This window comes from Psittacula echo, assembly GCF_963264785.1.
Source record: "Psittacula echo genome assembly, chromosome: 2".
Classification (NCBI taxonomy): domain Eukaryota; kingdom Metazoa; phylum Chordata; class Aves; order Psittaciformes; family Psittacidae; genus Psittacula; species Psittacula echo.
In genome coordinates this window covers 61,686,193-61,812,907 of record NC_137737.1, presented here as the reverse complement: position 1 = coordinate 61,812,907, position 126,715 = coordinate 61,686,193, and the positions used below count along the sequence as shown (strand labels likewise).

Sequence of the window (126,715 nt, the reverse complement as noted above, 5' to 3'; positions counted from 1 at the left end):
AAGGACCCTACTTACCTAGGACAGTTTTGGTTGCTGGAAGTTATCGGCATCCAGTGCTCTTTTAGATGTACTAGCACATCTTGTTTGGCATCCAGCGGTAACTGTTGTGTCACATCTGTCTTCCTCAGATATCTCAGGGTGTCTCGAATTGCACTAAATGCCTCCATGCCAGCACTAGATTCAAGCTCCTAATTTGTACTGGAAGCCAGTGAGAGCTGATGGCTGATTTGACCCTTGGTGCTTCCTGGCCCTGGACTCCTGAGGGCTGTGCTTGGACACCCACAACCATTTCATGTCTCTGATCTCATGTCTGCCATTTCCCTGCTTGCTCAGTGGAATATATATATATATATATATATATATTTATAGATATATACACACACACGTGTATATGTATGGGATATTCCTAGAGGGGGGGAAACACAAAATTTTGTAAGGTAATGTTTACATATATATAATTAAGCATGGGCTTAGTACCAGCCATGCATTTACTTGGTAATGGTTTTCTTAGCTGATATCGCAGACTAGGATTCTGATTATGAGAGAGGCAGAAAGCTTCTTACAAGCTGCTTGGCACTTGCTAACTTACATGAAAAGTGCAGAGATTCAGCATATGCTTGGGTTAGGCTCTAAGATAATGAAGTATCTGCTTTATAGCATATTCATCTCTATTCAAAGCCTTTTATCCTTCACTCATCTTCCTTCACAGTATTTCAGGAAATCACATATTTCTTTTTGATTTATTAGCTGTTGTAAGCATAAAACCACCAAGTGATCCTAGTTCATTGTATTTTATCTGAAAACAGTGCAATTTAAGTTTCTTAGCTGACCACAAGAGGTTTAGCTAAGTGCTTTCTCTTTCTATAAACACATCTGTGTTTGCTTGTGTCTCATTTACTTCACACTTTGTTTCCCCCCTAGAACGTGAAGCTTTCCTTTACAACCACGAAAACATCCCTATAATGACTACAGAGACACAGAAATGTATGTTATGAGCTGGACTCACTTTATAGCATTGGTAGGATCTTTCCAGGGGTCGCCTGTGCTTCAGCCCCTCAAAAGCATGAGGATTGACCTCTCTAGGAGCCAACTTCCATTGCCCCTTCAATTCCTGCTGATTCTGTTGAAGCTAGGGCTTGTGGGATATGATGATATGCTTCAGCCCGGGGTTTCTGAGACCAAATGTGGCTGCAAATACCTGTCAGGGTGTAAAAGTTCTACATCCAAATACTTATTTCAGGTAATTAGTTGTATGGGATTGAGTTTGGATAGCAAGTTTTCTTTCTGGGAAAGCGACTGAATGAACTGGAGAGCAGCTGCTTGATCAGAGCTTAAGCTAAAATGGTTCTGTGTCGGATCAAGCTACTGAGCCTGAATGAATTAAATAAAATGAGGTCATTTAAAGTGTAAAATAAATAATACAAAAAGAATTATGCAGTACAAATCAGATTACATGCTTTTCTTTCAAGAGTCCTCATTAAGTTGCTGTTAGCTACTTATTTACTGATCTGTATTCAGATTTTTAGATGCTGGTATCCATGTTTACTTTTTACTTGATGAGCAAGCAAATGGGATATGAATTCATATTTTATGAGATGTTATTTATTGAAATTCTTCAGGAGGAGAGAGAAGGAAAGGGGGGTTTGTGCATGTTTCTTCAATGGCTCTTTTGTGTGAACAGTAGAGGTTGGCTGTTAAGCAAGAAAACAGTAATTAAATAATGAAGTTTTGCTTGGAAGTAATGCCCTAGGATAAGTAAAATTGATTAAAAAAAATGAAAAAAGTAAAAAAAAATTAGCTAAGTCTAGGGTGTTCTGTTGTATCGAGGTTCTGTTGTGTTGGTACAAATATCACAGAGCTGTTGAGCACATAAGCCGTGTGCTTTAGAAACACTTCCGTTCAGTGCTGTTACTATGGAGGGAGCGGAAGGAGTTTTTGTAGAGACGAGGCTCCAGATTCTTTAGTGAATAAGACACACCAAATATTTACCAAAGTACAGACTTGAAACTGAGCTGGATTCTACCTTTTTGTTAGTAGTTATGAAACTTCATTATCTTTCTTATTTAACCAAACATAAAGCTTTTCTTCCCTGAGTGCACTGGTAATGCAGTGCTCCAGCAAACGTGACCTGATGAATTAGACCAGCTTATACAACTGCAGAGCACCTTCTAGGGAGTCGGCTTTGGCAGTCAAGAAGCGTAGTCTGAAAGAAAAAGAGGTGCAAAATCATTCCTACACTTGGCAGTCTCCAGCTTATTTGAGAGCCTGTTGGAACTTCTGGCAACACAAGAAAATTAGAGCAGCTTTCCATTGCTGAAAGTGAAATAGTCATGCATATCCTCTCAGCTGTATAATGAATTGGCTAGCTACTGTGCTGGCCTGTCAGGTAGAGGAGGAATGAAGAAGCAGCAAGCATCCTGGAACTGCAGAGCAGGAAGTGTTACACACCTCCTGAACAATGCCCTTGGGTTAATTGCCTCCTAATTTTCCATTTTTAACTCATAAGCACCACAGACAGCGCAGCTCATGGAGCCGCCTTCACAGAAGGAAAAGGCTGAGTGGCAGGGAACTGAAGTAGCTTGAAATTCCTGGCCATCTTTCCGATGGTAATAAGATTTAAAGTATGACAACATACGGGAAGAAACCAGCAGCCTCGAAGTGTGCCAGAGATACTGGGATCTGGCAGAGTGGTTTATTGTTTGTAGCACTTGCAGAATAATGTATGCGTTATGAGTAACAACATGTCCTTTTGCCGCATGAAGATAACTGCTCAGGCACAAACCGCTGTCAGTGGTAGTGATGCTGTAAAATGAATTCCATAGCTATTTTATCCTGATGTTTCTGTGTATCTACTGGTATTGTAATCAGAACAATGGTGAGCAATCCAGCAGAAGCTGAAAAAGCTCTGAATGAAGAGAGCTTTCTCATCCAGAGCATGAACGGCTCATTTGTTAGCCCAATTGCAAAAACAATTAGCAAATAAATAACTGTCTTGAGCATCTCTTAAAGGCCTGTATTGTTTTCTTGATGTTATTTTCTTGCCCAGTTCATTGCCCCAAGAACTCACGTCATTCAGTGGTTCATATTAACCTACTGGGTCAAAACCCTCTGGAACACAAGGGGCTGTTGTTGGAATTGAGCTTCTTACATTTCTATCACTGAAGCAGGTCTTTGGAAATAGTATATCAGAGTGTGTGTTCATGATCTCTGGTCTAACAATGTTCTCCAGCAAGATACCAGTGAAAAGTTTTTGTCTATTGCACACATGATTAATTAGCCTGTCAACCTGCCTGTAGTATCTGTTCCAGTGTGTTGAAAGCAGAAGTGATTTTTGAAGGATTCAGCATGATGAAGATATTACACATAACTGAATAGGTCATATTTTACTTGATTTTAAAGGCATCCTCTTCACAGTGAATCCATGCATTCCCATTGCATTGTGTAGGTACAATTGTATTGTATACAATTGTATTTGTATACAATTGTATACAACCGTACTTGAAAGTACAAATTTATAGAGAACAAGGCCAAAAACATTCTAACATCCTTGCTCTGTGAGCTCTGTGAAATGACCAAAATAATTGCATTAGAGAAAGTGCAAAGTTTTCTAATACTTTTGATTCATTATTAAACATTAAAATTGAATGCTGTAACATTATCAGATGATTCTTTAAGTGAGCAAGTCTGTTTAGTGAATTTAAGCATTTCTCTACAGAATACAGCAATGGCAATTCAGTGTAGGGGGAAGTGGTTTGCTGGAGAGAGAAACTACGGAGATGCCTTAGACTGTTTAAGGCCATTTTCATAATCTTCAATAGCTGGGCAGGAATGGGGAAATGCATCTATAACCCCAAACTGTGAAAAGTTTCTGCTATCACCTGTTTGAGGGGAAAAAATCCAAACAATCTCATGCTTTTCCATGAGCCAAAATCATCAATGCTCCTACCCATAAGCTCTGGCTTTGTCATGTCAGCTTTTGTTGGGAAGGCTGATGCCACCACAGGCATCTGTCTAGGAAGTATTCAGAATGGAAAATGTCATGAAACTGACATTTTGAAACAGAATTTTGTGTTAAAGTTAATATAAATACAAGGGGTGTTTTGCTAGTTATAGTATTAATTTTCATGTTTAATTCAGCAAAAAAATGTACTTTAAGATGCTGCAGTATTTCCCATTCACCACGCTGGAAAACTGCAAAATGTAGGTGTTTCTGGGTAGACTGTGTTGAATAGAAGTGAAGGGCTCTGGGAGCTTCCTGCTCCAGGCAGGGAAGCTTGTTTATTGTGGAAATACAACTTGTGTATGGGATGAGATCTGGACCAACTCCTCATTTTAAAACATATCTGGAGGATTCTGCCCATAGAGGGTAGGACAGGCAATGCTCACTGCATCAAGCAGCAGTTATTAGCCATTTGTCCTTATTCCCAGTGCTTGGTGTGTGGTATCTTGCCATAGAGTTAAGAACCCCCTCTGTTTAAAGGTCACCTCATCCAAGGGCTCTGGAAGTGTAGCCTTATTTATCTTATGCTAAAATATGTGTGTGTTCCTGTGAGTATGGGAAGAGTTCTTGGGACAAACAAGGCAGAACTGGCAACGAGCTCTGGAGACAGAGGAGTCTAATCCCAGATTTTCTTGATGTTGACAAGGTACAGACGTTGAGCGGTCGGATGGTGTCTAACTCCAATCTTCATTTATTGCTACTCTTTCTTGGAGGGGGAGGAGGTAGAATCTGTGCACAGCAGAAAATATAGACAACACTCATATTCTCACAAGTCCCTTGAGAATGATTGGTGGGGAAGAAGTGTGAGAAGGAGGGAAAGGGGCAAGAGATCAATACAGTATAGAGGATAAATAGAGATGGGATGAAGAGGAAGAAAGTAGAAAAACTGGGAAATTTTCATTCTGATCAGGAACGTAAGACAGGGTCAGCACATTAGGGCAAGTGGCAGAACTCAGTTCTCAGCTCCGGCTTCTCCTTCTTGTGGACTGGTGTCTGGCAGGACCTGTCCACCCAAAGCTGTTTGAATTCTCTTCCAGCTCCCAAACAGCATAGGATTTGAAGCATACATACTTTCTGGAGAGTTTATCTGCTCCTTTCTCCCTTCTTCCCTTTTCCCTTTTTAAAAAATATGTTCTAATGTTCCCTGCTCTTTCAGCCAGGATTTGGAGGAGGGAAGGGAGTAACAATTTCTTAGCATTTTGTCCTTCTACTTAAGCACATTTGGGTCTGGAAGCTTTCTTCCAGTCTTGACTTGATCCCAGCCCTGATATGAGTGGGCTGGATAGGGAACAGAAACACAGCGTTTTGGAGGCACGCATCCAAACATGCAATGCAGAGACTGGAGCTAGTGCTGAGACCAAGCGTGCATTATATCTATATCAGAGACGCTGGAGTGCTGGCATGGACGAGTGGATGAAGAGTCCCTGGGATCTGTGTCTGTCAATTAGATGTGATTGTTTCTGTAGTGAGTTGTCATTCAGCAAAAGTGAGCACTGAAGTGAATGGGCTGCTTCAGTAGCATCCCCGTGGCAGATATGTAAAATGTCAGGTGCCTTTCCCGAAGCTCCAGGTTATCTTTCTTTCTCCCCCATTTCTGCTTTCTCTTTCCCTCTGACAGAGCCTACCTCTTCTCTTGAACCTACCAGCTATAGCTGGAAGAATGGAAGCTATTTTAGTGGTAGCTTTTGGTCCACATCCATTCCTAAAGTTGAATGATTTCTGCTGCAGGACTAAATCTTTTGACTCTTGGAACAAGGTGATCTTTAAAGGTCGATTCCAACCCTAAACATTCTGTGATTTACCACAATCCTCTTTGTGATGTCCATAAGTTGTCTTTACTTGGGCTTGATGAAAAGCTGAGGCTAATAGGACAACTTATCAGTGGGATTCTTATGTTGTATAGCTGTAAGCATTCAATTTTGGAGTCAGAATTAAAAATGCAGGCCAAGCTCTAGAGGTAGTGGCTGATCAGTGGCTTCCCCAAAGTCAAGATTCTGACCATGTAAGCTGAGAGTTTGTTTTTCACTAACTACACACAAACTGATCAGTCTAATATTAACCTACTGAAATAACATGTCTGAAATCAGGTGGTTTATATACGTCTGTGTGACAGCAGAAGCCATTTGTATATTGTGACGTTTTGCCCTCAAAATGAAGACTTATTATAATCACCTTTGGTTTTGTTTTACTTTCTCTGTTTCTTTTCCATCTCACCTGTGCTGGAATCATACATGATATTTCTCTTCCAGCCTACTCTTTTCAGTGTCCTTTCTCTAACCTGTGCTCTGTTTTGTCTGTGCTCCTCTGCGTTCATAGTGGTAAGAGAAATGAGAGCAGGAGGACTGCAGTCTCTTTGCCTCATGAATCTCCACTTCTCTTCCCTCTTCTCTGTGTTGGAGGGGTGCTTGATAGAATGGAATAGAAAGAGTAGACCTTGAGAGGATTTTCATGGGATGGGTTCAGTTTGAAAGCTGTGTGCCATTGCTATCTTGCCCGTTTTGTGTCTGTGCTGCTTTGATACCCTGCTCAAATGGCTGAGTTTTAAGAGGTCACAATATCTTAAAATTTGGAGTGCTTTTACAGTGTCTTTCAGTGAAGGGAACTGACTGTATTCTAAGCAATAATAAAACTAGCAGAGCCTCCAAAGACCAGGCAGCAAAGTTTTTCCCCACGGAATTATTATTACTTACAATAAAAACAGAGCACTACCTTCAAACCATGTTTTGTTTAACTGTATTAACCCTCATACGTTTGTATAATGTGCTTTCATACTCAGTGCATAGTCTCTGACTATCTGAACAGAGACACCAGATGTGCACAAAGGGAGTGGTGGGATGAAGTGAACAGACTTTAGACCGGGAGCTACACTTTAACCAGTCTGAGGAAATTAGATTGCATGTGGAGATTTGTTTGATCCAGTTTCTGTTAACTGCAACCATGGATTAAGTATGCAGTCTTAAGAGTCTAAAATTAAAAGGTATTCTCTGCAGTGATGTTAATAATTAACTAAAATCATGTTGAATTCAAAGGTAGGCTTGTGTTTAAACAGAGATGGGAATATTTTTGAGGTCAATGCACAACTGATATATGAAACACACAAGCAAGAACATCAGCTGAGAAAAAACAATGAAGATGCATAAAATCCAGTGTTAACTAATTAAAGCTAACACAAGGAGCAGGATGCATCTGCCTACGATTTATCTTCTCTGCAGATGAGTTCATGTAGAACTTAAAAAGCCTAGATCTACATCTAAAACCAATGAGCACTTGATAAAAGCATTCATTCATAGAATCACAGAACCGTAGAATCATTCAGGTTTGAAAAGACCTTTAAGATCATCAAGTCTAACGGTAAACCTCGCACTGCCAAGTCTACCACTAAACCATGTCCCTAAGTACCATGTCTACAAGACCTCCAGAGATGGTGACTCAGCCACTTCCCAGAGCAGCCTGTTGAAATGCTTGACAACCCTTTCAATGAAGAAACTTTTCCTAATACCTAGTCTAAGCCTCCTTTGGCACAACTTGAGGCTATTTTCTCTCATCCTGTCATACTTCTAAAAGTTTATCTAACCAACATTCATGCAAACTTGTGAATGGCCCGGAAAGAGACAATCAGGTATGGTAAGGATGGTAAACCCACCCATTTTTTATTAGGAAAAGTGCTGCAGAAGATCATCATGCACCTCTGAATGTGAAACTGGGCCAAGAGCAGCATCTCACAGTCAAACCTTCGTATTTCCAGTCAGAAATCTAGTTGCTACGTTTGGTACTAAATCGGGCATGTTAATCATCTGGGTGGGAAGCTGCTAAGTATAGAATTGCAAAAATCAGTAGGATAGATCAGAAATAAATGACACTGGTATCAGTTTTAGAGAGCGAGCAGAGCTCATGCTAAAACCTGCTTTTTCCCCTGCAGTGGTCTGCAGATCCGCTGGAACACCTGAATGATAATTCTGTGATCTGCAAATACACAGTAACTAGTTTGGCTTTTCACACTTCCAGGATTTTGGCAACAAAAATGAGACAATCTGTTTAATTTCCTAGGTGAAAGGAATAAACAATGCTGTTATAACATACTACACACTGTCTGACACACACACTGACAAAAGTCTGTCACTTTTGCATCTGACAGTGCCATTCACGTCTTACATTAGGCCAGCTGAGGGCATGTAATCATGGCTGGAGCATATATTTTTCGAAACTGGATTTTGATGTCTGTTATTTTGAAATGCAGCAGTCTAATGACAGGACAAGAAACAGATTGGCAATTAACACCATCATAAGTTTGGTACCATATATGAGTCTCTTAGACTGGTTGATTAAATGCGATACTAAAATGATTAATTGTTAAGTCTCCTAAAATAAATTTGTGTATGATTCATGGAAGTATAAAAACTTCACCATCAAATGGCTGCCAGTTGGGGTCAAAGGTACCCCGTTAACAGGGTTCAATCACTGACCAAGCATGTGCAGACAGAATATATTTTAGTTTTAGGCTTTTGGGACTATATACTTAATCCACAGTTGCAGTTAACAGGAACTGGATCAAACAAATCTCCTCATGGAATATCAACTCAGACTCTAGTTAAAGTATAGCTCCATGTCTGAACTTTAGCCTGTCACTCACTTTGTGCATATCTGGTGTTCAGATAGTCAGGAACTATGAACTGAGTATGAAAGAGTATTTTAGAAACATGTGTTTTCTTGTAACCAAAAGAGGGTTAATACACATAAACAAATAATGCATGGTTTGAACATGATGCTCTGTCTTTATTGTAAGTAATAATAATTCTGTAGGGAAAAGCTTTTCTGCCTAATCCTTGTAGAATCTGCCTAAACTTTGCAGGCACTGGAAGGTGTTTTATTGCTCAGGATACAGATAGTTCTCTTTAGTGAAATACACTGTGAAAGCACTCTTTATTTTTGGACATTTGTGAAGTCTGGAAGCTTGCTAGCCTGAACAGAATTCCATAATTATGGGAAGAATTCAAAAGCAAGCAGTACTTCCTTCTCCCTGTCCTTTATCTAGCATGACTGCCTTTGCCTGCTGTGCAACTGAAGTGTGCAAGTAGCTTCATAGAAACAATAGTTCCAATTCTGTTTAGGGTACCAAGATAAACAGGCACTGAAAACTTATGGAAGTGCAGAAAAAGGTTGGTTTGTGCTATGAAGATACAGGTAAGGATCCCATAGCTTCAGGTAGTTGAACCAAATCTCTTCTTTCTTAAAGATGTCTCAGAGTTAATGCTTTCACTATATAGCTCTGGCAAGTGCAGTAACACTAGGTAACTCATAACCTGTCTAATGGAGGCAAATAGCTATGGACACATGTCAGAATAATTAGTGTTGAGTCGAGTTAATTTGATTTGTTCATTTAACAAATTGAATCATTTCACCTAATTATACAGCATGGCACGAATGTGATGAGGGATGTTCAGAGAAGAAAACTATTCCTTTTTTCCTTCACTATGTTAATTTAACTATAAGGGAAAATGTACCAGAGTATGCAAACAATGTCCAGCTTCACATTCCAAATTTTGCAACCTCCGTTATGGTGTTACTCTTCCTGGGATTCTTGGGCGGATGCAGCGTCCTCCTTGTAGCTCCAAACTACTCTCCAGAGAAGCCTATCTTAACTATTCTGCTCCACCAGTACATGAGAAGCCTGCCTTTCTCTGCTAGATGGGCACATCTCAGCTAGGTGTGTAAGGATACATCCCTGCCTCCTGTAACTCTGATGAAGAAATGGATAAAATGAAGGATTATTGAAAATTCTAGTACCTTTTCAACTTCTTGGACTATTTTCTAAGCGGGAATGATGGTGGTTTAACAGGTTAGGGATATTAAATTTTACTGAGAATAAATACAGAAATACAGAAAGTTCAACTTTCGGGGTTATCTAAAAAATACTCTGTGAAATCAACCTAACTCCCCTTTGTCCTTTGCAGTGTATCTTTTTATAGGTTATAGGAGTTTGACTCTGTTTTGATTTTCTTGAGCATTTTGAGAGTGAAGCTGGCAACATATATAGCAAACAGGGTGTATGTACATGTGTTCACAATTTTTAAAATCTAGACTATTTTCAAAATTGCTTTCAGCACTGACTATTTAAGAAAGCTTGCAGAGGAATGATTTGATGCTTCTAGTTTAACTAATGTTACTTAGTCTCACTTTCATTCTGTTCTACTTGGACCTTAGCAAGAGGTTGCCAAAAGAAGTGTAATGCAGCCTTTAAAGTTAGGAGTGCTTTGTCCACATTGAAAATCATCAAATCGTGCAAAGATACCAATGTTGGGTATAAATGTGTTAACTTGAAGGCAAGAAGCAATAGAGTTGGATACTGTTGTGCCCTGACTGGACTAGCACAGCCTGCACTGATGAGGCCGCATCTCGAATCCTGTGTTCAGCCTGGGGTCACTCATCTCAAGAGAAGTACTGAGTTGCTGGAGCAGTGTGTTGAAAGCAGGGCAGTGAAGCTGATGAAGGGTCTGGAGCACAAGTCTTGTGAGGAGCGGCTGAGGGAACTGGAGTTGTTTAGTCTGGAGAAGGCTCAGGGGGACCTTATTGCTCTCTACAACTACCTGAAAGGAGGTTGTAGTGAGGTGGGAGTCAGTTTCTTTTCCCAAGTAACAACTGATTGATGAGAGAAACATTCTCAAGTTGCTTTGGGGATGTTTAGATTGAACATTAGAAAGCAAGCACTGAACAGGCTGCCCAGGGAAGTGTTTGAGTCACCATCCTTGGAAGTATTTAAACGTGTAAAGATGTGGTACTTAAGGACATGGTTTTGTGGTTCACTTGGCAGTGTTTGTGGCTGGACTTAATGTTCTAAAGGGTCTTTTCCAACCTAAATGATTCTATGATCATGAGTACATAGGAAACCATATTCATGTTCAGTGTAGACAATCTCAGAAGCTAATTCCCCCAAATCAGGTGGATATTTTTGGTTGGTTGGTTGGTTTTTCAATTTGTGCATTGATTGCACCCCATCTGTATCTGTTCTGTATTTTATAAGCCTCGTGGGCAGGTGCTCTCTCTTCATGTTTCCACAGTGCCTGGCAGGGACTCAAAACTGGGAGTCCAGGTTCCACCAAAATGCAGTAAGTACAAGAGTAACCTGGATCTCCTGTGAACTACTTTGTCCAAAGCATTAGCTGTAATACCATCAAGTGTATGGTCAATTAGATGTGTAAACTTTACTATTAAAATAATTGTGTGTGTTGTGAATAATAAATCATGTTACAGTAAGAAGTTGGATTGCTTTGATCCTAGGTAACAATGTCAGGTTCCAGCATGTCTTTTGACTGGAAATGGCTGAGCACTGCAGAATGGATTCAGTGAGTCAGCTCTCACTGGACTCGAGACAAAACATGTTGTGGTCACCCTAATTTATGTTTCATGTCTGTGGCTTTAAATTATGACACAATAACCTGTTCTCTGTCAAAGTCTGTTTAATTTCTCAAGGAAAATCTTAAAACATTAATTACTAAAAAGCCTCATGGCTTCCTCTTGCTACTGTAGTATAGCTGTAAGCTGTTGTCCTGGTTTAGCAGTAGCAGTCATTTTTTCTACTGGTGCAGTGCTGTGTTTTGACTTTCGACCTGGGAATAATACTGATAAAGCCGATGTTTTCAGTTGTGGGTCAGAATGTTTACCCTGACCAAGGTCTTTGTGAGTCTCATGCTCTGCCAGGGAGGAGGAGAAGCCGGGAGGAAGCAGGGACAGGACACCTGACCCAAACTAGCCAAAGAGGTATTCCATACCACAGCACGTCATGCCCAGGATGTAGAACGGAGAGTTCCCGGAAGGGCTGGATCATGGCAGGGTGGGGGTGAGGTACCGGTTGGTGAGCGGTTGTATTCTCTTCCTTGTTATTTCCTTTATCATTATTACTATTAGTGGTAGCAGTAGTGATTTGTGTTATACCTTAGTTATTAAACTGTTCTTATCTCAACCCGTGGGAGCTGCATTCTTTTGATTCTCCTCCCCGTCCCTCCAGAAGCGGAGGGAAGAAAGGTGGGGGGGGGAAGTGGACTGCGTGGTTCTGATTTACGGCCTGGGCTTAAACCACGACAGTTCTTTTTGGCGCCCAACGTGGGGCAGGAAGGGTTGAGATAACAACAGATCTGACTGAGGCACAGTGCTGATTTATGGGCTCTCAAAGTTGTTCTTTTTGATGTCACAGTTTCTGTATGTCGTAGCTTGCTTGGAGCTGGTATTTGCTGTGTTAGTGTTTATCAAGTGTGGGCCTTGGGCTAAGGTTCTTGTTTCATTGTACTTTATGGTAATGGCTTGCGATACGGGGGGGCTCCGGCAGCAGGGCGGGATGGACGTGGCCGTGGACTTGTACCTGGCCGTCCCGCTGCTCTTCACCGTCCTGGCCCTCGTCCTCGCCTCCGTCTTTGTGAGGCTGCGGGGAGCCGAGGGGGAGCGGCCCCGGGAGCCGGCGGCGGCCGAAGCGGCCCGGGAGAGGGGCCCCGGGGACCAAGCGGCGGCGGGAGCGGGGCCGGAGGCTGGGAAGGAGGCGGCTGCCGAGGAGGGGAAGGAGGCGGCTGCCGAGCAGCGGGAGGAGGCGGCGGAGGAGCCGAGCCCCACGGCCGAGCCCAGCCCCGCGGCGGCCGAGAGCATTCCCCAGCAGCCGTCTGCCGAGCCCCGTGAGCCTGAGCCACAGGAGGATGCAGGAGACCCCGCAGCACTTTCCAGCAAGGCAGAGGAGGAAGATCTGGACTCAGAAAAAGAGAAGCTGGTGGTGAGAGAGCCTTCAAGCACAACAGCTACACTAGCCCCAGTGACAAGTACGGCAGCTACAGCAGCCCCAGTGACAAGTACAGCAGCATCATTTGAGAGTTCTGAAGGTTTTGAATGGCCTTTGGGTACCCTTGGAACCTGCCTGCTGATTGTGATGGGGATCACCATGTTGGCACACACACAGAGTGTGTTCTACCCACGACCATTTTGTCTGATCCCGAGAGTTAAGCAGAGTCAGGTTTGGGTCTTGTCTGGGTTTAGACAATACAGGGGGACCGAGAGGTTTTCCCCAAGGCTGGACAGCCATGAGTGTCACGGTGTGTGGGACAGTATGGGCGAGTATCTAATCCACTGGGCCCCTCCAGTGCTTTGGAAGCGTCGGAGATGGAAGGCAGCTGTGTGGAGTCCCCAACGACAAGTTGCAGAGACTGCTGCAGGGGAGGGTGAATTATTTTGAGCCTGATGGGCCCATGACACTTCAGGCCATCAGGGCAGAGATGCAACATAGAGATGGACTCATGATCGAGGGGTGGACTTTGCAATGGGCCTCTCCTGCTCTGAAAGACTGTTACAAGTGATGGTATATTGAAAATGTGGGATCTGAGCATGACATGAATGGTATGGAATAAGGGGTGGATACTGTCCTGGTTTAGCAGTAGCAGTCATTTTTTCTACTGGTGCAGTGCTGTGTTTTGACTTTCGACCTGGGAATAATACTGATAAAGCCGATGTTTTCAGTTGTGGGTCAGAATGTTTACCCTGACCAAGGTCTTTGTGAGTCTCATGCTCTGCCAGGGAGGAGGAGAAGCCGGGAGGAAGCAGGGACAGGACACCTGACCCAAACTAGCCAAAGAGGTATTCCATACCACAGCACGTCATGCCCAGGATGTAGAACGGAGAGTTCCCGGAAGGGCTGGATCATGGCAGGGTGGGGGTGAGGTACCGGTTGGTGAGCGGTTGTATTCTCTTCCTTGTTATTTCCTTTATCATTATTACTATTAGTGGTAGCAGTAGTGATTTGTGTTATACCTTAGTTATTAAACTGTTCTTATCTCAACCCGTGGGAGCTGCATTCTTTTGATTCTCCTCCCCGTCCCTCCAGAAGCGGAGGGAAGAAAGGTGGGGGGGGGAAGTGGACTGCGTGGTTCTGATTTACGGCCTGGGCTTAAACCACGACAGCTGTCAGTACTTTGTGAAAGTACTTTTTCACAGCAGTGAAAAAGAGGCTGTACACAAAATCACAGAGTAGTTGAGGTAGGAAGGGACCTCCAGGGTTCATCTAGTACAACCTCCTCTACTCAAACTGGCATCAGCAGAGCAAGTTACTCAAGGCTATGTCCATATGGGTTTTGAATATCTCCAAGGGTGGAGACTCCACAACCTCTCTTGGCTTGCTGTTTCAGTGTTTGACCACCCTCATAATATCAGTTTCTTCAGTGAAGCTGCATGCAGATCTCTGAATTCTTCCTGTTTGCTCCCCTGGCTGCATGCATTAGCATACTGGTACTTCAGAGGCACCTAATGATGATGATTTCCCAGCAAAGGTACAAGCACTCTGCCCATTTTAAAGCTCTCCTCACTGGGCCGACCAGCCTCTATTGCCCCATTTTTCTTTCTTATTCAAGCAGCTTGAGACCAGTAGAGCCACATGCAAAACCATATGTGACTTAGGTACAACAATACTGATAAAAAAGGATGACGAAGAATATTTGTGTGAAGAGCAGTGATGGGACCAGGCAAGGTGAAAAGTCAGTAAATAGAGAAATAGCCCCCTGTCCACTGAGAAAATATTTCAACAAAAAAGGAGAATATGAAGAGATGCATGCTTCTGACATTTATTTAATCTTTAAAATCTTTGATAGAAATACCTGTAAAGCTCTCAGCTGTCACCTATTGACAGAATTTGGCTGAACTTGTGTGAGTGTGTATACACAAACGTATGCATACATAGATGGCCAAAGAAGGTACTTATTAGTGAATAAAAATTATTTGACTCTACTTAAAAAAGAATCCACAACATGTATGACTCACCCTGCGTGTGATTATCAAACTGAAACATTTATACAGCATTTCTCCCACAGCTTTTTAAAATGATGAACAACAAATATAGAGTTAAATTCTGTTCTGTATCATGGGCAGCTTATTACAGACTGTGTTTTAATAGTTCTTCTTGCACCCGTGTGTCAGATTAAATGGTAGAAATGCCAACTGGATGATAGCGTAGTATCATTTCTGGAAGTATTGGCTTTTAAAGTTAATCTTCAATGGGATGCTTTACTGTAGGCATGTGCATACATTAGATAACCTTGGCATGCAGAGAGTATTTTAAGACCCACATAATTTTGAAACACCCTTTAATATTCATTGAAGGTCATGATACATTCCATACACATAAGATCAGAAATCAGACCTTCCAGGCTTATTTTACTTCTTGGGATAGATGCCAAATTGGGAGCCCACAGCAATGTATTCTGGTTTTCTGTAAGGCAGTTAAAGTGACACAAGCTTTTCCACGCTCCTCCACAAACATCTGAGCCCTGGTCCAGGGCAACCGCCTCACTGTCTTCACATGCTTACTTTTAACCTGAGATTTCCAAAACAAGTGCTGACAATTAATAATGTATACTGTTATAGATTTGGGGATCTTGAAGTGTGAGGTTAGAAAATTCACTTTAGTAACTGAACTCCAGCATCTGGTGCTACCAGTACTGTCCAGAATCAACCTGTTAAACCACAGGCAATACTATCTATACCTACTTCTGTTATCAATTTCTATTTATCCACTGATGACACAAAAAAATTAATAGATGCTTCCTTAAGCTTTAAGTTTAATCAGCATAAATTTTATATCCACAAAAGACTAATCCTCTGTAATTCAGAGATTTTGTAATAACATGCTTACGTATTTTCACGTTGAGTTAGCTGCTTCTTAGAAGAAGGAAGAAGTGTATGTAAGATTAGATTCAAAGTAGTTTTGTGAAATGTATCTGGCCCCTTTATGCAACAACCTGCTACACAGGGGAGAGGAAAAAAGCAAATCCTAGCCTTGATGTCAAAACAGTGTAAACTACTTCTTGTATGTTGACTTGTGTAACAAGTGAGGCATGAAAACAAAGCACAGTGCCCTGAGTGGTGACGGTGAATATTTTATCTTACCAACGAAAAGCAACAAGAGACTAAATCCTTAAAGCGTATGCCATGCTGACAATGCGCTCTCATTGTGACAGTAATGGTATTTGCAGTCCCAGCTGCACTCAAGTCTGCGCTGTAAAACCACCCATTTCTCAGAATGCATGTTGCTGCCTTTTACCCTTTACTGGCCCTTAGCCAGATGAAGGAGCTGTTCTCTGTTGTTCATGTTGCCCTGTATAAGCAGATGTTTAAACAATTTTTTTGTCCAAAGTGAAATTGGAGAGATTTTGGCATCATTAGTTCTTCTGAAATTTTCACAATGCCAAAAAGTATCTTTAGGTGACTGTAGGCCTAGCAATGCCCTAAGTTTACTGTAACTTTAAACTTCTGTTTTACAGATTGACTCGCCAGTCAAGCTCTGCATGCGTTTCTTAAAGTAGCCTCGATCTCCCTATGGACTCAACAGAAGTATCACGAAATGGCATTGCTTGCTAGGAATGCAGAGCCTGAGTTCAGCTCCTACTCCTTCAATAACTTGGAAAACCTGTGCGAAGTCCAAACCAAGAAAGGATTCTTCTACACAAAGGCCAAACTTCTGCACCCAGGGGAAGACTTGTGCTATTTAGCCCGCCTGGATGACCAGACCAGGTTTGTGATCATCAATGTAGGTGGTATTAAATACAAAGTTCCATGGACCACCTTGGAGAACTGCCCTTTGACCAGGCTTGGGAAGCTAAAATCTTGCAACAATTATGATGAGATCATGAACATCTGCGATGATTATGATGTTAGCTGCAATGAATTTTTTTTTGACCGTAATCCTAGTGCCTTCAGGACAATCATGACTTTCCTGACAGCTGGGAAGCTGAGGCTTCTCAGGGAGATGTGTGCTCTTTCTTTTCAGGAGGAGCTTGTGTACTGGGGGATAGAAGAGGACCACCTGGAGTGGTGCTGTAAAAAGAGATTGCGACAGAAAGAGGAGGAGGCAGCTGAAGCCAGGCTGTATGAAGGGGAGCTGGTGTTTAGTGAAACTACGCAATGTGCCTTCCAGGACAATAGCCGATTGAGTTTGTGCATGCGAAAGCTCAGGGATATGGTGGAGAACCCCCACTCAGGGATCCCAGGAAAGATCTTTGCTTGTATTTCAATCTCTTTTGTTGCCATCACTGCAGTCAGCCTCTGCATCAGCACCATGCCAGATGTCAGAGAAGAAGAAGATCGGGTGAGTTCAGCTTTTCTCAGAGTAAAGTGTGCTTTGCATTATTATCTCCTCAGGGAAGGTGATGGGCACAGTCACTCCAGCAATCATGCAGGTATTGCGTTCAGTATTTATGATGTGGAGGGCTGGCCAGGGTAGAGCACAGAAAGCATTCTGCCACTTAATATTGAGGGAAGATCAGGCCAAACTCTGCTTTGCCAACACAGCTTTGCCAGTTCACAGCAGCAGACAGCTTTACCCAACAGATTTGTTTTCTGACATCTCTAACCAGATAACAAACTAGCTGTTGTGGATATAAAAATCAGCTTTGCTTGATGCTTGATGCTTTGTTAGGTGAAGAGCTACCAAATCAGTTTTCCTTAAAAGTTACTTGAGCACACCACATTGAATGAACTGTCAGTACTCCAGTGTAAAAAACACATCTAAAATATTTTGACGCCATAGGTGAGGTAAAGAGCAGGGAAGCTGAGTCAGCAATTTAACAGCAGAAACAAAGCAAATGTCCCAATTTCAGATGTGCTTAGTATTCTCGAGTGTAAGCTATGGATGCTTCATGCCCTTGAAAATAAAGTCTTATGGATATTTTGTTTATTCTTCAGTTCAACAAATTTCCTAAGGGTTTAGTCCCTTATTTGTGCAAGCAGTTCAGTTCCCAAGGATTAGCTGTATGTAGGCCAAAGAGAGCTCCTCTGGAGATCGATAGACAACATTCACATTCTCATTAAATACGTGCTGAAATGCAATCTGAGGGGTTTGGAGGATGAGGACTTTTCAGAGTTTATGGCCTCTTTAGTTTTACTCAATTCCAGGCTTGATACTAAATGTTTGGGTTTATTTCCCAGCCCTGTGGTCATTAAATGTGATTGTGAACTTCAGCTACTTCACCCCATCAGGTTCTGCCTCACAGTTGAAGGCTAAGCTCTCCTGAAAGCAGAATCCTCTTGTGTGCTGTCACCTGGGTGCTGAATGGCTCATCACTCACTGCCACTAGCAGAAAAGAGAATGACAGGAGGCATTTACCATTTTGTAGCATTGAAAGTAAAAAACCTGCTGATGGAAAATTAGTCCAGCAGCTCCAGAGAGACCTCTGCATTTGACTGAGTACCTCAGGTGCAGTTAAACCCACCCTTTGCTTGTGATGTATTCTTAGGTTAGATGTCAACTGAGTTGTTGATCTGGAGTAAGAGCATTCAGTAGCGGCCAGGAAAAAAAAGGTGAAACGTTTGGTGTGTTGTTTGATATTTGGTTTATTATAAGATCTTTGTTTTAAAGGTTTTTATGATCTAAAATTTGAGGATAGTAGTGTTGCGTACTAGGTAAAACTATGTTGTCCTAATAAATTTTTTTAAAAATATTTATTCCAAAGCACACATCTTTTACTGTAATTAACCATCAGTGCTCCATTATTCTGGACTTTAAAACACAAGGATATTTTGCTGTTCAAAACTGAGATGTATTTAATGTTTAGATGTTCCTGGGTTTAAGTGAGAGCTGAACAATTGCTTTCAGAATTACCAGAGTTTAGGTACCTTACATTTTTACTAATGATCTGAACATAAATAGGAAGTCACAATAGTAGGCTTATAGTTGTTAGGTAGAACAGGGTAATAATGAGGGTAGAGCAAGCATATGAGAGAAGCCTGGATTTCTTGGTAAGCTGGGGCCATTAAAAGGAGCACATTTTCATAGTCAAATGCAGAATTGTACAATAAAGGTGAATGCAGACTTGCTCTTGCAAAAGCAGAGCATGTGATTTCCAAAACAGGACTCTAAATAGGATTTAGGGTACAAGCAACTGAATGTGAATTCCTATTGCAGCATGAAGTCAGAAGGGTTAATGTGATCCTTGAACATCTAAGCTGGGGAATAGTGATTAGAAGCCGGAAGATGATTTTGTGCCTGTATGCAGCATTGGTGAGACTGACACAAGAATACTACAGTCAGTTCTCACACTGCTTTGAAAACTGGAGTGGGTAAAAAAACCTATAAATATTAGAGACCTGGAGAAAGTGCCATATAATAAGAAACTTGAGCATTTCAGTTTATTTAGATTGTTGAAAGGAAGGTGACTGGATTAAGCAAGTAAGTGTTCTTTATTGGAGGAGGAGAACTGTGTCATCTAAAAGACCTTTAAATTAATCAGGAAGAGGATGCATGGTTAAAAGCTGAATCCTGATAAATTCACATGGGAAATTATGTGCCAATATTTAATATCGTGGTGATTAATTACTGGGGCAGACTAGGAAGAGAATTAAAAGATTTTGTATTTTTTGATGTTTTCAGTTCAAGGCTCAGTGCCCTTCTGGAAGGTAGTGTTGAGCTAAACACAATCTACTTCAATCAAAAGTAAATTACTGATTTCAGTTCATGTTACAAAGGTGAAATGCTTGGAATACAGAGGAGTTCAGAATAAATTATGTTTTTCTGTGCCCTTATATTCTAAAGGCACAGAACTCCTGCAAATAGGTTTTGTTCTGCCCTTTACGCAGGGAAGGTCTGTGGACAGAGTAGAAATGGTTACTTCAAGACAAAGGTGGTTCTTCAGCACAGAGGACAGGTGAAGAATCACTTCTCACATAGCTTAGTTCATCCCCAGTGTTCCTCCCTGGCCACTGAATTAATGCAGGTCAACACTCTATTGGAGTTGTAATTAGCCATGCCCAGAGGCATGCACAGTGACTGATTTTGGTCCTGCACAAATAGATGTAAATACCCATGTAGATCTTTTCAGCCTCAATAAGGCTAGGCATGGAGTAAGGCATCTGCCCACATGGAATTGCTTGTAGTATCAGAGACCTAGGCTGCAAACTCTTTGAGTATCATTTATACATGTCTCATCAGGCCAAAGCAGCTCATCAAATAACAGGTGTGGAGAGAAGAGAGCTTACATGTATTCAAAGTCATGTTAATCATCCTGAGTTGTATCCTAGTACCTAGTTTAAAATTCGTGTCCAGGGATAGCTCTTTGGTCTGGTTTTGCAGTCTCCTAACAAGCAGAAAATGTATGTGCATCGCTTTTGGCTAAGGAACAAATAAACAGTAAATATTATTTCAAGGATGCGCTGTACTTGGTTTATACACTTTCCAGGTTCTCCTGGAAAGTTAGCACATTACTGTTGTTAGGGTTCCATGTCAGACCTGTCATAGATACTCTGCCTAACAAGTAGTGGTCTTTTGCTTGAGCTGGCATTTTCCAGAAAGCAAATGCTTTATGTGCCACCTATCTATCCTGTTACTGCTTCAGGGAGAGAAAGAGGAACCAATTGTGAAAAAAAAAAAAATCATGCTGGAGAACAGTTTTTCATATCCTGATCTTTTAATGTCACCTGAATGGACCAGCTGTTACTCTAGGTGATGTCCTGCAGAGGTGTAAATGACCTTACATAGATGTAAGTGTGGGACCTTAAAAGTTAGAGGTAATTATCAAGTGGGTTAGGAGGTTGTTTTAGGTGCCTGCCTATCTCTTTTTCAAATACAGAAGTATCAATCATACATTTCATTATCTTTATTTACTGTTCCAGATGTTCTAGATGACAGTGTGGTTTAGCCAAAGTGGGAAGGATCATGTTCCCATATACTGTAGCTGTCTTGTTCTTGCTGGTGGTCGTTCTGATTCACCTCGAGCCCTATCCTCTTTTGGAAATAGTATCACATATTTCAGAGCTACACAATTATCAGTAAAGCTAACAGAATCAATCCTAAACTAGTTTTTAATTACCAAACTAGCACATATTTTATCTTGCTGAGTTGGTTTTTTTTCCCCCTCATTTAGCTTATATTTACTGATTAAATTAAATGGAAACCACCAATCCAGTAATGCGCATAATAGCTGCTTCTGGAAATTTGAGGAAAGGGACATTTCAAATACACACAAAAACCAAATGTTTGAAGAGAGTCAGGTTCTTCCAGGTAAGGTAACAAAGCAATAATTAATTTTTCATGTCAAAATTTTCAGAATGAGAGATTTCTATATAAGATCTAGACTTAATGGTGAAAAGTCCCCTCTTCAGACAAAATACTGCTGAGACAAAATGATAGCAAAAGCCAGCAGGCACTGAGCTCTTTCAAGACCACCACAAAAATTATCTCCAAGACATAAAAATAGCCAGAGGCATAGAGTATCCTTAAGGCATTTTAGGCATATGATGCCCCCCTTCAAGTGGGCTTCTCAACTCTCTAAAGAAATGGCAGGCATCAAGTGACTTAAGGAAAGCAGCTAAAACATCACAGGAGTCTTAAACCAGTTAGGGATACATTACAGCAAGAGCTTTAACAGTGCAGTAAGAGCTGAGCAGCCAAAAGACATTGAGAGATTCAACTGAAAGCCAGATGGTCATACTAGGCTCTTCATTGTTTTCTTGGTGAAAACAAATGTTGACCATTTCTATCCAAAGAAGAAATCTTCTTTCTTTTGTTAGACTTTCTCACCACAGAAAAAACGTGGTGAACTCTGATTAACATCAAGCATTTTGTCTTGACTCATGGATGTATTTATAGGCCTCAGTTCCACTGAGCTCAATCATTTGTAGCACCACAGTGTAAAACAGGAGGAGATCAGAATGTACTTCCTTCTTCACTGTGCTTTCTAACGGATTGGGAAAAGCTAGTCTAATTAAAGATACCGTGATAGGAAGTTACAGTTCAATAACCTTCAGCTGAAGAATGTCATACCAAAGAGAGTCATAAATAATGAAGTTAAGGATAGCTCATAAAGAAGCTTGAAACTGTTTAACCTTCTAAGCATAATTTATACACTGTGCTTCAACTTTCATATCGGTGAGGATGGGGAATAGATGAATAGTGAATGTGAGTTTTAAGCAATCTTGTGACTAAAGATCTCATTTCACAAAGGTACACACAGAATGTCAGACAAGGTTAAGAGAGTTCTATATGATTCTCAACATCTTTTCACAGATCAGCTGTTGGTGTAAGGGCTGGATGAGGAATGAGGTCGGTTGAAAACTGGCTGAACAGCGAGGCCCAGAGGATAGTGATCAGTGACACAAAGTCTAGTTGGAGGCCAGTGAATAGTGGTGTACCCCAGGGGTCCATACTGAGTCCATTCCTGTTCAACATCTTCATTAGTGGTTTGGTTAGGTTTGTAATCTAAATAGGAAGCTAAATATGGAAAAGTATAAGTATTCAGGGCCTCAGTGTGTCAGAACATTTTGTTGAATGAATGATACCTCTTGCAATTTGAGGTACTTTTGGGTGGGGAAAAGTGTCATTTTAACATTAAATTGTTTACTTATTTCAATGAAAAGTAATGTAAAGGAGTAAAGCCATTGTTACAGATGCTTTCTCTACTAAGATAGCACTCTGAGACTTTAGAATGAAGCTTTTCATTACGGAAAAGCTCATCTTTAGCACTTTCTCTCCTTTGCGACTGTCTGGTTTTCTGCATGTAATACTGAGACCTTCTTAATTTCAATTTAGAGCCACATGTTCATGATGTATAGATGGTTTGTTTTCATGAATGGAAGTCTTAATAAAATTGCAGCTCGTGTTTTTCCTTTATTTGTGGAATAAACTGTTCTAGAAATTACAACACAGTCAACCATGTATTTAAAAAATCTCCTTGCTGGTATTACAGATAACTATTTTTAGTATATAGGCACCAAGGGTGACTTTTTATAAAAAGCATCTTGGGGAATAGCACCAACTAATTTTCCTGGGGATCATCTGAGAATTTGTTATACCATTCTCTCAGTTCTGCTGTTTAAATGTAAAACCCATGAGCTGTAACAATATCACCAGTTGCGGTATCTGATCCAATCTACTGATGTACTCAACCTCTGTGTTGCTAGTTTGCATTTTGTGCTTGCTCCAGGCAGTTCAGGCCACAGGAGAAGACCAAATGACTCAGTAACAATTGTCACCTGCCTTATCTACAATGTTGTGAACAAAGAAGTTCCTGTACATACGTGAGACTCATGTTCCCTTTCACATTCACATGCCCTTGCTTAAGAGATGTGGGACTCACAGCACTGCAGAGCTGTATTTTAACTAAAAGTAAGATGTTTCTCTTTTTTTTTTTAATTTCTTTATTTCATAAGCTTAAAGTAGGTTTTCTGCTCAGATGGTATTTAAATCAAAATAGTAACACACAGTCCAAATTACAAGTTTTGAGAGCATCCTTTAGCCACAGCTTTAGTCATCAGCAATAAGTAAAAGTCTGCTTTGTTGATAATGTGTTTAATCTGCCTCATGTAGTTTCATCACTTGTACTGTGTAGTCCTGCACGTAGATCACAAATGCTGTTCAGGTACATAGGCACATTCATGCCTCAGGCTGTGAGCTAGGTTTCTAAGGAAGGGTTGTTGGTTTTTTTTTTCCATAAGCAAGATCAACTTAGTTTATATAAGATGCTATTACTGCATGATATCCTTTGAGTCAAAAACTGAGGAGTGACTACAAAGTTCTGCAGTGAGAGTCTGAGTCATCATAGTGTGGTCTCCGAGCTCCTATTTGATGGTCAGAGAATATAGACATATCTAGTTGTTCTGTCATGACAGCTTCTTCAAGAGAAGATAAAGGAAACATGGTCCAGTGAGAAAATCTTTCTCTGTTCTATCAGGAGGAATGTTTCTTTCACTATACGTTGCCTATAGACTGGGAGGTAGGCATTTGACACTGTGGAATTGTTTGTGCAGAGCCCCACAGTGAGCCTGCAGACCTTCTGTTCAAAATTCCGCATCTCAGCAGAGTCACTGCCTGAGATGTTCATACTTGGCTTTTACCAATGCTGGGTCTCACTGCATCATCTTTTCCCAAGTTGCTTTTATCAAGTAAACATAGAAGTCCATCTGGGACCAGGGGCTGCCCTGAAAGATTTTGAGGACAGTAGGTTATAATATAGACTTTGGGAACCACCTGAAGCTCTCAGTACTGTTTAAGGCTTAGAAGTCAAAAAATGGAGAGTATTTCTCTGCACTGTTAGCTTGAGGATGAGGCACAAGTTGAATAAGCTAAGATTCCTGTTGACTTGTTAATCACTTTATGCTGTACTAATTAACTCTTTCAGTCTGCAGGATATCTTCTTATGAATAAGTAGCAGGGTCAGGTCTTCTTTTAAATATTGTATAAATATGCTGCAATATAACATTAGTGATAAATAATTAAACAGCTAAGACTCTTCGAAAGTATTGGTAACTTTGTCACGTTGTTAAGTGGCTTATGTTTGGTGCAATGTGGCTTAACCCACACGTACGCTCCATATGCTCGCCCACACAAAATATGCTCCATACTTAATTTCTTTTAATGTTTCTCTGTTTCCACCACCATAACTATATCTGTATCTACCAGTGGGTTTATTCTCCTGACTTCCAGGTAAATCATCCAGGGAGGCTCTGAAGCAATCTCATGATAACAGTTGCTTGGTCTCCAGTCATGTTTTCAAAATCACTACAGCTATTCAGTATAGCATGCTCTGTAATGTCCTAAGGGTACAGCATAGCTTCTTTATTCCATAGATTGCTCCACTGCCTTTTGCAACAGAGCTTGTGCTCCATGATCTTATTGAGTAATGTCCTTTGTGTTCTTTAAGTGTTCTGAAAGAGTGAAATCTTTCATTTATCTCTAATAAAAGTATAATCTGGAAATTTCATCTCAGAGCTCCAGGATATGTTGCTATGAATTCTGGAGGTTTGGAATGAAAGAAAGCAACCAGATTTATGTTTGGCTAGACCTCATATAGCTAGGCTGAGGTAATGAGCTGATTCATGTGTACAGCACTTACTTAGAAAAATTGCATTAAATCATTCAACATCATAAATGATTACATTTTCATTGCTTAAGATGTGTCCATTGAGATGAAATACAGAAAGTTTTGAAATTGGGGACTTCTTGCAGTGTCGATGAAGACATAGAATCATAGAATCATAGAATAGTTAAGGTTGGAAAGGACCTTAAGATCATCTAGTTCCAACCCCCCTGCCATGGGCAGGGACACCCCACGCTAAACCATGTCACCCAAGGCCTCATCCAACCTGGCCTTGAACACCAACAGGGATGGAGCATTCACAGCCTCCCTGGGCAACCCATTCCAGTGCCTCACCACCCTCTCAGTAAAGAATTTCTTCCATATATCCAATCTAAACTTCCCCTGTTTAAGTTTTAACCCTTTACCCCTTGTCCTGTCACTACAGTCCCTGATGAAGAGTCCATCCCCAGCATCCTTGTAGGCCCCCTTCAGATTAAAGACAAATTAAGTTAGAAGAGTGATAAAAAAAGGAAAAAGTTTAAGTATTTTTTTGCAATAGGTTTAAACAAAGGCCTAAGGAAGGACCAGGAGAAAACTATGAGGTTGTTGGATTTTCTAAAGGTAGGCATGATACTAGTTCCAAGTAAAACCATGAAGAAGATGGTACTGAGTACAATCGGCAACATGTTTGAGGACAACACCATAATTTATTCTAGTCTACATAGAACACCACTCATTGGTCAAACTTAGTGTGATTTTTGTGAAGTTAGGAATTTTTCCAAAAAAACCCAAGCCAAACCCAACCAAACAAAAACCCTTCTGATGCAGATATTTCTGTAAGGAACTGAATTAGTGCCACTCAACGTCCTTCCTTAATAGAAATGGCATTTTTCAGAAACTTACCTCCCTTTTTGAATGTTTACAGAGTTTCTCTTAGATCTTTGAGTAGCAGAAAGCTAACATGAGAAATCACCATCCAGTGACAGCGTATGCAGAAAGGCATGCAGGTATCTCTGGTGTTGGCAAGAGCTACTGAGAGGTTTTGCTGGTGATTTGGCAGAAAATAAGAAACAATTACTAATTAAATCTACAGGTAGCACAGAAATGACACACTAGTCAGGGACTGGAAGTATCTGGCACACAGTTATCTTGCCGTTCTACTCTGCTCTCGTGAGACCTCACTTGGAGTATTGTGCGCAGTTCTGGTGTCCTCAACATAAAAAGGACATGGAACTGTTGGAACAAGTCCAGAGGAGGGCCACGAGGATGATCAGGGGACTGGAGCACCTCCCCTATGAAGAGAGGCTGAGAAAGTTGGGGCTGTTCAGCCTGGAGAAGAGAAGGCTGCGTGGAGACCTCACAGCAGCCTTCCAGTACCTGAAGGGGGCCTACAAGGATGCTGGGGATGGACTCTTCATCAGGGACTGTAGTGACAGGACAAGGGGTAATGGGTTAAAACTTAAACAGGGGAAGTTTAGATTGGATATAAGGAAGAAATTCTTTACTGAGAGGGTGGTGAGGCACTGGAATGGGTTGCCCAGGGAAGCTGTGAATGCTCCATCCCTGTTGGTGTTCAAGGCCAGGTTGGATGAGGCCTTGGGTGACATGGTTTAATGTGAGGTGTCCCTGCCCATGGCAGGGGAGTTGGAACTAGATGATCTTAAGGTCCTTTCCAACCCTAACTACTCTATGATTCTATGATTTGAACATGGGGACACAACTGCATGTTCAGCAGCAGAGAGTGCAGCCTCTAAGTGTAGAGAGCATACAGAGCCCAAGATAAAAGACAGTTTTGGGAAAATGGGGTTTTAGAGACCCTGGTGAACAACTGGGGTACATAATTTCCCATCTGACATGCTAGTTAAGAGGCAAACCATGAGGCTTGAGATACTGTGTCCAAACTCGTATCCATTAAGTGGGTACATTGGGGAAAAAGAAAAAAGTAAAAAGAATTATTTAAAATCTGAAAAATCTGCTTCATAGTGAGACACCAGAAAAGTTTTTAATGCAGTGAACAGCAGAATAAGAGAATGTCTCTGGACAACAGTGAACAATAACTGGACCTTGCAGTTCAACTCATGCTCTAAATAGTATATTACAGCAGGTAAATAACAATAGAAATCCTTTTTCTTGAGATGCTTGAGTAAATCTCATACAGTTTTTAAATACATTCCGTCAGTCCTTCTAAACATTATATCTCAGCTCAGTTGAAACTATGTGTGTGATTCATGAACCACTTGGTGAGATCCTCTGCTCTGCAGGGGATTGTTAGTTCAAGATCCCCTTCTAGCCTTACAGGTCAGTGAGTAATTGCCATCCTGTCCCCAGCTCAATCATGCAGGAGTGCTGTTTCCCTATGCGGCAGGTGCCAGCAAAGATGCGGTATGTCTGGGGCTTCCTTGGCCCTCATGTATATTCAGACCTGAAGTCATCAGTAAGATGAAATGAGCAGTGGCAATTCATAATTGTGATTAAAGGCAAGGGCAGCCAGAAAACCTCAGAAGCCTGGAAGCTCTCTGATGAGGAGTCACATGGCATCAATTTGGCCCCATGAAGGCAGCATCCTGACCACAGTATCTTGTCCAGCACTGACTGCGTTTACAATGGGTGCACAGGGGCTAAGACATGTTACTGGTGGGGTTTAGTCCCAGTTTTAGCTGCTGTTCAGACTTGAGTTTGTGCGTCACTCACGAGCTGGATGCCACAGCTGGAACAGGCTGCTCACCAGGATGCATGCCAGCCAGGCCCTCTGGCCATTCACCGATGGAGCCCTCGTACCCTCAGGCACACAGGGTATCCATGCAGGCACACGCATATACATTCCCTTTCTCTCTGCTCCAGTTCATTTTCTAAGCATGGATACAAATAGGAAATACTGAGAATAGTGTGAAGGTCCTGGCCAACCAATACATCCTGAGCTGTGTTGGAAACCTGGCACACACCATGCTGGGTAGAGATGGCAAAAAAAACAGAAATTGCAGCACCCTCCTGAAAGGTCCACGAGTGTCTGTGGGCAGAAGCTGTGGATATTTTCTCTCCATTCACATCTAATTGCCTTTATACTCAAGAGAAATATTGGCTAATGCAAGGTAAGTCGTGCAGTTCTTACATTCTGCACTGCTTTCACAGAAAAACACTGTTAACTGTTGCCTTGAGCAGAAAGAGAGACTGTGAGTGCTGGCTTTCATGGTGGTCAGATCCACCTTGCAAAAATTCATCCACTTTGGAAGTGCAGGAGTACAGCTGACAGCATTTCAGTGCAAGTAAAATGCGGTAGCAGACTGCCAGCTGTGACTAAGCCACTACCAGCAGAAGAACAAATCTACCCACAGGCAACATCGGCAAACCATTTACTTGCTTTCATATAATAGGATAAAGGGAAGGAGAAGGGGACAAAAACAGGTTTGCAAAAAAGATGTAAGAGGTAAAGAGTAAGCTTGAGTCTGTCCTCCTTTCCTCCAAGAGAAAAAAAACAGACACCCCCAAATTTTGTAGCAGATTACAGGGTCGCAGGAACCAATAAAACTAATGTGGGTCAGTAAAATAGAATCTGCAATGAGTGGGAGGGAGGAGAATAGCTCCTAGAAGTGGGATTGAAAGAAGGGAAAAACTGGGGGAAATAAGAGGAGAAATATTTTTAAAATGCTGTTGAAAATCAGTTGTTCTATTCATACAGTTAGGAAGCAAGAGGAGGAAAGAACAAGAGTGAGATTTCTTCCTAGTGTGGGACAAGCTTGACAAGGAAGAAAAGAGGATGCTGTGTTCAGGAAGACCACGGTTCTACACTGTATATCTGCATGTATCTGTGAACACAGCTAGGTGCCACCACAGCGTCATCTTTTCCCAGGTGGTGGGGAGGTGTAAAAGTGTTGGGAATGCCACTGCTTTGTAACACAGCCCTCTCTTGGGCTGGTCCTTTCAGAGGAGCATGTTGTCATTCCTGGGTAGCTGTTGGAACTGCATCTTAAGTACGCTTGGCGAGGATTCAGCCCTGCTCTGGTTCTGCAGTGTTTTGATTTATGCTGTCACTTATGGAAGATAACCCCCATCTTTATTTTTGCAGCCCTGCAGTGATTATGGGAAGCAGGTGTGCTCTAAGTGCCAAGTGCCATTGGTTTTTCAAGCAAGAGCTGAGCCTTTCTTCTCTCCAGAGCACTAGCATAATAAATATAAGCTAGGTTTATTCTCCAGAAATCAGGAGATGTGCTATTTGGAAGGTTAACTGGGATTCTTCACATAAAAGCTCAGGATCAAGCATTTGCTTAAATTTACAGAGAATGGCTTTTTTAGAAAAGCATTGTAGTTTCCAAACTTTGGGGGATATGATACCTCTATCAGAGCTAGAAAAGAGAGTGGACTGAGGAGGAAGATTTCTAGTTCATGTAAATCAGGGGGAGAGGGACACTTGTCAGCAAGGAGGCTTCTGGTGCTTGATGAGAATCTTGGGGTTTTTTTACTTTTAATTTGTGTGAAAAAGTGGGCCCAAACTGAGAAAAACGTACTGGAAATAGAAAATTCCAAGGTAGTTTTTACTCAGAAACACTAAGAACATCAGTGTTTCTAAAGTGAAGCTGTTCTTTGGAGGATACCGTTGCTTGGTGAAATGATCATTCTTTTTTTCTGTGTTACTGCCCCTGTCTGTGGCAGTGACTGTGATAAACAAATCCCCTGTGCTGAGCATCCCCTTGGGTCAGGCTGTGCAGGTTGTGCCTGGTCCAAGCCCAGCAGGCTGTGTGAGAGCCACAGACACACCTAAAATGTTGTGTGACCCATGGGTGTTTCTCATAGATGGGGTCTGCTGCAGGGCAGAGCTGCCAGAAGCAAGCGCCACATGGGCAATGGCTTGTGAAATTCTGCCTCAGCTGCCATGGGAGTTGATGAGTTTCAAGTACATGCTCCCATGGGCCTGTATCTTCTTGTGTAGCTGTTTGTCTTCCATTTCCAAATGTCACCGAGGGGTTCTAAAATCACCAAAGCAGACCCCAGGTACAAAACCAGTGTTTTGACTCAGAATATTTGCTCAAACAAATGGCAGTAAATCTGTCCTTATTCATATTGGTTGTAATTCTCTAAATAATAATAATAGTCTCTTAATGTCTTACACATATGCACAGATGAAAGCCATGGACAAGCCAGTCAGGGATCTCAGATGCCCCACGGCTCAGCTCCAGCAGCATCAAGCACATCATTTTGTTTGCTAGTTGAACATTGTGGGCAGGTGGGACTTGAAGGGGTCCTCTGAGGTTAAGTGCAGTCACCTGTTGTCCTGGGTACCACATCACACCACCAGTTCCATAAACTAAGAAGCTTCATCTTAAAAGGTCTTTGGCCTTCCCTGTTCTTGCAGGGTGGCTTTTGTTGATTCTCATGTATCTTCTGGAGTCCAGATTCTGAAAGCTGGTGTAGCTATTTCTTCTCCTGCCAACACCATCCTTTTGCTTAGTGATGGGTTCTCTTTGCAACCATCTAGTGCAAACTGAGCATGTTGGGTCTCTCTCCTTCTCACTCCTACCTCACGCGCTGATTGCCATTACTTAGCTGATGGTGTTGAACTTCCCAGCCACTCCTGAATGAAGTCAGCTGTTGTAACATAACCAGACAGTGAGTTATCCTATTTCACTCTGCACTGAAGAGGATTAAGGAATGCTCATATGTCCCATTCTGTGGGCTGAGCTGTGGATTGTAAAGAGACAGGTAGTTGATGGAGATAGCAATAATTTCAGCTATCAGTCATCCAGATAGACCTGAATGAGAACATTTGACAGTGCCATTAAACAGTGCTTTTTTCAGACCCTTGATATGTTTATAGCCAGCAAACATGTCTCTCTTCTGCCTTCATTTGATGACGGTAAACAAGTCAAATGCATTTAATTGTCTGGTTTTAAGATAGGTTTTCCATTCCACTAGCCATTCAAGTAACCTTGGCTTACTCTCCCAACTCATTCCAGTTTCAATCATCCTTGTTTGACATGGGTGTGTTTTGAACAAATCAAATCCTTCACTTACGTATTTGGAGCTATCGGGGAGTTCCATATACAAATGTTGCTTGGTCTGTGTGTCTGTGTGTATTTGGTAAGCAAGAGGATTGGTGTCAAGGCTTGTTTCAAGGGTGAAAACTGCAGGTTGTGAGGAGCTATGTATACTTATTGTAGTGAAGCAGATTACAAACCAAAGACATACAATGTGAAGGGAATACTAGCCCATGAGGAGGTCACTAGGCAGTGAGAATGGAGCAGAGTCTTAAGAAGTATCCTCAAAGAAAGTGTTATCCAGGGTACATCACTCCTCAAGTTACAGTATAGCCCCTCTGTCCTGGTGTGTGGTGTGATCAAACTGGGAGACAGAGCAGCTGGCTGCTGGAGCACCTACTGTTCCTTCAAGTGGCTCCCAGCCGCAGTCACTGAGTCTGAGTAGTTTTAAGATGTTGGATGTCCTTATGTACCCCCAGCCTCTCTGGGTGAGGTACTGTGCTGTTCCTGATAGGCACCTGAAAATCAGGTAACTTGATTGTGTTCTGTTTCATAGGTATTTATTCTCTGCTTTATTCGTAATCTGTTTCTTGCTTCTTGCAGAGTTTAGCTTTTGGTTGCTTTCCATAAAGTAGAGGCAGTTAACATTCATTTCCCTCTAACGAATACTGTGGCTTTTGGAGAAATGTGTGCTAAAAGTACATGTAGGTTTGAGAAAAGCTGTTTGAGAAGCAGATGTTAATGAGAGGCATGTGGCAGGGACAGTAAGTGAAGGAGGCAGGGGAATGGAGGGCAGCCTTAGTATCACAACAACAGTCTTGCCTGGTAGGTAGGTAATCGAATTCCCGGTGTCTGTGTCTTTCTCCATAATTCAGATGTATATGCCAAATCCATGCAGTCAGAATACAGCTGTTAAGACATCTACAGCATTTGCAGGGGAAAAGGTGGCAGTTAAACAGGTCCCAAGGCTCAGTATTTATGCCTGAGAAAACTACATCCTTACCTATAGCATCTAATTTTGGCCATGCGGTTTGGGACTGAGGTGGCGCAAAGCAGCAGGCTGCTTGTGGATTGGGCAGTAACTCAAGGAAACAGCTGGTTCCCTCTGCAGCCTCCTGGATCATGAGTGCCATCTGTGTCTGCCACCTATTTAGTCTGCAAGGGTGGTCATAGGCTATCACAGTGCATGGCTAAACTCCTGTTTGCATTCCATGTTTATTTGCAGCTTCACTGGCAGAAAAAAAATGAGAGGCTGAGGGGTTTTGAAAAGTGGTGATTTGGGACTTTGCTGTCTTGTGATCAAAGGAAATCCAGAGAGATGTCTAAAGTATAGGTATTGCTGCTGCCCACCTCCTTGCCTTTTCTTTTCTATGAAGAAAAGTTGTACAGGAACAATTGTACAAGAGCTACATGTCTTGTGTCCATAACATGACTGCAAACTGTTTGTGACAACCCTCCCTGCTGAAGGCAAGGTTACCTTCTGTAGTAGCTGGGCTGAAGATGAAGCATGAACTAAGTTCTAGTTACAGATCAAAGTGTGTACAGCAAGAAGCAGAGAGCTCTTTCATGGCCCCTCGGTGACTTTAAAAACAGAAACCCTTACTTTGACTTCACAGCCAGGCAGCTTTGAAGACAGACTGTGCAGTAGCTAAATCATCTCTGCTGAGGAGCACAAGAAATACTCAGAGCAGGCTTGCTGTGAGTTCAGTCTGACCCTAGCTTTAACAGCAGATGTACTGAATTACAATCACCAAGTCTGTAGGTGGTCAGTGGTGAGGGGAGGATGCCTGAGTCTGAAGACAGGGTGAGATGCTGCCCTTCCAAAAGCAGGTCACATCACAAGAGTCACGCAGTCATCCCTGCTGTGAAAATTAGCTGGATGCTTTCATCAGAAAATGGATTTTCATCAGAAAGCACCGGTATGAGCAAAATCTTCAGGGTTTGTTGGGGAGGCATGTTTCTGGGAATGCCGCTGTTTTCCTGCAGTTTTTCTCAGGAAAGGCTTCTTCATTTCACTGTGATAGCTGGAACGAGAGAGGGCTGGGACCCAGCACCCAATACTTTAAGCAAGGGGCTGGGTCTCTCTCAAGCTGGGCAAGTGCTCCAAGTGTTGGGCTGTTGAATAATTGAAGGCGGGGGGGCTGTCCTCTGGCTCTCCCTGCAGACATTCACTGAAACAGGTGGCTCAGCCTCACATGCAAATCCAAAGGGAACACCATGAGTGCTGAGCGTGCTTTCTGCAGCACTGTGCCCAGGCTGAGGGCAGATCTTGTGTAAGATCAGGGACTTTATCTGCAGGTCCCTTAACACTGATTTCTGGTGCTGAACCTGAAATTCTTGATTACATCAGAATTTTGAGTTACACATTGTTGTTTAAAAAAAAAAATAAATAATTGAGCTGATGTGCACGGAGAGAAGTACTTGAAATACATGACCCAAAAGGCTCAAATAACAAGGGGCAAGTGGAAGAGGACAGAAATACCATTGTAGAAATGTCATGATTTTAAAGATTAAATCTAAGTATTTTCATGCGAAATGCCTCTCATGTTTGGTTTTGGAGCGGTTGTTTTCTTAACATACACGTTTGATGGCAGGGGGGAATTTTTGCTATGAGGGAGAAGTGGGCAGCATTGAAACTTCTTCCTTGAAAGTACTGTGGAGATGCTGACCATGAAAAATAATGTGTGTGCAAAGCAACACAAGAACTGGGATGGTTAGAGGTGATCTGGCTTTTGACATCTTCTAATGCCAGAGGGGGCTGGTGCTGTCAGAGCCTGCAAGAATCTAGAGGAAAATCAGAATTCCTTCTCAGGAGGCCAAAGGAAGGGTCAAGAAGTCACCTAACACACAGTGGAGAATTTTTCTGAGGCACAGTCCAGGCAAGTACAAGTGAAAGGGACCTGCAAGGCAGACCAGAATGTTTCTGAAAGGTTCCTGCAGTTTTTAGGCTGACCATAGGGAGCAATGAGCACAGCTGGGTTTGAACTCCAGTGATTACCGCCTCTTCTTTTTGTAATTTTCCTGTTGCCAAAGGAGCCTCTGGCAAAGAAAACGTTTCTCCAGAAGGAAGATATACCTCGGCTGGCTTTCTGACAGCAATTTCTACAGATCCTAGTGAAGGAGACTCACTTTAATTTGACTGCATAGAGCTACTCACTGAGACCTTCCTTCTGTTCTTGTGCCCTGAGCTGACATTAGTAAATGGCCTCAAAATCCTCTGCAACTGCAGATATTTCACCATCTCAAGTAACTTCTGCACAAGAAAAAAAAAATCCTACTTGTTGTTTGAAAAGAACCCACATGTACATGTATAAATAAACATGTACATCTTGTAAAGAACTTTTGTTTCCATATATCTTTATTACATCACTGGTTTTTGTAATCAAAAGCCTAAGATATTGTTTAGTTAATGCCATGGTTACACAGAATCATAGAATCAAGGTTGAAAAAGACCTTGAAGATCATCAAGTCTAACCTTTACCCCAGGACTGCCAAGTCCACAACTAAATCCTGTCACTGAGGGCCTCATCTACATGGGTTTTGAAATCTTCCATTAAAAAAAAAAAAAGAAGTTAGTCTTTTAAGACTAGAAAAGCACAATGGGGGTGACCTTTCTGTTTGCCACTCCTGCTATTTTTTGTTTAGACCTCTAAAAGAGAAAAATAAATCAAACTGGTTTGAATACTAAAAAAGAGTTTTCCTGTGGCCCAGTTTTATAAAGCTAGACATGAAAATATAATCATAAAAATGTATCCATTAGATTACAAGATGAAGAAATCTGGTTAGTTAGAGAACTAGCTATTTTGCTTACAAAAAAGTAAAAACCAGTATGTAGTTATTAATGTACATGTTTATGGCCATGAGCTGGTGTAGCTTGATCTTGTCTGTGAAAATACAGATTTGATACAGACCTATTTTGGGCAGGATGCTATCCTATTTTGTTAGGACTTGTTTTTTCTTACTCCAATGGCTGATGAATTCCTGATTGCTTTTTCCCATCTGTGAGTGTGTCTTTCTGCACATTTTTGTTTTGTTTTCTTGAACGGAAAGAAGAAACAGCCAAAACCCTAAGCAGAGTCACAGCATCCGGTTGGACTCAAATACATAGCTAAAAGTTTTAGAAAGAAAAAAACCTGCCTTTTTGTTTGTTTGTTTTTTCACAATGCTGTAATGAAGGGGAAAAAGCTGCAAGGAAAAGCAGCTGCAGCTCAGAGAACCAAAGAGCATGAAATGTGTTTTTGCTGTTACTGTTTTGATTTCATGCAAGGATAATAATAGGTCATACCTAGATGATATTGAAACATGGTCCAGGGGACAGGAAGACATTTAATTAGTGAAAAAAAGGCCTCTAACAGGTTAATTGACACACAGGTCTCTTTTCCTGAAAGCCTGTTCAGACCCTGTTATTCTCAGGATAGCCTTCGAACTGCGCCTGGCTTGTTCAGATTGCAATAGGTTAATAACGACACTGCAAAAGACTAGCGCTTTGCTGAAGGTAATTATACATTAGCTGAAAGAGGGGATTGTTTCATCCCACTAAAATGAACTCTGTGTGGCAGAGCATTATCACTTGGCTCTACTGAAAGTAAACATTTCAGCATTCACAGGGTTAGCTGTCAGCTGTCGATAGTGGGAAGAGCAGAGAAAAGCCAGAGCCCAGCATCAGCTCTGGATGAGAGTACATTTCAGCTCTTCATTACAGTGATGGGCAGCTTGGGTCTGCTGCGTTGGATGACCGACGCTGCAGATCCCGCCAGGCCCCCCGTGCTCAGCTGAGCAAAGGTTGCCAAGATGCTACTGCACTTGCATTTTTGAAGTAGTTCTGCAAGAAGCTTGGAGACATAAATAGCAAAGCTGTAGGTTTGTGAACCTACACAGGATAAACATATCAGAGTGTGGGAGGGCAGATCAGAGTCTTCTGAAAGTCATCTCCACTGGTCGTCAGTTAACGAGCAACATTTTTTCACTCCTGTTTGTTCCCACACCGAAAATCATACACAGAAGGACTTTGGAGAGTTTCCTTTCCTTATGCACAGAATAGAGAGTGCTGGAGGAATTAGGTGCCAAATTAGCTATTAAATGCCTTTATGTCTTTGTAGGTCTATTCCAAGGCTAAATTCTACATAGGCTTCTCCAACTTTCCTTTAACTTTTAGTGGCATGCAAATCAGATACATGCACATCAAAACTCAGAACGCTTCCTGACAGGTTTCTTAAGGGGAGCTACATCCTAGTTTCCATACATGGTGGTCCAAGTGGTGATGCAGCTTTCAGAGAAAGCAGATTTGCACATTGGGGTTTCTTCCCTCTTGCCATAGCGGCTACTTCGCTCAGGCTATAGCTATTCTGTGGATCATTTCCCTAACATCTTAGGCTGATCTTCTTGTGCATGTGGAAGGATAGTATCAGGATCTGCAAATCACCTGCAGCCATTGCCCTTACATGTGAGATGAGCGTGTCCTGATGAGAGCAGGGCTCTGGGACAAAACTGTTGTGATGGCTGGTTTCTTGGTAATAAGATGAGAGGTTACAGTGGCACAGGCAGAGTCCTTCCTCTGACTTTGACTCTGTGAGCTTTGGCTCTGTCCCACAGAGACAGATTTGTGCAGTGGTGTGAAAGCATCTTGGTTCTGTGTCTGATGGGAGCGCCTGACAGCTTAATTATGCTGTGATAGGAGCAAAGCCCCTATAAACAAAACGTTTTGTCCTATGAATGATGATTGTGACAAAAATACTTTTTATGACCAAATTAGTTTGGTGAGGCAGAAATAAATTAAGCTCCTTCTAGTTTTCACACCTATCAAAATTAGAAAGCTAAAGACAGTCTATCTGAGCTACAGTAAGCTCAGTAAGACAAGGTTATCCTTCCTCCCTGCAATATGCTCTAAATCTTGACAGCAGTTTCAATAGAACAAGTAATTTTTCTCTCCCTATCAGCATGACCCTTTGGGAAATGGTGGGAGGTACATCATATGCCAATTGAAAGTGGAATACTAAAAATATCTATAAATACAAGGCACTACAACCTTCCTTCTTGTTTAATACAAGGACCAGCTTTTTTCTGTTTTTTCTATTGACATGACTTTAGTCATTGTCTCAGTCTCTTAATAAGCGTGAAATGGGGAGGGTGCCTTGGCATTCTGGGTATATCGAGATATTGCAAGGCTGTACGCTCAATGTGATGACATGGTGCTGGTGCCAACAGTGCAGCAGCCCTTGGAACATGTATCCAGTCACTCCCCAACATTTTGGGGAATGCTGTAGTTAGTGAAGACAGCAAAAGTCTCATCAGTCTTTTGCTGTTTTCTTTCAAAACAGGGAAAAACCTGTTCATAAACGCTTAGAGGGGGATGAAGTCAGGATGTGGTGCTGTGCAGTAAACATTTTTTCAGCTCTGCCTAGCAGAAGGCACCTGTGGTGAGCATGTGGGCAGAACCGTTCATATTTATGCCAGCTTCTCCAGTGGTGAAATGGGGACCAGCTTGACACAGGCTCACCACTCTTGAGTGATATTTTATTACTATAATTTAGCACAGGCAAGTAAAATGAGGTTTTGCATTGGTTCCTAATACCTGTTGCATCCAGTGGGAGTCACACACCCCTCTGGCAGGGATGGCCTCCTACATGCTTACAAGAGCTTTCACGAACTGTTCAAACTGGCTCACTGAATAAATATACACTTCCCTTAAACAAATATACCCTTGCCTCCCACTTCAAGCCCTCAGAGCATTAATGCTTTTATATGAGCATTTCGAGAGGAAATAGCACTAGCCCTATAATTGTCCACATCAAAATCTGTTTATTTAGAGAAGCTTATTATTATTCAGCTGGAGTTAGCAGAGAATTGCCATAGTATTCATGCTGTTGAATTAACAGTCAAAGAGCAGCCATCACCATCATTATTGTTTATTGCTGTTCCAATGCACCAAGGCTGGCTCATTTATAGGCATTGTAACTAAAGAATCTGAGTTCTCTCTTTATTTTCCACTAAGTGAGCCTGCAGGGAAGAGCACCTCTTACAGTGTCTCAGAAAGCTAGGGTAGGGCATCATGGTCATTAGTTGTTACAGGTGAGGTAATCTAAAAAGCTTACCTCTCCTGACCCTCCCTCTATTCTTGAGGTACTTTTTGTTTTAGAAATACCCACATTTATCAACACTTTAGATAAGCTTTTGACTACAGGGCTCGTGTGTTAATAAATGTTCACTGGAATATAAAAAATATTCTATGTTCTGTGAATATTAGATTACTCCAAGCACATGACATAAAATGCTGTAGGTGTTTATGAGCTGGTTTTAAGCAACTTATTGATCAGCAAGGGAGGAAGGGATCACCCATTTATTAAAATCTGTGAATCCTGTACTAATTATTTCTAAAGGGCGTTAAAGGCTTGGTTAGAAATGAGGTGAGAGCCACTGGCCTTTCAGCAGTGTGCTGTCTGGCCGACAGCTGACAGCACACCATATTCTTGGCAGCCTTGGATACTCCTGAGTGTTGCTGACCTGTCCTGCAGCCAAACATGTAGCTAGTAGCTCTGGTTTTAGTTATCCATTCCAGCTGCTCTCAGCAGCAATGATTTACTTTGGTACCTTACAATTTATATCTATTTCACATGGTGCTTTCCTTTTAAGAACTGCCACTCTGTTTCTTTAGTTTGCTCTGTGGCTAAATCATTTTATCCCCCCTTTTCTGTGTTTCCCAATCCTCTCCTCCCCAGGGTGAATGCTCACAGAAGTGCTATGACATCTTTGTGCTGGAGACAGTGTGCGTGGCGTGGTTTTCATTTGAGTTCCTCCTGCGATCCATCCAGGCAGAGAACAAGTGTGCTTTTCTGAAAACCCCACTCAACATCATCGACATCCTGGCCATCTTGCCTTTCTATATCTCTCTCATTGTGGATACAGCCTCCACAAAAAACAGCAGCAAGCCCAGTGGGGGAGCTGGGAACAAGTACCTGGAACGAGTGGGCCTGGTGCTGCGCTTCCTGCGGGCTCTGCGCATCTTGTACGTGATGAGGTTGGCACGGCACTCGCTGGGGCTGCAGACGCTGGGGCTCACTGTGCGCCGGTGCACCAGGGAGTTCGGGCTGCTCCTGCTCTTCCTTTGCGTCGCCATGGCACTCTTCTCACCGCTGGTGTACTTGGCTGAGAGCGAACTGGGAGCCAAGCAAGAATTCACAAGCGTCCCCACCAGCTACTGGTGGGCTGTGATCTCCATGACCACTGTTGGCTATGGAGACATGGTGCCTCGTAGCATCCCTGGACAGGTGGTAGCCCTGAGCAGTATCTTGAGTGGGATTTTGCTGATGGCTTTCCCAGTCACGTCCATCTTTCATACCTTTTCCCGTTCCTACAGTGAGCTGAAGGAGCAGCAACAACGAGCAGCAAGCAGGCAGATGCGCCAGCTAGAAGAGAGCACTGAACTCCTATGTGGTAACAGTGCACAGGAACTTGGTGTCACATTCCCACCAACTGATGCTGGGCAGGAGGGTCAGCCTGCAGGGGACCAGGAAGCCAAGAGAAGTTGCTGACTGAACAGCTTGAAGACATATGTTGGCAGCACAAGAAGCAGTGAACAAGGAGAGTCAGTTCTACAAGAAAATCCTCCTGAACTGCATAAATGAAATGAGGGCAGACACACACACAGAAGGTTGTCTCTAAAGACCAACTTTGATCTTAAGGGCCCTCTGAAAAGCAGCCCTAGAATCCCAACCAAGTACAGCTCTGCTCCATTGCTTTCCATAGGGCTTTTCTTTTCTATTGAACAAGTGGTTTCAGCAAGCCCCAAGGAGCAGCCATTGAACGTAGCCAGCCAGGAGAAAGTCCTGTGAAGCAGAGCCTGTGCCAGGTGCCATTTGGCAGGTCAGCCAGCGTGCCACCTCCTCCCTGCTCGGTGACACTCCACATACGAGAGGGTTATGTCCTGTGCAAAGCGGGTGTGTTTTGGCAGCTCTGCCAAGGAGCACAAACCTCAGACAAGCCAAGGTGTGAAGCCAGAGAAGGGCAGAAACATCCCTTCAGCTTTCCCAGGGGCTTGGTTTTGTCTGTTTTACGGATCAGGCAGCGCAGCCTTGGCCACCAGCTGGCAGCTGTGACTTGTGTGCTAGCGCAGTATGCATTATTTAGTAAATACGCTTATTTACCACCCTAAGCTTTGTGTCTTAGCCCCATGGCAGAAATATACGTAGACAATCTTCCAGACTATGGTACTGAATGTCAACTTGGGGTTTTTTCCTTTGCTAACAGCTGAATATAAGAAATAGCTTTACAAATCATGCCATCTCTCCACTTCGGTTAACTGTTTCCATCTCTCATGTATAAAAATGATGTGTTTAACAGACAACTAAACCTGAACTATATGCAGCCCAAGCAGGAAAGGGTGGTCAGTGTTAAACCAGCAATGAGTCCAAGCTCTGCGTACTCTTTCTCTGTGGTGATGGCTGTGCTGATTGCAGTCATGTACAAGCAGGAGTAGTCCAAACCCAGTGAAGTTAAAGAGATGCCTTCAGTGGGTTCTGGCCCAAGCTGCAGTGTAACAGCTGTGTTCTGCGTTAGGAGTAGTCTCTTATCTTTTTTTCCCCTACTAAGAAAAAGACAATCCTGTCTTCTAAAAATTACAATTATTGTTCTGGCTTTTCTTCCTAATTTTCAAAAGATTTAAGTCAATTTAAAGGGAAAATGAATCATACGGTGGCATCAGCATGCTTCTTTACTGATGCCAGCCCCATGAGCTCTCCTGACAGAGCTGTGGAGCTGGTCCAAGTCAGCATGCTGTCTGGATCTTTCACTGCTCCTACAGGTGGGATATGATCAGAGGATAGGGAGAAATGGAACACAACTGCCTCTTGAACCTATGCCCTCATTTATATTAAGGCCATGCAGTGTCACCCTCCATAACCTCCTCCTGCCAGGAAAGAAACAAAAGCTGATGTATTGAAGATGGGATTTGTCTGGGTTTTTTTTCCTCAGCATATGTTGTAACACCAATCCTACATTAGCAAACTCCTGTATTAAGCCATTCCTTTTAGGAATGGAGCAAAGGAAAATAAAAGGTTACATTTATTTTAATAAAAATTAGAAGCTTTGCTGCTGAACATACGCCTCTGATGATTTGGTTGCAGAGGGGGGGAGGTGGTGTTTTGCCTGCTGATGTGAAGCCATGTATGCCAGTGCTGCAGCCAGGGTCCCAAGCAACCAGCTCTCTCTGGCCCACAGCAGCCCTGATGTTGTTCCTTTGCAGTCACAGCCAGGCCAGAGAGCCCTGAGCAGCACAAGGGTGTCACCAGGCCAGGTTATACAGCTCCATGGTAAGTGCTGCAAGAAATGGCAGCAGCAAAACCGAGCCCCCCCATCCTGCAGGCTGCATCTGGATCTCCAAAGCCCCAGCTGTGTTGAATGACAAGCAAACTGAATGCAGCTGCATGCACCAGGGCTCTGCCCGTCCATTGTTCACAGCCCACCAGCACTGGGAGCACATTTGCTCCTTGTGACAGGCAAGGAGGGCCAAGGGCTGGTGGATGGTGCCTGGGCTGACTCAGACCCTTGGCAAAGCAATACCAGCACTGGGTTGCTGTGACTCATGAGCGATTTTAACTTCATTATTCTTTTAATTCTGATGCAGGCACTTCTTGTATTAAGGCTTATTAAGGTTTGGCATCAGGGATACAGCTTTGCAGCTGGCTAAATGCAACCCAGCAAAATTAGTAGTGTGTGGGGCAAAGTGTGGCATGAGGCAGCAGCACACTTTATGGTAGCATTTGTGTGCTCAGTCTTCGGGTGGGACCCAACAGATTCACCAGGCGAACGCATAAGTTCGCTTTTCATGGTACTTTGGTTCAGGAACATGAGGTTTAGTGCTTCATCTCTGGTGTGAAAGCAATGATCACGGCTGCTGTGCGCAGAGGGTGCCAAATACGTCTCCTGAAGGTGGAGAGGCCCATGAATGGCCAACAGCATTGGCTTTCTCTTAGAAGACCCATGCTGAGGTAGACATCCTTGTAGACTGAAGAGTTTCAGTTTTTGCTTGCCATGCTAGCAAATAATCATGAATGAATGCTGCTTTTGGCACTGCAGCAATAAAAAACAGCACCAGGACAGCTAACTACAGCTTAGCAGCTGTGTAGAAAAACAGACTGATGACACACACCACATTACTGCTGTGCTCCATCAAGTTGCTATTGTTGTACAATAGTGAGTTCTTTATATTTTTTCAAAAGGCACATAATAAATTCCAGCATGCAGAGTTTTAATAAGGTGACAAAACCCACTCATTATGTCTGTTAGTCAAGGCCTGGCTTTTAATAAAGTTTCATTTTAGCTATTGAGATGACAGATGAGGAAACAAATACAAACCAGGAACCTTTTAAATGACTTATTTTTGGAAGCTGTATAAAGTTGTGAGACATACATTGCCAGACATAAAAGATACCCAAAGGAGAGTGAGTTTCACCCAGTGCATTGTTATGGATGATGCTTATTACTTCTGATCAGCCACTGAAAAAGTGTTGGTTTTGTTGTTGTTCTTTCTTTTGACACAGCACACACAACATCTGCAACTATAGTAAATGTTACACTGCTGTCTGCATGCATGCTGGTGCCAGCAGGTAATTATACCTGTTTCCTTGAAACACAATCTAGTGCTTCATAGTTGTACCACACTGGTTTTGACCCAAGGGAAAAAAATTCTTCTCTCCTATTGGACACTCAGTGCGTGTGAGCAAAGCTGCCTCTTCTACACAGACACCTCAGTGGCAGCCACCATGGTCCTGGACATACAAATTCTGGCAGTTGGCAACAATAATCACCAGAAAACCGGAGCTGTGTTTGAGAGCTAAGGATGTGGTAACTGGTACAGGGACAGAGTTAGAGGGAATGGCACAAAGTCAAACACAAACCCTGCTCATACAGCACATGTGCACAGCCACCTCCCACCTCACAGCAACCTCAATTAAGAAAAAGCACATAAGAAACACATGACCCTGCCATCATCCCCTCAGCAGTAAGCCAGGCAGAGGTCACTGTTTCACACTGATGAAGTCAGAAAAGGTATGATCTATGGCAGCCTCAAAGCAGATGCTTCACAGGGGCAAATTATCCTTGGCTTTCACAGGGTCTGGCACCTAAAAAGCTACAGCCTTAGGAGAGTATGAAACCTTGGAGCAGAAAAGACACAGATGGAAGGGCTGATGGGTAGAGAAATCCAGTTCTGCTGGCCCACCTGAGGCTGAACAAAGCCCCTCAGTCTCCCAGCATAGCTAAGACAGCACCTGCAAAGCCAAATCCACGTAAACTGGGACAGAGGGGGCAGGGTGAGGTCTGATGTCCTAAGCCGTTGTTTGCTGACTGTCTTGGCTTGTTTTCATGTCCCGAATCAACAGGGAGAGAGGTCAAGACTCCTCTTGCCACAGCAGTTGGCCATGACGTAACAGTTTCCACATCTTCCGTGCAGAGGTTATGAAGAGCACGTCCCTCACCTGTGTCCCATCTTAGATCTTCTTACACAGCTTGCATGATATAGGAATTTCCTTTTTTTAAAAGCTACATAAAAATCTGTTAGTAATTTGTTTTACTGTGAGCATCACAAGCATAAAAAAAGTGGTTGCGAAGGTAAGTTTAGCCCAGGGTGTATGAAAGAGCAGGGAACAGAAATCCAAAATCCCTGCATCGTGACCTCAGGACAATTTATGCCTTGTGCCTACCCACCTATCAGGAGGAAAAAGCACACTAATTATTCCTACAGAAAATGCTCTAGATAATTTATAAGAAGAGTTAAGAAGCATGCATCTTATAGCTGAACAAAACAAGGCAACACTGCAATTTATATATAATAGGTAATTTTTATTTAAAAAAAAAAAACCAACAAACCACCATTGTAACTGACAGAGAAAATAAACTCCATGAAATGTGCCATACATTCAAAAAGATGTATTTAAAGTAATTGATTTCTTATTCTCTGAGGTGATCATTGATACAGATACTTCCTGACAATTAAAGAACAAAGCCAAAGTTCTGTAACCTTTTCCCCAAAATTATCTCGCAAGATGAAGTTCAAGAGTTCCTGGCCAAGAGTCCTACCTTGCTAAATGCCACATACAGAAGATGAATTTAGAGATAGTTCCACTGGCTTCTCTTCCAGCATTTGCAGCTGTGGTGTCAATGAGACTGGTCTGCAGAGCTTGCTGGTTTGGGTACTGATGACAGACTGAAGAAACTGCCCCAGAAAGAGTCCCAGAAAGAAAAAAACAACAGTTGTCTTATCCTCAGTAATACCTGTAGTTCAAAGCCAAAGAGGTGGCTGAAAGTGTGCACTCCCAGGTGAATCTATAACATACAGAAGTATATTTCCCAAGAGCCATTTATTTCTTATATCCCCGTTTCATAGAATATTAGAAAAAGACCACCATATACAAAAATCTTACAAGTTATTAAAAAAACCCTTCAGACCATTAAAACACACAAGAAAGTATTTGTTTGCATACAGTAGAAATACAATCCTCATTAAAGCAGCATACCAGAGAAGCCAGTTGTTAAGTAAATTTTCAATTAAAAAAAGACAAAAGCCCAGATGTTCCTGTAACACAACGAGAACATTGGAGAAAAGAAAGGAACAAAACATTCATAGTCTGCCATTCCAGGTGTATCATCTTTGTAAGGTCACTTCAGGCCTAAAAGAATATGGTATTGAACAAAGGGCATGGAGACAGCGCCTGGGCAGAGCATTCTGTGCCCTGCCCTCAGAAGAGCAGCTCTCCTCAGCTATGATTTACTGATGTAGCCTCCTAATGCTTTCCCTCCAGAGGACAGTTTGCCACCAATGAAGACAGTCCAGACTCAAATCATGCGATTCCCAAATAAAACAGGGTGGCGAAGTATCTGATTTACACACTGAAATTATTAAAACCTCAGACTTGCTGCCATTGGTAAGAAAACATGAGCTCTTGGGATAATCTTGGAGAAACAGCAATTCCCAAAAATCTGTCCCTGCTCTACCACCTTGCTTGTGGTCAGACAGGATTCACCGGGCAGCAGGGAGGGAGCCTCCAGAAGAAAGCAGCACATGCGTACCTGTTCCTGGGACTAAGCATCTTGCTATGGCTGCCTCATATCAACCACAGTGGTTTCATGACAGCAACTCACAGAAGCCCAGGGTCTTGGCTACAGCCGCCTGCAGGTGCACACCTCCTGCAGCTGCTATACACATGCAGATAGTTCTCAGGAAGGGCACAGTGACCTACACTGGCAAACAGCCATTATAAGCAACATCTACATTTATAAATAAACTCTCTGCTCTTTCAGCTTTTTCAATCCCTCTGTTAAGGTACAGGCTGCTGATTCTTCTAAAAGCCTAGAAGATCCTAAGCAACAGAAAAATAAAAACATGGACTCCTTCCTTGGGTCAATGCAAGAAACACCCCAAAACATCAATTGGTTCTTGTTTGGCATTAAACAAAACATAAACATAAATCTCAGCCTTAACAAATTAAGCTGTCAGATGCTAGTCCTACTCCATAGGATGCGGCATTTTCTCTGTCTCAAAACTTTTTCACTTCCCCTTCCTGAGGCACTGGAAGTGGAGTTGCTTCTACTTTTGTAGCTCAGTCACCACATAGAAATACTTGCCTGGCAATACTGGCAACATTCATGGCCCCTTGGTTTGTGAAAGACATCCTACAGCCCAGCAGTGTCCTGTGCACAGCTGCAGGAGCAGTGCTTGCCCCCTGAGGGCAGGAAGAACTGTTCTCAAACCTCATCCTTTCAAAGCATGACTACCTAAGTTACCTGCAGTATCCTGTTAGCTCCTCCTTTTGGCTTACTGCTTGACTGGCTGTGACTGCTCTAAACGTGGCTCCAGCATCATCCATACTCGGACCCTCTTCATCATCGCCTTGATGTGTCTACCTGCCACACTGATCCCGCAGTGGAGATGAACACTGGCCATTCACTTCTCAGCACACTGATGCTTTCCACTGAGTATGACTGGTTCATTTCTGGCTGCTCACCTCTTTGCAGGGCCTCCTGCCCTCACCTTCTCTGCTCACCAGACACCCTTCTTAAAGAAAAGTGAAAGTTCCTACATTTGCTCTTCAATACTTCTTCCTACATCGTGGAGACAGTGAATGCTAGCACATGCCACAAACTTCCTGCCAATATACAGACTTTATATTATATAAATAGGTAAAAGTTTCAGACAAAATATCCTATAATTTCTGTGATGTAATACTTTTAAATAGCATTAAAACCACAAACCATCCAGCCCTTGTGATTAAATATACAAACATTTGTGAATTGATAAGGCTCATAGGTACATATGCAAATATAAAGTGCCCCTCCCCCCCCAAGAAACAGTTCTGTGCAGCTATGTTTGAAACAGAACAAGTTATTTAAAATAAAACCTTACAAACTGGAAGTGCAGCCAGACTTTCAACTCTTGTTCTCATTTCTGCTTTCAACTCGGCAACAGAGGAGTATTTACAAGCGAAAGAGGAGCTGCCATGGCTGACTCCACAGTGCCATTGACCTGCAACTTGTCCAGCTAAGTGCCTCACAGGGCCTTGGTGCTGGCTGGGTGTACAGTGTGGGGCACGGGCTTCTGAGGGTAGTAGCTGTACAAGTAAACCTGTAACAGGATAGCAATGTCCACAAAAACCTGCAGAAGTCCACAGATGGAGAACTGGAAAGGGGCCTGATTCAAAATGAAGTAAACAGTCTTGAATGTGTCCCCACTGGTCCACATCAGCACCATCTTGACACTAGAAGACAGAAAAGAAAGAGTATTTATTGAGAAGAACTTGGCTTGTGATTAGACCTGCCATGCCAGAGTATGCTACCTACTTCAGCAAGGGTTTCTACTCAACAGTGGGTTGGGACACTCCTTGATGAGGACAGTGTATCTAACCAAGACATGCAGCACTGTACTTGGAAGGGAGGATCAAATTCTTTACCCCACATATTGCAGCACTCTTATCTCAACAATTACAGCTCCAAATGCCTGTGGCTATGAAGGTATCCAGCATTTTAAAATATCCAGTTGGGATATTTGACTCAGTGGTGCTCTGTAAACATGACTGCCACATGCTGACAGCACTGACCATAAACCAAAGTAATACAGTGCATGGAAAACAAAGGCAATTCATTCCAGCAGTTACTTCTTATCCATGCAATTTTGCACCCCTACAAGGTGGAATAACACATAGAGTGCACTCTCATGCATGCACACTTCTTTAGCATCTGCTGAAACACTTCTGATGAAGTACAAGAAACCATTTCTTACTGCAAAAAATGCAAAACCAAAAAAGTCCAGAAAGACAGATTGTCCAATAATACAGAAAGAGGGAAAACGACATGCCTGCAGCTGATACTGGAAGGATGAACATCACTAGGGATTTTTATCAAGGACACCGATCAAAAGCAATGCTTAGGCTTCCTTTTAATAGCCATCCTTGCTTTCATCTAGCTGCACTGCTGAGCCATCCCCTGTCCTGCAGTCCAGCTCCTGCTCCCCCACATCAGAAGAAACTCTGGGGAACAGAAGCAAGCTCTTCAAACAGACCAATTTTTTTTCAGTGCCCTCAACAAAATGTGAACAGCCAGATCCTGAAGGCTGTTTCTGAGCTTCATGCACTTTAACAGGAGTGCTTTTTAAGCAGCTGGATAAGCAGCAGCGGACAAAAGCTTTGTAGTTCACAGTATGAGCATTGCGCATGATTTGTCATAATTATGAGCAATTACATTTTGCCAGCACTGACTCCAATTCATCAAACACAGTCAGGCCCTTGCAGCAGGGTAGGACTTAATGTTCATTTCTCAAACATTCAGGCAGGGAGCTAGCACAATTTGTATTTTGGATACAAGTACACTATGCTATTGCAAGCCAAATGCTGCAGCCCACTCTCTTCCCATAAAGAAAGGGTGGCCAAGAGCATCAGTTTATATTGCCCCATCGCACTAGGGAAACACAAGTCTTTTTGTAACTCATGTGATGTCATTGAGTATAAACAGGTCTTCAATCATAGAATCACAGAATAGTTAGGACTGGAAGGGACCTCAAGATCATCCAGTTCCAACCCCCTCTCATGGACCTTTCAAAGCGAGTCCACTCCCACTGTGTGGAAGTGCAAGCAAGGACATGGGGTCGAGTAAGCAGTCATTCCTCTTCCAAGGTCATTCTAAAAATGTAAATAAATAATCAGAGAAGGAAAACAACTGCTAAACCTGCAACTACCAGTTGTGCTCTGTGCACAGAAAGCCTGCACCACCTGCCTCATGCATGTTCCCCGTCACACTGAGTACCTTACACCACACTTACGGGAGGTTTGCCGATGCAAGCAGTGGTGGTGATTGTTTGGGATTTTAATTAGGAAGGGCAACAAACTCTGAAGGTCATAAAACTGGCACCTTGCTTGCAGGCAGCCAACATTCCTCCTCCTATGACTTTAAACTTATCCGTGTTTGCTAGGCAACTGATCACAGTTTGTGAATCTGTGCTAGCATGGTTGGGGACCCTCACTAAAAGCACATGCTAAACCTAGCAGGTCAAACTAACTGCTTGCTGTTGACAGAAAAGCTACTCAGGGATGCCAGGAAATATCTGGATTAAGAATTTAATGTGCAAAGGATATTTGTCACATATTCCCCATGGAGAACGCTAAGTGGGTTTTAAAACTGACCCCAGGGTACAGTGTAGATGTGGAGAAGATACAAGCTGTCAGAAGATGCACAGCCTACAAAAGAGTTTACTCCTCCAAAGAAATAATAATCACTGGGGATTGCAGTTCTGCAGCATCGTAGGAGCCAAGCACTAGAAGCACACCCCTACCTGTGAGACATGCTGTGCTGAGTTTGCCAAAGCAATTCTGGACTTTGCTAGGAAGTCATTTGTGAGCTCAACAGCCTGCAACACTGACTGAGTAACGTGGTGCATGCTCCAGAGCCCTGCTCTTCAGCTCATATGCACATATGACATCATGCTGGGGGCTCTCATGAGGACATGACAATGCTCTATACAGGGGAAAACCTCAGCTTGTCCTTGGCAAAAATGACTTAAAAAAATGTAACTGGTAGTGTAAAGAGCTAATACCACCGGTCTGTCACTGAATCAAGAAAACATACATTCTTCTCTGCCTTATGGAGAGACATTTCCTCACAATCTCCACTCCCCCACCAGGTTATTTACAGTAGGAGTAGATTCTGGAAAAGTTAAAGATCTTGAATATCCTTTCAATGCCCTTGAAAGAAAGCATCCTGCTCCTTTTGCTGGGAACCAGCTTGTTGCTGCATATGCTCTCTATGTTTTGCCTATGGTGTGACCACCCTGAGAACATCCAATCTCATTACCTTGGAAGCTAAGCAGGGTCTGGCTCAGGTCTTGTCTAAGATTAAGCAACTATTTAAGAATACTACCAAAAGATCTTCCCTGAGGCTGGACAGTCATGAGTGGCACGATGTATGGGATTGTATGGGCAAGCGTTTAAACCAGTTAGCCCCTCCAGTGCTTTGGAATTTCACTCCTGAACAAATGCAGAATCTGGAAAAATTAGAACACTTAGACAAGGTGTGCTGTCATCCTGGCAATACCAGAGAGGGACAACTCGCTGCAATGTGCTGGGGCCTGGTCAATCTATCTTTGGCAGAGAGCTGCCTCTTACCTGCCCTGGAGGAGAAAAGAGGACCAGTGTCTGTGGAGAAAGGAAGGGGTTTATTGCCCAAAAGAAATGGGAGCTTTCAGTTGGTTGTGGGAAAGGAAGAGGAAAAAGAGGAGAGCGCACCTGAGCCATTCATCCACTGCTCTGCTGTAACCTCCATTTGCTGAATGAAGCTCCAGTTCCTGTAAGATGTGTGAAGCTCATATTTAACAAGCTACCAACACACCACAGGGGGAAATCCTCTAGTCTCAGCTTTCTTCCCCTGCAGGACTCTGCATGCTGCGTGACGGTAAATCTGTGGGATCACAGCAACAGCATGAATCTTCCAGGGAGCCACCTGACTCAGCAGCAGCTTCAGTGCAGGCTGCCAAAGGCAATGAACAAGCCCTCTGCATGGCTCTGCTCCTTTGCAGTGCCATGTACCAGGTGCCATGAGCTGGCAGATTGCAGCCTATTGGCATCTATCTGGCCCTTGGCTTTACGGTGCAAGAGAAACTGCTGTGCTGTTAACATAGATGAGGCTTTGCTGCAGGAGACAGTCACGACCCACCACCAACACTGTCTGAGACTGGACTGCCCAGCACAAAGAGCAGCCTCACACTGTAACTTCCTGACATCTGCAAAACCCTGCGAGCACAGCTGTTCTGCACAGCACCGGCTACACAGCAAAGCAGGGGTTGAGAGTAAATAAATGGGTATCTTTCCTGAAATAGCCCAAAGATAAGCTGGGGTGACATGAAGATGCTCACCTTGTTGACATGAAGGATACAGTCTAGCAGGACAGCTCAAGTGTTCTTAGCACAAATAAGTGAGAGGGTTAGGGGTGAGCAGTGCCACAATGCAGTTTGGGGACACGGAAATAAATAAATGGCAGCACTTGGTTGTGTGACTACAGAGATGCCAACTGCAGGGACAGGAGGCAGGAACTGTGCTGAAATAGCTGGTATTGCCAGAGGCTGAAGCAGACTTTCAGTAAAAATAGCACTTCCCAGTAATTTAAGTCAGTACTGCAGTATCCAATGACAACAAATCTCCTAAAAGCAAGTGCCTTTCTTACAGCTGAGCTTGTTACAAGGAGCTGCTAATGTAGTAACAGTCAGTATCAGGTCTGTGTCAACTGCAATTGACCACAAAGAGGAAAAGCTGGTATTTTTCAATTGCTCATAAAATCTGAAAGAACACTTATTTATTCTGCTGTTGGAATTAATTCTCAGAAAGACACCATCACTTCTGATCAGACGCTAGATTAGGGGTGGATTGCTGAATGCTGTTTTTTAATATGGTAATATGAAAATGCCCTACAGCTCTGCTGTTCTCCACCGCAGACAGCAGATGCCACACAGACACTGTACCAAGCTTCATTTGCTACATAAATAAATGGCATGCTGGAAAACAGCATTCACTTTTCTCATGAAACAACCTGTTTCATTCAGGTCCCTTACATATTGTGTATTAATTATGAAGTGACAGCAGCTAGAGGTAGAAAACACTTATGAGTACCCCATATCTGCAGTCAGCCAATGAAGCATAATTTTTCAGGAGAATACTCCTGAAATTATTCAGATGCAGAGAGAGCTTGTAAAGTGCATTCAAAAGAACTTTGTTGCTTCTCTTTGAGAAACTGTAACAGAGACTGAGTAATTTACAGAACAGTGAGATTAGCCAGGTATTTAATCTCAATCCCTTTATTCAGGACTAATGCTACTCGAATCAAAGCCTTTCGGCATCTTCATTCTTTCTGCTCAAAACCTGTCTGCAACAGTATCAAGTCTCTGGTTTTCCTTCGGAATCTGCACACACTCTGCTCAGTATTGGTCACTTTTTGGTCATGACACCTTTCAAGAAATCTGGAGAGGGATTTTTTACAAGGGTATGTATGAGGGTAGTGAGGCACTGGAACATGTTGCTCAGAGAAGCTGTGGCTGCCCCGTCCATCCCTGGAAGTGTTGAAGGCCAGGTTGGACAAGGTTTCAGCAACCTGGTCTAGCGGAAGGTGTCCCTGCTCATGGCAGTGGGCTGCAACTAGATGAGCTTTAAAAGTCCCTTGCAGCCCAAACCAGTCTGTGATTCTTCTTCCTTCATCTGAAAGAGCAAAAACTGCCTAAAAAAAGGATCTTGTTAAAAAATACGAGACATGAAGGCCTGTCTTCCGCCTCCCTGGTAAACCAGTCTGTCTGAAGACTAGTTGCAACCATCCATCAAAATAACTTACAAACAGTAGCACATTATAAGAGCTGCAAAGCAGCAGTCTGCAGAACACAGGCTGGTACTTAGCACAAAACCCACACAAGAAGAAAGATACAGCAGTGCTCGCTTCCCGTTTGCACTGTAGGTTTTCTCACATCAATGTTATGACTCTGCATGTTTGTAGCTTAACACACAAACCCAAAAATACCCTGCAAGCTGGAAGACACAAAGAGGATCAGACATTAGAGAGTGACTTCCGCTGAGAAATTCTGTAGTGGTTTGACCAAACACTTCAGCAGAAATAGCAACAGGAGGCTCGTGTTGCCCTGGTGTAATTACATCCTGCTACAGTCACACACTTGTTTCTAATTGTGCTCAGACAGTCAATGAACTCAAAAATCCTGTTATTTTCACAACAGAAAAATAAGTATAATTTATTGACCTTTATCTACTTTGAATGTTGCTCTTTTGGGGGTATGTTTTTTCTCTCTCTTTCTATCCCAGGCAACTGTAACTAAAAAGAAGAGAATTGGCCTGGGCTCTTTTTGTTCAAGAATCAGTGGAAGTTGACCACAAATTTTGCAGCATCATGGACATGACATGGGGAATGCCAGGCTCAAAAATCTGAGTTTTTAGACTGCCGTAGTTTCAGACATTTCTTCATATATACTATACTTGATTTCATATGTGTTTAAAAACTGGTGACAGTTCTTTAGATGACTGGGGATATAAAAGTAGAATAAAATTATTTAAGGGCTGACAAGTTAATATTTCCTCCAGCAATAAGGTGCACATCAAAACAGCCTGTCAATGAGTACTTTGAACATTGCATTTGGTTTTGGGAAGCAAGGAAGAAGGTACAGAAGGTGCAACCTTTTAAGCTGTTGCCTCCCACAAGCCATTTGCATGGTTATGTCTGGAAGAGAAAGCAGATTCAGTTATAACATCCTGACTCTGGAAAACTTTCAGCTCCCATTTGCAGCTCCAAAATAGTCTACTTAGAGAAGGCAGCAAGCATCCGTAACACTGCACTTCGATCACAGGCTGGCCTGCCTTCAACAGTGAAACACAGACAGAAAACACGAAATCCAAACTCCATGATATTTCTGATATTGCACAAAACAAACAAAAATTAATACATAGAGCATTTGTTCATAACAAAAAGCCATATGGCTTAACAAAAAAGGAGTTCTGCTGATGCTAACCTATTTGTTTTGTCTGCCAAAAATTACTGAAAAGGAAAAAAGAAAAAAAAATTGGGATTGGATATCCAAAGTGTCCGAAGTTTGAAAATGTGGGAACTAAATGTGCACACCCTAAGATAGGTCCTTCTCTCTGAGCAAGCATAGATCTTGTTTTTAAATACTGCACAGCCAGCTGGAATCCAAGCATGAAACTGTTCACCAGTCCTACGTGCTCTGCCTTGGTAAGAGTGCCTTACCTCACTTCTCAACAATTCCTCTGAGGCTGGAGCAGCACTGACCATCTCCAGAGAGAGTCATTTGTTCAGCCCCGCAATGCTAGCAGGAGTTAAGAGGAGCATGTGCAAGAGAGATCCAGCATTTATTTTGGATCCCTGGAAATGAGCTAAAAAGTTGAGTTAAAGCCACAACCATGAGCAATGGATACCACAGAGGGCTGCAGTACAAAAGCAAACTGTCTGAAAGCTCTTGTGAAGGACTGTACACATCCCTGAGGAAAGATAAAATGGACAATTTCACTCTGAAACACCATCAGGCAAACAAACCCAGAAAGATGCAATCTGAAGTGATTGTTTATTGATGGGTTCTTTTTCAACATATGCATTTTATGCAGACTCACAAATAAAACGAAGGTTCATGGAGAATTATGGTAAGCAGGTATTTGTCAATTACTTTTCAGCATAAACTTCTGTTTTCTAAATTCCATAAAGCTGCAGGGTGTGAGGCATTTTGACCCTGCTTAGCACACCCACCCAAAAGCCCGTATGTGTTAGAACATGTCTGTCAAAGGACAATCAAGGAGAAACTACAAAGACACACAGCATGGGTCTGGTGTTGGTGGATAGTCCAGGATCACTAGTATGGCCTCTGGCTATTTCAAGCAGCTATGCCTAAAGTTTAGTCTGTACATGTCCAGTAACTGGTAACCCTTAACAGCTACAAAATATTTCTAGTACTCTGCAGCTTGTGCTGCAGAAACAAGGGCAGCAGGTCTTAACAGCCTCAAACACCCTAAGTGTTTGTCTATGCAGCAGGTGTCAAAATAAATCTCTTCTGTGTATCAGAGGAAATACTTGAATCACAATTTACACCAGTGCACTTCCTGCCAGGAGACACAAATGGACACTGGCCAGACTGCAAAGCTCAGGTCAGCTCGGACACATAGTACAAACACATTTGAGACAGGCTCTGCTGCTGCGGGCAGATTTGAAAGCTTCAAGACCTGCTGCCATGAGACGGAGCATCTCTCCTCAAGTAGCAGCAAATCACGCCTTGCACTGCTCAGAGTAATACAGTCAGCTGCCAATGCATACGGTAATGTCACCTTAACATAAATGGTGCAGAGCACGCCTAAATTACACCACCCTTCAGCATCCCATGAGGTTGTTCTTGAATATCTGTCGCCCCTTCCCTGTCTCTCACCTCTTGCTCAAGGCATTACAATTAATGGCACTGTAGACACAGCTGACTAATGACACCACTGCTATGCCCCACAGGGCCAGTGCTAAGAGACGGCAAAATTACGTCCCTGTGTTAGCATCATTCAGTGTATTGCTTTCTCTAGTTCTAAGTAACTTGGGACACATAGATTTGAAAGGTAATAAAAAGACAGGAGGGAACAGAGCTTTGCTTCGGCACAGCTTCAGCTATGTATCCCAAGGCTCAAATCATAACTCTTAAATCTTCCTTTCTTCCTGTCCTAGACAACAAAGAAATCATGAGACTCTTCCTCCAATTTAACTTGAGGTAATTTGAACACATTTTCCCCTTCTTCTTCATATGGGAACTGGTACATACTCTGAGTGTGCTTTTAGTATTAAAATTCAATAACTGCAAATGTCACTGCAGTCAACATACACAAGGTAACAGTCCTAGCTCTAATGCACTCCTTATTGTGGGTGACGAGTGTTCAGTGGTTGTCTCCAAAGCCAGCGCCCTGAGGACAAAAATCTAATGATATTACAGTCATTACTTTTTATGAATTAATCCCATCCTTCAGCTAGCAGAATCCTTCTCACATTCTAAGAAAACACAGAAGGACTGAAAACCCCAAACAGACTAGTGTATAAAGTAAGAGTGATCACTCAGGGACAAAGTCCTAACCTTGCAATCAATTTACTGCCTGGAAGTAAAGTAAGATGTTTGCAAGAAACAAAGCTCACACTCTTCTCACAAACACTTTACCATTATAAGGAAATAATGTCTTGCAAGCTCTGTATAAGGGTATGTCAGCACCTAAGTCTTCATACAAAATACCAGGTTTTCCCTTTCCTTCCACATGCACATGCATGCGCAGAGGTACTGAAGTTCACGGCAACAGTGATGGACCATACGCCTGTGTGCAGGAAGGCTGTGCTTTGCCACAAGGTGCCACTCCAATCCAACACCTTCTGAGCCACTTTCCATGTGCAGCATCACCACTGACCTACACTGGCTGCTGAGCCCTGCTTAGGTTTAAAGCCCTAGTGCTTTAAAGCCCTGCTGTGGACAGAACTGAATGCTGTAGGGAGGAAATAAAAGCATCACAATCACATCCCACAGACAATAGCATGAAGCAAATCTTAAAATTTCGGCCAAAACAGAGTCTCTGCAGTTCAAATATCTCCCAGATGTTTTCATTCCCAAACTCTTGCATCTGCCCCTTTGCACACTATGAATCCTGCTTTAGGAAATTCTCTAATACAAGATTTAGTATCTGAAGGGACAGGGCTTCCACCACTACCCTGAAAAAGCTTACCTGACAATGCCAAGACATCTTGCTTGGCATATAATTATGTGGACATACAACATTCCCTGCCATCTTCCCTAGCACAATCCTACCTTTAAGCCTTGTTGAAACAGCTTTTTCTGACACCACATTTTGTTTCTTCTTACATCCCACTCAAGAATGGTACAAGCACTTACTCCCTGTCTCAGTTTTCAGGTAAATCATCCATTCTGTCAGTCACTGCACTTCCCAATTTTCTCTGTTGCTTTGCCCCTCTGCGTCTGAGGAGCAGGGGACCAAATGCACCACTGCAGGTCAAATTCTAACAGAAAAATCTCTAGTCTTTCTGGACCACCTTGCAAAGTAATTTCCTGGCCTAAGTTTCACCAGTTTCCTGCTGTTCTAGCTCATTTATTAACCACTTACATTACTCACCACTCTGCTCACTTACAGATCTTCATCACGGTCAGTATTACCATTATGGATATTTGCATCCTTGCATCTCAAATCTACATTTCTCCAAACCCAAGTCTCATTTTACTTCCATTCTATATTTCTAATCTCACCCAGTCCTACTGCACTGAGGGAGACAATTCTGCAAACACATAAGTAGATAACTTATTCCACTTACACAACTGACTGTGGTGAATTCTGTCAAAATAATACCAGCGTTGGAATTCAGGCACTTCTGTTCCTAAATTTGTTACGTAACAGAGAAAAAAGGCATCTTTAGAAAACTTTCATCTCTCAGGTGTCTCAATTCTGACCTTTTGCATCTTGGGAAGACCTGACCTTAATTATGCAAAATACCTCGCATGACACTTCCTTGCCAGCAGAAAACAGAGTGCCCAAATTTAATGGAATGGTTTTTTTAGCAGAAGTACATTTTCTCTTGTATTTCAAATTTTCAGGGCACAGTGAAAAGCACCAACTGAAGAGAGCACTCATTAAATATGCCAGCAGTGTTTTATTCCTATTACTGTAAAGAAGCCTTGAACTATTTGTAAAAGATGAATGCTCATGGTTTGATGTCAACTGCTTTGAATCTACCTTTTTGACAGGTTGAGGTGCCAGGGGAAGAGAAATGAGAAAGAGGTTCAATATGAACAAGACCTTTAGCAGTCCACATTGTGCTGCAATCTGGATGATACTTAAGGGAAGTAGATACTGCTGCTCACCCTTTCAGAAGTACTGGGAGGGTAAGGGAAGGTAAGTCTCCATCACCAGTTTTTTTCACCTGCCTCTTCCTTCAGCTGCTGAAATTCTCAGATGTCTTGAGCGCACAGGACACAAAGAACTGCCTTTGGAGCCTCATACTGTGGAGCTACGGGCCTTGACAGAACAGTTCTGGGGAGACACAGCAGGCAAGCACAGAGGTGAATGCAGCACTGACCCCAGCACAGCAACCCACAGGCCGTTATGTCCACAGGAACTCAAGCAAAAGTGCAGGTCCTTGAACCTGAAGCACTGATCTCAGGTCTGCTGTAATTGAAAAGAAGGTGTGGAGAAGAGGAGAGAATCTGTTTGCTTCCTGGGATCAGAACAAAATGTTTTCAATCCATTTGTTCACATGCTGACAGGACTCTGCCCGAGTGCACTAAAGAAAGACCAAGCCTCTTTACTTTCCTGACTTAGTAACACTTCAAAGGGAGAAGAAACTAGCAATCTTCTGAGGACTAGAGACCACTTTCTAAACCTCTTAACTTTAAAACAGCCAGATTAAGGAAGGGAATCTGATGTTCTGGTGTTTATTAGAACCACAAATGAAAAAGGGTAGAGAGAAGAGAAGCTGTAAGTGGTAAGCCTTACAGTTGTGCAAAAAAAAATGGTGCGTCCAGTCATGAAAATTGTTTACTGACTACTCCTCAAACTCTTGCAAACCTGGATGTGTATGCAAAGTCCAGAAATCAGAAACCTCAGACTATTTCATATAAAGGCTCCCATTTAGGACAACAGTAACCAGCTGATCAGTGCTGCAGTAATGAAATAAGAAATGTCACCAAAGCAAAACAATGGAACAAGTAAAACTTCCCCGGAAACTTGTATGAATGCTGTCTGGAGCCTCGGAAGCAATGACAACAATTTTGGCAAACCCACAGAGAAAGCTAAAGATTTGAGTAGAAAGAGCACTTAGGAAGATGAATACAATCACGTAACTACAATAAATGGTAAGAATAGTTTAAAATGGGCAATTTGTAAGCACACTGACAGCTCTGATTAACTTAGTGCAGTAGAAAAGGCAGTGAAATTAAGGAATGGCCTATACAACACTAAGTACAAACCAGTTTTAAGTAGTGCTAATGTTTTGCATTTACCATTGCATTTCTGGCTCACACTTAAGATCTTGATTATTCCATTTGCAAGGGTCCCAGATTTACCTATTAGTTCCCAATTATTCTCTTGAAAACTACTTTCTCTTTTATAACTCAGTCCCTTATGATTGTCTATACAATGCTTTCTGTAATGAAAAACCTGCTTCTCAATTTATGGGTCAGATGATTTGAACCCATAAAGCTATTCTTCTTATTATTTAACTCAGTGGCCCCTACTTCCTGTACCCCTCTTCCACCTCCTCTCTCTTGACTATTTAGTACATAAAGCAACCACTATTTTAAGAATAAAAGTAGACATGCTTATAAGAGGATTTGGAGGCTACAATCTCAATACCTCAGAGAAAGAGTTTTCTCTCTTCAGCAGCTTCATTGCTGTTAGTCCCAGACTGGACACAATGCACTACAAACCCAGGTCACCACTGTACTGACCAGTGTCTGCTTTATGTGTATGGCATACTGAGAAGAGGAAAACTCTCATGTAGGCAATCCATTATCCCTACTTCTATTTCTTTGAAAGTTTCTCTCAGTGAGAAACAGAAGCTGGGGATGGGTAGAACCAATGGTGGTATTGTCTGCATTATCCTCTTTTAACTTTCCTTCTTCTAATGCTTTTTAAGTCCTTCTCAGTTAATTTCTCTTACTCCTTCACTGAACCTCCCCAAAGAAGCACAGGTATGCAATGGAGTTGCTGTAACAGATGTCAACTGCATCTAACATCTCTCTTCTATGGAACTACATTTATTTTTAGTTAAGAAGCTAATGCATTACTAGTACCTGGGCAGAAACACGCACAACTCATGCTACTTCTCTCTGGCTTAGGGTTTTGTTTTCTTTTAAACAGCAGAACTACAAAGCAAGTAACTCACTCTTCAAAAATTTCTTCAGGCTAAAAAAAAATCCCAAGAAACCACAGCAGTGGCACGTTTACAGCACTTGCCTAGTCTCCTTAAATCTAAAATATCCGTAGAGAAGGTGGCCACACATTGGTTAGCCAGTCCTGAATAAAGCCCAACATCACAGCACCTGGCTAATTCAATACAGGCAAAAAAACCTAGCAGCTCACATTAATCTCTATGTAGTTTGAATAAAGCCAGGACTGGTCTCTGGGAAAAATATTGTCCTCGAAAGTCAAAAGCTTGTCTTGAGAAATCATATGAAGAGCTGCATAGCAAGCCAAAAGCTATAGAGCAATACTAAATAAAAGCACCCCACAACAAAATTTTATCTCCCCAAGACATACCATCTTCTCCTATTTTTAATATTATCTATAGTGAAAATGAGGAAATATCGTCTCAGGATACACATTTAATATAATTTCTTTCTTTCATATCTCTTCACACTGCACTTATTTCACTGGATATATTTCAGATAAATGCCTGCTCGTAACGAGCTCACAGCTGCAGCGCACCTCATAAACCACTTTGAATTGAAAAGCATTCTTAAAATTTGCAGCTCTTGGCTCCAGCAGCTCCTGAGATGATAAATGCTGATTGTTTCTCCTTCAGTGACTTGTGGTTTTTAAAACAGGATAATCACTGTGACCAGTACAGTACTGCCACACAAGGGACTAAATATTTTCTTTATTTCATTGCACATTGATCTGATTGAATGCAATGAGATTTTCCTCATTCAGCCTTTTTAGGCCAGATTTATCACGACAGGCTCACACATAAGCAGAGCAACTGATTGTGCTAGTTGTATCTAGGTGGTGAAGTTTTGTGCCTTTGATCCAGTGTCAGCCAAATGTGACAGTCGAAGATATGCAGAAAGGAGGGCTCCCTTCAAGCAGACTGAAAACTGGCCACAGACTAGAAGAGAGACCTGGGAGCTCATAGGGGGATGACAGAGCCCTTCCCTATCTCTGTCCCTCCAACCCTGAAGCTGCGCATGCAGTCCTGAGCCAGGCACAGCATGTGCTAACCTGCGCCCAAGTGTGCAGCCAGGAAAGAGACAACACCACACACCAGGAGCTCAACAACCCCTGCAAAAGTACCTTGCTTATTGGGCCCATGCTTCCAAGCTAACCATTGATGGCCACATTGGGGTATCACCTGGCCTGTGTGCTACTGAGTGTTCAAGATATGCAGCTCAGCTCAGTCCTAATGCCAAAATTCTTTCTTGGACCTGGGGAGATTCTGCCAACAAGTGGTTCTGAACTCCAAGCACTGACAGAAAAGAAACTGTAGCCCATGGATTTGCAATCAAAAAAGGTCACTGCCATGCGATTTTTACGAGCTTCTGTGAAAAACTTTCATCAAATCATAGCATGGTTTGAGTTGGAAGGGATCTTAAAGCTCATCCAGTTCCAAGCCCTGCCACTGGGCAGGGACACCTTCCACTAGACCAGGTTGCTCCAAGCCCTGTCCAACCTGGCCTTGAACACTTCAAGCGATGAAGCATACACAACTTCCCAGGGCAGCCTGTGCCAATGCCTTACCATTCTCACAGTAAAGGCTTTCTTCTTTATATCTAACCTAATCTCCTCTGTTTAAGTTTAAACCCATTACCACTTGTCCTATCACTACAGTCCCTGATGAAGACTCATAGAATCACGGAATAGTTAGGGTTGGAAAGGACCTTAAGATCATCTAGTTCCAACCCCCCTGGCACATGGCTTTACCAAGGGGAAGTCATGCTTGACCAACGTCATAGCCTTTTATGAGGAAATAACATTGTGGATGGATGATGGCAGAGCGGTGGACGTGGTCTACCTTGACTTCAGCAAAGCATTTGACACAGTCTCCCACAGCATCCTCATAGCTAAATTGAGGAAGTGTGGCCTGGATGATCAGGTAGTGAGGTGGACTGCGAACTGGCTGAAGGAGAGAAGCCAGAGAGTTGTAGTCTATGGGGCGGAGTCCAGTTGGAGGCCTGTATCTAGTGGAGTGCCTCAAGGGTCAGTACTGGGACCAGTATTATTTAATATATTCATCAATGATTTAGATGAGGGAATTGAGTGTACTGTCAGCAAGTTTGCTGATGACACTAAGCTGGGAGGAGTGGCTGACACGCCAGAAGGCTGTGCTGCCATCCAGCGGGACCTGGATAGGCTGGAGAGTTGGGCAGGGAGAAACTTGATGAAATATAACAAGGGAAAGTGTAGAGTCCTGCATCTGGGCAGGAACAACCCCAGGTTCCAGTATAGGTTGGGGAATGACCTGTTAGAGAGCAGTGTAGGGGAGAGGGACCTGGGGGTCCTAGTGGATTGCAGGATGACCATGAGCCAACACTGTGCCCTTGTGGCCAAGAAGGCCAATGGCATCCTGGGGTGTATTAGAAGGGGGGTGGTCAGTAGGTCGAGAGAGGTCCTCCTTCCCCTCTACTCTGCCCTGGTGAGACCGCATCTGGAATATTGTGTCCAGTTCTGGGCCCCTCAGTTCAAGAAGGACAGGGACCTGCTGGAGAGAGTCCAGCGCAGGGCAACTAAGACGATTAAGGGAGTGGAGAATCTCCCTTATGAGGAAGGGCTGAGGGAGCTGGGTCTCTATAGTTTGGAGAAGAGGAGACTGCGGGGTGACCTTATTAGTGTATATAAATATATAAAGGGGGAGTGTCATGAGGATGGAGCCAGGCTCTTCTCAATGGCAAACAATGATAGGACAAGGGGTAATGGGTATAAACTGGAACACAAGAGGTTCCACTTAAACTTGAGAAGAAACTTCTTCTCAGTGAGGGTGACAGAACACTGGAACAGGCTGCCCAGGGGGGTTGTGGAGTCTCCTTCTCTGGAGACATTCAAAACCCGCCTGGACACATTCCTGTGTAACCTTATCTAGGTGTTCCTGCTCTGGCAGGGAGATTGGACTAGATGATCTTTTGAGGTCCCTTCCAATCTCTAACATACTGTGATACTGTGATACTGTGACACGGGCAGGGACACCCCACACTAAACCATGTCACCCAAGGCCTCATCCAACCTGGCCTTGAACACCAACAGGGATGGAGCATTCACAGCTTCCCTGGGCAACCCATTCCAGTGCCTCACCACCCTCTCAGTAAAGAATTTCTTCCTTATATCCAATCTAAAATTCCCCTGTTTAAGTTTTAACCCTTTACCCCTTGTCCTGTCACTACAGTCCCTAATGAAGAGTCCATCCCCAGCATCACTATAGCCCCCCTTCAGATACTGGAAGGCTGCTATGAGGTCTCTGTGCAGCCTTCTCTTCTCCAGGCTGAACAGCCCCAACTTTATCAGCCTCTCTTCATACGGGAAGTGCTCCAGCCCCCTGATCATCCTCGTAGCCCTCCTCTGGACTTGTTCCAACAGTTCCATGTCCTTTTTATGTTGAGGACACCAGAACTGCACACAATACTCCAAGTGAGGTCTCACGATAGCAGAGTAGAGGGGCAGGATCACCTCCTTTGACCTGCTGGTCACACTCCTCTTGATGCAGCCCAGGATACAGTTGGCTTTCTGGGCTGCGAGCGCACACTGAAGCCAGCTCATGTTCATTTTCTCATCGACCAACACCCCCAAGTCCTCCTCTGCAGGGCTACTCTGAATCTCTTCTCTGCCCAACCTGTAGCTGTGCCTGGGATTGCTCCGACCCAGGTGTAGGACCTTGCACTTGGCATGGTTAAACTTCATAAGGTTGGCATCAGCCCACCTCACAAGCGTGTCAAGGTCCCTCTGGATGGCATCCCTTCCCTCCAGCGTATCAACCGAACCACACAGCTTGGTGTCATCAGCAAACTTGCTGAGGGCGCACTCAATCCCACTGTCCATGTCACTGACAAAGATGTTGAACAAGACCGGTCCCAACACCAATCCCTGAGGGACCCCACTCGTTACTGGTCTCCAGCCGGACATCGAGCCATTGACCACAACTGTTTGCGTGTGGCCATCCAGCCAGTTCTTTATCCACCGAGTGGTCCACCCATCAAATTGATGTCTCTCCAATTTAGAGACAAGGATGTCATGTGGGACAGTGTCGAACGCTTTGCACGAGTCCAGGTAGATGACGTCAACTGCTCTGCTCCTGTCCATCAGTTCCGTAGCCCCATCATAGCAGGCCACCAAATTGGTCAGGCAGGATTTCCCCTTAGTGAAGCCATGCTGGCTGTCACCAACCACCTCCTTGTTTTTCATGTGCCTTAGCATGCCCTCCAGGAGAATCTGCTCCAAGATTTTGCCAGGCACAGAGGTGAGACTGACTGGTCTGTAGTTCCCCAGGTCATCCGTTTTCCCGTTCTTAAAAATGGGGTTATATTTCCCTTTTTCCAGTCATCAGGAACTTCACCTGACTGCCATGATTTTTCAAATATGATGGCCAGTGGCTTAGCAACTTCATTCGCCAGCTCCTTCAGGACCCACGGATAGATTTCATCAGGTCCCATGGACTTGTGTATGTTCAGGTTCTTAAGATGGTCTCAGACCAGATCCTATCCTACACTGGGCCCAATGTCTTCATTCTCACAGTCCCTGAGTCTGCTTTCCAAGACTTGGGTGGTGCGGTCAGAGACTTTGCCAGTGAAGACCGAGGCAAAGAAGTCATTAAGAACCTCAGCCTTCTCCAAATCCTGGGTAGCCAGTTCTCCTGATAGCTTCTGGAAGGGGCCTATGCTGTCCCTAGTCTGTCTTTTATTTGCTATGTACCTATAGAATCCCTTCCTGCTATCTTTCACATCCCTAGCCAAGTTTAATTCTAACTGGGCCCTAGCTTTCCTAACCTGGTCCCTAGGTTCCCGGACAACATCCCTGTATTCTTCCTAGGCCGCCTGTCCTTGCTTACACCTTTTATAAGCCTCTTTTTTCCTTCAAAGTTTCCTCAGCAGCTCCTTATCCATCCAAGGAGGTCTCCTGGCCCTCCTACTGCACTTCCTTCTAGTTGGGATGCAACACTCCTGAGCTTGTAGTAGGTGATCCTTGAATATCAACCAACAGTCTTGGGCCCCCCTGCCCTCTAGGGCTGTATCCCATGGAACCTTACTAAGCAGATTCCTGAAGAGGCCAAAGTCTGCTCTCTTGAAGTCCAGGGCAGTGAGCTTGCTGCATGCTCTTCTCACTGTCCTGAGGGTCTCGAACTCGATCATCTCATGATCACTACAACCAAGGCTGCCCTGAAGCGTCACATTTCCAACCAGCCCTTCCCTGTTGGTGAGCACAAGGTCAAGCATGGCACCTCTCCTTGTCGGCTCCTCTATTACTTGCAGAAGGAAGTTGTCTTCCACACAATCGAGGAACCTCCTGGATTGACTGTGCCTGGCTGTACCGGCCCTCCAACAGGTATCAGGGTGGTTGAAGTCCCCCGTGAGAACAATGGCCTGCGAGTGTGAGGCTGTTCCTGTCTGTCTATAGAGTGCTTCATCCACAGATTCCTCTTGATCAGGCAGTCTGTAACTGATCCCCACAATAATGTCCCCCCATAGCTGTTCTCCCTTTAACCCTGACCACAAACTCTCTACTGACTGCTCACCTGTCCTCAGACAGAGTTCCATACTCTCCAGCCTATCCCTAACACAAATAGCAACTCCCCCTCCTCTCTGCCGGGCCTGTCTTTTCTGAAGAGCCCATAACCTTCCATTCCAACACTCCTGTCATAGGAGCCATCCCACCATGTTTCTGTGATGCCTATTATATCATACCCCTGTAGACGTGCACACATCTCTGAGTCCCTCTCTGGCATCCTTATAGGCCCCCTTCAGATATCGGCATGCTGCTATGAGGTCTCCACGCAGCCTTCTCTTCTCCAGGCTGAACAGCCCCAATTCTCTTAGCCCGTCTCAGCCTGATCCTGAGTCACTCTGTACCAAAGGGGCTCCCCCAAGCAGAAAATGCCTTAAGCATCAAAGCAAATTTCTGTACATCCCTTCAACAACATTTCAAGCTAGAAAAGAACTTAAAGTAGCTAGTTAAGCATTTCCAAGCCAAACAAGTAAAAGGAACAAATTCAACAAAGAACATGTTTTGCGGTTGGTGGAGAGTGGTTATTTGTTTTGACCAAATTAAAAATCATCTCAGCAAGTTTAAAAGCAGCAAAACAGAAGTCATTTCAAAACAATGAAAGAGAAGACAGAGTCACAAATGATCACAGCACTCCGTGAACTCAATTTGCTGCTCTACTGTTCCTACAGACCAACGCACTGATGCACCGCAGTGAACATTTTGTCTCTTAAAAACCTTTACGAGTTGCCTTTGCAATTTGGAAATCTGTGTCATCGCTGAGATATGCAGTAAACAGTATGAAAAGATAATCTAGCTTAATACCCCGAGAGTGGATGCAAGATTAGTTTTCTGGCCAACACTTGTTTACGAATGGTTTCCTAGTCGCGACTGTAAATGTCTCCTTTGCGCTTTTTTAAAAGTCAGTTGCAAGCAAAAAAAAGTTACACAAAAATAAATACTGATGTCATTTGCCACATACATAATAATGTATTACAAAAAAAGTGATAAGCTAATATGTGAGTTACACTGGCAGAGTTATTTGCTGCAGGCTCAAAAAACTTTCCTCTTCATTACTTTTGCTATGCAAGATCTCTTTAGTCCATTTCTAATTATCAGTGTTGCACAGCTTCAGTTGAACTTTTATATGCTGCTAACAGCAACAGCAGTAGTTTTAAACGTTTATTGCACTAAAATGTATTTCATCTTGGAACCGTCCAGCTGGATCAGACAATGGGTGAGACCTCAGAGGTGTAATGGAGCTCCCATTGCCTTCAGCAGTGCTGCACCAGCTACTGACAGAATCTACTCCAACAGCTGCTGTAAATTTTCTGCTACTGTATTTTCAGTAAAATTTAGGAAAACAAAACTGCCCTTCCTAGAAAACCTTTCCCAAACTACACTAAGATTTACCTACACACACAAGGACACACTTACTTGTTTTACGTAAGAGAGACACCATACCTCATTCCTTCCGTAGACCTATTCTGGTAGTTACGGTAGAGCTGAGGAACACCTAACATAGCTTCAGTGAACACTGCAAGGAAGCCCAGCGTTTCCACAAAGAGAGATGAGTCAAGCCAGAGGTAAGTGATGTAACCGGTCACACCAGTGAAGGTCAGGACACACTGCACATAGTCTGTAAACTTGCTCCAATGCCAGAAATAGTTCAAGTCAAAATCTGCAACAGAATAGGAATGGAAGAATAAAACATGTTTTCCCAACCAGACTCAAAGTTAATCAGGGTGGAAATGAGAGCTGGGAAGCATGAGGGAGCCACTGTCAGTATCTGGAAGTAGGGAAAGATAAAAAATAAGGGGAAGGACTTAAAAAAAAAAATAAAACAACAAAACAAAACAAATCAAACTCAAAACCAACAAGAAAAAGAAGAGTCTTGATTAGGAAAGCATTTTTTGGGGAGTGTTCAATAAAGAAACAATAAAACAAAGACTTACAAAATATCAAATATTTACCGAGATGATGAAGAGAAAGCATTGACCCTCAAGTACCAAACATGAAAAATTATGAATCTGACTCTAGCACAGTTAGCATAGGAAGTGTTTCACAAAAAACTCTGAAACACTAAGTCCAGGCCCGAAGTACATCAATGCAAGTGCTCTCTCTCTTAGGTCATTATCTCTGTCTTCACACTGCCTCAATCCAAGCTGCTTAGAAGGTCACCTGAAGACCACAGGTCTGTTCCCTGGTGCAGTGCAGCTGCTTGCTGTGGTACAATTTTATTGAGGTAGGTGCAAGACTGACAAAACTTCCCCTGCAACAAGGCCTCTCACAGATATCACCACTTTTCACCCCAAAGGCAAACCACGCTTCACTCCTGCCTTTGGCAGTCCCCACGAATGCAGGCTGCATACCCAGTTCTACATCTATCAGAACAAAATGCTGTATCACAGAACACAACATCCTCTCTTGAGAGGAAAGTACAAACCAACCACGACATTTGCTTAGTTCATTAACAGAACTCCACTGGAAGGTATGTAGCTGTTGTATTGATGAATAATCAAATATACAAGCCCCTTATCATCAACTGTATAGCAAAATAACAACATAATTTTAAATAAGAACTCTGAAATAACTGTTCATTAGTAGGTGCTGTTCACGTCTTCCTTCCTTAAAAGCAAAGTTAAAAACACCTACCTTAGGCCAACTTGATCCTGTTAATTGTCAAGACAATGAACAGGGTTATCATAATCAGCCCAAATGTGTGCAACACAACAGCACATCACTAGAAGATTTCTGCCACTGCCTCTGAGCAGAAGTACAGAATGCTACAGAAAAGTCCTACTGTTAACTCAGGCAAGGAAGACACTGACCTCCACTGAAAACAGTAACAACAAATTCAGTGAAATGGGAATATAGGCACTTAGCTGCCTGATTGATTTATGGCTTGGCTTCACGAACGATGATTTGGGAAGGGCATTACCCACACTCACTACAAGCAGGATGACTAAGGGCAAGTGGAATAGGCAAATCTGGCTGGAGAAAAGCTGCATAGGCAATCAGGAAGATTCCACATGAGACTCTCATCTTCTGAAACAAGCTGAGCGACCAATGTCCTGAACAGCCCGCAGGCAAGGTTGGACCTGCAGCTTCCAGTGCACCTTGTCACCTGCTGTTTCGACCCTCACCTGTCACTACAGCGCTTTGCAAGTGTGAGTAAACCCTTCCAGCCTGCACAATGGATTTTTTAGGTGAGGCGCAGCGTGCGCAGAACTGGTCCCACCCTTTACACCTGAGGTTTATCTGCCACGACCTAGATAGCTGGGATGGTGACAGCAAAGCCCTCAGGTCGTAGGTTTTGTAAGAATGTCCTTCTCTTAGACGGAAGACCTTACAAGGCTAGACGAGCTCCATCAGCCCCAGTTTGAAGTTAGGAGTTTTCCTTCTCCTATGAGGATGGCTTGTCTTCGCTAACAAAGATTTGGGAAGGGTTTTACCCACACATTCTGAAAAAGACTGACAAATCAATGACACAACAGCACAACATCAAGCGCCTAGGCGGGATTCGGACTTAGAGGCGTTCAGTCATAAGCCCGCAGATGGTAGCCTCACGCCAGTGGCTCCTCAGCCAAGCGCAGGATACATAGACACACCAAATACTAGTTTCATTTTCTGCTTCTTTCCACACTTCCATATCACTATCAGTCTGACCCTCAGATGCTCTTATTAACTAGTCTCCCCTTTTTAGTACTCTGCAAGCCCTCAAGCCCTACTGTCTGCATCCATCTGAATCATGGTACTTTGCCACACAAAGAGGAAGGCAAAACAGGACAGGAGCCATGCCCAGCCTGCAGCATTGTCAGCCATCACCTTGAACTGAATTAAATAATCTGTGGCAAAGCCACTGTCAATTTAACATTGACTTTCAGTATTTTATGGCAGTGGCTCCTGGGACTCAAGAATTCAGATACACAAGACTAAATAAAAGGTAGATCCACTTCTGGCACAGCCCACACAGCACATGAGCATCATGCATTTCTGGAGCTTTGTGAAGGCTTTCCTTTTTGGAGACGAAGAAAGAACAAAACAGAATGAAGCAAAAAAAGGAGGGCACAACACAAGCACAACGGCAGGAAAAGACTATCCATTTTAATTTATGTCTATTGCATTTTCTGCAGAGGAACAGAGTCAATGAGAACCTCTGACAAAGTAGAAGGAATAACGGACACAATAACAGACACCCAAAACTCCCATTTCTTTCACTTTGTCTGACCTACATCTGCATAACATGAAATAGCAGAGGCATAACAAAGTAAACTCACACTTATTTTGACAGCTTCATGAGCAATACCAAGCAAATGGCTTCACCCAACACAATAAGTGTGACACTACACAACTCTAATATTTGCAAGAAAAGCTTCCAAATGTAAATGTCCCTGAAAAAGGGACAGAGGCATTTGGACTCACAATGGGGATAGAATAATGAACAGCAGAAGAGAAGTGGACAAAGAGAAGGATAAAGTTGGTGAGGTTTCAGACCATTTAAAAAAGCAACTTCCATTCTGGAACAGAAGAGCTGTTGATGGCTTTTGATCAAGATGTAACTCCTACTTTTACCAGATTACTCATTTAAACCTTCTGAGATGTTCTCAGGCAGCCTTTAGTTTCTTCACAGACATCTAAAGCACTGGTCAAAGCACTTGCATTCAAATAAGCAGGGTGGAAAACTTGCATTTAGTTTCTAGCATGGGTCATTCAATTTTGATACAGTGTCAGGGCTGACCTGCATAGACTGTGTTTTTCCTGCATTCTCCAGGTGCTAAAGGATCTTTTTCAAAATACCCACCTCTTTACACCAAAGCCTTATTTCCCCAAGATCATTTCTGTAATAGAAATGAAAGAACTAAATCTACATGGGGGTGTGGAAGTTTTGGAAGTTCATGGAACAAAACCAGTCAATGTTCACACAACTACTGTGAGACCAGCTACAAAATCCATGGACCCACACAAACACTTAAACATGCAATTATCTCCTGCTACACCAGCTATTTATGTACATATTCAGTGCTGCTGCACTGAAGTCCATTTCCATTCACATAAGTACTAATGCCCCTAAACCTAGTATTAGGCAGCCAAGAAATCTGGTAATGATGATAATTTACTCATCATCTTTTGATGAGTACTGAAAAATACTGAAAATTTTCAGTATTATTTCTATTATAATAACATACATAGATGAGAAAATTATCATGTGAAACAGGACTTCAGCTGAAGCAGGAGAGTTAATTATTAACACAGGAAAGAGACTAATTTTCTTTTTCTCAAAACTATCATGGTGCATATAGTTTCCATTTCACTATACTAGGTTATGAGTAGTAAGTTCTAGTTTCTGCTATAAATTTTGAAGAGACGGAGAAGAAGACAAGAAAGACAAAATGAGATAAGAACAATCATAACCTTACAGAAAAACGTCTGTTTATCTTAAAAACATCCCAATACATAATCACCAATTGCTCTACTTAACAGATGTATTTTCCAAATGAAGAAGTCTATTTTAGGACACTCCACATCACCAAATTCTGCATTACCAACTAGTTTCAGGACAAAGGAAAAGAATGACTGAATTTTTTTTATTTTTTTTTTTTTAAAAAAAAGGAAAGAAGTATAAAACAAACTTTCATACAGGTCATACTTTCTCTGGCCCTAATTTGAACTGTTTTGACTGTTTTGCCACATGATTGCTTCTTTTTAACCAAGGCTGAAACTCATCTTCTCTGACAAGTGGTTTCAGAAATTCAAAGGGGAAAAAAAAAAAAAAATCACATACCCATCACTTGAAGATTTGGAAATAAACTGTGACTCATTTTTCCAAGTGGCTCCCTTCTCATGGAGGTCCAAACATACTAGTCCTGTAACAAGAGCTATACACTTTCAAAGAAAAAAATATTGGTTGCGCTGAGTACTGTGACAGGTGTATACAAAAAAAGGCTTTTAAATGCTTAAAAACAAATGGGAACTGTTCCTTAAAACTTAAATAAAACCAGAAAGGAGAAATAAAACCAGGAGGAGTTTTAAAAACAGAACAAAATCTACATGTGTGTGCAGACAAGTCCCATCCTCCTCCAATGCAGAGCAATCTGCAGCAGAGCTGAAAGGCAGATGTAGCCACAGCTGTCCCAGGAAGATAACCAGAGGACACCAACCAGTGCCCTGGGCCATATCATCTGAGGTGAAGAACTGAACAAAGTTATAAATATTATTACAATCATTATTCACGTTGGAATAAAATTACAAATAATAGAGACAATATTGGGATTTTTGCCCTCCTTCCCCAGTAAACATTGTTCCTTTCCTTTTAAAGTACAAACAAGAAATACTACTGCACTATAACTTATTTCTATCAAACGTCTTAAAATCTGTCAAATTTAAATCTGGATGCATTATCTTTCTAGTCCCTAAAGTGGGAAGGCACTGCTTGCACAGCTCACTCCATTCACTAGCTCCCCATCCTGCCCAGAAAGAAATTTATGACATGAGTCTGTATTCAGTTGATGCAGTTCAGATGGTTATCTCCCAGTCACTAACATCCTGGACTGATCTGAATTGGCATTACTGCAGTGAAAAGTACTTTATCTTATTACCCATGCCTGAGCTCTTTAATCCACTCAGTGAATTACATTTTAAACATGCTAATCCAGTGATAGATGAGATATTTATGTTCGAAAATCCTATTGATGCTGGGGGAAGGTGCAGCTCTGTAGGTTCTTTGTGCAATGACTGGAGAAAAGTCTACACAGCTTGAGGGTGAAGAAAGATGAGATTAGAAGACCTCCTCTGGGAGGCACATTGCATGTCAGCTATGAAAAATGTAAAGCAGGCAGAGACAGCACTGCAAATAACCATGGTTAGCACTAGTCAAGCCAAAATGTAAGTAGTAAACTGAAGATTCTGGTGTGGGATATATGCCAAATGACACAAAGAAGAATCCGCAGTATCAACTTTCATTTGAGGATGACACAGAGTCCAAACAGTTACATTATTTTTAGTCAAGAAGCATTATATACCAAGTCCGCTACCATGCTAGTTCCTTTCAGGAAAGTGAAGCAAAGACTTTGACATCCTAAAAATTATTTACTGTAGCTCTCAATTTCTCTTGCTAGTTGCATCTTATTTTGTGCCTTGACCTTACTAATTCTGTACATACATCTTTGTGCTACATTCGCTTACACTTGTCTTTAGTCATTTGACCCAGTTCCCATTTTCTGTTTGGTTTCTCTTGCATTCAAGGTCAATGAACAGCCTCCAATTTACATTTCATCTTTTCAAGGTGAGAGAGTTTGCATTTAGCCTTTTGTATAGCTTCACCAAGGAAATTCTTATGAAGGCAGCTGGATTTATTTTACTGTGCTCCCTCCCGTTCCTTATAAATACCATCAGTTCATAGCCATGCACCCAAACTGCCTCCGATAATCAAACCCTTGACTTCTTGTATGAAAAACACCGCTCACTGTCTCATTCTAAGAGCATGCTAGACAGTCTCCACTCCTGAGTGCCTTTCTAAACAGATTCCTGGGTAGTTAATCCCACTCCCTCACCCCATTACAGCTAAATCTTGTGCTCTGGGAGACTGCAGTGCTCTTCACAGAACCCCCAATCTCCATCATCTAACTCTGCACGCCTGACCTGACCTCCCGTCACAGCCTATTTCCGGACATGATCAAAGGAGTCCAGCCTGAGCAGTCAGATGTCCAACACCTTCCGTAGCAACACTGGAATCCAAAACCTGAGTGCTTAGATGCTGAGAAAGAGCCTGATAATGGTAATTCAACCAACCTGGAACAATTACAAAATGCAGTCATGGCTAGGAATTATTTCAAGTTATTATCCATGGTGTGTTTATTATAAAATGTACACACATTCTGAGGATGCAGGAGCCGGAACCTACAAATGTCTGTCCTGCCTGTGAATTAACCACTTGGCTACAGTGCAGCAGGCTCCCCCTCACTTGCTTTTTTGCTTGTCTCAAGACGCCTGTGGGCTCTGCAGTAAAAGGGATTCAGCTCTGAGCAGCAGGCAAATACAATGCGCCTCTTTATCCCAGCCTGGCAACATGGGCAAATCTTTGGACAGTTGGAAGATGCAGTCTTGTATCACCACACTGACAAGAAAAATTGGCTCACTTTCACACACGGAGTGCTCTAAGATACAAGCAGCCATTGCACTCCCCAGTAGCATCTTTGTATGAGTAAATTTTGCCACATCCTCTGAAAAGGACTTGAGAGGCACCTGCCATAGGAGGCGAGGCCTAGGCAGTAGATTCTGAAAAGGAGACTTTTACACTTGCAGTCCTCCAGCTGTGCTGGAAATGCCCACAGGCATTATCTATCTCCCTGGAAATCCTGATTACAGATGCTTGTCTCAAACCAGCAGCAGGATTACAGAGAAGCCTGCTGGCTAGCACTCCCCACCTTGCTCATTCTGAGAAGCTGTCAGCCAGCAGATGGGTTTCTCCAATCCTGTGTTCTGGAATTCCTGTGTTTCCCACAGGACACCCAGGAAATAATAACTGGGCTAACAAGAGCAGGAAAGCTCAGTATGACTGTTACCAGGCAATCAGTAACTCCTCTCACTCTTACCAACTACATATCCAGTTAGGCACTTTCTTCTTTCCTTCCAGAAAGAAAGAAGGAAGCAGCATTAGAGACAAGCAGTGAGAATTGATACATTTAGGTTTTCTTTCTTCCTTTTTTTAAGAAGTGATAGAAACCTGCAAAATGCTGCCTGAAGCCAGCATTTCTTTTACACTCATTGGGACTGGAAAGGGACTTACTATGTTTCACTTGTGGTACAAAAGAGATGAAATGAGAGCTTAGCACCAAAAACTTTTGGCTCTGATACAAACCACTCTATGGGGAAAAAAAAATAAAATAATAATAATAAAAGGAATTCACCATCTCTATAAAGATGCTAGTATCATCATTCTTCATCTCTACTCCTTCAGGCCTGTAACCCAGGAATTTCTGCATCTCTGTGAACTGTTAAGTATCTGCACAGCGCTGTCACCATAGTACCTCAGCATCTCCTTTACCTTACAACATTCCCATCTACAGGTTATTGTCATCTGGTTTGCACACTGAGTAGTACCCAAACACTGTCACTTCTTCCTTTCTAGCATGTCTAATATTGCAGCAAAATATTCCAGAGGGTCTTGAACCTTGAAAGGTATTTCATTTGTTCAGCCTATACTAAACAAATTACTGTCATTCAACGGAATCCTTTTTTGACACCCTTTGGCTCATATAGTACCTTCCCTTGGCCACATCTAGACTGATGTCAGAGTTTCAAAAATCTTCTTAGTATTTGACTCTCCAAAAGCTTCAGCACAAGTCCTTTAGTTAACAAAAAGTAACCACTAGACTTCCATTTGAGAGGGAGAAATGTCAAATCTTAATTGCAGAGAAAAAGGCTGAAAGCCTGACCCAAATAAACCATGAAGATTCATGCAAAGAACCTTCAGTTTTAAAAGCTCACTGGAATTTCTGGTACTTGGTGGAGGACTGTTGAACAGCTGAGACTAGAAGCTCAAGTCTGATGAAATCTCCTCCATGTCAACATAATCCCTGTCCCCCATCACAATATACCTCCAAACATCAGCAACTGCTCTGCCCGCTCATCTACCTCCTCGCAAAACGGAATTCGTAATTGCACGGTTAAGAGACTCATGTTGGTTACAACAACCTAAAAAAAATAAAATAAAATCACACACGATGCCCTGGTATGTATAAAAAAGTCAAAGAATCCACACTATTTCATAACACCCTGCCTTTCCCATTAATTTGCTACTTTCCTGATTTTATGGCCTTTGCTTTAAGGGAAACTTTTGAATACCACTTAGCACAGTGGTCTTGACCAGAGATAATTAGCAATAACAGCTACATGGACCATTTTGTGAACCTTAAAGAACAGCAATTAAAAAGTTACACTTAGTCTGAAAGTTTTATCCCTGCTGCTAACAACACACAGGACAAGTAAGGATGGAAACCTGAAATAGAATATTCATACCCTGGGCACCTCCTGTGCAGCTGACAGCCTTTGCCAAGCTATCCACAGTGTAATTTGCTTTGTACACAGCTTCAGTGTACAGAAGTCTCTCAGTAAATAGGAAAACAAACAAAACAAAACCACATTTTAGAGAAAAATGCAGTTACATAAACACGTAAAATTCACTTGACCTTTAACTCATCTTTGACATTTTCCATTGTCTTCCAAAAGGATGCAGAATTGTTTACATTACTTGTCCTGCACTGTTACCAGCCCTGTCAAAATGTTAATTTGTGTGTTTATCTAAACATCTAAATATGCTTGCATACACATATATACCTCTTCCTCACAGTACAATTACTAATGTTATAAGCATTAAAAAGAAAGCAAAATTATAAAAGCAAGCAGAGGAGAACAAAGATTTTGTTCTAATACAGGAGAAGTTTTCACAAGTATGGTATCTGTGAATAAGGCTCCAACTGCTGCTCTCAGAGATTGCTGTCAAATGCCAGCTGAGCTGGAAAATCCACATGGAACAGTACAGCTCAGCCCAGCCATCTTTGCACATTACTGCAGAGCAAATGTAACCAATTCTGGGTGAGCCGGAAGCAAACTCCTTCCCCGGTCCCCCTGAAAAAGCCTTTATAAGTGTACTCTGGACTAGTCTCTTTCAAAGCAAATGCATTTTTTGGAGTCCTCTACATGGCATATGCTTTCAAGTCTGTCTTGCAGGGGGTACACTTGCACCCCCTACCTATTTACCTTGTGCAACACATGCCATCCAAACCTTGTTTTCTTCCAAGGTCTAGCTTAGAGAAAACACTAAGTCTGTACTCCTAGGGCAGGGCAGTAAGACTGGAATAAAAAAAGACGGAAAACCACCACCACTGATACATACCAGTACTGCTACTCAGGCAAGGCACTTAAGCCTAGATATATCTAGGTCAATATAATTACAGGACTGCATTTCTTCTGTGAAGACTGGCCTCCTCAGTAACATCACTACTAAAATTATCTACTGTGCTACTGCTTCTTTTGCCTGTTCAGTATGGAAGTCTCTCCTCTTTCTGTTCCAGTGTATTGACTGTTCGTAGTCACTGTCTCCATGAGACTATCCCAATAGCTTGCAAAAGCAGCTAATAGCCAACTTACAATATGACTGATGAAGAACTGCAGATCACGGGGCTAGGAAAGCCACAGGAAGGAGGTAGCTGTGGCCCAAAGGAACTGGTGCTATGGAAGACAAGCTATGTATCTGAAAGGTGGAGTGAAAGCAGCATAAACAACTTCAGAAACCATGTGAGACAGAGAGACAGCATGCACTTCAGGAGAAAGTCCGCCACTCAAGGCACATCACAGGAGTGAAATGGGAAGTCCAGACAGTGCCACAGCAGAGTTTGATGACTATGGGCAGTCAATGACAAACACTCCTGATTCTGCTCACATCCTATACCAAGAGTGTCAAAAAACCTAAAGCAAATCAAGCTAAAGAAATAAATCCCCCCAACCCTTCACCTGGAAGCACAGCTCTGAAGTACAACCTTTGCTCCCAAGTGCACTAATAATGGAGGCAGCACATTAGAGCCAAGTTCACTCTTCTTTTGGCTAAACAAAACCTTCCCATGCTAACTATAGAAAGACACTTCTTTTTCTGACAGTAACCTAAGCAGGGATGATGATAAAGTCACAGCAAGAAAAATGTGTGTCCTGGGTTCAGCAGTGGCAGTCAGTTTTTCTCCTTCTTAGTATCTGTTGCAGCACTGTGTTTTTGACTTTCAGCCTGGGAACAGAGCTGATAACACCGATGTTTAGTCTGACCAAGGACTTCGTGAGTCTCATGCTCTGCCAGGGAGGAGGAGAAGCCGGGAGGAAGCAGGGACAGGACACCTGACCCAAACTAGCCAAAGAGGTATTCCATACCACAGCACGTCATGCCCAGGATGTAGAATGGAGAGTCCCCAGAAGGGCTGGATGACTGCGGGGTGGGGGTGAGGTACCGGTTGGTGAGCGGTTGTATTCTCTTCCCTTGTTATTTCCTTTATCATTATTATTATTGGTGGTAGCAGTAGTGATTTGTGTTATACCTTAGTTATTAAACTGTTCTTATCTCAACCCGTGGGAGTTGTATTCTTTTGATTCTCCTCCCCGTCCCTCCAGGAGTGGGGGGAAGAAAGGTGTGGGGGGGAAGTAGACTGCGTGGCTCTAATTTACAGCCGGGGCTTAAACCACGACAATGTGTAGTACCAAGTTACTATTTTTACATCGTTTTAACAATATTTTACATTATCCTCAGCATGGTTTATCTAAGCTATCACCCACAGCCCTACCAAGCAGTACACAAAAGCCTCCAGACAAAAGACTAAAATGGAATAAGTTAAGCACTGAAGTGCAGGCAGCCTTGGCTCCGAATTCTTAAGAGTTACAAACTCTCTATGAAAACAGATTAATTTATTTTGAATAGTACTTAAGTATTCTTTGAAGTTAAGGTCTCAGAAGATCTTAAAACTAATAGAAACAACATGCACTTATCATACTCCTCATTTAAAGACTGTAATTAAAGAGATGAATAAAAGTTCTTCTGAATATTACAAAACCAAGCCGTGGATTAGCTCAGATGCAGGCTGCCTCTGATATCACCATGACAGGGATTACAATGCCAGATTGCATGTGTAAAACAGCATGTTACTCCCAGAAACTTCAGAAGTAACTACCAGGTAATGCTTCCCCCTTCTCCCCCCTTTTGACTTGCAGATTCAGGGGAAAATACTGAATAGCTAGTAATTTGCCTAAAGACACATGACCTGTCTCTTTTTCAGCCTTCTGAGAGCTCGACATAACTGAGACCCTATCTCCTCTATTGTGAAGACACCACAAAAAGAAAGCATTTATGGGATTTATTTTTTTTTAGTTACTCAAATTGTGCACACATACATGCATGTGTAGGTATGTTTACAACACAAAGCTGAGCATTCTTCCTAGGAATATAAACTCCTCTACTCATTTAGGATTTGGGGGAAGTTTAATCTTTGTTTCCTGGTAACCCACCACCAGCCAAGACAAATTCTAGCCCCCAGACCAGCTGCACTGATTTAACATCCAAACAGAATAATGCCTTGTGCAGTTGCCTCCTTTGCTAAAATCATGTCATATTGTCTGCTAAACACCTCTTGGCCATTGCCTCAGTTAACCACAGAATGACCCATTTTAGTATTGGTAGTTCAATACTTCAAAATCACCACAAGCATGCAGGAAATTCTAGGAAGCTTTCCACTCTTTTTTCTCACTTGCCTGTCTCCTCTGCCCGGTCTTCACTAAACACGAAAATGTCAAACATGCTTTAATTATCTGAACTGCATTACAAAGATACTAGCATCTCAAAATGACTGTACAATCTACTCCATTTCATAGTGTTTCCTTTCCAAATATCTATTGTAGTTAAGAATAATAGGGTAGGCTGATGAACAAGAATCTTATTTTGAAAAAAGAAAAACTAATAATTGGTATTTCTGGATTTTTGTTCTATGCTGGAACAAAAGGAAGACTTCAGAAAATCTGGGGAAGGATAAAGACAGCGGCAAACATACAGCTGGGATTTGGGAAATAAGTTCAATTTTTTAACATCTCTGATTTGAAATAAGGACCTTCCACCTAGCTTTTTCCATGTCCTAGGGGAGCACTCAATCATGAGGCTCTTGCCCAACCAGGTCAGGAAGCGTTTTCTCTCAGCATAAATGCTACCCTTTTTTAACTGTCCTGATTTGGCTGGGATAGAGTTAATTTTCTTCTTAGCAGCTGGTGCAGTGCTGTGTTTTGGCTTTAGTCTGAGAACAATGCTGATAACACACCGATGTTTGTTGTTACCAAATAGTGCTTACTCTAAGTCAAGGACTTTTCAGTCTCTCATGCTCTGCCAGTGAGGAGGAGCACAAGAAACCAGGAGGCAGATAGGACACCTGAACCGAACTAGCCAAAGGGGGTATTCCATACCACAGCACATCATACCCAGTATATGAACTGAGGGGAGTCACCCGGAAGAGACCGATCACTACTCCGGTCAGGCTGGGTATTGGTCTTTAGGTGGTGAGCAATTGTGCTGTGCATCAATGTCTGGCTTTTTTTGAGTTTTCTCTCTTTTTATCACCTCCCTTTATTATTACTAGCAGTATTAGTATTATATTGTACTTTATTTCAACTATGAAATTGTTCCTATCTCAACCATGTGGTTTACTCTTTTTTTGCCCCAATTCTCCCCCTCCCGCCAAGGGGCAGGGGAAATGAGTGAGCAGGTGCATGGTGCTTAGCTATCAGCTGGGGTTAAACTGCAACACAAACAAACAATTTTGACCAAACAAATTCATTGAAATAATTTATGTGTGTGCTTGTGAAGATGTGACCATTCACCAGTGACAACCCTTACCCCAACAATCAATTCACAAATTTCAAGCCAGTAGTAGCAGAAAAATCTCAACCTACCATTTCTCATTTGCTAACATTAACATCATTTAATGGATGTATATGGAGACCAAACAAGAGGAATTTCCACACAAATTACTTTATAGCATTAGCAGGAAGAACTTATAAGGAGAGAGACCAGCATAGAGTTTGGGTGTTTGCAGACTGCCTTACTGATTACAGCACTTGTAACTGGAAGAGCCAAGCAAGACAGGGCTACCCTGAAACAGAATTTCTACTTCAACTTCCCAGCTGTTTAGTTTGACCACACAGATAAATCCCTGCTTTCACACGATCAGTGGTTGTTATGCAAGATGCACTTCTGCATACCACAGTTTCTGAACGCTTTGTGTCTGCAGTTTAATGCTCCACAGTCAATGTATCTTCGAGATGTGGAAAGAAGGGTAATGGTAGTAGATTTAAATAAGTTGCTCTGTCATGAAGAGTTTGGTGTAGACACAGGTGTGCATTCACAAAGTGTTTACATTTCCCAGCAGAAGTTTAAGCCCCTCTCATTCTCTTCAAGCTACAGCAGGACAGCTGTTTAGCTCCCTAAAGCTTTTCTCATTGTGAAGTCACCAGAATTTCCACCAGCACCCCCTCTTTTTTTTTTTTGGGTTTTAAAGATTTTACACACACAAAAAAAAGAACAAGCCTGGATTTTAAGCCAGATCTGTTCACTTATTTGGTTCAAAATATAATCTCACAAACAGTTCTGTCAGTAAAAAGGATCAGTGTCGTGGTTTAAGCCCAGGCCGTAAATCAGAACCACGCAGTCCACTTCCCCCCCCTCCTTTCTTCCCTCCGCTTCTGGAGGGACAGAGAGGAGAATCAAAAGAATGCAACTCCCACGGGTTGAGATAAGAACAGTTTAATAACTAAGGTATAACACAAATCACTACTGCTACCACTAATAGTAATAATGATAAAGGAAATAACAAGGAAGAGAATACAACCGCTCACCAACCGATACCTCACCCTCACCCTGCAGTGATCCAGCCCTTCCGGGAACTCTCCGTTCTACATCCTGGGCATGACGTGCTGTGGTATGGAATACCTCTTTGGCTAGTTTGGGTCAGGTGTCCTGTCCCTGCTTCCTCCCAGCTTCTCCTCCTCCCTGGCAGAGCATGAGACTCTCAAAGTCCTTGGTCAGTCTAAACATCGCTGTTATCAGCTCTGTTCCCAGGCGGAAAGTCAAAAACACAGTGCTGCAACAGTAGAAAAACTGACTGCTACTGCTAAACCAGGACAATCAGGAATATCTTAGGCTGGCATTGCTGCCAAACACAGAATCATAGAATAGTTAGGGTTGGAAAGGACCTTAAGATCATCTAGTTCCCACCCCCCTGCCATGGGCAGGGACACCTCACACTAAACCATGTCACCCAAGGCTTTGTCCAACCTGACCTTGAACACTGCCAGCGATGGAGCACCCAGCCACTGCTGGAGGCAAAAGACTTTGGCTGTTATGGCCCTTTATAAATATAACTACCTTTAAAAAGGAAGACAAAAAAACTCCACACTAAAACAGGCAGAAGACAGCGCAGTGGCAGTGTTCACCAGTGAGATGATTCTATCACCACAGGGTACAGTCCTTTTTTCCTGGCTGAGTGATACAGGGATTTGCCCTCCACTGCTGTATCCTTTACACATCCCATCCACAGGAATGCAGGGGGCACAGACAATGATGACAGCTGAACCACAAAGAAAAAAGAGCTGCAAACGATAGTCCCATTCACAAATTCCTCATTAAATTTGTGTGTTCTTCTGTGAAGAAATAGTAAGTTTCTTCAAAGACTTAGCAGTTCTTTAAATCTGCTGTACACAGAGATTTAATCAGAAACTTTTAGATTAAAAATATTTTAAGCCATCGATATTAAGTTTGCTCTGTTCGCTGAGTGCACAGTTACTTGTTCTTCTACTACAAGCTACTCGCAACAGGGGGCGAAGAAAAGCATGAGGGAGTAAATAGCATCTCTGAGGACACTGAGGACATGGTAAAAAATTAATTTAAGGCAAAAGACATTTTCTGAAATAACTGCTCCTGAGTTTGACATGAAAAGGGGTGAAAAGGAAAGGCAGCAGTGTAAAACCTTAGTGTAAGCAAGAAGTCATTCCAAGTTTCTGGTGGTTTGTATAAAAGGACAAAAAAAATGCAGGCAAAAGGAAGCAGAGAATTTCAAGACCAGCAACCATTTCTTTTCAAAGGCTGCTTCTTTCAAAGGAGATAAGGACATGGAAAAAAGTTACCTAGCAACAACTGCACAGTTTGTGACATTTACAAAGCAACCTACTAAAAAGTCACTTTAAGTAAGGAGGGGATGGCAAAATTTTTATCATCACAAATATGAAGGTAGACTTTAAATTTTAAAGATAACTATGCACACATTCACACACAAAAAATGCAGCAAGCTTGCAAAGGCTACTCAAGTGTGTATAGAAACCAAAGCAGTCTATGTATTTTAGAAATAGCAGTATTGGTCCTGATTTTGATGGGGATAAAAATCCCCAAATTCATACAACTTAAGCAAAGAAACAGCAACGTTCTGAATATTTTAAATGTTGCATCTCCCAAGTTCTCACCAGGCTTTTGAGTTGCAATGGGTAAAGTAAAAGAAGAAAGCTTTAAGCAGCTATTAAAAATAAAAAATGTTTCCATGAAATACTTTGGATCTGTCTTCCGTTAACTAGTTTCTATGTCTCCACGGAATCATCCAAGATGAACAAGACTCATTTCTTTACATGCACAATATAAGTAAAAATAAATCTGCCAGAAGTGAATTCTGGGGTTTGGATTTTTATCCTTACCCATGGGAGGGAACATAGGATCCTGATGCAGTAAATGTAATGCATACTGATCACGGAGCAGAGCAAAGAGAAAGTAGGGCACATAATAAATGCATATGAAAGGACACATTCATATCTTCAGGAATAGTGGTGATATAGTTCCCTCCACAAGGAAGACAATATGCTGATTACTAGCAATCTGTGTGTCTGGAGGGAGAATGAGTACACCCGGACCCTCACCATAAATTCATGATTTACTGAAAAATTACAACTTTTCTGCTGTTGATCCAAGAGGGTACAGGAAGCACCTTTACATGAACAGCAAAGTTATATCCTTTTTTCCCCAACCTTGCTCAGTATTATGTCATCTCCTCATATAGACAGATATCACATATAATTCTTTTAGTAACAAGACAACATGAAATTTTGAAGTTGAAAACATTTACTCTGGAAAATAAATTGAAATTTTAAAATGTTATTAGGCATGCTCCTCATGAGGCCTATGTTTGCCACTCTATTAATAATCATTTAAATCACTAAGGATCTACTGCAGAGTTTTAACGAGTCAAATACTGAATCTAAAGAATTACTGGCTGATGCACTGGAATCAGATCTTAGAAAGCTTTATCTGCTTCTGCAAGAACAATTTTTTTACTTTTTCAGTTCAACTTAATAGAAGTATCTCATTTATTCAAACAGTAAGAAACTGATTGGGAAGTGATTAACACCTGCTCTGTTCTGTGTCTTTGAATGGTGACTGAATGTATAAAAGGATGAGATGACCACAAAAAAAAAATCAGTGAATGAATTTTGCTAAAAATCTATCTGAAAATAATACCTACTTTGTTGGGGGGGTGGGTGTTAAGCGTATTTCCACCAAATGGTCCTTCAATGCAAACACTGCAGTTTATTTAGTTTTTTTTAAAGTTACTCCGCAATTCTGTTTTAAATCGATTTTCAACCAAAACAACCTTCCTCATCCCAGCTTCACTAAACTAGTCTTTGGAAGTCAAAGGGAGATGGTTTAGGCCTTAAAGGAGGAACTGTTTGTGGGACAAGACTCTGAAGTGAATTCAGGAACTGATACGGCTTTCAAAAAAATCCTTCCACCTTAGTCCTGTCTCTTCCTTGACACAATCTCCTATACAACCCTCCAGCAGTCCAGGCTGTGATCTGGAATGTGGCTGTAAGCTAAGCAGTGCTGAACACTGCACTGTCACACCACCAAATGTCTAAATAACTTGTCGCAGTATCTAATGTAATCACCTCTTCTGAAATATTCATTTAGGGTGCATGAAATAGTAAAAAGTATCAAGCCAAAGAGATGGCAGATGCGCTGCCTGACTTCGAAACACTGTCGTGTCTCAGTGAGGATGAGATAGAGGATGGGCACAGGAAAAAGATACTTAAAAGACAGAGTTCAAAAGAAAGAAATTTCTTATATTGTCAACAGTACAACAGAGCAGGAGTGTTTAGTTAATAACTTCTATACATACATCAAGTCTGTGCTACTGCAGCATTCCCATCAGCCTCCACACTAAATGCCAATGTCTATGCCATTTTCCATAATGAAGCCCATCTCCTCAACACACAGGAACAGAACCAAAGAATAATTCACTAAAAAAAAAAAAATATCTTCTCTTCAGCATTTGTAAGTCATTCTTTGGGCACCTGTTAATCGCCAAACATCAGAAGTGACAATTTGGCATTCACATCAGAGGGGTGTTTGGTTTTTGTTCTTCAGCAAGCCTTGGACCTGCAGGTTCATAAAAAATTACCAAAAAAAAAGAAATAAACATGAATAAAAGTAACTGTGAACTTAATGCTGCAAAAGAAAATTAGTAAGTAAAGCCAAGTGAGGCAGAGGCACTTTCCATGATGCAGTGCTGATCCCAACACCACAGGTGGCAGTATTCATCTCAGGGATTCATGTCCTCCTCAGACAATGGAGACAGACTCACCTGCCTTCAGCTTCTGTGGATGACTTGGGGAGTGTCTTGGGTAGAACCAGACAGGAGGCTTTTTTTTTTTTCCATGGGAAACACTGAGAATTCAGCTGTTTCTCCATTCAAAGTCAGAAGAAAATCATAGTCTCCCAGCTATGTACATTGAAAGAGGGAACCTGAGTACTTAAATAGCATAAGGGCTAGTACGCTTCCTTCAGGCTCTCACTGGGGCACCTCTCTCCTGCCTGTGTCTGGCTTTCCAGGGGACCGTCAGAGCTGCTTTGCTTAGACTAATACACTCTAAGTTATCTGTGCAAGCCAGAACCTTCCCCTCAGTCTCTCACATCCCATGTGAGTGCCATGATACTTGTGCCCGTACAAGTGGAATGTTTCAGCTCTGGTCTTTACAAGGCTAGAAGCATTCAGGGACAGAGGTAGGCACAAACTAAATTGGGGGTGAGGGCAAAACTGCACCAATTGCATGAATTCTTTTTGTGATTACAACAGGGGGTCAAGAACATACAGGAAAGCAGGAGCACCTCAGCTTGCTGCCCAGATTCATCCTCACTTAGCAATCCCATGCAATACAGGTAAGGAGAACCTAGGTTCCACTGCTTAGTGTTCCTGCCTCAGAGCTGGAATATAAAATGGAATTTCTTGTTTCATCTCCCAAGACTGAACAGCCCAGGGAGACTGGCTAACTGGAATGTAGCAAAGGTCTTTCTTCTTTCTCACTTGAAACCCCATCAGAGGGTTTGAAACCCCTTTTCCAATAGCTGTATCTTTGGTGCATCACTGTTTGCAAAGTAAGAGAGTAGAATGGCGGAAAGATGGGAATCTTTCAGTAAAATAAAGCTAACCCTAATTGCTTTCAGCCAAGAAAATGGTCAGGTAGTGCATTACAGCTTAAAAACACAACACTTGCATCCAAATAGAGAAGGGTTTGTTTTCCCTTGATACAGCAGGGAAAATGGCAAAGAACCTATGCTTCAGTGGTAAGTGCCTTTCAATATCCAGCATAAGGAAACATCTTGTTAACATGTTATTGTCTATAAATAAGAGCTTTCAAAGCATAGACTTATTAAATATATTCCCTATTTCTCACTTAATAGAAAGTAGGAACTTCATATTCCCAGTGCGCTTTAAGTAAAAGGTGGCTAATAAAGCATACAGGATAAAATGTAGTGAAAAATTAAATCAGGCTGAGTGTAACAACAAGATTCTACCTTGAGCATCACCTCCACAAACAGTTCATAGAGCACATTATGTCAGCTCAGACAGTCTACTGTAACCCCAGCCCCTTGTAACACCATTTTAATTGGGACCAAGTGAGAGCTGTCACCCAGCTCAGCACTTCAAAGTATTAGACTTTGAGTGACCTCATTGTCCATTTCTTCCACTCCATATACTGCAGTGGGCATGGTTATTTCAGTAGGCTTATTTCCAACAGACTAAATCTGTAAACAGAAGCTGAAGTCCTGAGCAAGTGAGGCCCACAGGGCCTCAACATACGAAATGAGCAGCTTTCCAGGGTGACAGCATATCTGTCTTTCACTTGGAGTCCCTGTTTGAGAATCAGCAGCAGAAACTGAGTGCAGTCTATGCCCTCATCTTCTTCTAGTCCAGGACATAACTCTTTATATGTTGACTCTGCTGATGTGTTCATGTGTTGAACTGTTGATTCTACACCACTTGTGTAAATGTAAAGATAACATTATTTTCAAATACATGAAATCTACAAAACATGGATTTGCCAGGATCTATAACAAGACCCTAAAAACATGATGCAGTCAGGATTCTTTTCCCTAGCAAGCTGTCTAGACAATCCATTACGTCTGAGCACGCAGCACTGGGCAACAACACTTCTTTAATCACACACCATGTCATTCAGTGTTACAAACCACTTAGGGAAAAGAAAAAGATCTATCAACTTATCAATGCATCTGTACTAACAACTAAAATCACCTCAGCTTGAAAGTTTATTCTGAAGTCTGTTGAGTTACCCTTTAAATGTTTCATTATTTACACCTTTTGCACTGAACTGGCAACTTGGCCATCATCTTCAAAAATCATTTGTCTTCTCACTAGTTTTGCTTACAGAAACTGAAAGACATCAGACAAGCAGCAAAGCAGGATGTCACTATGAAAGTGGGACAAACAATTCTCAACATAGCTTTAAACTTACCTATTGCCTTCCTGCATTATGTTTTATATTTATGTTTTATATCCTGCACAATGCTTTACTGTGCTTTCATTGGTAAGGTCTGCCCTCTACAGTTCCTAAACCCAACTAGCAAAGCTGAGGGAGTGAAGCAGTACCCACAGAACAGGAAGGTGTGTTTGGGAGCACCTAAATTGATAGATTTATGCAAGTCATGGGACATAGATGGGAAGCATCTGAGGGTTTTGAGGGTGTAGGCTGATGCCTTTGCAAGGCAACTCTATCATCTCTGAAAGGTCATGGTGACTGGGAGAGGTTCTCTATGACTGCAGACAAAGGAAATAAAAAAAAAAACCTCATACCTATCTTCAAGAAGGAGGAACCAGGGAACCACAGGCCAGTCAACCTACCTTCATCCCTAGGATGGTTATGGAAGAAGTCCTCATGGCAGTCACTTCAAAGCACATGAAGGACAAGAAGGTGACTAGGAACAGACAGCATGGATTTACCAAGGGCAAACTATACTTCACCCAACCTGACTGCCTTCTATTATGAGAAGACTGGCTTTAAAGGCAAGAGGAGAGTAGTATATGTTGTTTACAGCACCCTTAGCAAGGCTGTTGGGTCTCCTACAGTATCTTCATTAGCAAAACACCAACTGGTAAGTGGACAATAAAAAGGGTAGAAAATTGTCTGGATCATCAGGCTCAAAGAATTTTTCCTCCCAAAGGAAAACCATACAATGACCAGTCAGAAGACAGCCCACAATATATTACAGCAATGTTCAGTACTAGGGCAAGACTCCAACATCTTTTAACAACCTGGATAACGGCAAGTTTATGAAATTCAGGCATCACAAACTGAGGGACAGCATTACTATTCAAATGGCTATTAGTCTGGAGATGCAGGCTGACAGGAATACCATGAAGTTCAGGATTACTGCACAGCTGGGAAGGAGTAACAGTACAGCTGGCTAGGGGCTGACTTGCTAGCAAGCAGCTTTGTAGACTAGTGGAGGGTAGCCTAGCAGACAATTTGAGAAGAATTAAGCAGTGTGCCTTTGTTGCAAAGGCAGCTGATCACTTACTGGGCTGTACAGTTAAGCAAGTGCATGGCTAACAGACAGACAGAAGTGTTTATTCCTTTCTATTCACTACCAGAAAGACTGTACCTGGATGGAGTTCCCAAGTACAAGAAAGGCATACCTACTGGAATGAGCCCAGTGGTGGGTCACCAAGATGATCAAAAGGCTGAGGTACATGGTATACATGAAGAACGAAGTTTGTTCAGCTTTAAGAAGAGAAGGCCTCTTGCTGCTATCTGAGAGTGTACCTCTGGACATAAAACTTGCCTGAGCAAGGCCCTGAGCAACCTCATCCCTGCTTCAAGCAGGGAACTGGATCACATAACTCCTTCCAAACCAAATTATTCTATGACCTTGTTTAAAGAACAAATCTTACCATTCAGATCTAGATGTGACCAAGTATACAATGGCATGTGACAAGCTAAAGAAGTCGGGAACTGCAAAAGCTTCTCACACCTGCTAAAGTGAAGCAGCACCTTTGTGCATAGGTGTTCCCTGCAGGAATAGGCAGACAAACTGGTTGTATTTGAACATTTAGATGTTTCACCACTGATGTTATTAAAGCATCTAGTTAGTCTGGCTCCCGCCACGAAGGAAAATTTTATTTAAAAAATTTTGTTTTTTCACAATTTCTCCAGCTACCGCCCTAACAGCAGGATCAGACTCATCTCCCAAGTTTCAGGCACCGCTCAGCAGGCAAGGTTTGGAAACTCAAGAGCACCCTCGTGTGGCTAGATGTTGCTATGAGCTCCACTTCCTCCAGTTAAATTACACGCAGCACAAGCAAAATCCACATTTTATTCCCAGGTTTACTTCCCCACCACATCACCAACAAGAAGCAGTATTTGTGCCAGAAGTACTGCCACCACACAGTTCTTCCAAAAGACCCTACTTAAGCCGTCTTCTTTCCACAGAACTACAGCATGGTGACAGGCCTCACAAAGGCTGCTAAAGGGGCACCACAGCAGTCAGAGCCAGCAAGAAACCAGAGTAGCACACTCCAGAAACAGCACTGAGCTTTGCCTCCTGTGATATCTCATGGTAATACTGCTCATGCCAAGCTGGAGAGCCACCTTTACCATCACTCTCTTTTCTTCCAGTGCTAAAAGACAGTTTTTCCTCAATTTAAGAAAGAAAGGAATATAATTTCCTGCTAGCAGATAAGGGCTTTTTCTTTTCCCTGACCACTTCAAGGTTTTTTTGTTGTTTTTTTTTGGTAAGAGAGACTGAATGAACATCAGCTGCACTTCTCTTTCGCAGCTCCCCCAACCACTGCAGCATGCACTTTGTGCTGCACAGAAAAGAAAAGGCCTCACCACTGTACAAGCTTTGTTCACGCCACCTAACCTGCACCCATGCCCTGCCTGTCTATCCCCTTTCTCCTTGTAGCCAGTAGGCTTTCAGAATAGGCACAGGCCCTTAACATGCAAAATTCAACCTGGCAGATCATTGTAAGTAAATAAAAAGAATGGCTTGCTTCCATTCTCATGCTGAAGCCATTCAAAAGCAGTAGCAAGGCTGATGCAAAAGTAGGGGCCAGCAGGCCCTTAATTCAGGTCTGAACATACTGTTCTACCACCAAATAGCGTATTACTGAAACCATTATGACTCAGTAAAGACTTTACAAGTCTCTGGCTAGCTGTTTTCCCTACCGCCCATAAGCTGCTTAAAGGCAGCTAAATAATAATTTTAAAATGTGGTAGCCTCAAAAATATAACACCATCCTCCAGGTCCCCTGCCCTGATCACTACTAAACCCACGTAACGCCTTCTAAAAGGGATAGAGATGCTTATGGTCTGACTACCATCAATGGCAGGAACCAAATGAAATAACGTGGGATGCAAAACATTACAAAGATAATACAGCTAATGAAATTAAGAACACAGTGTATTTCTGATTATTGTAGAAGTATTCTTCATTAGCTAACATACCTATATCTCCTACACAGAAATGGAGAAATAAAAGGAATAAAAGGACTGTATTTTTAAATTGCATGTGGTGGTCTCAGAGTAAACCAGATGGAATATTTTATTTACAGTCCCACAGCAGCTCAGATCAGAAGAGCCCTCTGCAGGACATTTAGTCCAGCCTTCTGTTCAAAGCTAACCTGTTAAAAATTAGAAAACAGAGCACATTTTACTTTACCAAGAGGTACTTTGGATCTTTCAGATTAAGAACAGGTAGATTTTTAAACTACAATGATGAACCAGTTTGACTACAAGTTACTGTATGCATTACAATAAAATACAAGCAAAATGTTATTGCCCACATGAGGCACGAGAAAAGGCTAATCCCTCCAGCTATTAAGACTTTAGAGGTTTCAGTTTAAGAACCAAAAAAAGCTGCAGGTGGCAGCTCCAATTTCTCAAGCCTTTTGAAAAAACACTTTACAATGACCTTGCAATGCAGCCCTTAAAGTCCAAGAATGCTACTTATATTTATCACTGAATGTAAAATATTCACAATAAATACTCTTTAAGAAATTCACTCTTCGCATTTCATCCATGGTTTTGTGGTTGTTCTTGCATCGTGCCTATGCTGGCTCACATACTGAACAAGTGATCACAAAAAATATGAGCAGCATGCTTAGGAACAGGAAGAGGGGATGTTTGGAGTTAGGAAGTTTGTCTCTGCAAGTAACTGTTAACCAAGTAACAGTTACTTCCCAAGTAACTGTTGCCCTGCTTTCCTGGAGATGACTGTACATCTGTCTGCCAATAGAAGTAGCGAATGAATTCCAAAGCAAATAAGCTTTGCCTGTACACACAGCTTTTGCTTTACCTGTTAAACTATCTTTATCTCAAAAAGTGAGTTTTCTCACTTTTACCCTTATGATTCTCCCTGCCCACGGTGGGGGAGTGAGTGAGCAGCTGTGTGGGGCTCAGCTGCTTAGCAACAGCCCACAACACAGGGACAGGCATGTTACTCCCTGTAGCTTTACTACAACTACTGACATTATGTCCATAGCTCATCAATGTGGCAATACATCTGAAATCATCTGAAAACTTGGAAGCTATTGCCTCATACTTACTCATGCAGGTAATGTCAATCTCCTCCCCTTGTATTGCCAAGTTCATCCATGTCTCCCATGAGAAGAAATAGCTGGTGATCACCTTTATTCTCATGCATCCCACCACTTGTCTCTAGCATTTAAATGTGCTATATATGCCTTGCATTCCCAAAGCCACCTGCCCACCTAGATCCCTCACCACAGCATCTGTCAGTCTATGGACAGATTTATTTATTACATATCTCCTTCTCCCCTCCTGGCTCTCCCACACAGGCATGTGGCCCAGTAGTCTCCGACACAGGAAATCAGATTAAAAGAAAAGCCAATATTGCATGTGGCGAGGAATGTACTTTCACACAGAGCTCAATGTTCTACCCTGTAACAAGCACACAGGCATGCAGCAAACATACCATACTCATCCCACCAGCTCACTGTGGAGAGGGGGGTGTGTTTCTGGTCTCTTGTGTCAAGGAAACCACAAACTACCAGTCAGAGATCATAGGTGCACGGAGGACTGAACAATCATAAATTACTATTTGGGTTCCTCCCTTCCTTGCTGCCTGCCTCTCTGGAATGTAGAACTTAAGTAGATAAATTTAAATTTAAACTAATAAGAAACAAAAATTATGTATTTTAAAAAACCAAAAAGATATTACAGCTTTCAACTTAATTATTCACTTACAACAAATCGAAAAATGCCACTTCATCTTTAGAATCCCCATTTCTTATTTTCTTTTGTCTCCTGAAAAGGTCTAAATATTGATGCAGAGAAAGCTGAGGGAAAATAACTGTCCCCACCATACACAGAACTACAATCAAAGTGCCAATGCAGCCAGGTACCATTTCCTCTGGCAAAGCAGACCACAGTTCCTCAACAACTAGAACTCCATTAATACACGCCAAAAAAAAAAGCATCCTAGCCACACAGACACCATTATAACCCGCTTTCATGGACACCCTCCCCAGAAGATCAACAAAAGCACTCTGGAATTAGACTAACAAGGATGCATATAGTCCTGGAAAGAAGGGACCTAAACCCCTTCAAGTCTGTGTGCAGTTACGCACACACAGTGGTGGCAGCTGCATCCTAGCAACAGCTATGCTTTCGTTATGTATTCAGCTACACAGCAGCTGTACAGGGAACTCAACTACTAGAAAGTGTGGTGTAAAAGTCACAAAATTTCAATGAAAAAGTGCTACCCGCAACTGCCTAAGGGAAACTGTGTCTGCACTCTGCTCAGGATGTCAGCACCACGACAGAGAAGCACATTGTGCATATTATTGACAGAGCACTCACAGAAAATCACAGAGCATATCTGCACCTTTGCAAGCCAGACACCTTGCTGGACTCAAACAGAGGGAGCCAGAACACCGATTAAATAAAGCTTACAGCCTTCATGGCACATATAGGTGTGACACTCAGGCACATGGTTTAGTGGTGGACTTGGCAACGCTAGGCTTACAGTTGGACTCAATCTTAAAGATCTTTTCCAACCTAAATGATTATAGGATTCCATGCAATGTGTTAGTGCTGTTCTAGAGTAATGCCAACAATTTATCACAAACCAACTGATGCCCCCAGTTAAGTAAAGAGTACAGATAAAAGAAGAGCTGAAAATGTGAGTTATCCACAAGCCTGTCACACTGCCCACAGAAACAATGTAGCAGATGACTGTATCTGCTTAGTTCACATTATCTTCATTATTTTGCAGATACTAACTCTGTGAAGTTAACTACGCAGACATCTTGCATTTTTTTTCCATATTAAAAAAAAAAAAAAAAAAAGTAGTTTAAATTTTTTTGCAACAACAATTTGGTGAATCTAAGTTTCTGTCACTTCATTACTACTTTTTAAAACTTCATGCTAGTTGGATAACTTTTTGTTTTGGCTAAAGTTCAGGGTTCAGTAACATGGCAAGTTTTAAAAACAGCTTCAGAGAAGGAAGGAAAAACTTAGTGACCATAGAATCACCACAGAATGGTTTGTGTTCGAAAGGCACTTAAAGCTCATTCAGCTCCAACCCCCTGCCACAGGCAGTGATACCTTCCACTAGAACAGGTTTCTGCAAGGCCCGTCCAACCTGGCCTTGAACACTGCCAGGGATGCCGGGCAACCACAGGTTCTCCGGGCAACCTGTGCCAGGGCCTCACCACCCTCACAGGGAAGAACTTCTTCCTAATATCTCATTTAAACCTACCCTCTGTCACCATAAAGCCATTATCCCTAGTCTACCTAGATCTACCAGAAGTGTCCTTCAAGATGTTTAAACATCAGTTCAGGAAAAAAAAAAAAAAAAAGAAAGTCCCATTCACTTTGAGACTTGCCTGCCACACCATTGAGACCACTCCAAACTTCAAAAGCACAGCCTCTTTGGAGCAATGTCTTATTTAGCGGTTCTGTTACTTCTGCCCCAACAAACTCCAACACTCACATAGCTCAAAATACATACAAGAAACTTGTATTTTTAGTGTAACAGATTAAGACATTGATCCAAATTTATTCTAAAACATCTAACCAAGGGTGAGGGGGGGAACATGACAACTGCAGCTTTGCTCAGTCTCTGCAGCAGCCATCAAATGCTAGCAGGCACTAGGTAGAAATAGATACATTACAAAAAGGGAATAAAGTATTGTCCCTTCAGAACTGGAGCTACTTAATTCTTTTTAATCCTTCCTTTGCCCAGAAAAAGAGGAATAATTTTATTTCTGTATGAAATCAGGAAACCCTACACTCTGGGGCCCACAACACTGTAAGTTATTTTACTTGTGTCAGTGAAATTGCAGCTCAGTGAAACTGCAGCAACCTTCCCCCACTCAACTCTCCCCTTCTCCCCACTCTCAACTTCCCTCAGCACTGACTGCTAGAAAGTCAGTTTTCAGAGTCATGTGCCAGATAAAGGCTTTTTCAGATAACATGTGGATAAAGCAGTGGCATTAAGTGGTTTGCTGGATTACTGACAAGGAAACATACCTAAAAGCAATTCCAGACAGCACTGCAGGAGCACAGTTACTCTTAGTAGAGAGGCATCAAACAAGTGCCTCAGTATGCATTTAACAAATTGAAAATTTATAGACAGACTAGTACGTCTCCAGATTAATAGTTCTACAACAAAAGTGCTCATGGATGGTCAATCTTCAATTACAAACACAATATACAGTGTTTTTACTATGTAACCAGAAAAAAAAAAAAAAAAAAGGTAATATAATGGTTTCTGAAGCCTCAAAAGATATTGAAGAACATTTTATACCACTGAAATAAACAGGTGAACTGAAAAAGCCAGTTTATTCTTCTAGGGAAAAAAAAAAAAAAAGTTTAATCACAACTCATTAAAAGACATTATGAGAATGCACTGTCAGGTGGAAATATGGCAAATACTCCCCTTACCTAATCTCAATGTGATCTTCCCCAGAGCTGTAACAAAACACTGCACTGCACGACATAGCTCAGTGAAGCCCTCTATAAAATGAAGTATGACTTATGCTGTGACATAAAGCACCATGCATCCTGCTCTTTACACAACCAGGATATACATACATTGTATTGTATGTACAAGATAACCAAACACCTCAAAACATTTCTTATTTGTTTACACCCATAAGAATTACCACATTTCAACAGACTTGCCCACCCCAGTCTTTAAAATCCTGTGCAGTAAGTAAGTAAGTAAGTAAGACAGTAAGACTGACTTGCTTTTCTTAGTGATAATTCAATTTATCCCATTTTGCCAAGCAATTCCAAAATTAACTTGAAGTAGTATTTATTAACCAAATATTTCAAACTTGAAACAGTTGGATTAAAAGGTGCTTTTTTCTACAAACCTCAACTTTTTAACCTATCGACTACCAAACACATTACTTAAAAAAAAAAAAAAAGACAAAAATACCTGAAATTAGTAAAAGATCACGTAAGTTACTTATTTCTGTTCGATTTTAAGTACTTGAAGCTTTTTTAAATAACCCACTCAATCATAACTAGGAGAACAGACAACTCTTTCTAGGTCTCACACTATAAATAAAGCATTAATGAATACTAGTAAAAGACAACAGGAATATTTGTACAAGGAACAAGGACTGCTTAAAGTTTACATTCCATTGGTTAGTGTTGCAAGCCAGTGAGAATGACTACAAACTAGAATTAAAGACAAACAGAAAAACAAAATAGCTTGATACCAAGTCCAGGGGGAAAAAATGTTTTGAAAACACAAAAGGAAAAGGTGCTTTGCAAAATTCTGGCATTGGACCCAAAAGGTAAATTTCCCAAAGTGTGTATTTTGCCCATAAATCTGAAAGGGGAGACCCAGAAGATGAATCATTAAAAGGGAGTTTAACCTTAGCAGGAATGGCCATATGCCTTCAAGAAAGAACTCAGGTTAATATTACTCTTCAGTAGTCTTCTCAGAGCTAACTCCAGTTTAATTGACTGTGTGTGTTGACAAATACATAAGTGAAGACTCTCCTTTAGCACCAGTAATATTCTTCTTTACCTTCTATTTTTTCAGTTTACCCCTTACTAACTTGAGTATTGCAACACAGCATAACTTAGTATCAATGTGAGATTCTGACTCAGTTCAATTAAAATCTGTCCGGAAGTTTACTTTGGGAACTTTTGTGTCTCTAGTCAATATAACTTCTCTAACACTAAGCCCCAACTAATTTAAAACAAAATTACCGTGACTTGAATAAACTGTCTTTCCAAACTACTAAGAGTTGAAAATAATGCCAAGCTGGTTTGCATCTAATATTTCCTCTTCCTTAGGCAAATTAAAAAGCATAGATTCCAACTTTGAAACAGAAGATTGGAAAATTTCACTTTAAGTGTTACTAATTCCCAAGTACCAATGTTGAGGCTGCTCTAATGAAAGAGGAATAAGCCAGAAAATTTCACAAGGATGCCTGAACATCAAGCATTGTGGGAAATTTCTTTAGTAGCATTCTGAGCAACACTGAAAGACACTCCTGTATTTTTCATAGTTTCCTCCAGACTCAGATCTGGAAGGGGAGAAATGTGAGTCCAAAGAGACAGATCCCTGTATCATGTAGTATTTTGCTTGTTTAGCTCACGGAAGAAAAAAGAAAGGTATCATTGACACAAAATGTGGTGAATTCCACTGTCTTCAGAAAAATGGTTTCTGAAACAAAGCTGAAAGCATCTTTACCTCTATGAAGAAAATTAAAAAGTGGAGAATGGAAAATTTAAAACCAAAACAACAACAACCAAAAAAAAAAAAAAAAAAGCACCAGGTTTTAGTATGTCAAGAAAAGGTAATGCAAACATTCTTTATGGAAATGATCATGCAATCATTTCAAAAAATGTTTACAAAAAGTAGCAAAGCATGAAATATGTAGTCAAGGGGACAACTTCATGCAGAATGGGTTTGTCCAGTACATACCCAGATAGGATCTCTTGGGAGGTGTTTTGATTTCTTCATCCTTACTATCTGCAGCTACATAAAAAACAGTAGAGGGGGAAAAATTAAAAAAAAAGAAAAAAGGAAGAAAAAGAAAGAAAAAAGAAAAAGGAAGGAAAGACAAACAGACTTGCATGATTAAATACAACAGTGGGTCTTTTAGTTATAGTTTAGTCAGTTAGTATACTTTGCTTATAAAAAAATTATAGCCAAAACAAAACATGCCAGAAATCTTAGTTCCCATGCCTTCTATAAAACTCCCACCCCATGATGTTGAGGTAGGGTCAAGCAGTAGGAAGTCCTAAAACAGTCTTAATGCATAACCCAACAACCTGTGGGAGAAAATGAAGGCGTAAAATAGTGAAACAGACAGCTTAGCTTTTTATCTACGTTTCACAACCAGAGAAAACAAGCTGTTATCTCAGCAACACTGAGTGTGTAGATACACATGTATAATCAGCTAAGCCAATACAGTTGTCTTGCCTCCCATGTAAAATGCTGTTCTAAGATAGTTTCAGAAAGCCTGCACTTAAGCCAATCATATGAAGGACAGAGAAGACACCAATCTGCATGCTAAATCCTTTCACTCTAGCCTTCCTCCACCAGTTGAAAATCACATACTACGCAAGTGTGCTTTCCAGTATCAAAAACAGAGCTCTTCAAGGGATCAAAGTGCTACAATAAGTCACAAGTTATAAAGCAGATTAAGACAACCAGCAGTTGGAAGAAAAACTGGATGAGTGACCAGAGAAAATCGTCTTCGTGTAAAAACACAAGAGCCCGTGCTCTACACAGGAAGCCTGGGCTGTATATAATGAGAGACACCCAAGAGCCCATTTTTAACAAATGCTGTCCACTGGTTTTCAGTATAGTTTACACATTCAGGGAGCTAGAAACCTGTCACAATGTCTTGGGCCTGAACTGAAATTGATTCTTTGCTGGAGAGATATGGAAGACTTATTTGGGGAAAGAAAAAGAGGGTCCTTCGTAGAGCATCTGTCCCTCCAAGAATATGAAATGACTGCTCTGGCCTGCCAATGTTTTCAAGAGTGACCAGATGTTTTCAGTTGTCTGTATCTTTGAGCACCTTGTTTCAGCTTCCTCTTGATTCTTGAGTCAAGACATAGGACATGCACATTTTGCTTTTCAATATTTAGCTCTCTAGCATGGTAGCACCATCATGCCCCAGAAATACTACAATGCTTTGAACAAAAACAACTATAACAAAAGAAACTGCCACTGAACCTTTCTGTACTGAGCCAACAACATAGCATATATACAGCACAGACATCAATTTAAAAGTGGGCAATCAATAATGAGACCTGTTGTTCTCACAACAATGGCACCAGATTTGCATTAAAGCAGTCAAGATACAATGAAAGTAGCATTAAATAAAAGATAAAAGATGATGAAGTATTTTTTCATGCCTGATTTAATCTGCAGACTTCTTCATATAGCTTTCAAAGTATTCATATGCTGGAGAGAGAACTGTCCTATTATTGGAGGTTTTAAAATAAAATTGGAATACTCTGTTGTTTTCTTGCTCGGCTTAGCTGGTTTTTGTCATGTCATGTGTTGTGTTCTCCCTCTCAGTTCAGAATTGATAAAAGCAAACTACACAGTCCAAGTTTAAAGAACAATAAAACAGTTTCATATATAAAGAGGACTTACTGTGTCTTCAATCAGCACATAATAAAGTTTATGTATCCAGAACAAAAAGTCAGAGTAGCACAAGACGGGCTCTGCCACTTTCAACTTACTTTCACTTTGCCAGACTAAAAAAAAGGAGGGGGGAAGGAGTAGAGAGAATCTCATAATTGAGAGTCACTGAGAGAAAAAAATAAAAGATTATGTGAGTTTTCCTAACAAGTTCTCTATGTAGAGCTCATAAGAAATAATCAAAAATTACTGGGTAAGATTCTCAGGACACTGTATTTTTCATGCTACGGTAGTTACGCTATAAAAGAAAGTACAAACATTTTGACTGAATGGCTTTATGTCTATGTTCTGAATTGCTATTGATATGTATTTTAATCTACTAACAGCACAAAACAGGCCAGAGAATACAGAACTAGCTTGTCATGATTAGGAAAGACTGCTCCTTAATGCTTCAAGAAGTTTTAAGTAGATTCCTTTTGAACTAGTTATTACGTAAGGGACCTTAGCTGTGAGAATAATAAAAACAGAAGAAAAAAGGCAACTCCCACATAATTTAAAACACACTGGTAGACATATACTGATGGAGTGGAGGGGAAACACCACATTTAATAGTAATGCAAGAAACCAGCAAGCCCCCTTCCACTGAAATATTCTGTTCACTTTCTAAATATTTTGGATTATTTTGAAGAAACATTCAGAGGTAGGATAGAAATTAAAGAAGAAAAATGTTAAAACTGAAGACTAGCCATGTGAGAAACAATAAATTATATTACATACAGAAATGGTGCACCTTCCCCTCAGAATTCTGCAAGGTTAATCAAAAACACTGACTTCAAACCTAACTTCTAAATACCCCAGCAAGCTATGAGGAAAGAAAGTTAAGTACACAGATATATCAGCTTGCCTAGATCACCATAAAAATCAAGAGATAAGATTAGGTATAGGATTAGAAACATGGATCTCACGCCTACTCATATTGTGCTTAAAATACAAACCTATCTTTCTGTTTGCCTTGAAAACAGCTTTGTATGCATTTATATACTTATTCTGAACGATTGTGCTATACTGGCCTTACTAAAAAAAAAAAAAAAGAAAAAAGAATAATCGATCGCAAGTAAGAAGACGACTTTAGTTGTTCTCAAAGTTTGTGGGAGGAGGCAAGCATTTCAATAAAAACAAATAATAAAGGTCCCTAAGTAAGTAAAATCAGTCTCTCTAGCTAATTAAACATAATAAACTGAGTTTCAGGAAAAAGAAAGGGGTCAAATGACTTAATGCAACCTTGAGAAGTTTCCATTACCTGATAAGGGAAAGACTGATCATTCTTTAAGGAGACTGTATGTCTTTCAGGGAGAGTTATTTAAATAGGGCTACATACTAAACTGAATAGCCTCCCTTTTTGTCCAAAGGTTACCAAATGAGCCTGCAAGACTGTGTTTGTAAATGTGCACGAGGATTATATCCCCTCAGAAAAGGCAAACAGAGAAACCTTTCTGCCACTTCAGAAAATGCTAGCATAGAGAGGAAAGGAGGAAGAAAGCATACATGCTCCTCCCAAATCCTTCTGGATTTTAACTACTGCTAAATCTAGCTGGAAGTCATTCATCCTGTCAGACTAAGACCCATTGTGAACACCACAGCTTGTGTCTGGGAGCTGGAGTGCAGCTCCCATTCCACATGAATTCACTTACCTGAATAGTTTCACACTACACTCCACAATGAGCAGGAATGAAAGTTGCTTCCCTAGCTATTACATAAATTACCTTACTGCAGAGCCAGTAGCTACTGCCTTCTAATGATGGCTGTGGATATCTAGAACTGGATTAGATCCTCAATTATTAGGGAGTGAGGGAAGAGAACAGATGGAGACAATAAATTATACATCCCTATTGGCAAAACAACTGACAAAAAGCTGACAGTATTAATTCTCTTCTTGTTGTTAATAAGCTGTAACATAAAATGTTAAGTCAAAGTCAACGAGGAGAAACACAAAAACTACTCCTCTTGCATTTTTTTATCTGGGAAAAAATAAAAAAGCAGGGACTTTCCACAAAGCTTGAACATCAAATAAGGAATTCTACTCTGGTCCCAACTGAAATTATCAATGGCTAAAAATTAACAAATAACCAAAATTTAAAAAACACATGAAAATTCCCGTAAATCCCCAAACTAATCCCACACTAAAGCCCAAAGAAACAGGATACAAAAAGACATAGTTTGGCAACCATGATATGACAGCACCTCCTATTTTGGAAGCAAATAACTCCATAAGTAAAAATTAAATTATGTACAAAAGCAAGTATTTGCATGCAAAATAAAATTTCAGGTAATAGTGTATGATCATAGCCAAGAACTTGGTACAAAGTACAGGTGAAGAAAATAACTTCCTATTCTGGCCAAGATCTTAAAAAAAAAAAAAAAAAAAAAAAAAAAAAAAAAAAAAAAAAAAAACCAAATAAAAAACAAAACAAACAAACAAACAAAGCATCCAGGCTACCACAATGGCATAACAGCTAGCTCTATATTCAGGACATAGTGTGAAATATTAACGAGAACTCCGATTTCTAGACTGAACCAAGACCCATCTGAAATAAAATTACAGCTTTACATATTTATCCCTCAAAAAGCATTTCAAATAAGAAGTTCAGGGAGTGCTACACCAAATTATCAAGAGAGGAGACTGGACTGCAATTCAGAGAGAACTTTTACCCGAAGTAACAGTGCACCATGCTTTCAAAAGCATTTATCCTGCAAAAAGACAGTTCCCATCACTAACCTGCAAAAGAGCGGCGTTTTATGTTTAGCTCATTGGACACACGTACTTCAGTGCACAGTTTCAGCATCAGTAACATAGTAATGATCATAATAATGCTTTGCCACAACAGAGGGGATTCAAAATGCCTTCCAAACCTGAAAAAAATAAGAAGAAAAAGAAAATATACAAAACATCTCAAAGATGACAAGTGTTGTATTCAGTTACTTTAGTTCTTTGACCCCAAGCACCTGAAAAAGGAAATCCTAACAGTAACAGGTATGAAAGGTTGAGGAAGAAGAAGTTAACAACCAAATCTAAATGCATATACAGTAAGTAGCTCAGGGTCATACTCCTCTTGACAGGACTATCTGAGAACTTTATTACAACATCTCTGTGGACTGATCCCAGAAATTCTGAAACCAGAAGCTTAAGTCTTTATTTCCACAGCCAGCAGCAAACCTTTCAAAAAAAAATTTTGAAAAGAGAATCAGATTCATTGAGTGGTCAAGGCAGTACAGAGACCAGAGTTATGTGGCATTAATACCAGTTACATGTCCTCCCCATATACACACTCTGTATATTTCGCAAGGACTTCTATACAAAACTTACCTTTCTTAATTTTTCATTTTAAGATGAAGTCATAAAAACAATAGCACTTGACTTATAAAGAAATAAATACTCACAGCTATTAGCTTGCTAGGTTTAATATAACATCTTCCTACAGAGTGGAAAGACCAGGTCTGCAGAACTCACCAATCAGTTCATAAACTTGTGTCTAATTTGGACCACAGTTGGGGGAAGCCTAAAATATGTGGGAACTGAACATACATAATTTGTTCCCTCCTGCCCTCCCCCAATGTAATTTCTGTTTGCCCACAGAGGATGCTTATAATGTGAGAAGGTGGGAATTACTGAGCCATTCCTGCACATAAAACAGGAAGGTGAACTTGGATTGTGGCCAATCTTGATTGAAGAGCTTACTCTCATGTGATTGCACAAGGTTCTGTCACAAGAAAATAAGACTCTTCAGTGAAGACCAGTGATGCTCTGAGCTCCTCTTTCTGCATTACTTGAAAGCTCAGCAATCTGCACCAGACACATTCAGTATGTGCATTAAAGGTAAAGGATGGAAGTATTTCATGTGCAGTCCTCAAAGTATACTAGATTTGCAATAGGAAGGCTGCATGCATATCATGGTGAGCCACTTCTCTGTGCTCAGTTCTGCCAGATTTTACACCTTGAAGACAGAGATGTTGAGGAAGGAATTTGCTGAAAACTCACTGTTATGCTCCCCAACTCCTTCAGCCTACATCGTGAGGCACAGGCTTTCTAAACTTCCTCACAGCACAGTTATCAAGGCCATTCTCAAGTACATCATGCTGCTTCACAGGCATGGCAACCACTGCCCTCCTCTTGACAGTTCCTGGTTTATAGCACCCTGGCAAAATATAATTTCTTAAGCTTGGGCTACTTTCATGGCAGAGCTACACATCAGTAAAAAACAATTAGGTTCACCATCGCACTCTCACACAATACTGCATTTTCACTACAGCCATTTCACCAGAGAGATTTCTTGTTATGAGTCAACTACTAAGGAAACAGGAGAGAGACTGGAAAGCCCCTGACCAGCTTCCTTGGAAATCCCCCTGTGCAAAACATCCAAGCAGCCCACACCAATGAAAACAGTCAAGTATTTCCTGCCCAATAGCATACAGCTAAGGAAAAGTATGACAACACCGTCAGCCTCCACACCACTGCCAAAGGCACAACCAGAAGCTACAGGAAGAATAGCAGTTCCATGTACCGTAGTCCCTCCTTTCTACCATCAATGTATTTGTGGTGGGCCACATGACACCTACTAAAAAAACTGGAAGATGCTATATGAAGAAGGGAATAAAGAACATGACTGATGCATGTAATCAGAGGCAGAGCAGGCTCTGGATAAGGCTTTCACACTACTAGGAAAATGCAGGGTAGAAGAACGAAAATTTGGCCTAGACTAGCCTATGCCCATGATCCCAAAGCTCATTCAGCCTGTGTTGCTGACTGTGGCCAGCTTGCCCTGAACTACTGGAATTCACTTCTGTATTTGTCTCTTATTCAGGGAATAAGGAAAACAAATGTGGGAAAGACTTACCCAGAACTATAGAGCACTTAAAACTGTTTATGTCAGGTTTAGAAAAAACATCTCCAATTACAAATGCATTTGCATGTAAAAAGATAGTCATGTATTTAAGATGTGCTGAGCTAACAGCACAGTAAGCTAGAAGCTATTATGATGGTAAATCCAGCCACAGGTCACTGCAAGGTTAGTTTCTCCCTGCTGATGAGATTATTTGCCATTCAGTAGTGGGTGCCTCACAAAAGTATTGCTTGCAGTATTAACAGCCACCCACTACAAACACACATAAGTATGGCCACCTGCTGTCTGGTCATAACAATTTGCCATCACCACAGCTTTACTGGAAATGAGACTGGAAGTATTGCTGCAGATTATCTTAAAAACTGAAAAGGAAAAAAGAAACCAGTAAAACAAAATTCACAACACATAAGAGAGCTAACTGTTAATTTAAAAATTCTTATGGGGACTTCAAACAATGCACAACACCTAGATATTTTTACAACCCTCCAGCCAAAGACAATAAAGGTTACACAACAAAACATACTCACATGAAATACACCTCCCCAGAACTGAGTCTTGCAGGCAACAAGACCCTCTAAGCTAGGTCACGTCTACAGGAAATCAAACAGCTGCCATATAGACCAACAGGCAGAGAGCAAACAGGACATGACCTGTGCAACAAAACTGAGAAGAACACCAGCATCAAGAACTACATTCGCATTCTTGAAGCTTTAAAAGTAAAGCCAGTACACTCATTTTGCTCAGGATCACGGCAACAAACACCACTCCAAGCTGCTTACTTTACTTTGCATTGATATTAGGGCCTGCCAAAGCAACACTAATCCAGTTTAAGACTCCTCAAGCCATCTTGAGCAAGGAGCACTCTAAGATGCAAGCCCTGCAGGAAGAGCATGCTGTTCCACGTTCTGTTTAGCTTCTGCCTTGCAGACGTTTCTCCTATCTTTGCCTAAGCAGGAGCCGGGAGGGCAGGAACATTAAAGTACATTATAAAAGATGGAAGAGCCTTAGGATATTAGAACAGGCTTGCAGAAAAGAACTCTGAAGTCCTGGAATGGGGGCTCACCATCATTATTCCACATTTTCACCCACAACTACGATAAAGAAGTTCACTTAAAATGAACAGTGACATACGGAGTATTCAGTGAACTCAGACTTCATATGTCAGACTACAAAGAGACAAAGAGGTTTTTTCACTGTTTATTTAATACTGTAAAAACAAAAGAACTCAAATGTGCAAATAAAGGGGGGGGATTTATATTTTATTCGTATTTCAGCAGCCCTAAAATGACTAATGCACATTCAGGGTGATAAACAGAAGTAATCAAGTCAGAGCAGAGATTAACTCGTCATTGAGGAAACTACATCATTTCATCAGTATGATTCAATCTCATTGCAGTAATCCTGCTATTCCAGTCCTGGGCCTGCTCAAAACAGCAAATGCCAATTGTGCAGAAGAAGCCTCATCTAGACTGAACATAAAAGGATTGCTCACCTGAGACACCTCTGGAAAGAAATTGACTGCTGTTGGTGCAACTTGGTCACCATCTGCTTGACCTACACTCCTGGATGTCAGAGAGACCATTCTACTCGCTTCAAAAGTGGAAACATCTGGAGTTACTATAGGCCTCACTGACCTAGGTCAACTTTTCCAGCTCTTTGGGAAGTTACAGATTCTAAGGCAACACAGAACACAGGCAGAATACTGCACACACCACCAGGGCCATGACATAATAGCCCAAGGTCTTGAAAGACAGCCCACAAAATTACAGAACTTAATCAGCAAGAAGAACAAGGAACAAACTAGTTTTACAACAGGATCTCATGATACGAGTTTCTACTTGACACAAACTGCCAGGACTTTGTGGAGCATCCATAGCAAGCTTCTCACTTTAGCATACAAAATCCTACTTTACCTTTACCACTTGTACAAAAGAGCAGTGCATTTTATCCTTGTTCACTGGCATTTATAAAAAAGAGGAGGAACTGCATAACACTTTTGCTCTCAATATCTGAGCAAGATTCCATCAGCAGGCCATATGTAATGCAATCTTTCAAAGTTGTAGTCATTCTGTCAGCGTGGTTTATAGCATCATCCCACCTTCCCCACATGGTGAAAGCTGGCAAGATTTATTTTAGTGACAGGAGTCTTAAACGCAAAAGTTTCTCCTTCCCACAGGAAGTCCTAAAAACAGACATCACTGGCCCACTTTCTGAAGCCAAAGAAATACCTGACAGCAGGGACCTGGTCCACAGGTAGGACTGCAGGTTTTACAGAAAAATAAATACATAGGTATCTACCCCAGACAACAGCAAGTCCATCATTTTCCTATAAATTAACTCCAGCTGCATACTTGTCTCAAACTTCTACTCAGAACAGGAAGCTTATTCCACTGCCTCTGGCACCAAGAGCTCCTAGTTCTACTGACATTTAGTTTTCAGAACCCATTTCATTTCAGGTGAACTGATGTGTAATGGGTAGAGGGTTACCTTTGTTCAAAAATAATACACTCCTTAGTTTGCATCTTTTCCCTGACTGTCATAACTTGTTTCCAGTTTGTCTTAAGCCAACTGTTTTATGAGAACAACTCCAAAATTGCACAGTTTTATTTTCTGTTATTTGGATTTCTATGACATTGCTGTATGAGGTTTAGGCCCGCAGAATTGCATCTCAAAACCTTTGGAAAGAATATTGTCTTCCTGGAAAACATACAAACCGTATTATACTACCACATAAAACATTTTATGGACTGCAAAACTGAAAAAAAAAAAAAAGACTCTTTTCAGTTCCCAGAGGTTTTAAGTACTTTTGGTTGAATTTACTCAAGTTACAAGTGAAAATGCCTACGGCTGACTTCTAAGAAATCTGTAGTTCCCTTTCCTTTAGCTATTCTGATTTTAATATTAAAAGAAACCACTATTTATCTCATCATAAGCTCTGTATTAAAAATATAAGGGAGAAGAGAAGGAGAACTCACAAGTAAGTTTTTCTGCATCCTCCACCCCCAACTGATTACACAACTCTCACTCGCCTTCTTGTTCCTGTTCTCAACCATGACAATGCAAAGCTAGTCAGCTGGCAGACTGCAGGCCACATGAACCAAGAAGGTATGTCTGTCTTGGTCTCAACTGAGTTCAAATGCCACAGTATGCTTTGAAACCAGCCCACAACTTCAAAACAGCCTAGGACAGCTTATCCAAGATGATTAACCACTTCAAAAGCTCAAGCATCATTAAGACTGTATCCAAGTACCCCTTGAATATTTTAGTAACTAGTCTTAAACAAGAAATCAGAGCCGACTCCAGCAAGTACAGTAAGACATTGCCTAACAAAAATCATAATGAAGTGTTCTATTAAAAATGCAGAAGGGAAAAAATTGATACCAGATTTTCCAGAGCATGCCATACATCTTCATATGTATCAGAACTACGAAGTGTTGAGCTTTGCACTGCCTCTTTTGCTTTACCCACAGTGCAGACTTTCTCTAGGCTCACAACCCAGAAACTGAAATGAGCGGAGAGCAAGAAACAATGACCTATGGGGTCTGGAGAAGACAGACAGGAGAAGCAGTACTGACAGGGGCAGGACTAGAACAAAGAATCAGCTAATACCAACCATAAATCATGACAAGCAGCTACACTGGTACCCCAAAATAAATGCTGCTTTGAAGTGTTATATAAAAATATAACAATAAATTATTACTAAAAAATGAAGCTAATGTGATATCAAGTCTAGTCACAGCACAAAACCTACTTTTCACACTGTTAAGTGGAAACCTCATTGTGTGATGCTGTGAACACAGAGTCTACTTTTCAAATTCGATTTTTTCCAGACTCCTCTTTAAAAGGACCAAAGACTTCACACACAGTCAACATACTGAGCTACAAGTTTGCACAGTCAAGCTTCTACTTTCTGTTTTTCTAAACAAAAGTCTTGTATGCATAAACAAAGTGGAATCATGTCCATTGCTACCCATATGCAGTTTTTATTCTTGCAGACCAGTGCTCTCCCATTACTTTTTCACAAAATTCTGGCATATAACTCATTGTTGGAACAGAGCAAGGCCAAACACAGATTAGTGAAAGCAGAAATCTCTCTTTAAAGATGATACTCTGAGACATTGTGTAACACAGAAGCATGGAAAAATTACTTAATGGATAACGTGTTACTGTCATTACCAGTAAACAGAAGTTCTTTGAGCACACCCTGAAACTAAGGCATTAGATTGAAGACAAGGAGCAGAGGCAGCACACTGAGTCCTCTTGACTTTAAAAGATGGCTTACCATTGCAGACAATTTAACTGGAAGCAGAAAAATTGTGAAAACAGTTAATGAAACAGGACAGTCGTCCTTGATCTCTGTACTACTTTGTCCATTTGGTTACTGTCACAGTGCAATACACCAGCTGCAACATTACTGACACATAAAATGTGCCAAGAAGATTAGATAGCAAATACTCTATTTGGAGGGGAGACTAAAGGTCAAACTTCACCCAGTGCAAAACACAACATTAAAATAAATAAATAAATAAACCCCTCTCTGAGATAACTAAGTACCGTTGTAGTAACATATGGAGTCTGACAATTCACAAACAGGAAATGAGGGAATTGCCCCCACAACTGAGGTGAACAAAGTACAATAGAGCCATTTGGGAAAGCTAGGCCTGTGTCTGTTAGGAGTGACAGAGATCCAGCAAGACCAGCGCTACTCAAAAATTAAAACCATGGCATAAAACGCAGAAACTGTCCATTCCTGTTGCCTATGCATCTGAAATACTAACATTCCACAAGAATTTACAAGATTCATGGAAAATCTGAAAGTAAGAACAGAAACAAATTACAGAAAATGTCTTTGAAGTAAAAAAAAAAAAAAACCCACAAAAAAAAAAAACAAAAAACAACCAAACCATTACCAAAAAAAAAAAAAAAAAAGCACCAAACTATAAGCCATCCTAAGAAATAATTAAGGCCTGAAAAAGAACACTATTAGAAAGTGAAAGTTTCTAAAGCCTACCACTTTAACTACTTATTTTTGGATCGGGATGGAGGGAAGTAAGGGGGGATGAATCTGGCATAATTCATACACTTAATAACCAGGGATAATGAAGAGAAACAAATAAACCAATTGAAAACAGCAGCTATATGTCAGTAAAGTTTTCAGATAACAGACTTTGATTAAGGTCTGGACTGGTTTGCTAAATGAAAGGAGAAGTATTGTTATCAACTGGTACTTCGGAAGTCAGACTGCAGAAAAATTGTACACAAACAAAATTACCTGTAGGACTGTTCTGTTCCAGCACAAGAATGGATCATATTATGTAATAAATAGTCATTAAAAATAAAAACTTCCAATTTCTTCCACTGAATATTACATACACAATTAAAATCATTCTGCTGTTTTTGTCGAATTATCTAAAGTGCTGTGTCCCAGATGTCATCAGCCATAGGTGACATTAAACAGCTAACACAAAAATTGAACTGCCAATATGCTCATGAATGCATTCTAATCATGTTCACAGAAATCGGAGGCTCTTGCTCTGCTATTTTCCTTTAATCATCCATACACCCAAAGATAACATCCACCCTCAGCTGCTGTTTTCATGACTTACTGGTATTTTTATAGGGATGCCTAATCTTTTTAAGTAGAGAAACAAACTATTCTCTCTCAGGGAACACTGAATTATCATTATACAAGTCTTAGATCTTTTAGTTCAATAGAACTAGAAAGAGGCAATTCATTGTAAGTAAAGAAATAAAAGTTCTGCAGGCCCATACCTGCAACATTTCCCCACTGAAGTGGCTGTATCACAAGCCAGCAGCATGCCTTCCACACTACTCCTGTAAAGACACACCTATGCACATGCTGCATCAACCCATTCTATGCCATCACCGAGCTCCAAGATGACCAGACCCTACAGAGAGTATGCCTCGGAGAGTGATACTATTATGTGGCTTAAATACTCACAGTAAACACAAAAAAAAAACCCCCACATAATCTTATCAATATAACTCAATTCTATTGCAAAAAATTGACAAATCTTTTAACATTAACATAAATTTTAACTTTTCATTACTCATAGTATTTATTCTTTTGCTCATCTCTTAATTACATACACTTAAAGTTAATTCAGATTAAAGACCTTTCGGTTCTTCCACGGTCCAATCCTCATTTCAAAGATGTAGTTGCCTGGGTTACCTAGAAACTGCCAGTAGCTCCGTTCAGATACAGATCATTTGTATATTTCAACTACCTCCAGTGAAACAAAAAATAGACAATATCTGTTTCTCAAACTGTCAACTCAGGCTTTTTGCTTCTCCTCCCCAAGCCAGTTCCTCTACTTCCCTTCTGCTCTCTGCTTTCTCCAACAGCTGCTCCATACACTTCTCCCCAGGAAGACCTAAGTTCAATACAACAAGGAGCTCTGACCTAGCGATGCCTCCTCAGTTTGACGGCCAGCTGTGGAGATCCCCCGTTCTCTCCCCTCCAGCACAGCACTTACATGTTACATTTTGCTGCAGAAGAATCCAGGAAGCAACTTATACTTAAAGAATCAGAAAAGCTTTAAAAAGAAACTGGACACCAACAAAAGGACATAGCCTGTTACCTATCAGTTCTCAGTGGACTACAACGCAGTATTTTGTAGTCAAAATAGTCTTAGAGTAACTGTTCTCAGTTGCAGTAATTTCCCAGACCATTTTATCTCTTTTTTTTTCAAGTACATTCCCAGCGTTGTATCATCTATATTATGAGAAGTAATGAGGAATATAAGTAAATAAAATTAATACATGGAAGTCATGCCTTAATAACATTTTCTTTGTCCAGCAGCACAAGACCTAAACATGGAAGCTAACCTGCTTTTAAATATTGAAAGTGGTGTTAGAAACCAAAAGGATTTGCTGTGAAAGACAGCCCACTTTTTGCCTGCTTATCAAAGAATGAATATTTCCTTTTGTAGTTATGCAAGGAGATTTAGAAATGAACCCCCTCTGAAGCCAGGTGGCATCCCGGGAAAATGCAAGAACATATGGCAAATATCACAGTGACGTTAATACCAAGTAGATGCTACAACAAATGTGCAGGACCACGGTCCTCATTCTGAGAACAGAGCAGGAGAGGCAAAGAAAATATTAAATACAGGCAGCAAGAAAAAAAAAATTACTAAGAATAACCTTCTTTATCAACAAACTAAAAAGTTACATCTTGCAGTCAAAGCACTAATAATCAGATCTGGCAAGGGTAACAGATAGCACTCTTAAGACCAGGTTATTTTATCCAACACAGCTTCATCCACTTATATATGGACAGTATTTTGATCTTCAAGAGCAGGGTCAAAGCACGTAAACCACATTATTTCCCCAAACACTGCAATTCAAAGCTTTGCAACTAGCAAGCAAGAACCTTTAGGACCAACAGACAAACACACACAAAATCAACTTACCAAAAAAGTATCCGCAAAATGTTTGCGACCAGTAGCACTAGGCAGACGTAGGTGGAGAAGCCCTCAGCGTTTTGTGTCCGGCGGATGTCTCTGTACTGGGGAATGTAGGGCACCACGCCGCCGAACACCATGGCCCCTGCAGCACTCCACGACACCAGCTGCTGCATTGGGACCAGCAGCCACTCCAAGCTACCCGCCTCCATAGCGGGAGGAAGCGGGGAGGCTGCCCCGGGGGGTGTCACGCTGAAGGTTCGCCTCCCGCAGCAGTTCTCCGGCGGAGGTCGGCTTTAGCCACGGGCGGGCTCCCGGGCGGGATGCGGCACCATCTGTGAGCCCTCTCTCGCAGGGCCAGCACCTGGGGAAAGGCACGGGGCGTGAGCCTGGCTCGACCGCGGGGCTGCTCCAGCCGCACCCCGTCAACAGCACAGCACTACCGCACCCCGACCACCGGCCTCCCACGGGCGGGCCGGGGACACCCCTTCTTCGTCGCCCAACCTGCCGCGACGCTTCCGCCCTCACCCGAGCTCACCACAGGGGAACCCCGGCTCTACCACGGCTCGGGCGCAGCAGCCGCTGAGGCGACCTCCGCCAACAGCAGGGAGCGCCGGGTTGAGGTGGGCACGGACACACGCCCCGTCCGCCGACGCGCGCGCACACACGCCCTCCCCTAACCGGCTGCCGGCCGTTTCTCTGAGGGGGCCTCCCTCACCCGCCCGCTCCCCAGCCCGCCGGGGTCTCCCCGCCGCGGCCAGCTCAAGCGGAGTCACACGAACACACAGACACACACAGACACACACAGACACACACAGACACACACAGACACACACAGACACACACAGACACACACAGACACACACAGACACACACAGACACACACAGACACACGCCTCCCCACCTGCTCCGGCCGCCGCCATGCCTCCTCCGCCCACCACTGCTCCTCAACTAGGAGCGACCGGCCGGCGGCAGCAGCAGGCTTCGGCGGTCTGTGACGCCACAATGACCAGCCACGCTATCCGCCAATGAGCGACGGAGCCGCCCCATCGATTCGGCGCGCGCGCGCGGCCTGGCCCGGCCGGTGGCAGCGAGCGCGGGCTGCGGGGCTGGCGGAGCCCTGGCAACCGGGGAGGGTGTCGGCCCCGCCGCCGCCGCTACCCGGGGCATGACTGCTCCGCAGCCGTCACCGGTGCGTCTGCCGCGGACACGCACCGGACACGTGGGCCGGTTGCCCCGAGAGGGCGGAGGGCGTACCTGGGGAGCCTTTCTTCCGCACCCTGTTCTTAAGCGCTGTCCCAGACCTTGCTCCCCTGTCTCTGACTTGTTCCTTTTGCTTGAAAGTTAGGAAACTGTCGCGCTGCATGGGGATCACGTCTCAGTGGCTCTCAAAATTGCAGCCGCTCCTTAACTGTATCCCAACATAACTGCAATTGACACATCTTCCTGACCAGAGAGGGGTTATTTCCCTACAGTGGCATAGACAAAAGGCAGCAGGGGGAGGGAAAACTTGCATTTTCCACCCAAACTGATCAGCAAGTCTTTACTGCTGTTGGCACTGGGCTAGCAGAGAATCAGAGTGGTTTGTGTTGGGAGGAACCTTAAAGCTCATCCAGTTCCAATCCCCTGCCATGGGTAGGGACACCTTCCACTAGACCAGGTTGTTCCAAGCCCTGTCCAATCTGGCCTTGAACACTGCCAGGGATGGGGCAGCCACAGCTTCTCTGGGCAACCTGTGCCAGGGCCTCACCACCCTCACAAAAGGGAAGAACTTTTTCCTCAGATCTCATCTCAATCTCCCCTCTGTCAGTTTAAAGCCATTCCCCTTGTCCTGTCCCTACCTGTCCTTGTCAAAAGCCCCTTTCCAGCTTTCTTGTTGGCCCCTTTAGGCACTGGAAGTTGCTCTGAGGTCTCCCTGGAGTCTTCTCCAGGCTTCTCCTAACTCTCTCAGCCCCTTCCATAGGAGAGGTGCTCCAGCCCTAGGAGCATCTCTGTGGCCCTCCTTTAGGATCTGCTTGATTCTAAGTTTTTGATTCTAAGTTTGATTCTAAGAGTTCAAGTGCCGCATTGCCAATGCAACAAAGAAGTTGACAGCATGGATGCTGCATCCTCAAAGGGCTGCTTGATTTGGTGGCAAGCTTCAGTGACACTAAAAAGGATAGTTCATCCATTCAACCTTACAAGTGGCTGCACAACAGACTTCAAATCTTGTTCTTTGGACTCCCCATAACACTTTGATATATGCGTATATGCTCCTGCTGCTTATGCAACAGGTGAGAAATGAGATGGGGTTTCCTGCAACTGAATGATGTATTCTTTTGTGTGGCATATCAGCAACTGCAGATGTTTGTTTTGAGCCTTAAATGGAAAGGAGCTGAATTAAAAATGGAAATAAATATTTGTTTCGGGCTTACAAAGTCTTATACTCCCTGCATAGCAGCATCTCACTCAGCTACAACCATTTCTGCCACCAGGCAAGTTTCTATGGTGTACATGCAGCAGAAGAACCCGCACGTTACTGCAGAGTGTATTTTTCAAAGACCACTTTTGGGGTACTATCACACAAATATCCAAAACACTCTCCTACATCAGTGAGGTGGCCATTGATAACGTTAGGATTCATCTTTCCTACAGGGAAGCAGTAGCTCCACTTTGTTCCACAGACCTGGAAGTTTGTTAAAAATACACAGTGGAAGTCTTTAATTCTGATTTTTGGCTGAGGAGCCTGAAGTTCTTGATTTCAGAGCATCTGGCTCATTTAGAGAGAGTATAACAACCAAAGTATGTATAAACAGCATCATTTAAAACATTTTATTATTTAATGGCTTGTATTCCAGATATCACTTGTGCATTGTTATAATCACATAGTTATGTCAACTTCTTATCCAAAATTTCTTGGGAGCCCTCGCCACATTATTTTTCTTTAAACACACAGGTCTAAACAAGCCTCAGGCTGAAAATAAGTGTACTGCAGATTAGGAAGCCAACTTTTGTTCCTGTAAATATAAATGTTTTGAGAAAACACTGAGAAATCATCTTGAGAAAATAGAGATTTTAAAGTAATGGTTACCTAATTAGAAGAAACTGCCCAGGCTGACACCAGTTCTCCGGGTTAGCTTCCAGAATAATTCCAGGATACTTCTAAGTCTATGTGATAAAAATTTTCATACAATATTAAGATTCTAAAGTACTCAGCTGGAAATAGACAACTGCTTTAAATTAGGTTGTTCACCCTGACTTGAAACTGTAAGGGTAAAAACGCTAAACTACAGCACGGCATGTTACTGTGTGAATGTAGTTCAGTATTAGTCAGTGAAAAATGTCCTAGTTGTTTAAGAGTTAATCCACTGATGTAAGATAAACTGACTAGTGATGACAGACACTTGGTGGGGGAGGAATGACAGGTTGGCTTGAACTCCTCCAGCTCAGCAACTGCACAAAAGCTTGTGTCAGCATCAGGGAGGGACCTTTCAGGTCTCAGAATACTCTAAGCAGCCAGGGGCCAATTTCTTTGGCATCGATGACATCCTAAAGTGTTCACTGATTTCAGCAGAATATATAACCAAGCACACAGAATATCCAATCGTAACAGACCCAGCAAAACTCTAATAGGAGAGTCCCCCGGAGAAAATTTATCTAAGGTTTGAGCTGGAACAGGTGATTGAACAGAGTTTTGCCTCATTCAGGAAAACTTCTGCAGGTCTGAGTGCAGCCAGATGAGAATGCTTGGTCTTGTGAGGCTTGACATCAAACTAATTTTCAATGTACTTAGTAACTGAGAGGGAGCTCAGAAGGACCACTTCCTTGGTGCAAAATCAGACCTACCATAGAAGCAGTACTGCTTCACTGCCAGACAGTAATCCTTTGGTTCCGAGTGAGGAGAAAATGAACAGGTGCATTTATTTTTCTACATGGACTGGCAAAATTCCCCTTTACAAAAACCAAAAATCTCCATTTGTGTCCTGGTGTGCTTCCTCCCAAGCCATAAACAGTGCAGCTTGTGATGGCTGCATCCAGCTTACTCTGGACTTTGGGGATGGATGGCAACATGGTAGCCAAGGATTGCCTGGAATGGTGACCAGAGGTCTTGCTGGTATGCAGATATGGCTATAAGTCAATCATCATACTTTATATATAGTGGACAGCCCAGGGCCTGTGGAGCAATCGTGCACGGCAGTGGGCTTCACGCCAGGATCTCCCCTGGAGTAGGGACACATCTCAAGGTTACTCCTCAAGGCTGAGAGGTTCCTTGGCTCAACAGATTCTAGGTAAGTGATTAACAGCACGCTAAACTTTGAAATCATAGCTAAGTGATACAAAGGGTTGATTGCACATATATACCCTTCAGATATAAACCTGAGAGTAAGTCTGGATGTAGCTGCACCTAGGCTCCTCTCTGAGAAGTTTAGAAAGCAAAGGAGTCTTTTCTGACCCTCATGACCCAATGCAAGGGCCTCCCTGACAGTTTTGTGTGACTCTGTCCTCTATGCAGTAAATAATCAAGCATACCTTGCCACTGAATCTTGTGAAACCACACTCACCATTTAACTTTGTTAACTCACTGGTTTATATCAATAAAGTCCGTTGATGCGTCTCTCTTATGAGTGAAGTGCATGACTTCATTTGGAACATTTTGGTAGAATTTCACTACCTGTTCAGAAAACAGAAGCAGACAGTATGTTTCACACCAGGTCTTTGAAGACTAATGTTAATCTTTTTATGACAGTTGCTGTAAGAGAACTGGAGTATGTGAGCAGCTCTAGCCACCTAGTTACGAACTAGGTCCTAGCAGTTAACCTTTTGGTGACAGCATAGTCCCTAAACCTCCAAGAACTTTGATTTATTCCAGATTAAGAAATCTGGTAAGATAATACCTGTTAAGAAATTTTCGTATGGTATCTTTGTATACAGTTTAAGCAAGCTGAAAGTGGTGAGCAGATATAGCATGTTTTCAAACACCTTTTATGTATATAAATATTTTATGTATATATATACACCTATATATATATAAGGTTTTGTTTTGCAGTTAGGTCCACTGAATTAGAAGAGTAAGCAGAGCCTTGTTTCTATAATTGGCTCCATGTAGCCATATTCCTAGTAGAAGAACACTAGGTCAAACAGAACACAGGAATCAACCACCCAAAATTTAACACTGAAGCCTTAGCTGCCTCTTTGCAGTTTTTTTGCAGCAGGGGGAGGGCTGTTGGTGCTTTACTTGTAGCAAAAATAGCAGATTGCTGAACATCTTCTAACCTGTCTGTTGTCCTGTCAATTGATTTTGAAAGATGAGTATTAAAATTATTTTATATTCTATGTACCAGAAATGCTGTTGCACTGAAGCAAGTATAGGAAGAATTCTCTGCAAGATGTAGGCTAAAGACATTGCAGATAACCTTTAAGTCACTCCTTGAACGCATTGTATCATAAATGTTGTCATAAGAATTATGTGAATTCCTAAGTAGCCAAATTCCCTTCAATTATCACATTATATCTCACTCTACAACTACAATCCTAGTAAAATCAAAAAGAAGTATTCACTGTACTGTTCATGGAAAAAGTAAACGAGTCTTAAGTACCTTGAAATTGGCTATTCCTACCAAGATGTATTATCACTAAATCATCATCCTCTTCTCTTCACTTTTGATTTTCTAAAGCAACCCTAGTACAACTGGTGGCAGAGGCTACCTCCTGTCACCTTTGAACACTGGTGAGCCTCTGTCTTTGCAACTAATGGACTGTCGCGGAATGGACTCAGTCGGAGATCAATGTGATCAGACAAAGCCATTTATTATAGAAAACTAACTCTTTATATACTATTTCTTAAAGTTGTTTGCACTAACTTGGCACATTGTGATTGGATACATATCTGTGAGGCCCTTAACAACTAACATATAATTGGTTAAGCACAGGTGTGAGAACCTGACCTTCAAAGTTTCCCAACAGTCCTCAATTTAGCAACTCAGTAAATTCCAGCTCCTTCTTATCTTGCTGGGATTCTTACTCCCAGTGCCTCATTCCCATCCTCCTTCACCTTTTGTTGTTCCTTGGTTCATGTTGAACTCCATGTAGGCACTTGCTGATCTGGGTACATGGCCGTTCTTTGCCAGAAAGTCATCCACAATGGACAAAATCAAGCTCAGGAGATATTGTTCTATTGCACATAGTTGATTCTATGATCTTCACCAGTTTATCTTCAGCACTGGTCTTTATAAACAGAGCAGTGAGTACGGAGCATGCAATGGAACTCCCTCTCCAGTTCCAAGGGGGACCTCTGACAAACTTGCCTAGTCTCCAAGCTTATCTCTTAGCTCTGCACCAGGGAGTGGGAACCAGGACCATGCAGGCTGAGCTGCTTAGGCTGCTTTCTGTACCTAGGCTGCTACCATCTCCAAAGACAAATGAAGAAAAAGTCCCAAATGAAACATGAAAGTGAAGCACGAATCAACCTGAGAGCTGGCAGAAATATATGAACCCTTCTTCATTACAGCTTTGAAACCACAAGCAAGGTTCAGGTGAGTGGAGTAATAAATAAACAATGACATATCACGCAAGACAAGAAGTTGAACTGGAGCTGCTTAACCCACACCCTGCTCTTCTGTCAAACAGGTCCTGCTGACTACAACCGTTTATCTCCCGTATGCTCTTCATATGCCATATTGCATGGCCGCAGGGTCACCTCAGCAAGCTGGTTTCAGCAGAGGAGCCTGCAGGCAGCTCCTACTCAGCACCAGCCATCTGCACATCCCTGCCCATGTCTAACACTGCAGCCAGAAGTTCTCCTGTCAACAACTTTTGGGAGTTGTTTTCTCATAAGAAAATACATCTTAGTTTGAAGGACCAGAAATGAGGAACATCTCCACAGATGGGATCTACACAGTGTGCCATGGGAAAATTCATTCAGGTTCTATCCAGTGCTGAACCGATGCATGGTGCCCATCATTGTGGCGTAAGGTTTATTCGCCGTCTACATTCTTCTATTTATTTTATTTTATTTTATTTTATTTTATTTTATTTTATTTTATTTTATTAAAAAGGCTGTTAAGTATACCTGCACCACAGAATCATAGAATGGCTTGGGTTGGAAAGGATCTTAAGATCATCTAGTTCCAAGTCCCCTGCCATGGGCAGCGATGCCTCACCCTAGACCATGTTGCCCAAGGCTCTGTCCAACCATCTTCCTCTCTCCCGCACTTCACTCCTCCCAGAGTCAGCATACTTACTAATTACAGGATCACTGCATTCAGCAAGAAGCTGCTGATACCAGGGATTGAGATGAAAAAGAGGGAGTGTGTTAGGCTGACCCCAAACAACATTGAACCCCTCACCTAGTCATTCACTCACATCCCTCCAGCAGTGTTGAGGGAGAGAATCAGGAGGGTGAAACTGAGGGGAAAAACCCCAAACTCTTGGGTTCAGATAAAGTCAGGTTAATAAGTGAAGAAACACAACACAAATGAGTGAGGCAAAGGCAATCACTCACCACCTCCTACCAGCAGACCAATGCAGAGCCAATCTCCGAGCAACAGCTATTTTGGAAGAAACTACACTACCTTGCAGCCCATTTTTATTGCTAAATGTGATGCTACATGGTCTGGCATGTCCCTTTGGTCAGTTGGGGTCAGCTATTCTGGCTGTTTCCCCTCTCACCCTGTTGCCCATCCTTAGCCTATTTGCTTCTCTGTTTTGAGAAACAGAGCTGGCCCTGATGCTGTGCAAACACTGTTCAGCAATACCTCGAACACTGGTGCACTATCATGTCACAAATCAAACACAGCACCATACAGGCTACTATGGAGAGAGTTAACTTCATCATGGCCAGACGCAGCACAAGGAGAGGAAATGCAATTTGAGAAATCTTTAAACTGGCTTTATCTCTGAAGCACAAGTGAGGGTTCAAGTGTGTTGTGGTTTAAGCCCAGGCCGTAAATTAGAACCATGCAGCCTACGTCTCACTCCCCCCCTTCTTTCCCTCTCCCTACTCCTGGAGGGACGGGAAGGAGAATCGTAAGAATGCAACTCCTATGGGTTGAGATAAGAGCAGCACAGTAACTAAGGTATAACACAAACTACTACTGCTACCACCAATAATAATTATGATAAAGGAAATAACAAGGGAAGAGAATACAACACCTCACAACCCGTCGACCGATCCCTTGCCCCCACCCAGCAGCGATCCAGCCCTTCCGAGTAACTCCCAGTTACATCCTGGGCACGACGTGCTGTGGTATGGCATACCTCTTTGGCTAGTTTGGGTCAGGTGTCCTGTCCCTGCTTCCTCCCGGCTTCTCCTCCTCCCTGGCAGAACGTGAGACTCACAAAGTCCTTGGTCAGTGTAAACATTCTGACCAGCAACTGAAAACATCGGTTTATATCAGTGTTATTCCGAGGCCGAAAGTCAAAAACACAGCGCTGCACCACCTACTAAGAAGGAGAAAAGTGACTGCTACTGTTGAACCCAGGACAAAATGCAATGTCTTAAGTCTCACCAGAACTATCCCTAGCCTTCCCTGACCCATTTTCTCTCCCTCTTGATGAAGTGTGGAGTGGCTTGGAAGCAGAGAGAGAAAACAAAAATGACAAAGAAACCATAGCTTCAGCACGATTCAGAATACCACCACGTGATTTGAGGTCAGCAGCATTACAGCACCCAAACTGGTCTTTCTTTCTCTGTTCCAGGATAAGGCCAAAGTATGTCAGGTGACATTTACACACTGGTTGCCTCTGTTAAGCTCAGCATCTGTGGTACTCGTAAGAACAACTTCTGCACATCAGAACAGAACAAAACAAATTTACACTGCCCTTAACAGGAGCCAAGGGGGAGGGAAGGGGAAACAAAACCCAACTTTATTGCATGAGTAACACTAGAGTCCAAGATAGCAATCCTGATGACGCAAACATTGCAGTCTGATTTTTCTGAAACTCCAAGAAGCTGCAGTTACAGGTCCTTTTTGACTAATAGAACATTGATCCCAGAGAGAAGCTGAACATCCTCACATGTCCTCTGAGCCACTTCAGCGAGCACCAGAAGCACTTTGAACACATCCCCTTCTGACCTGGAGTCAAACCACTAGCCCATGTCACTGAACCCCTTCCCCTGGCTGTGGAGGCCCAAATCTCCACTGCTCTTTTGCCCAGGTGACATTTGTGCCAGCCTATGCTGGCAGCATCCCTTGGCACCCTCCAGTCCCTCTATGTCCTTGTCATTTCAAATGCCTTTTGCCAGGCATGCTTGGAATATGCACCCACAAGACTCCTGCTGGCAAACACCACGTTTAGCACTAAACAGAGTAGGGGTGGGAGGGCCTCCTACAGCAGCCAAGCTGCACAGAATACCTGTCACACTCTCAGCACCTACCCTCTGCCACAAATGTCTTGCAGAAGAAAGCAAGCGAATCAGGCAGACCACTGTCAGCAAAGGTTTCAGTCTTAAAAGCATATTTGCAAAGGATCTCTGTTTCAGACAAAAAAGCACAAGTTTTTTTCTTCCAACAAAAATAGCTGAAGAATCAGATTTCCATATCCTTGGGGTTTTGTATTACTGTCGTTGCTCACTGATTCAAACCTTGCTGTTAGGGTATATATTGTTTATCCTACACTTGACATTCCTGAGAGTTGTTTCCCATATTTGCCCAAATCCACCCATGTTTTCTGCAATCACAGTAAGTGCTTTCCACTAATTCAAAGTGAATTTAAAATGTACCAGAAAAACACTCTACTTGTCTTCTCTGGGATAAATTATCTCTGAAGCTGTAAGGAAGAATTAACATAGTGCAGTTTGCTCACAGAAAACTTTTGCCATGGTTCTTTACAGCTTCTGAAAAGCAAAGTGTGCATCTTCAAAGGAAGAACTCCTTTGACCAGATTCCAGCATCTTCAGCACAGGCTGGGTTTACCAAATTTTGTAGAAAAACACTCTCTCCATCACACACCCTGCCACAGACCACATTTAATCTCTCTGTACAAAACACATTCTGCTCTGGACCATGAGGCACCTGGAAGAGAGCAACACAAAGCTGTGGGATGTGAACACATGGGGTTGGATCACTGTCCTTGTGCTGCCCTGTCTTGCCCTCACAGCAGAGGCAGGCAGAGCCTTGCCTGTTACACTCCGTTCTCTTCAAGAAAGCTCCACTGTGCGCATATGGCACCCAGCATAAAGAGTAGGACTGCAGGGTCATTTGAATGCAGTCTCTAGATCCAGTGTCAGGCATGCCACCAGTGAGCTATGAGGCTGGAGAAACAGACCCTGTTCCTTTTTCCACTGGGGACAAACACCTCCAGCTCCCTCCTGTAGCCTTTTAGGAGGGGAACTCCTCCACCTCCATTGTCCAAAGGCTGTGAGGAGCAAGGCTGGAGCAGAAAGCAGCATGGGAAGTAGCACCTCTTACCAGCCATGCCTGGGAAACAGAGATTTCTGGGTTACCATATAATAATTCAGTCAACAGCAGCTAGAGAGGTGATTTCACACAGCCACATTTACACACAACTCTTCAGAGAGCAAAAGGAAGCCACTACACCACCCTTTGTAGTCAAAGCCATTCTGCTCCTCCTCCATTTTATCCTCAATGCTGAACACTAAAGGGAACACTATACTGTGTTTTCTGTTACAGGTGCTTAGTAATACATGATAGCCGTAGTACACCAAGGAACTTCCGATAAAGAATATCCTTAACCCTGTCAGTTTTATTTCTGGAGAAACTTGCAGAAAGAGGCTGACTGAACAAGTTTCACAGTAAGAGAATTTGTGAGCAACAGTCCCAGAAAGCAGCACATTCACTGAAGGCAGAGCACTTTGATCAGGGATCAGGTTTCCCGACTGCTGGAATTACCCTTTTCTCTTCAAAGATACAGAGCCTGAAATTTGAACCATGCACAAACACCCAAGCTTTTAATATTCACCTCAAATGACTTGTCTTTCAAAGAAGCGCTAGGGTGTTCAGGCACCACTGACCCGAATGCCCTTTCCCCATGCCTGAAGCATTTGCATTCCTCTCACCACATCTTTAAGTAACAGCAACTTGTTACTGCTACTGATGTTACTAGATGAAAGAAAAGCAATGTCTTCACCAGTGAGTATTCCAGTGGAACAAGCTTTCAGTGAACTACACTATGCTGAGTCAAGAGAAACAGGTAAATGTTCATAGTTTGTTTGCAAGAACTATCAGCACCATTTGGGATTCCAGCATATAAAAGCTGATGACTTGGCAAAGCCAGATGCTTTTTCTGCACATTGTGTGCCTCTGAACAATGCCTGCAAAGTGACACAGGAGAAGCTTCCTAAGAGAGAAGGAAAGACCAAGCACAGCATGACTCAAAGACCCAACCCTGCAATCTGGTAGCAGAAATACCATGGCTGTGGTGCAAGAACAAGCTTGTGCCTAGCCCTTTTTTTTCTTTAGAGAAACCTACAATTGACATGGCCCAGGAATACTTGCCTTCGTGTCTCCTTCCATGATTAAATTTCCTGTTTCCTTTCCTGCCACACATGTAATATTAAGGTTTTTTTTCCCCAAGATGTCCACTTCGTGTCCTCACTTCCATTCCAAAGCAGGCTGGAGCTTGGAGTACATGACAAAAGGATTCCTGACCCCTGGTGTATAAAATCTTACTTGTCAGCAAGAAGAGGGAAGAGACTTTACGTAATGTCCAAACAGTAAGAGCAATGCATTTCTGCAAACCAATTCTTCTATCACTCCACACTGCAGGCTTTTACAGCATGGCATTGGATAGTAGTGTCATTGAACTTGGAGCTTAGGACTATAAATGTTTAAACATACTTTAACTTCCTGTCCTCCTTCCAGCATTGGAGGGACTGGAATTTCCCTAGGAAAGAGCGAGAGAAACACGCTTTGGGTATCATTTCAGCATAAAAGCACAATGTGATGATTTTACAGCACGGTCCTGCGATTGTGAAATAGGATGGAAGCAGATGGCTCCCCAGCCTCTAGGTCACCCTACTCCTTATTTTTACTTCATGTGCTTCATAACAAGAGGACATATGTAAATTGAACGTTTCTAAAGTCTAAGCTTTTTACCGGAAGAAACCATCATAGGCCATGTTTTGCCATGGAAAATTAATTTATATTGCCAAATCTTTGCTTTTATTCCTCAAGACCTGTCTTGGTATTAATTGCCAACATGAACTTCTTAGTACGTTTTTAGTAAATGAAGTATTCCTTACTTTTTGCAGTAAATACTCTCATGAGCACCAGTAAGACTGGTTGTTTATTGGTTCTCAGGTAAACCTCTGCTTTTGAAACAACAACAAAAGCTTTCTTTGTTGGCTTTCCTTAGTGCATGGATGCATGCCTAACATGGATTACTGCTTTTAAAATATGGAGCATCTTCGCAGATTTCAGACCCTGAAAATACATGTAACAGCTCAAAGCTGGAAAACAGAGCCCTCTGAGGAGGGGGAAATAAGATGGCAGCAAGGCAAAGCTGAGAGCACTAGTTCTATTTTAAATAAATTAATTGTTAAGCAAAGTCTTTTTGGTCTTTTCTATTCTTATGTTTTCTGAACTTTGGAACTTTTCCATGACAGTTTTTTTGGTTTAGAGACACTTAATTCTCATTCCATAAATCCAGCTGCAGACCATTTGCCTAATTCTGCTCAAGATTTGAACTCGGAGGACCATTCAAATTAGCTGTGGAGTCCACAAAGTAAAAGAACCAGACCTTTGGAGGGGGAAATGCATAGTGAAATATTGCCTTCAGTCTCCTTCACTCTTTTAATTATCTTTATTCCATTGCTGGGCTGGCTGGATACCATGTTATTTTGCTCCAACCCCCCAACCTGCCTCGCAAATAAGAGGAGCTATTTACAAAAAGCCCTTACCAAGTAATGTTTGTTTTCAGTTGAACTCTAACCTAGGCACTGACAAAATATGGCATTACAAAGATTTAGTGCAATTCTTGCAAACTTGTTGGCTGTGTAATGCTTGCTTCTCCACATTTGCAGCTGTTTCTTCACCCTTGCAAGCTCTTCACTGCAAGTAGGACTCTATGACTTTGTTCAAGATATGTGGACACAAGCAGACAGGTTATCAGGAGTAAAAATACAAAAGTAGCACAATTTTACTATCTAGCCCTAAGGGAAATGAGATTTATTAGCAATGAATAAACAGGTAAGAAGCAACAACTGTTTCTTCTTATTTATGCCACAGAACAAAAAAACACTATGTGGTTGCAGCTATGTGGCTAAATACTAATGCAAAACATATCTATATGCCTATTATTGTTCAAATTGTTTTATCTAGAAGCTTTCTAGAGCAGTAACACTGCTGGAGCACTCAAGCTGTACATAACTTGTTTGAGTTTTCTTTCTATGATAAGAAAGACAAAGAGGAAAATCTGCAAGACTGGGAACATAAGGATGTAGAAAGGAGAAGCCAGGCAGCAATGCAGAAGTTGGCTTTGATGCCAAATCTCACCATAGAGATTAACACACCTTCCCAAATGAAGTGGGGAAGGCCAAGAAGGAAGACAATTAAGTTTTTTAAGAAGGATTCTAAGTGGTAGGCTTATAGGAGATAATCTTTCCAGTATTTGAGGTCATTTCTAACTCAGAAACTTTGTGGGTGAAAGCACTGTTACATGTTTGGTGTATCTATAAAGTAATAGGCTAAGGAAAGCTATTGCCCAGCATCAATACCCTCCCAACCATATAAACCCAGTAAATCGAAAACATCTCCATTTTACATTAGGCAACAGTTGCGGCACTTGGCACAACAAAACACCTCTGCAGTAGATGCACCAGGAGCCTTTTATGCTGTGAAGCTGAAAAGCAGATGGATGACCTACATGCAAGCACGACTGCAAGAGGCACTGCCCAATTTGTGCTGATGCTTTCTGTCCTGTCTCTTCAGACATCCTTGTGCAAGGAACTTCCAACACGCACGGTATTTTTACCACTCTGTGTTGCAAAACTAATTACATGTTAAAAAGGAAACAAACCTTAAAACAAAACCAAAACACCAGACTTAAACGGTGCTGGTAGACAAGCATTTTTCTTCTCTTCAATCCCATGAAACCGTAAGACTTCCCCAGCATCCTCATTTAGTTATTACCCTGCAAAACTACGATTTCTTCGGGAATAAAGGAATGGGGCTTAATGGTTCACCCTCTTCCCCTCCCTTCCCTTGCTGCCTCTCCTGCCGGCGGCTCCGGGCGGGGCACTCACCTGCCCGCCCCGCCGCAGCCAGGAAGGCGGACGGTGGGTCGCGGCTCGGAGCCGGAGCCGATGGCGGCCGCCGACCCGCCGGGCGCTGGAGAGCTCTCGCAGCTGGTGAGCCTGGCAGCGCGGAGCGGGGGCCGGGTCTGGGGAGCCCTTTGCTGCGGGGTTCCGTCTGGGTGGGCGTCTGCCCGGCACCGGGGCCGCCTCGCCGGCGGGTCCTCCCGGACAGGCGAGCGGAGAAGGGCAGGAAGCCGGCGGAGAGGGGCAGGAGGACGCGCGTCCGGGGCAGCCGCCCCGGGGCCCCTGCATTCTGTTTTTCTCTGGTTTTCACCCGCAGGCGGAAAACCTGCTGTATCAGCTGCAGGAGAATTTCCAAGCTCTGACTGAAAAGATAACGCTGAGAAATATCCTCTTTCGGGCCGGGTTACTTAGCCGCGCGGGACGGGTTTCATGCTCCTAAGGCTGCGGCTCCCCCGCTGAACCGGGCCTGATACTCCCTCTGCGCGCTGATGTGAAGAAGAGTTTTGCCTTTTAACGTCTGGGCGAACTTCTTTTTTCCTAGCCATCAAATTGAAATGTAATGATTGATGTTGCTAAGCGCTATGATGTAAAGACAACCAAATTGCCCCAAAGCCCGTTTGTTTTTTCCCTTTACTCTTAGTAAATCCGTAAAGACCCGAGCACGGGAAGATGAGCCCTCAAAAGGAGAAAATCACACTTGAAGGGGCTCTGAGCTTGCTCATTAGATGAACTTGCAGAAACTACCTCTGCTTTCTGAAATTGAGAATTTATAACATTTTCCATTTTTCCTGGAACTCAACCTTTCAGGAAGTGGCTGCTTTAGTGCAAGAAAATAATTACGTTTTATACGATCAGAATATCTTGTGGAAGGTGGGTTTGAACTGGATTGTCCTTTCCAACTGAAACCATTCTATGATTTATGAATATGAGCATAATGTTTTATGTAATCAGAATATGAGCAGCACTCATACTCTGTGTAGATTTACTGTATGGAATCACCTAAACCAGTTCCTCATAAAGAAAGCAATCTCTCACACATAAAATACTCCAGCTCAGTCATGGGGATACAGGAAGGCATTTGAAAATATGAGGAACATAAATGCTTCTCTCTTATCTGTTGCAAGAGGAAGTGGGCATACAAACTTGTGCATGCTTCACCTTGCCTTAAACGTAAGAGGCTGAAAATATGTGGAAGAAAGCTGCATGTTTTTGTCACAGAAGAAAAAAAAGAACACCTTACTCGAGATTTATAAATAAGTTATCTTTAACATTTTACTGGAAGAAATGGGCGAGCGCATTGATGACCTTGAGAAGCACGTTGCTGACCTGATGACAGAGGCTGGGATAGAAAACATCGATAAAGAGGTAAGAGTAATGAAACTTATTTTTGACTGTGTTTTACATATTTCCACTTGGTTCTGAACTATGGGCAGCTCCTAGCATGAAAATAATTTATTCATTAATAATGTATTATTTTTATATAATTATAGAAAATATAAATTAAAATATTATTTATTAATCATACCTTGTATTTACTTGGATTTTAAAGTGTACTGCAATTAAAAAAAAGAAAAAAAAAAAACAAACCACAAAACCCAGAATTATAAACATTTTGGATTTCTTTTTGCCAAAAGCAAAGAATGCTAACAGGTTTTCAAAAGCAAAACTAGCTTGCTGCGTCTCTTCCAGCTGAGTGCCATATACATGGGGTAGTGCATACTAATCCCAAATATAAAACTTAGGCTGTACATGTGGCTTAAAGCACTCCTGTCCACCATTCCTGTCCCTCAAGTAAGCTAACCTGGCTGACTGAGGATTCTCACTGGTATAAATTTATGTACCTTTGCTTTTAAACCCACTTCAGCTTCCCAGCATGGCTCAGAGAACACCACTTAAATACATTCACCCCAAACACAGCAGTAGTTTGTTCTTGCAGCAGTAAAATGGGGGGTGGAAGAAGCAAGGATAACTTCAGTGGTATTGTCAGATAGTCTGTAATACAAGTTCAGGATTGTGTGCTGGATTTTATATCCCTGTCTGTTGCAAATACCACCCCCACTCACTCCCTGATAGATGCCTTGGTGTGCTTAGTATTTACAAGCCAGTATTGCTTCTGTGTTCTGTGGGTGCCAGTAAGGTCATCTTCCTGTCGCAGCATGCTTTCAATTCAAACTTGACACATCAGTTACTCTCTGTCATTTAGAGACTGCTCACCCAGTCAAAGACAAGAATGTAAATTTACTAAAGTAATTTAAGCATCTGTTTGTTCTGATGTCTTTCTTTTTTTTTTTGTGCTAAGCTATGAAATAGTTTTTAGAAATACAGAAAGCCAATCCATGAAGATGTATTTAACTGTACAGAGATCTTCCTATTTTTATGCTGAATCACATTCATGAATAATTAAATCACTAACCTACTTACTGTTTCTTTGCAGCACTGAAATGTGATGTGAGCAAGAAAGACACTGCACTGGATTGGGGAGTTCACAATGAGTGTCACTAGACATGAAAAATGTTAATGAAAACATGCTTGCATCATGTCATGATAGTTACCTCATTAAAAAAAACCCACCAAACCTACTGTCCTGTAGAAAGCTTGGTTTATTCATCTAAATGGGACCCTGTATTTCCTGTCATAAAGAACAGTTAGTTTCAGGGAAGGCAAAACCACTCTTTTGAATAGAAAACTATATCCTACATAGTGAACTTGTCCAGTCACTAACTTTTCCAATGTATGAAAATGTATGTCATGTATTTCAATAATATTAAAATTTCCTTATTTTTTGTTGCCTTTTTAAGTGTTCTCAGAATAACAAGATGCTTCTATGACAAAACTTCCCATTGCATGTGCCATTTTGATGTTTCTTTAAATGTTTTACGCTACAAAATGTACCTTATTTGATGTCACTACGATGGTGTCGTTGCAAAACTTCAAAGGTCCTATGCACATAGCCGAACACATAGTTCGGCACTAAAAGAAATGGCAGTATTTGCACACATTAGTTGTACAGGTGTTTTCACAAGCTCACCCAAAGCTGTGCACACCTGTGCAGATAACATCATCCAGGTATGCATATTATGCCAATTTAATTTATTTAACATCAGACATTTTGATGAAAAGCCTATTTTAAAGGCTTTGACATTGATAAGGAATTCTAGTTACCAAACGTGTCCCGAACAAGACATGGTAGAATCAAAGAAAACAGGAAATCCACACTAACTTTAAGATTCTTGTACACCAAAACATTGGCACTTTTTGCAGGAAAGGTTTTGTTTGAAACTTAATGGGAACCTCTTACAACAAATGTAGAAACTGAAAAAAATAGAACAAAAAACTGAAGAAATTAGAATAGAAATTGAAGAAAATAGAAATATATTACCTCAACAAATAAAGGATAAATGTTTTTTAAAACTTCAGCAGGTGTTACTATTAAAGAGCCTTTATTAATATAAAGAACTCATTCTC

General features: G+C 42.1%; 4 protein-coding genes across 6 annotated transcripts; 3 read left to right on the top strand and 1 right to left on the bottom strand.

Moving 5' to 3' along the window:
* Positions 1-12,329: 12,329 nt before the first annotated feature.
* Positions 12,330-16,286, top strand: LOC308216959 (uncharacterized protein; the record flags this gene model as incomplete). Its single annotated transcript, XM_080609661.1, has 2 exons — positions 12,330-12,798; positions 16,282-16,286. The coding sequence occupies 2 exons, from the start codon at positions 12,330-12,332 to the stop codon at positions 16,284-16,286; spliced, it is 474 nt and encodes a 157-aa protein (XP_080465787.1).
* Positions 16,287-16,358: 72 nt separating this feature from the next.
* KCNG2 (potassium voltage-gated channel modifier subfamily G member 2) lies at positions 16,359-39,301 on the top strand (the record flags this gene model as incomplete). The annotated part of the gene is made up of 2 exons (XM_080610239.1): positions 16,359-17,105; positions 38,489-39,301. The coding sequence occupies exons 1-2, from the start codon at positions 16,362-16,364 to the stop codon at positions 39,299-39,301; spliced, it is 1,557 nt and encodes a 518-aa protein (XP_080466365.1). The 5' UTR covers positions 16,359-16,361.
* Positions 39,302-46,311: 7,010 nt separating this feature from the next.
* Positions 46,312-109,265, bottom strand: SLC66A2 (solute carrier family 66 member 2; the record flags this gene model as incomplete). Of its 3 annotated transcripts, XM_080609997.1 has the most annotated exons (5): positions 46,312-46,519; positions 65,687-65,903; positions 95,052-95,105; positions 99,505-99,638; positions 109,063-109,265. In XM_080609997.1, the coding sequence occupies 5 exons, from the start codon at positions 109,263-109,265 to the stop codon at positions 46,312-46,314; spliced, it is 816 nt and encodes a 271-aa protein (XP_080466123.1). The 3 variants fall into 3 exon arrangements, with proteins under 3 accessions (XP_080466123.1, XP_080466124.1, XP_080466125.1); XM_080609998.1 differs by lacking the exon at positions 95,052-95,105; XM_080609999.1 differs by lacking the exons at positions 65,687-65,903; positions 95,052-95,105 and having other exon boundaries at positions 46,503-46,519.
* Positions 109,266-123,295: 14,030 nt separating this feature from the next.
* On the top strand, positions 123,296-125,911 carry HSBP1L1 (heat shock factor binding protein 1 like 1; the record flags this gene model as incomplete). Its single annotated transcript, XM_080610117.1, has 3 exons — positions 123,296-123,340; positions 123,567-123,633; positions 124,527-125,911. 3 exons carry the CDS (start codon positions 123,296-123,298, stop codon positions 124,670-124,672), a joined length of 258 nt encoding a protein of 85 aa, XP_080466243.1. The 3' UTR covers positions 124,673-125,911.
* Positions 125,912-126,715: the final 804 nt, after the last annotated feature.